General features: G+C 39.3%; 1 protein-coding gene and 1 long non-coding RNA gene across 11 annotated transcripts; one reads left to right on the top strand and one right to left on the bottom strand.

Annotated features, from left to right (window-relative positions):
• Positions 1–21,491: 21,491 nt before the first annotated feature.
• TTK (TTK protein kinase) lies at positions 21,492–71,448 on the bottom strand. 10 transcript variants are annotated; one of them, XR_009495792.1, is made up of 24 exons: positions 71,300–71,448; positions 70,017–70,157; positions 67,033–67,255; positions 66,572–66,678; positions 66,046–66,189; positions 64,070–64,184; positions 63,839–63,911; positions 63,654–63,748; positions 62,387–62,474; positions 61,231–61,351; positions 57,934–58,082; positions 51,065–51,201; positions 49,281–49,407; positions 46,364–46,456; positions 37,984–38,141; positions 37,705–37,856; positions 36,379–36,503; positions 34,954–35,031; positions 31,564–31,740; positions 31,026–31,110; positions 30,400–30,497; positions 28,515–28,761; positions 26,302–26,405; positions 21,492–25,418 (listed from the first exon to the last, which is right to left on the bottom strand). XR_009495792.1 is itself a non-coding variant. In XM_024996643.2 (23 exons), the coding sequence occupies exons 2-22, from the start codon at positions 70,153–70,155 to the stop codon at positions 28,675–28,677; spliced, it is 2,571 nt and encodes an 856-aa protein (XP_024852411.1). In that variant the 5' UTR covers positions 70,156–70,157; positions 71,300–71,448; the 3' UTR covers positions 21,492–25,418; positions 28,650–28,674. The 10 variants fall into 10 exon arrangements, 7 of the variants coding, with proteins under 7 accessions (XP_024852411.1, NP_001192842.1, XP_024852410.1 ...); XR_003036238.2 differs by having other exon boundaries at positions 28,650–28,761; XR_003036237.2 differs by lacking the exon at positions 26,302–26,405.
• Positions 71,428–74,615, top strand: LOC132346203 (uncharacterized). The gene is made up of 2 exons (XR_009495970.1): positions 71,428–72,213; positions 74,320–74,615. It is a non-coding gene; the product is annotated as an uncharacterized lncRNA (long non-coding RNA).
• The last annotated feature ends 56,814 nt before the right edge of the window (positions 74,616–131,429 follow it).

Below are 131,429 nucleotides of genomic sequence, written 5' to 3'. Positions count from 1 at the left end.
TGCTGCTTCAAGTGGTGAACAAAGGGTCATGCTATAAAAATAAAAATTCACAGAGAGCACACACAAATAGAATTTACTGATTTAATCACAAGAAGCCACCAGGTTAACCTGTTACATACAGAAGATTATCAAGCTGCATAATCATATACCATTTTTGACTATAACTGGAAGCAACTCATGTAATTAAGATTAAAATTCCTTCAAGTACTGAACCTATTTTAGAGGCTTGCTCATTTAATTTCAATTATTTTCTGATAGCCCTTGTCATCATCTTCATTACAAACCTACATTTCAAACGCCAAGCCACCAGTACCCCAATAGCTAGAATTCACAAGCTCTTGATCCTTACCCAATCTTCCCTTAATGTTATTCCCCTGAACCCACTTCCACATCACTATCTGGTCAGTCTCTTTGGTTGTACTCTCTTAAGGATTCTGGAATATTTGTCCTGTACTTCTGCCTCTGCCTGAGAAATATCAGTTCTGAAAACAGGAGGGCAAGGAAGCAACTATAGCTCTAACAGAACACGCAGACAACACTAGGAACAAGAAAAGCCTTTGCCTACGTAAGAGACTCCTCGATTCTAGACCTTCAAGAGTAAATCAACATGTGTGCATTTAACTTCGTCTTGTTGCTTAAAAAATTAGGGGTCTTGGTGTCTCATGCTTTGTTTTCTTTTCTTTGGTTTGTTTTTGTTTTTAGCATTCACATGAAAAGTTATACTTTTGTTTCAAAACAATTCTTTAAAACTCTCATTGATTCTATCTCTTAAAGTAAGAGTGGCCTATTTTGGCCCATAATTAACCAACAAAGGCAGGTCAAACGCACAGTAAGCAGGAATCACTGCAGACGGTGACTGCAGCCATGAAATTAAGACATTTGCTCCTTGGAAGAAAAGTTATGACAAACCTAGACACCGTCTTAAAAAACAGAGACATCACTTTGCTGACAAAGGTCCATATGGTCAAGGCTATGGTTTTCCATAGTCATGGACAGATGTGAGAGGTGGACCATAAAGAAGTTTGACAGCCAAAGAATTGATGCATTCAAACTGTGATGCTGGAGAAGACTCTTGAGAGTCCCTTGGACTGCAAGATCAAGCTAGTCAATCCTTAAGGAAACCAACCCTGAATATTCATTGGAAGGACTGATGCTGAAGCTCCAATCCTTTGGCCAACTGATGTAAAGAGCTGACTCATTGGAAAAGACCCTGAAGATGGGAAAGATTGAAGGCAGGAGGAGAAGGGGGCAACAGAGGATGAGATGGTTGGATGGCTTCAATGACTTGATGGACACGAGTTTGAGCAAACTCCAGGAGATAGTGAAGGACAGGGAAGCTTGGTGTGCAGACATCTGTGGGGTCACAGAGTTGGATACAACTGAACGACTGAACAACAACAACCAGCAGAAACGGGAATGTCCCCATTAAATAAATGAAAGGGAGGAGCCATGGAAAACAAGATGTGCATGCCTATCTGCCCTGATGATTCTGTAGTGCTACTACAGGGGCATGGCTACCCTCACTAAATGACCTGCCACACGCATCCTAATTCCCTGAAAGGTCTTTAAGAATTGAGACTAAAAAGTCAATGCCAAAACCTGGGAGAATGAACATGCTATTAGGAATGACTTTGGAGATATCAATGATGGTCTCAGACCTTTACATGGAGCGAGAGCCTCAGACTCTGGAAAGGATAAGCAAGCTTAGAGTAACTTGGCACTGAAAAAACTAAACTGAAAGCAAAGGCTCCAGGGAGAGATACACTTCCTGGCATTTCCCCAGGACTTGGCTCGTCTGGATGCTAAGGTCCGACCAAGCTATTGAGCAAGGGACCTCAACCGGCCAGGCTTGCTCAGGTCTGAACCATCAACCAGCACTGAGATGTCTCCCAGGCTGTGACGCTTCTAGTGACACAGCCAGGGAGGTCTTTGACAAACCACGACCTCTGGCCACCCTAATGATACTTCATGCCCAGTGTGGTTCCAAGGGAGGTCATGTGAGCCAAAAATCAGATTTCAGAGGAAGGGTCTGAGAGCACTTTTCATGATGCAAAGGCATGATTCATGGGTGTTCATTGTAGCTAATGGGAACTCCCCACTATGACTTCTTCCTGGTCCCCAGCATGAGTGGCGAGAAAGCAACAGGTCTGTTGCAGGAAGAGGGACCCCTTTCCAGGACCAGAAGGGGGGTTCTTGTCTAACACTTGGAGATGAATTGTCCAAGGAGACACACATGTTGACAAAGCAAGAGATGTTTTGGGAAGGGGCACCTGGGCAGAGAATAGCAGGGTAAGGGAACCCAGGAGAATTGCTCTGCCAAGAGGCTCGCAGTCTCGGGTTTTATGATGATGGGATTAGTTTCTGGGTTGTCTTTGGCCAATCATTCTGGCTCAGGGTCCTTCCTGGTATTGCTTACATTGCTCAGCCAAGATGGATGCAACAAGGATTCTGGGAGGTGGTGGGACACGTGATGTCTTCTTTTTGACCTTTCCCGAATTCTTCTGGTTAGTTCTGCATTCCTTATCAGGACCTCCTGTCTTGAAATAACTGACAAAAATGGTTACTATGGTTCCTGATCAGGATGTGCAGATTCAGTCCGTGTGTTTTGCCTAACAGGTCCACAACCTTTAAAATTAACACTTTAATCTTCAGTGACAGACAAACTCTTCCCAAAGTGCACAAATATTAAGTAAACCGGTTGTAATGAAAGCAGTTTCTGTCAAGTTTTTTAATGCTGTGATTCAGTGATTTGAGAATTACAGAATGGATTTGAGAATTACAGAATGAATGTTGAATTCTTAAAAATGCTGTGCTGTGCTCAGACACTCAGTTGTGTCCAACTCTTTGCAATGCCATGGACTATAGACCATCAGACTCCTCTGTCCATGGATTCTCCAGGCAAGAATACTGGAGTGGGGTGCCATTTCCTCCTCCAGGGGATCTTCCTGACCCAGAGATCGAGTCCATGTCTCTTACAACTACTGTACTGGCAGATGGATTCTTTACTACTAGGGCCACTTGGGAAGCCCCTTTTTATAAATAACCTAGTTCTGTTTCTAATTGTGCTTAACATTTACTTGTGGCCCAACGTATGTTGAGTTTTTCTTTCCCTGGGTTTTCCATAGTAAAATGACAAGCTACTGTCCACAAGAATAAAATTTTTATTATGGGGTCATATTTACTCCAGTGAGTGCAATGATTTAAGGATCTGGTTGTCAGGCCGTACTAGCTTGAATTACTTACTAATACATGGCCTTGGGTAAATCTTATGACTCCCTTCCCCCATCTACTAAGTGGTCAAATAATAGTTCTTACCTCCGTGAATTGTTGTGATGATTCACTGAGATTGTTTAGAATGAAGTGAAGCAAAAGTCACTCAGTTGTGTCCAACTTTTGCGACCCCCTGGACTATACATACAGTCCATGGAATTCTCCAGGCCAGAATACTGGAGTGGGTAACCTTTCCCTTCTCCAGGGGATCTTCCCAACCCAGGGAGTGAACCCAGGTCTCCCACACTGCAGGCAGATTCTTTACCAGCTGAGCCACAAGGGAAGTCCAAGAATACTGGAGTGGGTCGCCTATCCCTTCTCCAGCGGATCTTCCTGACCCAGGAATCGAACTGGGGTCTCCTGCATTGCAGGTGGATTCTTTACCAACTAAGCTATCAGGGAAGCCCTTTATTTAGAATAGTACCTGGCATAAATTACGTTACTACTAGTATTTTCTATATTGATTGTGCGTGCTTAGTTAATTTGAACTTTCTATGTGACATATATTTGCAAAACAGTTGATGAGGAACATGAGCCAGGGATTTAAAACATTAGACTTGGGGAGATAAATTTTATTGCACACAACTAACTAGTAATGTTTTCAGTAGTTTGATGTGTGACCAGCCTCAGATAGTCAGTGTATTGATGGGATCTAGCACAGACCCCCAGGTAGTACAGTACATTGAGATTCAGAGTAACTGGACCCAAGGCATTGGTCAGCCTTAGCTTACCACTCAAGCAGTGTAGTTGCGTCCGAGGATCTAGAGGGGAAGAACAGACTGACCAAAGAAACCTGATACCCTCTCCTGCAGTCCCCTTGGAAGTACAGTGTAAAGTGTTGCTTTCAGGATTTTGACCTTTAAAGAGTCATTCAAGTGACCTCACTTTCAAATGTAGCTATTTCTGAGAAGTAGTTATATACAGATTCTTAGTTTATTTTGGTCTTCTGTGTTCCTAATTCCCACAAATAGCAGCCCCACACTGCAAAAGCCAGAAAGCTACTATTGCCCTTGTTTGTCACCTTCCCAAATTAAAGTGACCAAATCTGCCTGCAGTGCAGGAGACCCTGGTTCGATCCCTGGGTTGGGAAGATCCCCTGGAGAAGGGAAAGGCTACCTACTCCAGTATTCTGGCCTAGAGAATTCCAGGGACTGTATAGACTATGGGATCGCAAAGAGTTGGACACGACTGAGCGACTTTCACTTTATTGCTTTCAAAGAAAATATTTTATTTGGATGTGCAGGGTGTTAGTTGAGGTACATGAGACCTTTAATCTTCGCAGCATGTGAGATCTTCAATTGGGGCATGCAGACTCTTAGTTGGGGCATACAGGATCTAGTTCCCTGAGCAGGGATCGAACCCAGGTCCCCCTGCATTGGGAGAAGTGTCTTAGGCCCTGGACCACCAGGGAAGTCCCCCGTATTATTGCTTTTACCTCGTATTTACTGAATGCCTCTTCTTTCCACCCTAATCCACTGCCATAGTTGCAGCGCTCACTGTCTCACTGATGACTGCCATAGCCTTTAGCAATTATCTTATTTGCTTATGTTCCCACTACTCCATTTTTCTCAAAGAATGAGAAAAACCTTTTAAAGTACAGGTAGAGACAGAACTGTGTCTCAGTCCTGCTTTAAAACTTTTAAGTGGTTCCCAGCAGGTGGCAGGAAAAGAAGTAACTCTTTCCTGTGGTCTACAGGTTCCTCACATTTGTCCCTTACTCCCCACTCCAGCTCCTGCTATGCCCCTACCAGCTTTTAGGGATAGAAACTCTGGGAGTTGGTGATGGACAGGGAGGCCTGGTGTGCTGCAGTCCATGGGGTCTCAAAGAGTCGGACACAACTGAGTGACTAAACTGAACTGAACTGATTGTCTTATTTACTTTATGTCCCCAGCCCTAGATTCAATAAATATCTGCAGAAGGGAGGAATGCCTGCATGCATAACAACAAGCACAAACTTAAAAAGCAAAAAAAAAATGTTTTCAGCTCTAGGTTTTCTATGAATGGTTCAAATTTGCTTTCAGACTGTAAAAGTGAAACTTCAAATTTCAGCTAGAAACTCAATTTGAACACAGAAACCGACTGTAGAAACCGTATTTAAAATATGTAAGTACATATACATAGGGCTTCCCAGGTAGTTCAGTGGTAAAGAATCTGCCTGCCAATGTAGGAGACTAGGGTTCAATCCTTGGGTCGGGAAGATCCCCTGGAGGAAGAAATGGCAACCCACCCCAGCATTCTTGCCTGGAAAATCCCATGGACAGAGGAGCCTGGCGGACTACAGTCCATGAGGTCATAAAGAGTCGGACATGATTGAGCATGCACGCATGCACATATATATGTGTTTATGTGTGTATATACTAATATATATGTATACACACCAGAGAAGGCAATGGCACCCCACTCCAGGACTCTTGCCTGGAAAATCCCATGGACGGAGGAGCCTGGTAGGCTTGCAGTCCATGGGGTCGCTAAGAGTCGGACACGACTGAGCGACTTCACTTTCACTTTTCACTTTCATGCATTGGAGAAGGAAATGGCAGCCCACTCCGGTGTTCTTGCCTGGAGAATCCCAGGGATGGGGGAGCCTGGTGGGCTGCCGTCTATGGGGTCACACAGAGTCGGACACGACTGAAGTGACTTAGCATAGCATAGCATGTATACACACAGAGATGTTTTTCATAGACTGTAAATATTCTTATTTCCTAAAAACCTACACATTTTTTAGCATGATAAACATATTGATATTTACATTTTTTTGCCAGATTAAAAAAATGAGATTTCAAAAAATTAAATCATGATAATTAAAAATTAACTTTTAAAGCAGGCATCTAGGCTTTTAAGATTAGCTTCATCATTAGGAAAATAGAGGGTAAAGAGGACCACAGTAAGACCACAAAGAAAGGCAAGGAGTTGCTGTGACTGGAGCCCAAGAATCAGGCCAAAAGAGTGCACACCTGACCCTTTGCAGCTGTGACCTGGTAGAGTGTCTGGCTGCATGTTGCAGCTGCATGTGGCAACTCATTGGACACCATTTCAGCCACCTGTAAATCACATCATCAAGTACATCAACTGAGTACCTCCTATATAACAAGTGCTATGCTAGGTCAGAAGAAGGCGTGGGGGACGTAAAACACGTCTTGACTGAAGGAGCTCAAAATCTAGCAGGAGAGACAAAGGTATGAATTAGCTACTAATTATGGCAGCATATTCAAAATGCTAACCCCAGGAAGAAGCTTCTGCCTGAGTGATGAGACCTGAGGAGCCTAAACCAGTTTCTCAAGGGAAGTGACATGAACTGGGCCTTGAAGGGAGATCCATCATAGGACCCAGTGTGCGTACTGGCAAGGGAGATGGTGAATCCATGGCAATGTAGGTGCCAGATGGAACGTCAGGGGAAGGGATGGAAAGGAAGCTGGACAGGTTGGCTGAGGTCAGTGATTGGTGTGAAGGGCAATCTAAATAATAAATGGAAGGGACTTCCTTGGCAGTCCAGTGGTTAAGACGTCACCTTCTAATGCAGGGGGTGCGGGCTTAATCCCTGGTCAGGAGGCTAAGATCTCACATGCCTTGCAGCCCAAAAATCAAGACATAAAACAAACAATAGAGTAACAAATCTGACAAAGACTGTAAAAATGATCCACATCAAAAGCCTACAAGAGTTGTAAACCCAGCATACCAGTCTGATGCTCTAAAACCAGACCACTCCAGAGAGGGGGATTCCATGGAGGACTGTTCCTTATCCATGAAGCAACAGGGACTACTGAGCCAGGGTCATTTTGATTTGTTAAGTTTCAAAATCTACATCATGGTCTTAATTTAGTGTTAGAGAAGTTGCCCTCTTCTTTGCCATGGTTTTCAAAATGCTAATCAAACCATGTACAATCCAAGCATTTATGATTTTCTAAATGTGGTTTTCTAATATAGCCTTATTAGAGCTAGCTATTTGACCATCCTAGTAAAATGTGCTTTTTTATCTTCCCGCTGTGGAAACTTTTTACTTTTATGTAAAACTGTGGACCCCATATTTTTACTTTTATGCATTTATTTATATTCTTACCTCTTGTACAAATGAGTTCATGTAGTCTGTAGTGGCCACAGAATAAAATAAGGGTAAAACTTAAGTAGGAATAAAGAAATATGACCAGGAAAATAGGAAAAAAAAAAAAAAGTAAAGTTCAAGACCAAGGGAAAAAGAATAAATGTGCAGATGATAAGAACAGATACAGGACTTCCCTGGTGGTCCAGTAGCTAAGACAACACACTCCCAATGCAGGGGGCCCAGGGTCATTCCCTGGTCAGGCAACTGGGTCTCACATGCTGCAACTGAAGTTCACAGGCTGCAACGAAAGATCCTGCATGCTGCAATGAAGACTGAAGATCCTGTGGGCTGCCACTAACCCAGTACAGGCAAATAAACAAATAAATATTACCAAAAAAAAGCCCAGATATAATTCTTTCAGAAGAGCTTCCTGGGAACCAAAGCAAAAAGGGGTATGCCCCATTCAACTGACAGTTCTCACCAGGAGAAAGAGCAGAGCACAGCAGTTGCTCAGGAGACATGTCTTCTAGATCCAGGTCTTCTACTAGCTTGTGTGGCCTTGGAACAGTAGCTGAAGAAACACTGTGTGTCAGAGTCCTCATCTGTGAACGTATGATAATATCTCATTTAGCCTCTCTCGGGAGAATCAGATGAGTCTGATTCTTTTGTGTAAACACAAAAGTGCCTTGAATATTGTGAAATGTCATACACATGGAAGGTATTATTGTTTCTGCTGCTGCTGCTGCTGCTGCTGCTAAGTCGTGTCAGTAGTGTCCAACTCTGTGTGACCCCATAGACAGCAGCCCACCAGGCTCCCCTGTCCCTGGGATTCTCCATGTAAGAACACTGGAGTGGGTTGTCATTTCCTTCTCCAATGCATGAAAGTGAAAAGTGAAAGGGAAGTCACTCAGTCATGTCCGACCCTTAGCAACCCGATGGACTGCAGCCGACCAGGCTCCTCCATCCATGGGATTTTGCAGGCAAGAGTACTGGAGTGGGTTGCTATATCCTACTCCAGGGAATTTTCCCAACTCAGGGGTCGAACCCACATCTCCTGTGTCTCCTGCATTGCAGGCAGATTCTTTACCCTCTGAGCCATCAGGGAATGCTCATGCTGCTCCTGCTGCTGCTAAGTCGCTTCAGTCGTGTCCGACTCTGTGCGACCGCATAGACAGCAGTCCACCAGGCTCCCCCGTCTCTGGGATTCTCCAGGCAAGAACACTGGAGTGGGCTGCCATTTCCTTGTCCAATGCATGAAAATGAAAAGTGAAAGTGAAGTCACTCAGTCGTGTCCGACCCTTAGCAACCCCATGGACTCCTCCGTCCATGGGATTTTCCAGGCAAGAGTTGCTTTCTCCGATTATCGTTTCTAATACTGAGAAAATGACCTTCAATGTTTCTGTGGTCTGTTGGCAACAAGACTGAGTCCATGGATCTCAGCAGTCATTCCTGTCAGTAGGGTACTCACGTTGAGTCACATCAGCTCACCAGGTAAATCACACTCTAGCTATCCCACAGGTAGCGAACTATCATTCTCCTGGCCTTAAATGATACAATTCCTGGGACACATCAAGTCTGCCTCTATAGAAACAGCATTCAGAAACATCTCTCAGCTCTTCCACTATAGATAATCCCTTCTCTTCTGTTTACTTATAGATTTATTTGGACCCTCCAGTACACAGCTGAGTTAATCTACACTGATACTATTCTGTGCCATTTATGGCACATGCTCATTGCTAATACATGTAAATATCTTCTCTAAATTTTGCCATTAACTTTTTTTCCTCCTTCTCTAGCATTGCCTTTCCCCCAAATAAATACCTATTTTAATATTTGACATATACCATTTAACTTGGGGCTTCCCTTGTGGTTCAGTTGGTAAAGAATCTGCTTGCAGTATGGGAGACCTGGGTTCGATCCCTGGGTTGGGAAGATCCCCTGGAGAAGGGAATGGCTACCCACTCCAGTATCCATGGGGTTACGAAGAGTCGGACACGACTGAGCGACTTTCACTTCTTCACCATTTAAGTTATATATTTCTTTATAAAAATATTTTTCTGTGTGTACTTATTTTATTATTATATTTTAAATATTTATTTGGCTGCACCAGGTCTTAGTTGCAGCATGTTCTCTGCAACTAGGTTCTCAGGACCTAGTTCTCTGATCAGGGATTGAACCTGGGCTTCCTGTGTGAAAAGCATGAAGTCTTAATCCCTGGACCACTAGGGATGTCTCTGTGTGCACTTATTTAATTAAATGTTCTTGTTTCTGTTTCTCACTTTCTTAGCACTATTTTCGAGATCTATGCATGGTGGCTCATGGACAACTAGTGTACTGCTACTGGCATTTCCGCCATTGATTTCCCCATTTCTCCCAAGACAGATTGCCTCCAATTTCTTGCCCACCAATGTGTTGCCAGAAACATCCTTGAATGCTTCTCTGTGAATATTTGTTTAGTCTTATAAGCTTTAAAAATTCTAACAATTTAAATGAGAAACTGTCACTGCAATAAAATAGTTGAAGTGTGGTCTCTACTATCTTTGACAAGAATTAGGGAGTCAGAAAAAAAGTGAGAAATAAAAGAATTTAAATAAATGAATTTAAAATGAAAAAAATTACATTTTAAAGTAGGAAGACAACCAATGAATAATCAATATAAGTTTTATTCTTCTACAACCCAAGAGTATGGAACAATTGGCTGAATGGTACGTATCCATTTCCCTTTTAATATTTCTGCTGTGTTGTGGAAAGAAGAGAAAGATTGAAAGATCTGTGACTGACTTCGGAAATGGATTTCTTAAAGTATAAATACTTTATATTCATTATATTATGCTCTTGGCTCACTCATGTAATCATGTATCATGACTTACTCATGCAACAGCCATTGCCTTTTCCTTGTAACCAGGTACATCAACAGCCAAGACTCCTCTGCTTCTGCTCTGAGAACCCAAGACCTACTTGGGCTTTCTTTCCCTTCCCTATCCTAGCAATGACTGGCCTCAGGACAGAATGTTTATGTCATGGCCTCTGAGTTTGGAAACACATTCAGACCCCTTGTCCAGGGCCATCTGCTATGTTAAACATACAGGCCAAGAGCACAACCAAAATCTAAACATCACTTTTTCTACAAAGCCTTCTAACCCTGGATTGCAAAAGAGGCCTGAGTGTTCCTCTGAGCAAATGTCAAGAGTGTGAGAGTTTGAGCAACTCCTGTGGGCTGCTGGCATTTAATGACTGGGTGACTTCATGGGGACCAAGGTGTCAAGGTGTTCCATGTTCTTAATTTCCTTGCTCTCCACTCTCTTCCTCTCCCCTTTAATGTGATCTTTCAAATAACAAGGAGAGAACGTGCTTTAGAGAGCAAAAGCATCTATAGATGAGGGAAATAAAATTAATCAAATTGCTGCAGTTAAAACATCTCTTCTGGTGTCAAAATTGGAATAGAGATGATTCCCCTTACTACTTGCTCTTTCACTTCACATTACCAATTTTTATATCATGTCTCTCAGGAAGGATGCAATGATTAATTTTGTAGATCCCGTAGCAGTCTTTCTTACCCAGTTTCAATTAGCCTGGTCTTGAAAGTATTTCGTATTGACATCCTCTTCTTTGTCACCTGACCTGAGCCTCAATGCGAGAAGAAGAGACAAAGTTGAGGAGTAAATGTATCTTAATCGGGGGGCAAGAAGCTCATTTGTGTACATTAAAATGCACCCAAGAGGACTTCCCTGGTGGCTCAGTGGTTAAGAATCTGCCTGCCTGCGCAGGGGACATGGGTTCGATTTCCAGTCAGGGAAGAATGCACATGCCTCGGGGCAACCAAGCGCCTGTGCCACAACTACTAAAACCAGCACTCCCTAGGGGCCGTGTTCTGCAGTGAGTCAATATGATGAGAAGCCTGAGCACTGCAACTAGAGTAGCCACTGCTGGCAGTAACCAGGGAAAGCCCACGTGCAGCAAAGAAGACCCAGTGCAGCCAAAGATTGAAAAAAAAAAAGCATCCAAGAGCAGTAAGACTTAAGTCTTAGAACAGTTCCGGGCCTGTTTCCTCATTCGTATATTCAGAATATTAGTGAACTTACATATATTAGTGAAATATCCAGTTCTTCACTCCAACCACTGCTGACTGTCCTCTTTCCATGCGTTCTCTTCAGCAATCACAAATTTGGGAGAAGTTGCCTATCTAGTCACATAGACACAGCTATTGTACATGATGTCATCAAGTGTCAGGTATGTCCTTGGCATTTTATATTCCTTGCTCCACTTCATTCTCAAAATAATGCGGTAAGGTATTGTTAACCATATTGTACATAAGAGGGAAAAGGCATTGACAGAGGTTAAGGAAGTGGCATGAGAACCCACAGTTAGGAAGTGATGAAGCTGGGGCTCAAGTCCATCAACCCCTAAATCTACCCTCTTTCCGTTAAAACATACTGCTGACCATGCAAATGAGTGCCAACCAACATGCAGACGGTAAAGGCCAGAGTTGTTCTCTTTCCATCCTAAGTACCACTGGCAATTAAGTGTCTGTTTTTCAGGTGGTGTGCTGGACATTGGGAACCAAAAAGGTATATCAGGGTCTTACATTTACAGGAAGAGATAAAGATGGAGAGGCCATACTGAGTGGATAAAGGAGCTCAAAGGAGAGGCTTCTTATTCTGGGCTGGGATACTCACCGAGGCAGTAGAAGTGAAGAGGCCTAGAGAAAATATCTGTGTCCAAGCAGAACAAGGGTATGTGTACTATTTAGGACACTTTCAACTACATATAACAGACGACATGCAGCTTAGCTTAATTATGACTATTTTTAAAACTATTTACTCACTTATTTGGTTGTGCCAGGTCTTAGTGGCAGCACATGGGATCTTTAGTTATGGCAAGCAAACTCTGAATTGTGATCTAGTTCCCTGACCTGGGATAGAACCCAGGCCCCCTGCGTGGGAAGCATGGAGTCTTAGCCATTAGACCACCAGGGAAGTCCCCAACTTGGCTTAATCATTAAGGAAATGTTATTATCCCATAAAACAAGAACTTCCACAGTGAGATGGCTTCAGAGCTAACCTCATGCTCTGGCACATCCCCAAGGATCCATGCTTTTTTCCCACCCTTCTGGTCTGCCCTCCTCCTTCTAATCCGCTTCACAGTTGCAGGGGGGCGACTAGAGTTTAAGATCAATGCAGACATGACTACATCCAGAAGACTAGGTACTTCTTCTTTCCATAAGTTTATTTTTACCACTAGGATATACTTCCAAGAGCTCCCTGACTTCCCTTCGTATTTCATTTGCCAGAATTAAGATCTGTGCCTAGGACTGAACTTGTCTTTGGCAGAACAATGAGACTACCAAGTCGAGCTTCGGCCAGTCAATATCGACTCCTAGAGCCAGGGACAGAGCCAGTTTTCTCTGAGTCCCTTGGAGAGGGGTCTGGACACCTCTGTGGAACCTGAGCCCTGCTTCCAGTCAGAAAGAGGGAAGAGCTGTGAGCAGGCAGTTAGTGTGGTTGCTGTATGCACACAGGATAGGAGGTGACTACCCTCTAGAAGCCAACCAGCAAGGGTGTCACATGAAGTACTGGATGGGCACAAGATTGGACTGGCAGCTAGGCAGACCAGAATGAGAATTATCGGGCTACTTGTTGAAAATACAGAAAAAAGGAATGAATAAAAGAATGTGTCTTTGGGCAAACAGAAAGATGTATTATTTCCTTCACATGCCAACTAAATAGAAAGTAATCTAGCATAGTTTCTGGGAGAAGGCAGTGGCACCCCACTCCAGTACTCTTGCCTGGAAAATCCCATGGACGGAGGAGCCTGGTACGCTGCAGTCCATGGGGTCGCTAGGAGTCGGACATGACTGAGCGACTTCACTTTCACGCACTGGAGAAGGAAATGGCAACTTACTCCAGTGTTCTTGCCTGGAGAATCCCAGGGACAGGGGAGCCTGGTGGGCTGCCGTCTATGGGGTCGCACAGAGTTGGACACAACTGATGTGACTTAGCAGCAGCAGCAGCAGCAGCATAGTTTCTATTCTGTCTAGATCATTAATTTCCTTTTTAACATCCTCAAATTTTCCTTAGTTTTTTTTTTTTTTTTTGGAGAGGGGGTTATGCCCCATGGCATGTAGGATTATCCCAGTGCCCCCAGCAGTGAGAGCATGGAGTTTTAACCACTGGAACATCAGGTAAGTCCTCTAGTTTTTTAAAATTACTTTAAACCTCTAACATTATCAGCAGTCTTCTTGTTCCTTTACTGCTGACCATTTCTTTCATGCATAATTGGTTATTTTCTGATCATGGAGCAAAGGGTTCCTCCAACTCCAACAGGGAGAAAGGTAGGGAATAAAAGATATGGGAGGTGTAGGCCATCAGGTGCAAATACAGACATAGAATAGGAGAATGACAAGAAAAGTTTTTCAAGTTCAGTCTTGCCAAGAGGAAAGGATCTCTTCAAAGTCAGAAAACAAGCCAATTAAGTACTGAAATATATTAACCCTAATATTTACTGGGTACTTCTGCTGTGCCAAGCACTTATCTAAGCACTTTTCATGTACTGACTCATTCATTGCCCACTGCTGCTGCTGCTGCTGCTAAGTCGCTTCAGTCGTGTCTGACTCTATGCGACCCCATAGACGGGAGCCCACCAGGCTCCCTCGTCCCTGGGATTCTCAAGGTCCACTGTGACCCTGCAAATTAGGAACAGGGTCTTAGTCTGTAAAATGGGGACAATAACTGAGGCCTGGAACAGTTAAGTAATGTTTCCAAGATCACACAAGTAGTAAGCAGTGGGGTCAAGATTCAACCTCAGGTAGTTGCCTCAAACCACACTCTCTTTCCATTACTGCCTCATAATGAGAAGGTATAGATTGGACTAAAGTTTAATTGCATATCAATAATAAAAAAATAGGCCATATATATTAAGTACTTATTAAGTGTCTAGTATTGTGCTAAGTACTCTGAAGCATCGCGACATTCACTCTTCAGAGTAATCATGTAAAGTACTGCTGTTGTTCAGTTGCTAAATCATGTCTGTGACCCCGTGGACTGTAGCAAGCCAAGCACCCTGTCCTTCACTATCTCCTGAAGTTTGCTCAGACTCATGTCCATTGAGTTGGTGATGCTATCTGACTATCCCAGCCTCTGCTGCTCCCTTCTTCTCCTGCACTCAATCTTTCCCAGCATCAGGGTTTTTTCCAGTGAGTTAGCTCTTTGAATCAGATAGCTAAAGTATTGGAGCTTCAGCATCAGTCCTTCCAATGAATATTTAGGGTTGATTTCCTTTAGCATTGACTGGTTTGATCTTCTTGCAGTCCATGAGACTCTCAACAGTCTTCTCTAGCACAATTTGAAAGCATCAGTTCTTTGGTGCTCAGACTTCTTTATAGTCCAGCTCTCACATCCATAGACGACTACTGGAAAAGCTTTCACTATATGAACCTTTGTCAGTAAAGTGATGTCTCTGCTTTTTAAATATGCTGTCCAGGTTTGTCACTGCTTTCCTTCCAAGGAGGGAGCATCTTTTAATTTCATGGCTGCAGTCACCATGTGAAGTGATTTTGGAGCCCAAGAAACTAAAATCTGTCACTGCTTCTGCTTTTTCACCTTATATTTGCCATGAAGTAATGGGACTGCATGCCATGATCTTAGTTTTTTGAATGTTACCTTTTTCACTCTCCTCTTTCACTTTCATCAAGAGGCTCTTTAGTTCCTCTTCACTTTCTGCCATTAGAGTGGTATCACCTGCATATTTGAGGTTGTTGATATTTCTCCCAGCAATCTTGATTCTAGCTTGTGAGTGATCCAGCCCAACATTTCCCATAATGTACCCTGCACATAAGTTAAATAAGCAAGGTGACAATATATAGCCTTCTCATTCTCCTTTCCCAATTTTGTGCCAGTCAGTTGTTCCATGTCTGATTTTGTTGCTTCTTGACCCACATAGATGTTTCTCAGAAGACAGATAAGGTAGTCTGGTATTCCCACATCTTTAAGAATTTTCCACAGTTTATTGTGATCCACACAAAGGCTTTAGTGTGGTCAATGAAGCAGAAGTAGATATTTTTCTGGAATTTCCTTACTTTCTCTATTATCCAATGAATGCTGGCAATTTGACCTCTGGTTCCTCTACCTTTTCTAAAACCAGCTTGTACTTCTGGAATTTCTCAGTTCAAATACTGCTGAAGTCTAACTTGAAGGATTTTGAACATAACCTCACTACCATGTGAAATAAGTACAACTGTATGGTAGTTTGAACATTCTTTGGCATTGTCCTTCTTTGGGATTGAAATGAAAACTGACCTGTTCCACTGTGGCCACTGCTCAGTTTTCCAAATTTCCTGGCATACTGAGTGCAGCACTTTCACAGCATCATCTTTTAGGATTTGTAATTGCTCAGGTAGAATTCCATCACCTCCACTAGCTTTGTTTGTAGTGATGCTAAGGCCCACTTGAGGTGGCATGTCTTCACACATTAGGATATTTGGCTCTAGGCGAGTGACCTCACCATCGTGGTTATCCAGGTCATTAAGATTGTTTTTGTATAGTTAGTTCTGTGTATTCTTGTCACCTCTTCTTAAACTCTTCTGCTTCTGTTAGTTCCTTACTGTTTCTGTCCCTCATCATGCCCATCTTTGCATGAAACGTTACCATGGTATTTCCAGTTTTCTTGAAGAGATCTCTAGTCTTTTCCATTCTATTGTTTTTCTCTATTTCTTTGCATTTTTCATTTAAGAAGGCCTTCTTCTCTCTCCTTGCCTTTCTTTGGACTCTACATTTGGTTGGGTATGTCTTTGCCTTTCTTCCTTGCCTTTTGCATCTCTTCTCAGTTATTTGTAAAGTCTCCTCAGACAACCACTTTGCCTTCTTGCATTTCTTTTTCTTGGGGATGGCTTTGGTCACTGCCTCCTACACAGTGTTACCAACCTCTGTCCATGGTTCTTCAGGCACTTGAGATCTCTACCAGGTTTAATTCCTTATCCATTCATTGCCTCCACTGTATAATCATACAGGATTTGATTTAGGTCATACCTGAATGTCCTAGTGGTTTTGCCTACTTTCTTCAATTTAAGCCTGAATTCTGCAATAGGGAGCTCATGATCTGAGCCACAGTCAACTCCAGGTCTTGCTTTTGCTGACTGTATAGAGCTTCTTCATCTTTGGCTGCAGGAATAAATCAATCTGATTTCGGGATTGACCATCTGATGATGTCTATGTGTACAGTCGTTTCTTGTGTTGTTGGAATAGCATGTTTGCTATGACCACTGTGTTCTCTTGATAAAACTTGTAAGGTATTGTCAGTTTCATTTTATAGTGGAGAAAGCAAGGCTTGGAGAGATTAAGCAATTATGAAAAAATTACACAGAGCATGACAGAGCCAGGGTTCAAATTCATATCTGAATAACTCCAAAGACAATGCCCTAAATTATGCAAACAAAGGATGAGGAGAAAGTTTCAGGTGAGGACCTGAATTATAATTCAAAGATTAGAAAAACAGAGGCATTAAAGGCCAAGCCTATGTCAATCACTCTGACAGTTGCTTTTACCTCATAATTTAAGTTCATCTCAGTTATTAAACCTTTCTTAGAATTAGGTCTCACATCTGAAAATCTGGAATCAAGTTAGGTATTAATTATTCTCACCTAGATAAAGTTTCATAAGATATAGACTCTTAAAACTTAACATAGTTTTCTTTAAAAAAAAAAAAAAAAAAAGCTATAGAGATTTCAAGAAAAAATAAGAGGTCTAGGATGGTAAGTCAGAAGATCTGGATCCTAGTTTCTACTCTGAAAAGGAACAGCAGTGCATCCTTGGGTAACTTGCTAATTTTCATAGCTGTTTCTTCATCTACTGAGTGACATACTCTAAGAAGGCTGCCCTTTTAGGGATTTCTACAATTATAACTCAGGAAGGAAGCAGTTCCTTGGCTCCTGAGTGTCAAAATCACTCAGCTCACAAAATGAGGCAAGACAAAATTATCATCATCTCCCCTGATTTCTACTCGTGGGCTCACCTTACAACCTGAATTCCTAGTCACCAATTGGCATGAAGGTGACATGCTCCTCTCAGGAGAAATAGGGTGTTATTTAAATCAAACTGTTCACTTGCACTGGTTTCCTGTCACTCCTCTTTCCTCTTGCTGGTATATTCTGGTATCTGAGGCCCCCATTCACCTTCCTTGATGTCTTCTTAGCTCCCTTTTCAGACTCGGGCATTCAACAAGTATTTATCACGTGTTTACAGGGTGTGTCTAACAAAGAGTCCTTCCTTCCTGTTTGTTTCTTTCAATCAAAAAGCCATCTTGGGCTTCCCTGGTGGCTCAGTGGTAAAGAATCCACCTGCCAATGCAAGGGACTCTGCCAACCCTTGCCCCAATTCTATGCTGAATTCTCCTCTGCTCAAGCACTTTCATGAATATGCATATACCCTTAAATTAAAACTTCCCCAATTTTGCTGTTCCAGGAGACACTGCTTTGGGAAAGATCCCTGGTATTCTTCTTACTGCAAATAATAAATCCTTCTCCTTTCTGGGTTGCATCTTTTGGCTCAACACCAACTAAGAGGAAAACCCAATCTTCAGGTAAACACTGATGCTGCTACTCGAGGAAGCACACTTTGGAAACCACCATTGTACAGGATGGAATGGAGGACACGGGAGTGTCAGGACAAGAAGGGGTTTACAGACGAGAGTGCAAGAATGGGAGGGAGTCATATACAAATTCGGTGTGTGGTTGGGATAGAAAAGAGAAAAGTGGGGGGAAAGGGAGACAAAATTGTTCAGAGTTCAAATCTGGAGACCGAAGTGGCAAGAAAAAAGACAGAGAATGTGGGGACTTCCCTGGTGGTCCAGTGGTTAAGACTCCTCACTTCCACTTCAGAGGGCATGGGTTTGATCCCTGGTTGGGGAACTAAGATCCTACATGCCCTATGGCACAGCAAAAAAAAAAAAGGAGAATGTTGGCTGTAGAGCCATCTTGATAATCAGAAGAACAAAATATCAATCTTTGTAAAAGAAAAAAAAAAATCATTCTTCATCATAAGGAGTTGCTGCTTGAGCTGAACCCTTCTTGACTTGTTCCATGTTGCCCCCAGTCATAGAAGGTTAAGCACCAAGGACCAGTTGCTGAGGACAAAACAAATGCAATGATCTGCAAAAACGCAAGGAAAGTTCTCTGGGCAGTGACCAGATAGATTTGGGTAACTAGCAATCGTCAGTCTTTCAACCTGACCTGACCCACTTAGCAAGCCAGTCCCTGGCTAAGACCTACAGCAGAGTTTCAAGTCAGTCCTTGGTGCAGACTCACACCCAAACCAGAAATTCCTGCTGAGGACCAGAACCACAGATGTTGTTGCTGCTGCTCCACACCCAACCTGGGGGTTGTGAACGTTGACTCACTAAGCCACCGGCTTCCAAACTTCTGGGGGGAACGGCACCCTCAGTACCTCCCACCCTTACCACCAGGGGGCCCTCTCAGCCAGCCAAGCACGTGGAGCCAAGGGAGTCTCAGCCTGGGGTGGGAAGAACATGCAAACATGGCTCCTATTGTATCTCCACAAGAAATCTGTTCTAATTCTTCCTTTCCAGGAAAAAAAGCTTTTATTCATGCTTTCAACTAATATGTATCAAGTGGCAATTACCGGCCAGGCACTGCATTAAGCACTGGGGATACAGTAATGAAGAAAACTAATAAAAGAGGTTTGCTTTATTAGCCTGGTATTACAGTAGAGGGAGGTGAACAGTAAAAAGTTAAATCCATTATAGAGAATGTTAGGAGGATGTTAGAGAATGTTCACGTTAGAGAATGTTAGAACGGTGGCTCAGCTGGTAAAGAATCCACCTGCAATGCGGGAGACCTGGGTTCAATCCTTGGGATGGGAAGATCCCCTGCGGAAGGAACCACTATCCACTACAGTATTCTGGCCTGGAGAATCCCCACAGAGGAGCCTGGCAGCCTACAGTCCATGGGGTCACAAAGAGTTGGATACGACTGAGAGACTATCACTCAGTTTTCACTCAGGAGGATAAATAATATTTAAAGTAGTAAAGCAAGTAAAGGGATTACGTAGAACAGGGAGAAGGGGGGGGTTGTGATTTTAAATATGCTGTTTAAGCAAGGCCTTATTAGGAAAATGACATTTGAACAAACATAAAGAAATGAGGGAATAAACAGAGTGACTACTGGGGGAAAAGCATTCTAGGGAAGAGAACAGCAAAGACAAAGGCCCTAAGGCCTTGGCCAGATATGACTGCATACAGAAAGCCCGCCTTTAAGACACTGGGCATTTAGCATTTATTTTAAATTAGATGTGACTCAGGTGGACGGTAGGGCTTCCCAGGTGTTGCAGTGGGGAAGAATCCACCTGCCAATAGAGGAGATGCAGAGACACAGTTTTGATCCCTGGGTCAGGAAGACTCCCTGCAGTAGGAAATGGCAACCCACTCTAGTACTCTTGTCTGGAGAATCCCCATGGACAGAGGAGCCTGGTAGGCTACAGTCCATGGGGTCGCAAAGTCAGACAAGACTGAGCATGCATACACAGGTGGAGGGTATTGAGCAGAGGAGCAATACCCTCGATACAGGAGGGTATCGAGCTGCATGTTCTGTGAAGAGCACAGTACAGAGCAACGCAAGTAGAAGCAGAGAGAACAGGTAGGAAGTTACTGCAATGATCCAAGGTGATACAGGTGGAGTAGGTAAGGACTTCGAGTTAGAGATATATCTTGAAAGTGGAACCAACAGGATTTTCTGGTTAGATAGCCTTTTCTTCTCCCTAAAATATTGTTAAATTGAATCTACTTACAAAGGTACTGGGTTGACCACTAAACATCAGGAATGGTTTAAATGTAAAATCAAATCTCAGTTTCCAAATCTAATATCAAATTGCTGATAGATCCAAAAAAAAAAAAAAAAATCCATGACAGTGTCACAGTCTTTATTTATGGATTTATGTTATTAGTTATGTTTTAGGACAAACGATTAACTTCCATTCCTTAAAAGCAAAACAGCTTTGTTGTAGTTTATTCTGAATTATGTAACACAAATTGTAGTTTATTCTGAATTATTTAACACAAAATTTTAAAAAAAAAAGAAATATTTTTTTTACATTCACATGATATTTCATAGGAATCAAAACTGTATTTATGAAAGGTTTAAATGATTTAGGAAAATGCTTATGAGAAAAGCAGGTGAAAAAACAGGAGTATAAAGTTATCAATATATTATCTCAATTGTGCAAATATGCCAACTGTTACCAGTAACTAACTCAGGGTGTTGGGATTAGGCATTCTTTGCCAACAAAGGTCCGTCTAGTCAAGGCTATGGTTTTTCCTGTGGTTATGTATGGATGTGAGAGTTGGACTGTGAAGAAGGCTGAGTGCCAAAGAATTGATGCTTTTGAACTGTGGTGTTGAAGACTCTTGAGAGTCCCTTGGACTGCAAGGGGATCCAACCAGTCCATTCTGAAGGAGATCAGCCCTGGGATTTCTTTGGAAGGAATGATGCTAAAGCTGAAACTCCAGTACTTTGGCCACCTCATGCGAAGAGTTGACTCATTGGAAAAGACTCTGATGCTGGGAGGGATTGGGGGCAGGAAGAGAAAGGGACGACAGAGGATGAGATGGCTGGATGGCATCACTGACTCGATGGACGTGAGTCTGAGTGAACTCCAGGAGTTGATGATGGACAGGGAGGCCTGGCGTGCTGTGATTAATGGGTCTCAAAGAGTCGGACATGACTGAGCGACTGAACTGAACTGATGATTCTATTTTACTTCGCAGGTAGATTAAGATGAGACTATTTTCCTTTTGTAATTAAAAAAACACTAAATGAATAAAATAAATAATCAACAAGGACTTATTGTATAGCATGGGGAACTACTTAATAATCTGTGATAACCTATATGGGAAGAGAATCTGAAAAAGAACAGATATATGTATGTATATAACTAAATCACTTTGCTGTACACCAGAAACTAAAATGCTGTAAACCAACTATACTCCAACAAAACAAACAAAAAGCACTAAATCACTATTTAGTGCTATTAAAATCACTATTTAAATCACTAAAGCACTATTCAAAAGGAAAAGCCTCCATTTTGCTTGGAGAATCCCATGGACAGAGGAGTCTGCGGGGCTACAGTTTATGAGGTCACAAAGAGTCGGACATGACTGAGTGACTAACACAACACGTAAAAGATTAGTTTATATTTATTCCAAGAGATGATATGTAAGAGGCAATTTACCAGATGTAGTCAGCCGATCTGTCCCACCAAAGGGAAGAAAGGTAGCATGCTCAATCTCCCCTAGTATGCTTTCCCAGTGTGGTTCCTAACCCTTCCCCAATCCTTCTCCACTCCTCCGTTATCTGCCTTCAACACACCCCACCCTGACTCCACCACCACCACAAACTCCATTAGACTTTTCTCCTGGGTAGAGTTAGCTAGTCCACCATTGCTCCATGACTAGTTATCACGTTCTTCATTTGCAAATGCTTTTTTAAAAAGCATATTAAACCTTTATATATATATATATATATACACACACACACACATACACATAATATGTATCTTATAAGGACATTATAATATCCCTGAACTAAGTGAAGACTTTATTACAGAGTTTGGGCTGGACCCTCTGCTCTACTTGCTTGAGTACAACTGTGTTCTTGCTTTACCTCACTGGTGAAGTTGTAGCCAGAATATAAAACAACCATCCACAATTACTTCCTCCTTACCCTATCTGTGGCTACGGGGACCTTTCTGATCTTATTCTCTCAAATGTCTAATTTAGTACATTTCTAATAATAGTATAAAAATTGGTTATATATATATATATAGGGTTGCCCAAAAAGTTCTTTATGGAAAAACTCAAATGTACTTTCTGACTAACTCAGTATCTATACATATATACACACATTTTACACACACACACACACACACACACAATTATGGCTCTACAAACATTGTAACCCAATAAAAGTTATTTCTTACTTTAACTATTAAGCAATTAAGTAGTGTCGTTACAAATACATTTTCCTCTTCAGTACAATACACTTTCTCCCTGGAGGTAAAAGTGGAGAAGTAGAGCAGAGAGGAAGGAAGAAAGAAAAGAAGAAAGAGGAAGGAGAACACCATGGAGAGCACCCCAAAGTTGCTCTTTGGGAAAAAAACCCCACCAAAGTGACACAAAAGAGAATACTTCTATTCTGGGCTTCCCTGGTGGTTCGGTGGTAAAGAATCTGTCTGCCAATGCAGTAGACACAGGTGCAATCCCTGATCTGGGAAGATCCCACATACCATGGGACAATTAAGCCCGTGTGCCACAGCGACTGAGGCCCACATGCCCTATGGCCTGTGCTCCATGGAAGCCACCACAATGAGAAGCCTGAGCACTGCAACTAGAGAGCAATCTCCATTTGCAGCAAGTAGAGAAAAGCTGACCAGAAATGAAGACTCAACACAGCCAAAAAAAAAGAAAATACTTCTACTCTCTTTGTGTTACTCCACACCCAGCAGTCCTGGGAAGCCCTGAACTACAGGATAGGAACCCCTGTTTGAAGCAAAATAAGAAAGGGTATTGTTATATCTTCTGTTAAATTTTAATTAGTGTTGTTCATAGTATATTTTTAGCTTTTTCTATTTTGAACACACAGTTATTACATTAAGCCATGTAACTTCTTTAGCCAATGAATTGTGTATGGAAGTCAAGGATGTCACTTTCAAGGAGTAATTGTAAGAGACAGTGTAAAATTTATCACACTTTCCCTTTCTGTCTGTCATGGCAACCTGAAAGTCTGGGTCTGAGAGTGTAAGGACAACCCAGAGCAATGTCCTCCTTCCTCCCCCATAGATATTAGCAGGAAACAGAATTTTATTGCTTAAAGCTATTGATAACTTTTAGGGTTGCTTGTTACCATGACAATAACCTACTCTGATTGATACAAATACTGGTTTAACAGCAAACACCAGCTTCCTTAAGGACTTCCAACAATTGAGATCAAGCAAATACATCACAAACAAAGACAGACAAAACTCACAAGAAGGGAAGCGTACAGAAGAGTCAACATAGCAAGCCTGAGACTGCTGTCCTTTAAAAGGCTTTCTTATAAGGCTGGCCCTTGGCTGAAGTCTGGGAACTAGGATTTCGGAAGGGTTCCCAGCATTATCTAAGTAGTAAGAGTGGGTCCTTGTGCCTAAACTGTGACGAACAAGCAATCTCTAAACATCAGCTTTCCTTCTGGGAGCCTAAAACTTTGGCACATCTCAGACAAAGGGTGAGTATGTGACCAGCCCCCAACAAAAACCTAAGCTGCCAACTCTCTAATGCGCTTCTGTGGTATTGTCACAAATTGCTGCTAGGAAATTAAGTGCACCCTATGTGAACCACTGGGAGAGGACCCTCGGACCTAATGTCTTGTTTCCTGTGGACTTTGCTCCACACACCTTTTCCTTTGCTAATTATACCCTTTCACTAGAATAAGCCATAACCAAATGCTGAATCCTCTGAGTTCTCTGAGCAAATCATCAAACTTGGGAATGGTCTTAGAGATCTCCAATTCAGTAAAAAAAAAAAAAAAATCACCATAAGAGTTAGAAAAAAAAAGATTTCAATGCAGAAATATCACTGGAATCGTAGGTATGAAATGTAAAATTGTTCCATGTAAAATGATTAAAGAATAATAATGTAAAATCATTAAAGAATCACAAATTTGAGGAAGAAGCAAGAAATCAGCAAGGAAAAATGGGCACATTCAAAAAATAACCAAATGGAATTTTTAAAAATGAAAAAGTTTGAAGACATAATAGCTAAGAAATTTTGAGTCAAGAAGATACGTGATTCCAAACACTTGGAAAGCATAACATGTACCAAACAATTAAAAGAAAAAAAAAAAAAGACTAGCCATATTTTAGTGAAATAGCAGATTACAAAAGGTAGAAAGATCTTAAAATCAGCTAAAGAGAAAGGCAGATCACTTATTTTGAAATAATAATGAGATGGACAGAAGAGTTTCTAATAGCAATAATGGAAACCAGGCGTACAATAATAACCTCAATGTGCAAAGAGAAAATAGGTATCAGTTTAGAAATCAGACCAGAAAAAAATGTTTATGTGAATCTTAAATAAATATTGTTTGTATAAAATGATAGTAGTCTATGGGGTTATAGTAGGATAAAACTGTTACACCACGATGCCACAGAAGTTGTGTTAATGTAGTTAAAATACATTAAAGTCATTGAATTCTCTGGCAGGAAGTCAAGATATTTGCTTAACTTAAATCTTTGTTAAGTTAAATAAGAATGGTAAAATTTAAGACTAACAACTGAAAAGAAAAAAAGTGAGATAAAATTCTAAGCCGTCAGTGGCGAAATTATGAAATAGAAAAAGAAACACAAAACTAGGAAAAAAGATGGGAAGGGTGACTAAAAAAAAAGGAAGCACAGAACAAATAGATTAAATAGAAATATAAGCATATGATAGTAGGAACACATTTAATATAATCATAATGAATGTTAATAGATTAAAGTTGTCAGGTAAGAAAGAAATTGCCAGTGACAATAAAAGGTAAAATTCAGATATATTATTTATGGGATATTCCTAAAAGGACACAGAAATTAAAGAATATATGTGTGTACGAGGCAACTATTAACCAAAGAAACATAGAAAGGCCAAGACAAATATATATTTAGAAACAAAGAGAATCCCTATGAAATGGTGACCATTATATTATATCTAGTGAAATAGTCTCAAAATACACAGGGCAAAACTGGACATAATTTAACAATCAGAAGATGTTATTTTAAACACTGTAATCCTAACTTGATAGCTTGCCCCTTGTTTAAGGGTGTTTTACTATTTTATGATATGTTATTTTTACACAGAAGATCTGATTTTTCAAGAACAAATTCAGGAGATATCAGTATACTGATTAAGAATATACACATATGTAAAACAGTTACTTTTTTAAAAAAAGGAAAAGGTAATTTAGGCCAACACTCTTAAGGATAAGCTTTAAAATCTGTACGAAATAGGAAAAAAAATCATAAAGACAGCCAACATTTGCTGGTAGTGAGTCTCAAAGGTAGCCCATGATGATCTCTGCTTCTTAGTAGTCACACCCTGGAGAGAAATTTTAAGATATTTCAATTAACAGAAATGAAAATAGAATTTATTAAAATTTATGGGATGCAGTAAAAGCAGTGCATAAAATAAAATTTACAGCAAAATTAAACAAAAATACAAGAAAGATCTACAATCAATGATTTAAGTCTGTACTTTAGAAAACCAAAAAAGAAAAGCAAATTAAATCCAAAGTAAACAGAAGAAAAAAAATTAATAAAAACTAGAGGAGAAATCACTGAAATTGGAAACAGGAAATCAAAAGAGAAAAATCAACAAAACCAACAGCTGATTTTTTTTGAAAACGATCAATAAAAATTGATAGGTTAAGTTAATCATAGGGTGGGACTGGGCAGAAGCACTGACAGCTGCACTGTGCACTAGAGGGGCCACTGGGACAATTTCACAGCTAACTTAGGGCAGGGGCAGGGGCTTGAAAACAAGATACAGCACAGTCCTGCTTAAGGTCAGCAGGGGGACAGGAGAAACTAGAAGGGCCCAAGATGATGTCAGCTACACTAACAGCCAGTTATCCATTACATCAACAGGCTAAAAAAAGAAAAATCACATAATCATTATTAATATTGATACAGAAAAGCATTTGATAAAATCAAATACCCATTCATGATAAAAACCTTCAGCAATCTAGAAACAGAGATTTCTCAATTTGATAAAGAATAGCCATAAAAAATCATACAGCAAACAGCATACCTAATAGTGAGAAACTTTATCATGTATGCAGAAAATTCAAAATTAAAAAAAAAAATCAATAAAACACTCTTGAAACAAATAACCAACAACAGCAACACCGATATATAAATACTGATTGTTTTCCAATAGAACCACAAAGAACAAGTGGAATCTGAAATTAAAAACACATTACCATTTACATCGGTGGTGGTTTACTTGCTCAGTAGTGTCCGACTCTTGAGACTCCATGGACTGTAGCCCGCCAGGCTCTATGGGATCCTATGTCCATGGGATTTCCTAGGCAAGAATACTGGAGTGGGTTGCCATTTCCTTCTCCAACCATTTACATTAGCCACCCCCCACCCAAAATGAAATGCTTATGTATAAATCTAACAATGTATGTACAAGGTCTATACAAGGAAAACTGAAAAACTCTGAATAATTAAACCAAGAGAAGAGCTAAATAAATGGAGAATAAATGTTCTTGGAACAGGAAGACTCAATATTGTCAAGATGTCAGTTCTTCCCAATTTGATCTACGGATTCAATGCAATCCCAATCAAAATTCTAGCAAGTTTCCTTATGTATATTGACAAAGAGATTCTAAAGTTTACATGAATTGGCAGAAAACCCAGAACAGTCAAGACAATAGTAAAGGAGAAGAACAAAGTTGGAAGACTGACACTGCCTGACTTCAAGACTTACTATAAAGTGACAGTAATCAAGACAGCATTTATTGATGAAGGAAAAGCTAAACTGATTACTGGAACCGAATGGATAGCCCAGAAATAGACTACCCATAAATACAGTTAACAGATCTTTGAAAAAGGAGAAAAGATCTCTCTAAAGAAGCTATCAGATGGTTAAGTATATGAAAAGATTCTCTACACAATATATGTCAACAGGGAAATGCAAATAAAAAGAACAATGAGATATCACAACAAATCTACTAGAGGGGCCAAAATCTGGAACATGAACGACATCAAATGCTGACAAGGATATGGAGCAACAGAAACTCTCATTCACTGTTAGAGAAAATGCAAAATAGTACAGTTACTATGAAAGACAGTTTGGTAGTTTCTTACAAAACTGAACATACTTTAACCATATAATATATCAATCATGCTCCTTGGTATTCAACTCTTTGAAGCTGAATATCACACAAAAACCTACTTGCAGATGTTTAGAGCAGCTTTATTCATAATTGCCAAAATTTGAAAGCAATCAAGATGGCCTATAGTACGTGAATGGATAAATTGTGGTACATCCAGACAATGGAATACCATTAGGCACTAAAAAGAAATGAGCTCTCAAGCCATGAAAAGACAGGAAGGTGGATGTTACTAGGTTAAATGCATACTGCTAAGTGAAAGAAGCTAATCTGAAAGGCTAAACACTGTACAATCCCGAATATATGGGATTATTCTAGAAAGGGCAAAATTATAGAGGCAGTGAAAAGATCAGTGGTTGCCAGGGGTTAGAAGTAGGAGATAAACAGGTGGAGCGCAGAGAATTTTTCAGGCAGTGAAAACACTCTTAAAATAGCATAATGATGGATGTTATTATACATTTGTCTGAATCCCTAGAATGCGCAGCACTGAGAGGGAATTGTAATATATACTATGGGCTTTGGGTGATTATTAGTGTGTCAATATAGCTTCATTAAATGTAACAACAGTACCACTCTGGTAGTGGATGTTGATAGGGAGGCAGGCCATGCGGGAAATCTCTGCACCCTCCCTTCAATTTTGCTGTGAATCCAAAACTATTCTAAATATAAAGTCTTAATTAAAAAAAAAAAAAAGGTCTATCAAAATATAAAGAAAAAATTGGGGAAAAGAATACTGTATGATAATATCTTTAAGTAACCTGTTATACTTAGACTCAGAAATTCTGGGACCACATTTGTAATTGCTCATCATTAAGCAAGTCATACAATGAGGTCATGCTCTATACTGCCTACTTCTAGGAATCCAGCATGACACTCTGAACACCCAAAACAAAGATATTATGAAGAATCAAAGAGAATTAAAAGAGCCAAGTGCAGCTCTAAAATGATGAAGTATTACCAGTGCCATAAAACAACTGGAAATCTTTTTTTAGAATTTGAAACCTTTGGAATTTTTTCCCCCAAAGTTAATTTACTAAGGTCTACTCTCATGTTTTCCCTTAATCCATTTTTATTAAGAAATCTGTTGCTTCACCAACAGTATATTTGCTTGAAGAAAACAATTCTATAACTTTGAGAATTTAGTGTCATTTTATATTATACAAAGCCTATTTACATAGTTCTTCAGAATACATTTCCATTTTCCATCTACTATCCCAAGTGTGAAAATGATATCAAATAGATTAGACTTACAGGGAAGCATAAAAGGGAAAACAATTCTACAATTTAATACATACAGTGCCATTAGCAGATTTTTACAGTTTTCTTTTGAGGATAATCCACCAAATTTTTCTGTTCAGAGTGAAGCTGTCTTCAAGAGATTTCCACAGAGAACCAAGAGTTTAACAGTTCCGGTATTTTACAGGTGATACCTGACAGTTCGTGAGTAGCCACAAATCATTTTCTTTGCCATTTTTTTGCCAAAGTCTTGGATGATGAAGAGGAACCATGACTTTCACCACCACTGTATTGCTCATATAAAGTCTAAAATTAAAAACACACATCTGATTTGTAATATTTAAAATTCAATGTATATCAGATTAACAAAGGTTTAATTAACTTCACATCTTCTTATATGTAACATTTCTCTATTGTTCTTATAATTACAAATTATTTTATACACTATTGGAGATAGTTAAAGGTTTTAAACACCTAGCTTGGCCTAAGAATCAGCTATCATGAGATGCAGCTCAATCTTTCTGGAAGAAAAATGTAACACAGTTATTTTTAAGTGTATGGATGCATCCTCAAGGTCGCCTTAATCTCCCTTACTTTTTCTTTTATAGCTGATGTACATAGTTTTACATAGCAAAACTTTTTAATTGAAGTATATAAAGTTGATTTATAATATTGTGTTAGTTTCTGGTGTATATCAAAGTGATTCAGATATATTTATATCTGTCTGTTCCTCTATATATTCTTTTTCATTGTGTTATTACAAGATACCTAACTTTTTCTTAAATAAAGCCAGTCTTAGATATAGTATACTTTACTATATAGTATAGTAAAGTCCTATACTATAAAATAAAATCAACAGAAAATATACTTTCAGTTAATATTTAAACTAAAGAATGGAAGACATTAAAAAATACAACTGCTATATAAATAAGTCTAATTAATATACTAAAATCTACAATATTTAATAAAGGATTTAAGGCTAAGCTAACATCTAATTTATGAAGATAGAAGATATCTTTGCCATCAAGGAACACATAATCTTAGTGATAAAGGTAATCCACCTAATTTTATTTATAAAAGGCTTTAAACAATACACTGGTAGAATTAGAGAAATGAAATATAGAGAAAAATTACATAACAAATTTTGGTCCAATTTCAATTCCTAAAGCCATTGATTTAGTTATCAGCACTCGAGAAAACTTAAGAAAAAATTTACCTTATATAAATGCAAATAATGGTAAATATGTAATAAATTCCTCCAGAAATGTATTCAAGTTCTTAACATCTTAGATTGGTGTTATCCCTATCCAGAGAGCTAAGAGTGTTTTTTAGTTTAAGTTACTGTAATTTTACAATAATGTTATAGCTGAAATATTAAACTAGTAACTAAAGTCAATTAAGTATACAGTGTTATATAAAAATGATTACATGTTTAATGTCAGTGAGATCCAAAAAATTATGGTGTAAACAGGCACTGGGAGACTAACAGGTTTGAGACATTTGCTTTGAGAAAAGTACTGACTGCTATATACAGCTACCCAGAAGTCATTATATGTGACAAATACTCTGATTTGTCTAAGATGGTTTAAAAATAAAATTGGCTATAAGAAATAAATTCAAAAGCTGTGTTAAAAATGGGGTTGATTTAAAAGATTCTTTACTGAATTTAGTCTGGTTGAGACCTACTTGACAGCAATCTTTTCAATATACCTTATATGACAATCCATTTTCAATTGTGCTGTCTGCCCATTACAAGAGTGCAAATCAAATAAATCTGTATTTGTTAAAAAGCACATATTCAGTATCTAAATACAGAAACACACTTCATAGCTGATCTAATGACTGGGCCAATTTTCCTTTGGTTTACTTGTTTAAGTGCCTATTAACTCACTAAACTATACAAAACAATTAAAATTAGTGTAGACAGAGCATAGACATACTCACTTTAGCAGCTTTCAAAATGGAATTAGGAGAATTCAGGCCAACAAGTTGGCCCAGAACATATTTCATTTCTTCAGCGGTTTCCTTAGCCGTCTGGTTACCTATAAAATAATTTGGTTTTGTTGTTTAGTTGCTAAGTTGTGTCTGACTCACGTCCGACCTCATGGACTACAGCCCGCCAGGCTCCTCTTCCATGGGATCTCCCACACAAGAATACTGGAGTGGGTTGCCATTTCCTCCTCCAGAGGATTTTTCCAACCTAGGGATTGAACCCACATCTCCTGCTTGGCAGGCAGATTCTTTACCACTGAGACACCTATGAAGCCTAGGTGTAAAATAAATATAGAATTAATAGCACACTGGTATCAAGTAAGAAAAATAGAAGTTCATATATAAATGAGTATTCTGCTTAAAAGCACAATAACTACATTCTTATAATTTATCACTGTTCATAGTCCCTTTCCTAGGATAAGTAAAAATGAATGCCAGCAAGTAAAGGAAGGCGATCTCATTTATTTTCGTATTTAGCATTAAGGAACTTCCTTAAGGGAGGAGGCATGCAGGAAAAGAGTAGTCAGAAGGTTGTTGATATTACCAATTGGATAATGAATTTATTTTTAAAGAAGTACCTGGATGAGTTTGAAGCTGAACATACGGATGTGCCAGAAGCTCAGGAATAGATATCCTCTTTTTAGGATCCCTTATTAAACAACACTATAAACATAAAGGTTAAGTTTTTAAAACAAAAACAAAGCAAGTTTCCTTATGCAATATTGATAAAGTATTTTTCCAGGTTGCATCATATTACAGAAGCTGCTTTCTAGAGTGCCTACTCAGAAATGACAAGATGATTTTACACATCATTTCTTCAAAATCTCCAAGTATTCATATGTTTTAAAAACCTTCAAAATGAACTTTCAGTGGAAAAGCTTTATCTACTCCAGAAATTCCAATCATTTCATCTATTTCTCTTTCATTTTCTGGCCATGCCATGCGGCTTGCAGGATCTTAGTTCCCTGGCCATCGAATGAAGCTAGGCCACAGCAGTGAAAGTGCTGAGTCTTAACCACTGGACCACTAGAGAATTCCCTCAGCTATTTCTTTAAGTAAACAATTAAGTACTATATGAAATATAATTCTTCTATATTTATATACTATTAATATTACCTTTAATACATCTTGAAGATCTTTCTCTGGAATATCAGGAAATTCAATTTCATGATTAGGGTCAATTATGGCATGTAATTTAGAAATCTGATTAATTATATGCTGAAACGGTGTTTTCCCATAAGTCATATAGTACAAAATGCAACCTAACGACCAAACATCACTTTTGGGGCTTATCTAAGTTAAAAAAAAAAAAAAAGAAGAAGTTACTGTTATTTTGGCATAAAATTAAAATATTATACACACACACATATTTACCCTCATATTTAAAATCATAATTAAACATCATTACATGTGTCAAGTATTAAATTATGTTCGTTACAAAACATCCTTTTCTAGTTTTTATTACATTAGGCAATTTTATCAAAAGAAATGAGCTCCATTCAACAAACTCATAATTAAAATAGATTGACTGAAACAAAATATTACATTCTTGTCAGTCTGTGAAAACACAAAGCTAAAAATCCTAACTGCAAGCATGAAATTTACTTGTTTTCCCCAAAATTACTGGATTAAAATATGGTTTTAAATAAATTCATAATATGTAACTATGTATAGATTTTAAAAAAGGTTAAGCTGAGCTACCCTAAAACTAAGAACATAAACTATAGAGCCAGACTGGGCTGGGCTGGGCTGGGCTGGGCTTGAGTCCCTGCCTTAGTACTAGCTGGTAGTTCTCCTTATCTGTTTCCTCACTTCCAAAACAGAAATAATAAAAAGACACTGTCATGGACATTAAATAATCATGAGATATGGGTAAACATAGAGAATAGTTTCTGGTTCTCAGTAAATATTAATTATTAAATGTTCTTTGTATTAAATTACCTCATTAGAAGTAATGCAATATTACAACATAATTCTACTTTTGACTTTAAAAAAACATGATTAAGACCAAGCACAGCAGTGAGTATAGTAAATGAGAATGGCTAAACTCCTCTTTTAAAAGATACATACTCAATATACAGTATAACAAAAGTAACCATATGTTCTATACAAAGGATTAATCTAAACCAAATGACACAGAAAGCTGGAGGGGGAAAAAAATGGACACATATAACCAAATACAAAAAAGAAAAAGAAGAGACAACAATATTAATATTTAGAAAAAGAGAACACAGCAAAATGCTCCTAACAGAAGAAGGTCATTTCACTGTGATAAAAGGTATAATCAACTAAGAGATGTTATGAATTTTTATGCACTGAAACCACATTTAATAGAACTATATTAAGCAACTATATTAAATTCTTTGAAGTGGGGGCAAATTTTAACATGCCCTTCAGAACATGAGCAAGAAAATAGATTCCGTTATCTGAACACAAAGACAACTGATAATAATAATAAATAATCTTTTCCTCTAATTTAATCACTTGGAAATTTAAGTCCATTTCTAAACCTAAATCACAAACTAAAAATAATTTCAGATTCAAGGAAAATAGCAGTGTTATGGCAGCATAGTTTTTCAAACTCTCCAAATCCCCAGATAAGTTAGACAGAGCTGCCTGGTAGCAAAACCATAAACATAAGGAAAATATTTACAATAAAACCAGAATGTAAATGGAGACAAATCACCAACAGCCACAAGTCCTGCATGGTAGAGGCATTTGACGCAGAGAGAAGTAATCAATGTGCCCGACAGACCTCAGAACAGAAGCCCCAAGTGGCCATTAGCTGCTCACTGGAAAGCAATTTCAGAACAGAGCTAGACTGGGAGGGGCCCTGAGCTCTTCTTTAGCAACAGTGAGCTTACATGTTGGGATAAAAATTTATCTTCTATTCAGAATCCCTAAGGCCACTGCAGAGCAGGTGATACAATGGAATTGATATTTCCCATTATTACATATTAAAGTACTGAGTTGACAACTGAAAAAGATCTGAACATTACATGCAGCTCAAACCCAATTTTATTTTAAAGAAAAAAAAATAAAGAAAGAAAAATTTAAACCTGAAATCGGGAATTTTGGAAATTTGTGAAAATAAGAAACGCTACAGTAACAGTAGCAGCAACAGTAAAACTCAAAGTTTTACTTGAGTAAAACTTTATACAGAAGACTACTAAAATTAAAATAGCAATTATTTAAATGCAGAAGCAAAGGGAAAAAAACCTAAAGGGAATACAAATGACAAAGACAAAAGCAGAAATTAATTAGCAAATGAAAATATAATAAGTGAAATCTAGACCTGGTTCTTTATTTTTTTAATTTATTTTTAATTGGAAGATAATTACTTTACAATGCTGTGTTAGTTTCTGCTGTACAACAATATGAATCAGCTATAAGTATACATAGATGCTCTCCCTCTAGGGCCTCCCTCCCACCTCTACCCAAGACCTAGCTCTTGAAAATTAACAAAACTATGGCAAGTCTAATCAAGAAAAGACAGCAGACAAATCTATGTGTTAAAAGAAAAGGAGAAGCTAAAGAGATTTAAGAAGAATTTTTAAGAAGCTGTTAGGCATAATTATATGTCAGTTATTTGCAAAGATATGTAGAAGCCACAATTTTCTAGGGAGGAAAATATAATTTAGCAAGTGAAAGCATATTTATTAAGCAACTGTTTTCAGCTGGACAACGTACTAAATGCTTTATATTCTTTCTCATTTAATCCTCAATTACTTTTAAAATAGGTACTATTCGGAAGCCTAACTGACAGACCAAGAAACAGGCAAGTCAGGTCACAAAGACAGTTGATAATGAGGTAGATCTGTAACTTGAACACAGGGACTGCACAGCGATGTATGCTTGCATCCGTTAGACTACACTGCTATAGGGGAAAAAGGATGAGTCTGGAGCCAGAGGCACCACGGCAGGCAAAGCTGACTCAACAAAGGGCACCAGTGAGACTAGCATGAGCGCTCACAGTGGTAGCAAAATAAGGCAAGTGGGAAAGTACATGGAAAAATTACCTGCTAGAGTTGTACTTGGAAATGTAAAATTTACAAATGAAGAAACGGTAAGAAATAAAACGTTAAGAGTCAGAGAGGAAACAAAAAAGACTTCTAAGGTTATAAGTTCAGTGTTAATTAAGATGTCCATATCAGAATTTAGTCTTATTTTTAAAACTAAAAACATATCCAATATGCATTTCTTATAGGAGCACATTGTAAGGCATCACCACATTAAAAGCACAATATTAAAAGAGCAATCTCAAATCAATAAAGAAGGGTAAAATTGAATCCCAGGACAGTCTGCTTAATAAGGCAAGGTCTCTATAATGGCTTAATTTTAGAACTTAAAGAAATAAAATTTCAGTTATCTGTTAATTTAGTCAGAGACTAGCCCATTTCCTGTTTGTGTAAAATAAATGGGATAAAAATAAATGGGATATAAATAAATATAAATAAATATATAAATAATTATATAAATAATAAAAATGTTTCCAATATAAAGTACCTTCGATTTGGACTTCCCATTTTCTCTTGAAGACATATCTTTGATTGCTTCTGGTGGCATATAATTAACCGTCCCAACCTACTTGCCAAATCACAGAAAACACGGAAATCAATGAAAATACTTCAGTCTGCTATTTTTAAAAACATGAATGCCAAATTATTGACAACTTGAATAATTACAGATTTCAGTAATATATTTGTGAAACTCAAATAACTGACAAAAATATTAAAACAAATTTCTTCACATTTCCAGCAAAATAAATTAGATTCATAATCAAAAAATTAACTCCTTTCAGAATGCTGAGCTATTTATTTCTATGATTATGGTAGGCAGAGACCATAACATTTCACAGGATAAAATTTATTAATGGCCATAAACTTTGAAGGAATTGATTCGTCACTCATTTCTGTGCTGGAATAGACCCAGAACACTTTTCAATATAAACCACCAACCAATCAACCAAAAATCCAGTTTGTCTCTAAGTATTCCCTAGGCCCCTGTCCAAATAGAGACAGGATGGGTGTCTACATCATGCAAGAGTTTCCGCAGCAGGATATGCCAACCTTACACTGTATTTGTTTTATTCTAAAATGATTCTGCTTTCAAATAATGAATGCCTATACTTTAGAGTCTTGCCATAGAAGTTATCATCAAACTGATTTACAAATAAATTTCAGCTGTATTTTTGATATAAAAAGAAGTAACTGTCAAACAGAACTGTTTGAAGGGCATGCTGCCCAGCTACTCCTAAAAAAAAAAAAATCCAGTTTTATTCCTAGGATTAAGGCAGATCCACATCAGAGATCTGCATACATGGAGCACACTGCCCTGGCTGTAAGCAGGATTATTTTTAGTCATTCTTTGATTGTCATCACCTTGGTTTTTATGGGAACAAGTTTATTAAGATTGCTGTTGCATATCTTATTATAAAAATGTGGTTGAGTACAATATTTGTTATGTTGTTTCCAATATCATGGCCCACTTAATAATTTTTTTCAAATGTAAATGATAGGGAAAGCTTTACTTCTCTGGAAGAATGAAATAATCTTACCTCATAAAGGACAATGAAAAACATAAAACTGCAATTCTCTTTGGCTGCTACCAGGAAACTGAGACAAAGTTTTAGGTGAATTTTAGATAACCAAAATGATTTCAAGGCAGGTATTACTGCTTCTCTACCTCAGCTATATGAAAATCATTCAAAATTGCTGGATATATGTCTACTGGGACTTGACTTTCTATACTAAATTGTATTAACTGTGTGACTGATTTATTTTTTATGGTTATAATATTTATTCTTATAAAAAAAGTTTTCAAATCCTTTGAAAAATGAAGTAGGGAAAAATAAAATCCTCATTAGCAAATTAATACTTCAAAGATGAAAAGGAATTGAACTCTACTGTGTAGTAACCAGCCATTCATTACCTGAGAGTCTTTAACAATACTTGTTGTATCTGGTTGCATTTGGTTTGCGATTCCAAAATCGATTAGCTTTAGCATTCCATCAACTATCAGAAAGTTAGCAGGTTTCAGATCACTGTGAACAATACCTTCAAATTAAATACAGTATAATATCAGACAATGTCAAACATTCTAAGTACAAAGATATTGCACAGTCTACTCATGAGTTGGTTTCTTTAGTCAAATTAAATATTCATTTTTAATATACTCTGTGAACATACAACAAATTGCTACACGCTAGGCACTATTTTAAGTTTGCAGCTTGTATTGAACCATTCAACCCTCATACCAATGCTGAGGCAAGTACTATTATTATCCTCTTTTTAGTTGCAGAAGCTAAGGTAGAGTTTAAGCAACCTGTTCAAGGCTACACAGCCTAAGGAACAGAGTCATGAGTTGAACCAGGCAGTCTGACTTCAGAGTTTATGCTCTTAACAACCACTGTGCTTCTCTGACCACAAGACAGTACTGTAAATGATGCTGCCATGTGGTAGGACTCTATTGCCCCTCATATACCCACCCCTAAGCCTGATCTTGATCACTGGTGAATTATCTTCTAACTTATAGGAAGAGAGACATAAGGAGATAGTTTACAATTACCTATATTATCAGTTATTTAAAATAAGGAAAAGGCAAAGAACCACTAAAAAGAACCAAGTCCAAACTGTTGAAAAGTTGGAAGGAAATTCAGGATTCTATGAGGAAGGAGAAATAGATTAGGGGTTGCAGGGAGAGGCTGGGATGCAAAAACAAGAGACAATTGCTCTGTACAGTATATAAGGCCATGATAGAATTAAAGAGTTTTAAATAAAACAAAAAAGCAAAATAAACAAACAAAAAAGAACCAAGACCAAGTAAAAAGCCAACCCAGAATGTAGAGCTAGTAGTTAAAAAAAAAAAAACTCTCATACAAGGTGCATAATACAAAACAACTAGAATGAGTAAAATAAACATTTAACATTTTTAGAATGCCTGAACCTTAGTCTCAGATCTGCTGCGATTCAAATATTTGGAGACCCAGGACTAGGGACTATGTTATTACTGATAATGAAACATTTTGTGTTATGGATGCTTCATGAACGTGGGGATTTGAGTTCATGCCCTGTATTCTTTTGTTAACAGTATTTTAAAGAAATGGTTTTGTCTCTTCATCTTCATTAAACTGCCAAATATTTAGTTTATTTAGCCTAAAGCTGCCAATAACCAATACCTTAAAATTATAAGTGTCTTTCTCTAAGATGGCACTACTAATGAATATTTTAACATTATAATGAAGAGATTTTAAAATACCATGTTGATGAATTGTGTAAACTGCCTCCAACATATTTTTCCAGTAACTCTTCCGTTCCCATGGACTGATGGATTTTTTCTTTTTAAGCCAAGTATTCAGATCAATATTTCCACACTCCATTACCATGTAGATGTACTGATCTGTGATTTCACTGCCATTAAAATAAACGAAAACAAAACAATAAATGGTTAGATTATACTACCAAGATTTAAGTGTTTATCATAAGAATTAAAGCAAAAAAAAAAAAAAAGTTTTCTTTTAAACTGAAAAATTCTTACTAATCATAAAGTCGGATGATCTTATCACTATGTTGTTGTAGTTTATTCAGGTAAGCAATTTCATTCTGGTAACTCTCAACTGTTTGGCTATCTGCTTCTTCTAAGTTCACATACTTTATAGCATGTATTTGTTTCTTTTCATTCAATACCTGAAATACCTATACAGTAAAACAAAGGGAAAAGTTTAGAATGCATTATTTATATATTCTCACAATACTTCTACATTTATTAGACAGACACATAAGGATTATTGATGTAAATAATTTAAAATGTTTGGCCTTCAATATCACTGATGAACATAGATGCAAAAATCCTTAATAAAATTCTAGCAATCAGAATCCAACAACACATTAAAAAGATCATACACCATGACCAAGTGGGCTTTATCCCAGGGATGCAAGGATTCTTCAATATCCGCAAATCAATCAATGTAATACACCATATTAACAAATTGAAAAATAAAAACCATATGATTATCTCAATAGATGCAGAGAAAGCCTTTGACAAAATTCAACATCTATTTATGATAAAAACTCTCCAGAAAGCAGGAATAGAAGGAACATACCTCAACATAATAAAAGCTATTTATGACAAACCCACAGCAAACATTATCCTCAATGGTGAAAAATTGAAAGCATTCCCTCTAAAGTCAGGAACAAGACAAGGGTGCCCACTTTCACCATTACTATTCAACATAGTTTTGGAAGTTTTGGCCACAGCAATCAGAGCAGAAAAAGAAATAAAAGGAATCCAAATTGGAAAAGAAGAAGTAAAACTCTCACTGTTTGCAGATGACATGATCTTCTACATAGAAAACCCTAAAGACTCCACCAGAAAATTACTAGAACTAATCAATGATTATAGTAAAGTTGCAGGATATAAAATCAACACACAGAAATCCCTTGCATTCCTATACACTAATAATGAGAAAACAGAAAGAGAAATTAAGGAAACAATTCCATTCACCATTGCAACGGAAAGAATAAAATACTTAGGAATATATCTACCTAGAGAAACTAAAGACCTATACATAGAAAACTATAAAACACTGGTGAAAGAAATCAAAGAGGACACTAATAGATGGAGAAATATACCACGTTCATGGATTGGAAGCATCAATACAGTGAAAATGAGTATACTACCCAAAGCAATTTATAGATTCAATGCTATCCCTATCAAGCTACCAACGGTATTCTTCACAGGGCTAGAACAAATAATTTCACAATTTGTATGGAAATACAAAAAACCTCGAATAGCCAAAGCTATCTTGAGAAAGAATGGAACTGGAGGAATCAACCTACCTGACTTCAGGCTCTACTACAAAGCCACAGTCATCAAGACAGTATGGTACTGGCACAAAGACAGAAATATTGATCAATGGAACAAAATAGAAAGCCCAGAGATAAATCCACGTACATATGGACACCTTATCTTTGACAAAGGAGGCAAGAATATACAATGGATTAAAGACAATCTCTTTAACAAGTGGTGCTGGGAAATCTGGTCAACCACTTGTAAAAGAATGAAACTAGAACACTTTCTAACACCATACGCAAAAATAAACTCAAAATGGATTAAAGATCTAAATGTAAGACCAGAAACTATAGAACTCCTAGAGGAGAACATAGGCAAAACACTCTCCGACATACATCACAGCAGGATCCTCTATGACCCACCTCCCAGAATATTGGAAATAAAAGCAAAAATAAACAAATGGGACCTAATTAAACTTAAAAGCTTCTGCACATCAAAGGAAACTATTAGCAAGGTGAAAAGGCAGCCTTCAGAATGGGAGAAAATAATAGCCAATGAAGCAACTGACAAACAACTAATCTCAAAAATATACAAGCAACTCCTACAGCTCAACTCCAGAAAAATAAATGACCCAATCAAAAAATGGGCCAAAGAACTAAATAGACATTTCTCCAAAGAAGACATACAGATGGCTAACAAACACATGAAAAGATGCTCAACATCACTCATTATCAGAGAAATGCAAATCAAAACCACTATGAGGTACCATTTCACACCAGTCAGAATGGCTGCGATCCAAAAGTCTACAAGCAATAAATGTTGGAGAGGCTGTGGAAAAAAGGGAACCCTCTCACACTGTTGGTGGGAATGCAAACTAGTACAGCCACTATGGAGAACAGTGTGGAGATTCCTTAAAAAACTGGAACTAGAACTGCCTTATGATCCAGCAATCCCACTGCTGGGCATACACACTGAGGAAACCAGAAGGGAAAGAGATACGTGTACCCCAATGTTCATCGCAGCACTGTTTATAACAGCTAGGACATGGAAGCAACCTAGATGTCCATCAGCAGATGAATGGATAAGAAAGCTGTGGTACATATACACAATGAAGTATTACTCAGCCATTAAAAAGAATACATTTGAATCAGTTCTAATGAGGTGGATGAAAATGGAGCCTATTATACAGAGTGAAGTAAGCCAGAAAGAAAAACACCAATACAGTATACTAATGCATATATATGGAATTTAGAAAGATGCTAACAATAACCCTGTGTACGAGACAGCAAAAGAGACACTGATGTATAGAACAGTCTTATGGACTCTGTTGCAGAGGGACAGGGTGGGAAGATTTGGGAGAATGGCATTGAAACATGTATAATATCATGTATGAAACGAGTTGCCAGTCCAGGTTCGATGCACGATACTGGATGCTTGGGACTAGTGCACTGGGATGACCCAGAGGGATGGTATGGGGAGGGAGGAGGGAGGAGGGTTCAGGATGGGGAACACATGTATACCTGTGGCGGATTCATTTTGATATTTGGCAAAACTAATACAATTTGTAAAGTTTAAGAATAAAATTAAAAAAAAAAGGAAAAAAAAAATGTTTGGCCTTATTCTGAGTATAGAAGGGAAAAAAAATGTTAGGAGAGTAACAGTACATTTTCATCTACCTATGACAATGGGTATTCAATGACTCCAATGCATAAATCTAATAAAACATCTATCAACATATAAGGTAATTTAAATTTCATATACATTCATAACATTGTTAGATATCATAACCAGGGAAATAATCTGAAGAAAAAGACATTAAAAAATGCCAAGGAACACTAAGGGCTGAATAAGGGGATCAAAAGTAATTCATTTCACAGATGGTGTTGATTCCACTATGACTGGAGTTGACAATTTCATCCATGTGGTAAACAATATTAAAAATAAGTGCTAATTGTAAGCTATCAGTGTATTTGGTTGTGAAAAGTAGATTGAGTTTCAATTTTTAAAATCAAGTTGACAGTAACAAGATGTTGCTATGGTGAGGTCCAGGCCAAACTGTTCTGGCTATAATGACAGTCAATTTCTAATCAATGCTTATTAGGCAGATAATATTAATACATTTGGAAAAATACTGGTAATGTGTCTAACTTTCAGCAAATGTGCAATGGGATGGGGCTTCTAAAATGTATAAACTCAGATACAGAATGCCAGTGTAAGCAAGAAATATTAACTTACCTCTTTTAACATTAAAGAAAACATCATTTATTTAAAAGCCAAGTAACCTTGACTATCTGCAACAGTTAGAACTGGACATGGAACAAAAGACTGGTTCCAAAATCAGGAAAGGAGTACGTCAAGGCTGTATATTGTCACCCTGCTTATTTAACTTATATGCAGAGTACATCATGAGAAATGCTTAGCTGGATAAAGCACAAGCTGGAATCAAGATTGCTGGGAGAAATATCAATAACCTCAGATATGCAGATGCTGCTGCTGCTAAGTCGCTTCAGTCATGTCCAACTCTGTGAGACCCCATAGACGGCAGCCAACCAGGCTGCTCTGTCCCTCGGATTCTCCAGGCAAGAATACTGGAGTGGGTTGCCACTTCCTTCTCCAATGCATGCCTGCATACTAAGTCACTTCAGCCGTGTCTGACTCTGTGCAACCCCATGGACAGCAGCCCACCAGGCTCCTCTGTCCACGGTATTTTCTAGGCAAAAATACTGGAGTGGGTTGCCACTTCCTTCTCCAATGCATGCCTGCATACTAAGTCACTTCAGCCGTGTCTGACTCTGTGCAACCCCATGGACAGCAGCCCACCAGGCTCCTCTGTCCACGGTATTTTCTAGGCAAAAATACTGGAGTGGGTTGCCACTTCCTTCTCCAATGCATGCCTGCATACTAAGTCACTTCAGCCGTGTCTGACTCTGTGCAACCCCATGGACAGCAGCCCATCAGGCTCCCCTGTCCACAGTATTCTCTAGGCAAGAATACTGGGGTGGGTTGCCATTTCTGTCTCCTGATATGCGGGTGACACCACCCTTATGGCAGAAAGCAAAGAAGAACTAAGAGCCTCTTGATGAAAGTGAAAGAGGAGAGTGAAAAAGTTGGCTTAAAACTCAACATTCAGAAAACTAACCTCATGGCATCTGGTCCCATCACTTCATGGCAAATAGATGGGGAAACAGTGACAGACTATATTTTGGGGCTCCAAAATCACTGCAGATGGTGACTGCAGCCATGAAATTAAAAGACGCTTGCTTGGAAGAAAAGTTATGACCAACCTAGACAGCATATTAAAAAGCAGAGACATTACTTTGCCAACAAAGGTCCATCTAGTCAAAGCTATGGTTTTTCCAGTAGTCATGTATAGATGTGAGAATTGAACTATAAAGAAAGCTGAGCACCAAAGAATTGATGCTTTTGAACTGTGGTGTTGGAGAAGACTCTTGTGAGTCCCTTGAACTGCCAGGAGATCCAACCAGTCTATCCTAAAGGAGATCAGTCCTGGGTGTTCATTGGAAGGACTGACACTGAAGCTGAAACTCCAATACTTTGGCCACCTAATGCGAAGAACTGACTCACTGGAAAAGACCCTGATGCTGGGAAAGATTGAAGGCAGGAGGAGAAGGGGATGACAGAGGATGAGATAGTTGGATAGCATCACCAACTCAATGGACATGAGTTTGAGTAAAGTCCGGGAATTGGTGATGGACAGGGAGGCCTGGCACGCTGCAGTCCATGGGGTTGCAAAGTCGGACACAACTGAGTGACTGAACTGAACTGATCCAGCAAATAGTGGCAAGAAATAAGAAAAGAGCCCAAGAGTAAATGAGATTCATGCATTGAAACCGCACTGAAAGCAGAGTCTATCAGGTCGTCGGCTACATCCAATTACCTGTACTTTAAATACAAAACTCTAACAAAGTATTGTTGGTTTACTTGCTCAGAAAGCAAATTAGAGGGGGAGGAACATAAAACAGTGATAGGGCAAGAGGCAGCAGACAACAGCAAGGAATGAAAGAAAAGCAATTTTAAACAGCACAAAGCTATTTGGCATGAGGTAAACACACAGAGTCGGACACGACTGAAGCGACTTAGCAGCAGCAGCAGCAAACAGCCTTACGGGCTTCCCTGGTGGCTCAGTTGTAAAGAATCTGCTTGCTAATGCAGGAAATGCAAGTTCGATCCCTGTGCTGGAAAGAGCCCCTGAAGAAGGAGATGGCAACCCACTCCAGTATTCTGGCCCTGGAAATCTCATGGATAGAGGAGCCTGCGGGGCTACAGTCCATGAGGTCCAAGAGTCAGACACAACTTAGCAACTAAACAACAACAAACAGCCTTACACCTCTCAGAGAATTTAGAGTATCTACTATTCTGTTTCAATACAATTAGAATGTTAGGAGCAGCTTCTGCACAGGGCTGGAAGGATGCTGAGATGACATGTTTGTGTGTAGCAAACATTAGCTACCATTATTAAAGACAATTAGGACAGAATAAAGTGGACATTCAAAACATATTACCATTGTCAGGTATATCAGAAAAAAAGATTTGCAGGATATTAAAACAGAGATCTCAAAAATTTTGAGCAAGTGCAACTTCTAAATCAGCTTTTTCCATGTATGTGCTTGTCCTCCCCTAATGTCCCTGCTCTGGCAATAACTCATGAAAAGGATTAGGGAGCGTTTACTTCCAGTTAGAGATAGTGTCAGTTATAATTTTTCAGTTTCATGCAAAGTTAATGAAAGAACTAGAATGGTCAATGTCTTGACCATTTCTACTAGACCCATGAATCTTCTAAAATGTTCTTAATACAGTCTAAGTTGGTCACTGTCTAAACTCTAGCAGACAGAGCATGAACAGTGTTAGGTTCATAAAGCATGTTACCCTCTTTTCCCTGAGGCATACTGAATTTGGCAAGGCCATCATGATAATTAAATAATTTAATTGCACGAAGAAAATACAGGCTGGTCATAACTTTATCGTTTGGCCCTTGACTTAAGTAAGCTTACATCATCATTATCTTCCAAGGAAAATAATGTTCAAAACACTGTTAAGATGAAAATGAACCCAATATGGTTTGGACTTCCCTGGTGGCTTAGATAGTAAAGCGTCTGCCTACAACATGAGAGACTCGGGTTCAACCCCTGGGTTGGGAAGATCTCCTGGAGAAGGAAATGGCAACCCACTCCAGTATTCTTGCCTGTAAAATCCCATGAATGGAGGAGCCTGTTAGGCTACAGTCCATGGGGTCGCAAAGAATCGGACACAACTGAGCAACTTCACTTCAATATGGTTTATGGCATATGTATTATCCATAACAACTTAGAACAGCAAAACAGCTGAGGAGGGTCAGCTTATTCATTTAACAAACACCTCAGTCACTGTTCTGTTCCAGGCACCGTTCTAGATAATGGAGCAAACATCCCTATGTTGATGGAACTCACATTCAAGTGCAAGGGGACACAAAAAACAAAACCAAGTAAGTAACTTACAGAACATATTAGACGAGCTAAGGAGAAAAATACAGCAGGAGAGAATACAGTGTGCTGGGGACTGGAAGGCAAGAGCGATGGTTTTAGAATATAGTCAAGGGAAGGCCTGATCTAGAAGATACCTGAGCAAAGATGTGAGGGTATCTGGAGGAAACTAAACCCTTACGCTAAAGCAGACAAGAAGAGCAAGAATCCGTGAGACAAGTTAGGAGGCAATTTTAAGAATTCAGGTGAAAAGATGAAGCTACTTTGGCCAAAGGGACAACAGTGGAGGTGGTGAGGAAGAGTCAGATTCTGGATGGACTTTGAGGTGGAACCTGCTGATCAGCTGGATGAATGTGTAAGTGTAAGCGGAATCAGTGATGACCCAGGGTGTTAGGCCTGGTGATTGGAAGAAAGAAGCTGCCATTTACTGAAATGGGAGACTATGAAACAAGAGTTATGCTTGGGACATATTAAGTTTTAAATATCTAGAGACACCCAAGAAGATGCTGAGCAGTCAAACTGGATACACAACGCTGGAATTCAAGGGAGAAGTTTGAGCTGGAAATATAAATTTGGCAACTGTCAGCATATACCTGGTGTGTAAAACCACAAGACTGGATGAGAGCACCAAGAGAGTGAGTGAGTTTAGAGACAGAAGAAAAGAGGCAACTGAGCTCAGGGGCCTTGCTCTTCTGAGGTCAGCGCTATGAGAAAAACAGAACAGCCACTGGAGAAGAGAAACACGGAGAGGCCAAGAAGGAAAAAGAGCTTTGGTGAGGAAAGTAATCAACTGTCCCATATGCTATGTAGCCCAGAATCAAAGGCAAGAATTAGTTTTGGTAAAAATATGGAGGTCATTGGTGATTTTTTTTTTTTTTGGCCACACTGTGTGGCATGCAGGATCTTAGTTCCCCAACCAAGGATCAAAACCAAGCCTCCCAAAGTAGAAGCATGCACTTTTTGTCTTTTTTAAATTTATTTTTTAATTGAAGGATTTACAGAATTTTGTTGTTTTCTGTCAAACGAAACATGCACTCTTAACCACTGGAATCTCAGGGAAGTCCTAGTGATTTTGATAACAACTGTTTTGAAGAGCAAAGAAGGTAAAAATAAAAATCTGTTTTAAGTGGATTGAACAGAACAGAATGAGAAGTACTGAAGTTGGAAACTCTTTTGAGATGCCTTTTATCCAGAGAACTAGAACCATATGGATTTAGAACTCAGATAAATTTCAGAAATGATCTAGTCCAATTCTAGAGAATCATTTGCTACTAAACTCTGTTTTTTGAAAAGAAAAACTCAAAACAAGACCCATTAATCAGAAACCTTGCTGAATCATACTCAGCTCACTTACTACTTAATCACCATCAGCCTCACTTTCAGAAAGATTCTTTGGGGATGTCACAAAGCTGTCGTTTGCCATCCCCCAGTCAATGTTAAGAAATACGGAATCATAGGCCACTGGAGGGGAAGAACACGGAATTGAGATTGAAAGAAAGGGGAGGGGAGAAAGGGCTAAGGATTTTTTGGCTCAAGGGAAATATGGGCCCCTAGAAATTAAGAAAAAAGGCCCCAAAAGGTACACAGACAAACAGAGGAAAGTTTAAAATATTTTTATTCATTCCTTAAAAATTTAAGAAACTTACCTTACTTGAACCTCCACTTCCTATCTGCTTCAATATGGAATATATTTTTCCTTTAACTGAAATGCATTCATTTGTTGAAGAGGATGCTGAAATCTAAATAATTAAAATAAGATAAAGCTTCAAACATTCATAGAACATGGCTGAGAAACTAACTTGCATTTAATATAGTGAAACATTTCCAATTTTGAAGTTATCTGAAATCTTAAGCAATCAGATATGTCACATTTCAATATTTTACAGAAGCAATTTACATACTTTAGTCAAAGAAATAAATTTATTAATATATAAGCAATGGTTCAAAGTCTCCTCGTCTAACTTATCTCAACTTTACATACATAAACAGAAAATTTAAGGGGGAAAAAACCCCACTTAATGTCCAACAGACAAATTCACAAGCTGTCACTTTTCATCTTTCTCATCTATTCTCTTATACAAACCTCTTTACTTACATACATAAACAAACACACAACTTTATCATATTCGTTTTTCTCATTTAGCCTAACATTATAAAGGAAGCAGCATGCTAAGGTGCTAAGTGTTGCAGAGTCAATCAAAGGCAGATTTCAGCAATGTCCCCTTTATGCTGGATAATATTCAATGAATTGCTTAGTTTGAACTTGAGCATCTTCTTCAGCAAACTCTCAACTGGTGAACCATATTCAACTTGCATGCCTTCCCTTCCCTGACGTGACAGCCCTCTGTGGACCAATAAATGCTCTGAATAGATGGAGAGCATGAGGACTTACTCTGAGCTGAGCAGGAAGCTGGACACAGACACCACCCAATCAGCTGACTAACCAAGTTGAAACAAGGTCTAAATGAACCTCAGTTCAACTAAGTCCTGCTTTAGATCCCAAACGGTAGAATCTTTCTCGGGTGCTCTCCTACAAACTGGTACACCGTGCTCGTTCTCGGTCATATCCAACTCTTTGCAACCTTTGGACTGTAGCCCACCAGGATCGTCTGTCCATGGGACTTCTCAGGTGGAATACTGGAATGGGTTGCCATTTCCTCCTCCAGGGGATCTTCCCAACCCAGGGATCGAACCTGGGTCTCCTGTGTCTCCTGCATTGCAGGCAGATTCTTTACCTGCTAAGCCATCAGCAGGGAAGCCCCGATATAAAAGAGGACTGTAACTTCTTTAACTTTTAGGGTTGAAAAGACACTGTTGAGCCATGAAGTATGTTTTCTATAAGAAAGTGTTAGGCTTTGACATATGGACACCTTATTTTCCACTGAGTTGCCCTTCACTGCCCTTCCCTACTCTTCCTTCTGGAGCTTCCTCTCCTGCGAAAATTTCTGAGAGCAAAGGAAGCGGTCCAATATCCTTTCCTCCTAGCTGCTGACTGTTTTTAGAACACAGTAACTCTGACCTATATCTGATTCAACACCAGTGTGAAGTTCAGTGTCCTACCCAGAACATCCCACAACCTGCTCAGTCCACCCTCCTCACCCATGATCAAAGACGATTTCTCCAAAATACAAGTAAGACTGCTTCACTCCCCAACTCCAGCTTGTTCCACAGCTTCCTAATTCCCTCGGAGCAAAGCCTAAAGAGCCCAGCAAAACCCTGAGGATCGCCCTGCCCCTTGGTGAACTCTAGTCACACTCTGGCTTTTCAGTTTCCTCCTGACACCAAGCTCCTCTAGAAGGATCCTCTGGCTTGCCTTTCAGAGTTCAGCTCAAACAAGGCCTGACATGAGTAATTCCTCAATGAATTTTCTTTGAATTAACATGATGGGCAAACCAGGCTATCTTTCTCTTTTTCTTTTTTGTAGTTTACTATACTGTTGAGTCAACCCTCAAAACACTATTACCTCTTTTAGCATAATCTACTGTCAGCTAAACTTGTTCCATTGGTTTTTAAATTGTAGTAAAATTTACATACCATAAAATGTACCATCTTAACCGTTTTAAGTGTCCTCTCTGTGGCATTGAGTACAGTCACATTGCTGTTCCAACATTACTACCATTCATCTCCAGGCCTTCTCCTCATCTCATACTGAAACCCTACACCCCTTAGAGATAACCCTCCATTCCTCTTCCTATAGCCCCTGGTTACCACTGGTTTATTTTCTGTCAGCTAATTTTTTAATCTCTTGATTTATTGAGTTCATTAATTTTTTTTTTTTGCTGTTTTTCTTAAACAATTGCTACCAACTTTTATTCTTTACCAAGCACCAGTTTCTGATCTAAGAGTTACATATATATTAACTAAGTTAATCTTCACAGTCATCCTATGGGATAGAGAGCTTTATTATCCCTATTTTATAGATGAGGAAATAGAGAATTTAATTAACTTACAAAAGGTCACATAGTTGGTAAGTAGTGAGGCCAAGAGTCAAGGCCAAGCAAACTCTCACCAAAGCCTATTCTTTCTACCAATATTAAGCTGCTTCTCAGATAGTTATTAAAAATTAATTTTAGTATTGATATCAAGAGTATCTAAATAGTTATCTTTCCAGATGCCAATACAATCGCCTCACCAGCAAAAAAGGTTTTTTTATAATATATTCTAGTAGCATCTCATATTGCTATTCTGATATTCTTAAAAACTTATATATTACTTGTATATATATTAATATATATACTTGTATATTAATCAGCTGATGAAATGAAGCTGCCCAATAACAACTGGTTTAAATAGCTGTGTGGAATGAAAAATCACCTAGATTACAAAAGAAATTTTATCTAGCTATTCAGACTAGATACTTTGGACAAGTTAATGAAAAATACTTCAGTTTCTTCAGTAACTCACCTATCAAAGTCACGAGGCACCCTTATCAGAAAATCAGTTTGGCCTAATGGGACTAAGATTGAATAAGTTTTTAACACTGTTCTTAACAAATAAATCCTGCAAAAATAAAATCTTTGATCATACCGTATCATGTACCATCATAAATAAAGCTTATCAAACCTGTAAATTCTGAAGTGGAGTAACAGGTATTTGCTGCTGTTGCTGCTGGAAATAGGCAAGTTGGCTATATGGTGTTGACAACTGACAAGCAGGTGGAAAGTCATTCTTTACCACTGGAGTTCTAAAACTGGGGAAAGATATATTTTTTAAAATTTAAAACATTTAAGCTTTAAAAACAAGATTCTTTCTGGCTTACTTCACTCTGTGGGAGAGGGAGAGGGTGGGAAGATTTGGGAGAATGGCATTGAAACATGTATAAAATCATATATGAAACGAGTCACCAGTCCAGGTTCAATGCACGATACTGGATGATTGGGGCTGGTGCACTGGGACGTGCCAGAGGGATGGTATGGGGAGGGAGGAGAGAGGAGGGTTCAGGATGGGGAACACGTATATACCTGTGGCAGATTCATCTTGATATATGGCAAAACCAATACAATATTGTAAAGTTAAAAAATAAAATTAAATTAAAAATAAAATAAAAACAAGATTCTGACTCAGACTTTGTGTGGTGAGTATAAATGTGTTATATCAAATAGAACCCAAGTCAGTTTTCCTAATACATCTGAAATATTTATTTTAGATTCACCATCACCAGAAATTTCACTTTGGGGGTATTCTTTCTGAAAGTAATTTTTGTTCCCAGATGAGAAGTCCTTATTAAAATAAATATGATGTCATTTAAAAATACAGTTAAGAGTTATTTTACAAAATTTAGCCAAGACAAAGCTCAGTCTATCATTGATTTTATGAGTGCTTTTTAATAATAATGTTCTATGACAACCTACTAGAAATATCTGAAAGCCAATTACATGAGAGTCTGACCTTGGAACACAAAGCTGTTCAGCTCGCATTTGTGCTTTGCTTCTCTTATTCACTATTGTATCTTCAACACCAAGAATAGTGCTTGGCACAAAGGAATTCTACAAATATTTGTTGACAATAAATAACTTGATAAGAAATAACGATATCCTATTTTAGTTAGCAGTCATTCTTTAAAGTATTCTAAGTATAATAAAATGAGGTAATAAATAGCAAAATTGTATTAAACAGCTTACTTATTTAATAGAATCAGTTCTAAAACTCCAAGGCCAGTTCTAATTAGTATTCAAGATCACATTGTGAAAATGAAAAGCTGAAGACATGAACTTCAGTTATCCTCTAAGACATTAAAACTATATTAAAAATATAGCCACTAGTTGAAGGATATCACATGCCATATCCCCTCTTTGCTTTCTTAGAAATGCCATTGATTTGCTTTTCAACATGCCTTATGTCTTCTGTCAATCAGCACTGATCAGCTTCTTCACTCATTCCTCACTAGCAGCCACTCCAATCTTGAACAAACCCAGAACTATGTGAGATATGCTACCAACCTCTCTCACACTCCAATTAACACCTCCTTTGCTATAATATGCATCCACCCTTTATCTACTGTAAGAATGCTAATCTTTAAAGTCTCTCAATTACAGAGATATACAAGTGGCAGTGCTTGATTAACAAGAATTTTTGCATACTCAAACTATTTAAAGGTACTGCCTAGAGACCTATAGATATAAAAAGCATATACACAGAGTAGGTACAGATTACAATGACAGAGACTTTCATAACAATCCTTAAAAATACATTGTGGCTACCTTCCCTTCCTTTACAGATGAAAAAACTGATGATGAGAAAAATAACATGAATTTAGAAAGTCTTTCAGGTAACAGAGCAGGATTCACCTCCAGATCTGTTTGCCCCAAAGCACATGTTGTACCAAGCTAAGAACCAAAAGGAATTACCAGCTCATGTAATCATCTAAGGCACTGTTGCTGGGTGTCTTACAAATAGATTTTGGATCAATCCATTTAGGTGTTGATATTGGTGGTGACTGCTTTGAAACGGAAAAGGCAGGTTGCTCAAAAGTGGTTTGTTTCTGCTAAACCAAAATAAAAAACATCATGATTTCGGGTTTTTTAATTAGTCACTTGTTCAACAATTTCACAAATATTAAACTTCTAAAAGAAAATTAAAATATGAAATACAAAAATATGCTAAAATAAGTAGATGTATGTATTATAGGCTTTCAATAACTTTTCAGTTAAAGCTCTTTCACTCTAAATTTTGAAGCTTGTTATACTTTCCTCAAAGAGATTGCAATTAGAGGGAAGGCACACAGCAGTGTTGAACAAACAGGATCTAAATATTTACTGTCACTAGCATTGGACTTGTATAATCTAGATATTAATAAGTGTTCTGTGCTTCAGAAAACCAGTCTTTACAAATAGAATCATCCCCTACTTTTATGTTTGGAGGGAAAATGATCAAATACTAATTATTTAGCAACGTTTGAAATGGCAAACACCTATCTAGTGTTCTTCTCCCTTGTAAAAGACATATAGCTTACAAAATTTATCTCATACAAATTCCAAAGCAATGATGAATGAACATCCGCTACAGCGGAGACTGACAAAGTACAACCTGTAGGTTGAATTCGGGCTGTTGTTTGTTTTTATAAATTTATTGGAACACAGCAAAGCCCATTTGTTTACATATTGCCTGTAGTTGTTTTCATGCAATAATGGCAGAGTTCAAAAGCTACAACAGTGACCATCTGCCTCACAAAGGTTTTACAGAAAATCTTGCCAACTCCTGCAAATCACATTTTGTTTGAATACTATTAGTAACTGATTGCTCACTATCTCTACTTTAATTTGGGGACAGCTTTAGTTATTAGTAAGTATTCACTGATATCTAGATTAAATCAGCTTCTATAATTTCAATCCACTGGGTCCACATTATACTCTGGAGATCCACAATGGATAAATCTAAACTATTTTCTACTTTTCAGTCTTTTGTGTTTTTGGCCACTATACCTCTTTTCCCAGATAAATTTTCCATTTAAGATTTCCTTATATATATATACACATCAGATCAGATCAGTTGCTCAGTCGTGTCTGACCCTTTGCGACCCCATGAATCACAGCACGCCAGGCCTCCCTGTCCATCACCAACTCCCAGAGTTCACTGAGACTCACGTCCATCGAGTCAGTGATGCCATCCAGCCATCTCATCCTCTGGCGTCCCCTTCTCCTCCTGCCCCCAATCCCATATACACACACACACACATATGTATATATATGTGTGTGTATATATATATATATATATATGCATACGTGTGTGTGTGTGTGTATACACACACACACACATATTTGGATTAGTAGCCAGAATGGTATTGAGAAAATGTGGTAGCAAGATTATTTAGTAACGAAAGTGGAAAGGTTATACTCACAGACCATAGATTTAGATGTTTGCATTTGAGATTTTGGAGATCAGAATTGAGGGCACAGGAATGGGTAGCTAAGGTGAAATTAACAAAGTAGGCATGAAAGAGGAAGAAGTTATGAATTTGGAGGCCAGGTGTAGGACTAGTGATACATAGGGGTACAGAAGCTAACAAAAAACAATGACAGTTGTTGGGTTGAAGTTGAAAGAAGTGATCCAGAGCCTAATATTTTCAGAGAATGATGGGGAGTCACGAGGATGTTCAGAGATAATGACAATGAGCAACTGCAGGACAGCACATCCCAAAAGAAGGCACCTCAGAAGGGTAGGGTTTGGGGACTTCCCCGGGTGGCCCAGTGGCTAAGACTCCACGCTTCCACTGCACAGGGCACAGGCTTGATCCCAGGTCAGGGAATTAAAATCTTGCATGCAGCACACACCACCAAAAGAAAAGTACAGGATTTTTACAAGGGAAGAAATGGTCTGGACATAGCTAGGGGGAGCTTATAGCTATAAGGTAAGTGAAGCAAAGAGAAAGTAGCTCAGTCGTGTCCTACTCTGCGACCCCATGGAATTCTCCAGGCCAGAATACTGGAGTGGGTAACCATTTCCTTCTCCAGGGGATCTTCCCAACCCAGGGATCGAACCAAAGTCTACCGCGTTGTAGGCAGATTCTTTGTCAGTTGAGCCACCACGGAAGCTCAAGAATACTGGAGTGGGTAACCTATCTCTTCTCCAGGGGATCTTCCCAACCCAGGATTGAACTGGGGTCTCCTGCATTGCAGGCAGATTCTTTACAAAAAACTGCCTAGTCTTTTCTTTTTCACCTAAGTGTACACTTCTGTGGTTTTTAATATATTCATGAGTATGCAATCGTCACCACGATTTAAATTACAGAACATTTTCATTATTCTAAGAAGAAATTCTGTATTAGCCATTACCCCCAATCTCTACTCCTCCTGGACTCTGGCATCCACCTGCCTACTTTTTGTCTCTGTGGATTTACCAATCTCAGGCATTTCTTATAAAGGAGATCACAAAATATATGGCCTTTTGTGACAGGTTTCTATCACTTACCATGTAGTAGCATTTATCAACACTTCACTACTTTTTAAAAAATGTTTTTCTTTTAAGACCAAAAACATTTTTGCATTGGGGTATAGCCGATTAGCAATGTTGTGGTAGTTTCAGGTGAACAGCAAAAGGACTCAGTCATATACATACATGTATCCGTTCTCCCCCAAACTCCCATTCCATCCAGGATGACACATAACACTGAGCAGAGTTCTATGTGCTATACAATAGGTCTTTGTTGGTTATCCATTTTACATATAGCAGTTTTTACATGACCTTCCCAAAGTTCACTAGTTTTTACTGTTGAATAATAAAATGAAATAAAATCAGAATACCACATTTTGTTTATTCACTCACCAGTTGATGGCTATTTGGGTTAACAATTATGAATAATGCTGCTATGAACATTCACATACAAGCTTTTTTGCAGATATATATTTTCTTGAGTATATATCTAGGAATAGAATTGTTGAATTATACAGTAACTGTTTGCTACACATTCTGAGGAACTGCCATACCATTTTTCAAGAGACTGCATCAGTTTAGCTCCTCAGCAACAGTGTATGAGGGTTCCAATTTATCCACATTTTCAACAACACTTACTATTGTCTCTTTTTAATTACAGCCATCTTGGTGTGGGTGAAATAGCACCTCATTGTGGTTTTAGTTTGACTCTCCCTAATGACAAATAGTTTTAAGTCCTTTCACCATTCTATTAGTTTATAACTTTTAAAAAGAAAAATACAGGAGATGCTGATTGTCCATAATTCAACCTCTCAGGATTCTTCTCATTTAACATTTATTATCCACTCCATTACTTAGATAAACAGTTCTCAACGAGTGACCCAGAAATAGCAGAAAGTTTGCCAGTTTCCCCAAGATATTTGCAGGGAGTCTGAGAGGTTAAAACTATTTTCATAATCATACTAAGACATTATTTGCCTTTTTCACTTTCATTCTTTCATTAATATAAAGTTTTCCCAAGGCATGTGATAGTGAAACAGACTGGATACAAAAGCAGATACAAGAAATCTAGCCCTCTAATGCCAACCATTAAAAAAAATTGTAAAGACTATAAAACAAATATCACTCTCCTCACTGTAATTAGTTTGTTTTGAAAAATATTTATTTTTCAGAAGAAACATATCTCAACATAACAAAGCCACGTATGACAAGCACACAGCTGACATCATACTCAACAGTGAAAAGATGAAAGCTTTCCCTCTGAAATCAGGAACGAGACAAGGATGCCCACTCCTGCCACTGTTACTTAAAATGGTATTGGAAATTCTAGCCACAGCAAGTAGACAAGAAGCTGAAATAAAAGGTATCAGAATTGAAAAGGAAAGAGTAAAACTGTCACTATCTGCAGATGACATATTATATGCAGAAATCCCTAAAGATGCCACACACACACACACACACGAAAAGAACCTGTTAGAAAAAATTAACAAATTCAGTAAAGTTGCAGGAAACAAAATCAATATACAAACATCTGTTACATTTCTATACCTTGATAATAAACTATCAGAAAGGGAAATTAAGAAAACAATCCCATCAAAAATAATAAAGTACCAAGGAACAAATTTAACCAAGTAAGTGAAACACTAGTATACTGAAAACTAAGACACTGATGTCTTCTTCTTAAACTGAAGACACAAATAAATGGAAAGATATTTTGTGCTCACTGATTGGAAGAATATTGCTAAAATGACCATATTACCCAAAGCAATCTATAGATACAATGCAATCCCTATCAAAATTCCTATGGCATTTTTCACAGAAATAGAACAATCTTAAAATTTGTATAGAATCACAAAAGTTTGGAATACCCAAAGCAATCTTGAAAAAGAACAAAGCTGGAGGAACCACACTCCCTAATTTCAAACCGTATTACAAAGTTACAGTATTTAAGACAATCTGATATTTGCAAGAAACAGACATAGATCAATGGTCTTCAGAAAACTGGATAGCCACTTGGAAAACAATGAAACTGGACTACTTTCTCACACTACACACAAAAATTAACTCAAAATGAATTAAAGACTTGAATGTAAGACCTTAAAACATTAAACCTTCTAGAAGAAAATTCGGGTATTGGTAATGAATTTTTGGATCAGACACCAAATGTAAAGACAAAAACAAAGATAAATAAATAGGACTACATCAAACTAGAAAGCTGCACAGCAAAGGAAACCATCAATGAAATAAAAAAGACAATCTATGAAATGGGAGAAAATATTTGCAAACCACATATCCATTAAGAGGTTAATATCCAAAATACACAAGGAACTCATTATCAAAAAATCAAATAAAAATTCAAAACAAAAACAACTTAAAAATGGAAAAAGGACTTGATTAGATATTTTTTCCATATAAGACATATAAATAAATATCCAGTGGATATGAAAAGAAGTTCAACATCACCAATCATCAGGGAAATGTAAATCAAAACCACAATGATGTATCACCCCATACCTGTCAGAATGCCTATTATCATAAAGATAAGAAATAACAAGTGTTGCCAAGGATGTGGAAAAAAATGGAAGTCTTGTGCAGGGTTGGTGAAAATGTATATTAGTGTAGCCACTGTGGAAACTAGTATGGAAGATCTTCAAAAAATTAAAAACAGAACTACCATATGACCTAGCACTTCTAGGTATTTATCCAAAGAAAAGGAAAACACTAACTTGAAAGATGTCTGTACTCTCATGTTCATAGCAGCAGTATTTATGAGAGCCAAGAAACAGAAACAATCTAAATATTCATTGATGGCTGAGGGGATAAAGAAAATATGGTACAGATATACAATGGACTATTATTCAGCCATAAAAGGTATGAAATCTTGCCATTTGTGACAACACAGATGGATCTTGAGGACATCATACTAAGTGAAATAGCCAGAGAAAGACAAATACTGCATTATATCACTTAGATGTAAAATCTGGAGGGGAGAAAAAGCAAAAGACCAAGGTCACAGATAGTTTGGGGCTTGCCAAGGGGTGTGGGTGAGAGGAGTGGAGATGGATAAAGAGGATCAAAGGTACAAGCTTCCAGTTACAAAATAAATCAGTCATTGGAACGTAATGGACAATGTGGTGACTATAATTAATAATACTGTATTGCACATTTGAAAGTTGCTAAGTGAGTAGATCTTTAAAATTCTCATCTGAAGAAAAAAATGTGTAATTAGGTATGGTGATGAATGCTAACTAGACTTATTGTGGTGATCATTTTGCAATATAGTTGATTCTTGAACAGCTCAGAGGTTAGGGGCACTGACTACCCACAAAGTCAAAAATTCACATATTACTTTACAGTTGGAGTTCTGTATCCACTGTTCCACATCCTCAGAGTCAACCAACAGAAAATCATATAGTACTATATGTACATATGTACTGAAAAAAAATCCATGCATAAGTTCCCACACAGTTCAAACCCATGTTGTGCAAGGGTCAACTGTATATACAAATATCAAATCATAATGTCATATACCTAAAACTAATATATATTATACCTCAATAAAACAAAATACTTTTTTCATAACAGTATTATTTACATGTAATCTGCTTATTATTGATATTTTTAATAAATTAGCAAATACTTTAAAAATTTATTGGTTTTACTTTCTAATATAGCAAAAAGAGATCAACATAGCCTACATAAACCAAAGTTCTCTAGGGGCTTCAATAATTAAGAATATAAAAGAGGATTCCCAAGACGGAAATATTTGAGAACTGCTGAGTGAGACTACAATTAAAAATTAATTGTAAGGAGAGTATGACCAAGGACTATATTCAGATGTATCTCTCTAACAGATCCTTTCTTCTGAAATAGACCCCAGCCATGGGGAATGATCATTCAACTTGTTATGAATTCACATTATCTAGTCTGTATTTTTCTATTTTATCCATGAGGTTTCTGTTGCAATTACTTAGTTCTGCTTTTATAGTTCAAAAACAGGCAAAGACAGTAAGTAAATAAATGGACCATAGCTGTGTTCCCAAAAAGTGTTGTTTACATTCAGGCTGGGGACGAGATTTGGCTCCTAGGCTGTAGTTTGCTGACCTCTGCACCAGTCTACCAGCAATCTAGAAATACTATTGAAAGCAGAAAAGAATTCAGCTTGATATATACTGTTACTAAACTAAACCTATTGTTTAGTTTGTTACTGATCATTGTTTTGTGAATTTAAAACACACACACACATACTTCTGAGCAAACTACTCCACTAAAGAATACAAGAAGAAAACACTTAACATGATCATCACATTATAAAAAATGCTACACTTGATGTGGAAAAGAAAGTTACCTCTGTATCAATTTTGGGGATTACCTCTGGAATCTGCCACTGACTGGAAAATGCAGCAGCATTCTGGTTTGCACATTCAGACTTTCTCTTTGATTGCCGTTGTTTCAGTTCACTTTCTGGAACCTTTAGTTCTTGATGTTCTTTAGTTTCTGCAATTGCATTTATTGTTGTCATTAATGGGCAAGAATATTGGATAATAACAAAATTAAACCTAAACAACAGAACATGTTACAAATTCTATTAGCGTTTTGCTCTTAAAAACAGAAATTATAAGCTTTACCCAGCTACTGACAATTTGCTTTTAGCAAATCAATTTTACAAAGCTGTAACAGCCATCTTCCTAGGTTGTTATCTAGAGCTTTATCAGAGACTATTCTCAGTTTAAATACTTCTGTTTTTTACCAGAAAACAAAGAAATAAATATGCAAAAGTCCAAAAACATATATCATAAAGTCTCACTAATAAAAGCCAGTTCACCACTTTTCATAGATCTAGTTTTTTTAACAAAAATTTTACCTTAAGTTAGCCTGTAATTTACTATCTTAAGGGTCTCTGAACAAGACAGACTCAACAATATTGACTGTTTTATGAGTGTCACTATTCCATCCCTATCATTACAAATGCAAAAATTCTAAATAAAATATTTGCAAGTGATATACAAAAGGTACAATAAATTATGACCAAGCTATGTTTATTCCTAAATGTAAAGTTTGCCTAACACTGAAAATTAATTTGGCATAATAATAAAAAAAGTACGTGACCGACTCAATAAACACAGAAAAGGTATCTCATAAAATTCAACATCCAGTCACAAAAAAACTGTTAACCTCAATCTGTTTTGATATATGATAAAAAAACAGCTTTAAGACTCTAAGCTAGTTATTATACAAGGATAAAACAGTGAAAGTGTCTCTCTAAGGAATGAACAAAAATGCTACTTATCAGTTCTTTCTATTCACCATTATTCTAGAGGTTGTAAGTGCAACACAGCAAAGAAATTAAAGTAAAAGGATTGGAAGAAAGAAAATGTTATATATTTTCAAACAACATGAAAGAACTCATAGGCAAATATTAGATGTAAACAGTGATTTTAGCAATGTCTCTATAAACGAGAACAATAGTTAAAAATCAGTTGTAGTTTTATATACTAGCAACAAAGAAGCAAAGGATAATTTTTTTTAAAGATCTCATCATTGTATTATCAAAAATATCAAATATCTAGGTATATTTCTAGCAAAAGAAATGCAAAATCTCTATACAGAAAATAATTTTTTCAATAATGTTTTAAAGACTACTTAAATGAATGAAGGGGTATGCTAGGTTAGAGGACTAGAAAATTTATTTGTTAAGATGTCAACTTGTCCCACTAGGACTCAAACAAAATACCATTAAAAAAAAAAGAAAAAAGGAATCTGACAGATTCTAACATTTATATGGAAATCCAAAAGGCTTAGAATAACTAAAATAGTCTGTAACAAAGAAACAAGTTGGAAGATTTGCACTGACAGATATGAAGACTGACTTCAGTAATTAAGACAGAATTAGCACAAAGTCATAAAAGGACTATGGAACAGAGAACTATCCAAAAACCAGACATCACAAACAGACTCATCTAACTTATAACAATTCACTGAGGGGAAAAAAGGGTCTTTTCAATAAATGCTGTTGGAGTCTACTAGATATCCACATGGAGAAGAAAAACATGAATCCTGCTACTTCTTCTTAACCATACATAAATATTAAATTCAAGTAGAATAGAAATCTAAATGTTAAAGGTAAAATGATACCTTCCAAAACATATAGAAATATCTTTATGATCTTGGAGTAGGAAGATTTGTTAAAAGACAAAGAAAACACTCACCACAAAGGAAAAGACTGATAAATTAAAATGCATGATAATTTAAAATTTAATCAAGTCTCCACCACATTATGGGAGAAGTTATTTGTAACACATGTACCCAACAAAAGAACTGTATATAGACCAAAAAAATCATTGAGGAAAATAAAGGACACTCAATAGAAAAATTGGTGATACTTGAACAAACACTTGAGAAGATACCCAAATGGCCAATAAACACAAAGAGGCATTCAACATCATTAGACAACAGGAAAATGCAAATTAAAACCACAATGAACTATTACTTAGCAGAATCAGAATGTGTAACATTAAAAACCAACAATAAAATGATTGGGAAGAATATGGAGTAAAAGCCAATATAAGTGCTGGTTAAACACAACACTTTGGAAAACTGCTTGGTACTATCGATCAGCTGAATGTATACAATTGCTGTGAACCTGACCACCCCACCCTGAATATACTTGACAGAAATGCACGTGAAAGAAATGATATGTCATTTGGCTGTATTCTTATGCTTTGGGTAGTTTTCTGATTGCAAATTTTACTACATAATAAAATACCATTAACATAGTGTGGGTACTCAGTAAGCATTCACTTATTTGGAGAAGGCAATAGCACCCCACTCCAGTACTCTTGCCTGGAAAATCCCATGGACGGAGGAACCTGATAGGCTGCAGTCCATGGGGTCTCGAAGAGTCGGACATGACTGAGCGACTTCACTTTCACTTTCACTTAGCATTAAATTAGGTGCCAGATCAGTACTATAAACAAGTATTTTTGGTAAAGATGCTTTTTCAGTCATATCAGTTTGTAATAGATGCCATGAAAACATAAAATAAAATCATTTCCTCCAAATATCAGGAAAAGAAATCTATAGTTGGTCCTTTATATCCACAGGTTCCACAGAACTGACTATACTACATCATTTTATATAAAGGACTTGAGCATTCTAGGATCTGAGCATCTGGGGGGGACCCTGGAAACAATTCCCTGCAGGTATCAGGGAACGCTGATGGTCCCAATCAACATAATGGCATCCCAGTTTTCAGGGTTTCATGGGACTTTCAGGGCTAAAACCTGTCTCATTCATTTATATGCTCTTAGAATATCCACCATAGTACACATATAGTGGAAAAGCAAATGTTTGACAAAAGAGGAAAGAAAAGACTTGTCATATAAATACAACTTTCCCAAATACTTCTCAAGCCAACTGAGAAAATTAACTCAATGCCATTGAATTTTCCCTCTATTCTCTTATACACCTTTTAGGCAAATCCTCTGCTATAGAATTGAATACTTTTCATATACTTTATACAATTTAACTGAAACACAAGATAAAGGGACCTACTCTTCCATGTCAATTTTTAGGGGGCTGGTCAACTTTCACAAGTAACAAAGTGGTTCTTAATTAAAGAGGTAGTCTATTTTGTCACTCTTACCTTCTAATTTTGTTAGAAAACTTGATTCACTTTTATTCTTCAGGGTTACTGAATCAGTAATAAGTTCAGAACTCTTCTCATCTGATATCACAGGTTCCTTGGAACGAACATTTTGAACAGACTACATAGAGTAAGATTTTATTTTGATGTAATATAAGACAAAGTCTTAAAAACAGAAGTAGTACTAATCTTAGTGTTCAATATACTAGAGTCTCATCTATATGAAAAGACTGCTAGGAAAATAATTCTATGTAGACTCACAAGCAAAAATAACTTCTTGAATTATTGACTAGAGCAATGGGAATGGCCATAATGATAGATTTGGCCAATTTGCTTTCAGTAGACATATTATCAAATGATAAGGCATATTCACTTAAAAAGAGAGGTTAGAAAGCTTAAATTCAACATAAAACATGCTTCACTATTTTGTTACTATATCATTTTATCACCAAAAATAACAACATTGGTCAAAATTAAGATTTATAGAAGTCTAAGACAGTGCTTATTCTAAATCCCAAAAGTAAACTCCTGACACAACTATGTGCTATTCCCTAAGATAGCTGTAAATTAGTTAAACTCATTTAAAAGGATACATCAGGAAAGAGAGAGAGAAATTACAAAAAATGTAAAACTGAAAAGACCCACATTATGATGCCAAGGGTCTAAATGAACTTCAATAAGAACAGTATAACCCCTAAAAATCAGTGCATCAGGGACTAAAGCTACTTCCTGTCTTGTAGTTCACATGTCTGCCATATCAGGATGTCAGGATTGAGTATCTTAAAGCCCTCACCTCTGCCCCACCACAAAGACACCCTCTCATTTTTGTCTAATTTGCTCTGTCAGATCATATGATTCAACACACCAAGAAACAAAAGCTTGCCCCATTATTCCCAAACCCAGGCCAACTAACCTGCTTAAACACTATATAATAAATAGTACTTCAACAGAAGACGGTCATTCCTTGCCCTCCCACTTCCACTGAGGAGAAACAGTTTAGGACTTGTGTATCACTTCCCATTAGTGGCCCGACCTCTCCTGGGGTTTTAGGAACACTGTTGGAGATACATAAACCATGGATCCCTTCCCCAGAAAAAGCTCCATGAACCCTGGTCAGGAACCCTTGCTCCAGATAAAGATTTGAAAATGGAAAAACCTTTAAATGTCTCAATTCGCTGGAATCATTTCCACTTGATTTACATCCAGGTGTGATTGTATCTCGGCACTCTGACCCAGAGATATGTCTGTTACCATGAAACAAAACAATTGTTTAATTTGAAATCAATCATTTCAGGGTATTCAGGGTATTATCTTTTTCATTTTATTATTATTATTTTTTAGAATTAGCAAAGTCATTTAATCTTTTTCATTTTAAAGTTAGGTTAAAGCTGAAATCAAGGCATGAATATGGGAAAGAATAAGGAAACAGCAGTGTGTAGATTAAACTACATTTCAGGTTGTAAATAGCTTTAAGGATAAGAACTAGTGTGTAGACCCTCCTATGGGCCTCCACAGTGCCTAGCTCAGTGTATCAATACAAGCACCAAGAAAATGGCTGTTTTTGTTCTTATTTTTTTTTGGAGTGGAGAAAGTTTCCTTTAATCTTGAGCTAGTACTTGAAGATAACCAGAAAATAGCCACCTCATAAGATTTTTAGAGCTTAACCTTGACATCCAAAATGCTCTTTAATATCAATATTCAGTCAAACCTTAAGTATAATAAGCATTTAAGTAAAGAAGACACCAGCTAAAAACAATGTTTTATCTCTATAAGTTTACTGGCAAAATGATTCTGTGGAATCCAGGAGTCTTTTCCATTAGAAATAATGTTATGAACAGTGGTTAGAGTTAAAAATACACCGGAAAAATGAAGACCCTTAGCTAAGCTGGATTATGAGATTCTCATTTTTCAAACTGAAGGAAGGAGAACACTTCAGATGTGGTGGACAATATTTCATCTCTACCTACCCTGCCCCACTTCTTAAAGCCCTAGGCTCAGAAGCAAATGAGCGAGTTAATCATTTTTCCTACCAATAGCTGCTTTTTCCTTGAACTAGCTGCAAAGAAAATTGTTTTCAGACTTCCCACCCCCAATGGGCACTTACACACACACTAGAGTGTCTTACCATAGAGGCTACCATAAGCGATTCAAACGTCATGAGTTTTTACTGCTGGGCTAGTCTGTGCATAGTCCTGTAAGCTTCATATTAACAATACTTTTTCTTCTATGTCTCCTAACTTTTAAACAGTTGCTCTAATGAATATTTTTAATGAGAAAAAAAGCAAAATAAAGTCGTATTTCCCACTCGTTCCTCATTCTAAATAAAAATGTACTCGTAACCACTTTTATGTAGTAAGAGACTTTATAATCATTTTGCCATCAGTCTTCAAGTTTTGAAAACGAAAGTTAAAACTCAAACATACCTTTTAGTAAAATGTGGTGCAACTGAAACATCCATCTTCTCATGGGAATCTGGGCTACTTAGAAGGTTAACTGGGACTCTTCCAAATGGGCATGACTAAAAATGTTTTGGAAGATTAAGTAACTAACAAGGAAATAAGCATAGACCTCACCACTTCTGCTTTAATCAAAGTAAAAAATAACTTACCCGTTTAGCCTTGCTTGTTTGTTTCAAGGGATTTCGATAGCCTATCTCTGTGTCTTGAGGGGGGATGTTCTCTCTAAAGAAAAAAAAGAAAAACCGATTTTTAAAAGAATAATATTGATACAAGCATTTTCATCAACTGCTAAACACTATTATAACATGAAAACATATATGCAGATGATATATAATATAAATTTATGATGAATATTTAAAAAATGAATTCAGTTTCCTTACCCATATAAGAACCGGGCTTTAGTAGTCTGTCCTTTAGAATCACAGCTAATGTTCCTATTCTGTAAATGTCCAAGTGTACTGGGAAATGGTTCTTGCGCACTTGATACTGTAGATGCTGTAAACATTTTGAAACTGTAATTAAATTTGTAAAGACATAAGGAATACACACACAAAACAAACTCATAAATAATACTTTAAAACTCAATTCATAGTAAATATTTGTCCCTAAATAAGATATTCAGATATGAAGATGCTGTGATGCTAATTCTCCAACGATACTTCATAATTGTCTCATAATTACATAACTGTTTACCACCCTTATGGCAGAAAGTGAAGAGGAACTAAAAAGCCTCTTGATGAAAGTGACAGTGGAGAGTGAAAAAGTTGGCTTAAAGCTCAACATTCAGAAAACTAAGATCATGGCATCTGGTCCCATCACTTCATGGGAAATAGATGGGGAAACAGTGTCAGACTTTATTTTTGGGGGCTCCAAAATCACTGCAGATGGTGATTGCAGCTATGAAATTAAAAGACACTTACTCCTTGGAAGGAAGGTTATGACCAATCTAGATAGCATATTCAAAAGCAGAGACATTACTTTGCTAACAAAGGTTCGTCTAGTCAAGGCTATGGTTTTTCCTGTGGTCATGTATGGATGTGAGAGTTGGACTGTGAAGAAGGCTGAGCACTGAAGAATTGACGCTTTTGAACTGTGGTGTTAGAGAAGACTCTTGAGAGTCCCTTGGACTGCAAGGAGATCCAACCAGTCCATTCTGAAGAAGATCAGTCCTGGGATTTCTTTGGAAGGTATGATGCTAAAGCTGAAACTCCAGTACTTTGACCACCTCATGCGAAGAGTTGACTCATTGGAAAAGACTCTGATGCTGGGGGGGATTGGGGGCAGGAGAAGGGGACGACAGTGGATGAGATGGCTGAATGGCATCACTGACTCGATGGACGTGAGTGGGTGAACTCCGGGAGTTGGTGATGGACAGGGAGGCCTGGCGTGCTGCGATTCATGGGGTCGCAAAGAGTCGGACTGAGCGACTGAACTGAACTAAACTTACCCAGAGTAAAGGCATGTGCCTTATTTCTAACAGCAAAAGGTGATTCGCTTGCTTAGATCAAGTTTGTTTGGTTTGTTAGTTATTTGGCTGCCTTGGGTCTTCCTTACGACATGCGGGATCCTCACTACGTCATACAGGATCTTCCCTTGCGGTGTGCGGGCTCCAGAGCGCCCAGGGCTCAGTACCTGAAGCTCACAGGCTTAAAAGCCCCACAGTATGTGGGATCTTAACTCCCTAACCAGGGATGGAACCTGGGTCCCCTGCATTACAGGGCAGATTCTTAACCACTGGACCACCAGGGGAGTCCCTGTTTGTTTTCTTAATTGAAATACAGTTGATTTACAATGTTGTGTCAGTTTCCAGTGTACAGCAAAGTAATTAAATTACACATACATACATATATATATATATATATATATCTTTTCATGTTCTTTTCCATTACTATTTATTACATATATCGAATATAGTTCCCTGTGCTATACATTGGGACCTTATTGCTTTATTTTAAAGTGTATTTTTTTTTGTAGATGAAAATTTTAATTTACTTATTTTTTGCCATGCTTTGTGGCATATGGGATCCTAGTTCCCCTACCAGGGATTGAACCTGTATCCCTGCAGTGGAAGCAGAAGTCTCAATCTTCAGACCACCAGGGGAGTCTGGGACCTTACTGTTTTTACTGAGTTGTTTTAATGTGTTACTAATTAGTTTGAGTAGGGGGAAAAAAAATGCCAGTAAGAGAGTAATGACTTTGTTACTTCTGCAAGTCTCACCGCCTTTACATCTAAAACTTAATCTTAGACTTTGATCATTCTAAATAAACAATATTTTTCTATAGAATATTATCCTGAATCCTTTTTTGGCAGGACTAAACACCACAGAAAAGTATTAGCACACACAAACATATTTACCAGATAAACTCTTCCTTTCCTCCTCTGAAAGCAGCTGCTTTTTCTGAAGGTTCAAATTCTGAATGGCAATTTCCAGCATTTCAAGTGGCGCTGCTCCACATTCCACAGCTTTATGAAGAAGTTGCTTACTTTTTTTGAAATTACCTAACAAAGTAAAAAATAACAGTCATTTTAATGCAGCAACCTTTACTCCTCAGATACATATTCTTTGAACCTAGGAAAAAAATTTTAAAGTCTCAGGCAAAAATATTTATTCCAAGGCTCACACATTTTATTTATAAGCAAACAAGCAATTTCTCACTTCTGGTAACAATTCATGTCGAACAGTTTAACTTGTGTAATGTGCAAGTGAAACTGGTATAACAAATATTTCGTACACTTACATTCAGGTAGCATCCTTCCCTGAATTTTCATCTGATCAACTTTCACGCCTTTTGCCTCATTATTTCTATTTCACACACATGATTTAAATTACAATAGGAAGTTATCTTTTACTTAAAATCTGGACTTGACATTTTCAGATTACCTTGTGATAGTTCAAACTGTGCAAAAGATATATGCACGAAAGCAAATTTCTTGCAGTTTGCTCTGGCCATTTGGAAGTAGTCACGTGCATCGTCTGGCTCTTGAATACTGAAATAAAGATTTCAGAGTTAAGTTTTAAGAAAAAGAACACAGTTGCCTGTTTGATAACTCCTCATCCTATTTTCCAGAAGACACAGAATATTGTTTTCTGTCTGTAAAATTAAATAAGTTAATTTTTAAATTTTTTTAGGTGGAGTCTAGAGTATGTAATTTTTGTGGAAATATGTACATTGTAAAGAAAGTTTACAAGTTCACTTGTTAATTATAAACAAAAAGACTTGGTAAAAAAAATATTAAATTTACAAGTAGTTCTGACAACATGTTTTCATTTTACCTTTTGGTGATGTAGTTTTGTATTATGTAATGTAGTTAGCTGAATACAGTTAAAATGCTAATACTTACGCTTTTAGTTCAGCAAATCTCACTTGAATCCTAGCAAAACTCTCATTTTGGCCATATTTATCTGGAGGAAGTGCTTCAATTGCTTGGTTGTAACGACCAATCAATTTATTTAAAAGGGCATCATTTAAAGGGACACTGTTTTTCTCCAGTTTGAGCAACAAATTCAACCAATCCTCTGGGTTGTTTGCCATCATCATTATTTGGTTAACAGTTCCTGAGTTATCTGAATAAGGGACAAAATATAGCAAAAAATGAAAGTCAAAAAACAAATACCAAATTGCACTTTTCTTTCAAATTACAGGTAATCATTTATACTCTCAGTACAAATGCACACAAACTCGTTAAAATATTTTTTAAACTTTAACAATTCATGTAAATATAAACATTTACTGAGTATATATCTTTTAAGAGGGTATGTTTTACTGTAAAAAGCTGCATATTTTGAAGAAAAGAGAATTTGGAAATGTTTATGAGTAGCTTTAAAATACCATATGCAGTCTAAGAAAGCTATCCTGTAGCAGCCTAATTTTATTTTAGCATCCTAACAAGTCAAAGAAAACCTAAGCCTCTCCTACCACCACCAGTACCAACTTTCCTGGAAAATTCTTCATCAATGACTTATTAAAAATTTAGAAACATATGGTCCTAGCCCTAACATAACCTTCTTTACAACCTTATCCATCCAATATTATCTCCATATTCCTCAATTTACTTTTCAATCAATCAAAACCAGTTTACAGAAGATAAGCAACTCATATGGTCATTGTCTTCTCCTTGCAAGTTACCCACGTTTCTCCATAATTTTCACATTGTAATTTATTTTTAATTTTCTTTGGTGTTAACAGATTTTAAAAGACAACATGATTTAATGTCAGTGTCCTTGTCAGGTTACTTTAGTCATTACTAAACATTATTAAATTTAGAGAAACTTATCATCCCTTCTATTAGTTTCAGTTACCTTCAACGAGGGCTAAATATTTGCTTTTACAAACAAAATTACTGCTTTTGCTTTTTACTAAAACAGATTCAGAACTCTGTTTTTACCCATAATCTATTCTGATCTTAACTTCACTTTCCAGTTTCATTTCCCATCACTTCCCTAACAAATTTGTCTTCAAGTTTTCTTAAAAAGTCTTTAAAAATGCAGATGTATTTCTCATGCACTGTGCTCTCTCTGTTCAGAACTTCCTGTCTCTATTATGTCAGCAGTCATTTGAGCTAAACATGCATTACGATGCAGCATGGTAAATAGGTAAATTCTTCTCATCTAGAAACCAGGTTTAACCTTACTCGGTATTATAATGTGTTACATCCCACTTATCAACATGTTACATATTCACAGTTTTGAGCAAGCTAAGGGTTTTAAATAAAGACTCATCTACCCTGTTGTAAATAAGCTTTATTGTTAAGTCATGTCCGACTCTTTTGTGACCCCATGGACTGTAGCCCACCAGGCTCCTCTGTCCATGGGATTTCCCAGGCAAGAATACTGGAGTACGTTGCCATTTCCTTCTCCAGGGGATCTTTCTGACCCGGGGATCGAATTCACATCTCCTGCATTGGCAGGCAGATTCTTTACCACTGAGTCACCAGGGAAGCCATAACCTTCAATGGTGCTACTTAAATACACAAAATAAAGTATGTGTTTATTCTATCACCATTAAAAAATTTGCTTAACACCAAAATGATAAGTTCCTAAGTTGTTTCAAGGAATATGACCTGCCATTTTGACTATTTATATGGATAGGTTTTTGCCTTTGCTTTCCAATCCTTCATCCATTGAATGGTTACTATAAATAAAACAAAACTTATCTAAAGGTGACTTTTTCAACAACCTAATATAAAGAGTTCAGCTTCTGAGCTAATACTTTTCATAAAACTAGGACATTAAACTTTGGGTATTTTCACTCATTCATCATTCAAAAAATATTTTAAGTACCCACTACTTGCCAGGAACCATTCTTAGTTCTGTAGATAGAGCACCACTGATAAAAACCATGCCCTCATGGAGCTCACATCCTAGTGGAGTAGACAGACAACAAATGAGTAAAGGAGATATGACATGAACTTGGGCAAACTCAGTGAGATGGTGAGGGACAGGGAAGCAGTCCACGGGGTAGCGAAGAATTGAACATGACTTGGTGACTGAACAACAACAAAGGAGATATGAGGCGACTACTGCAGTGGAGAAAAATAATACAGTAGGTTGCTATTTTAAATAGGTGGGTTAGGACCTACCTTATAGCAAGCAGAATTCTGCTCAATATTATGCTGCAGCCTGGACGGGAGGGGAGTTTGAGAGAAAAAGGATACATGTGTATGTGTGGCTAAGCCCTTTTGCTGTCCACCTGAAACTATCACAACATTGTTAATCAGCTATACCCCAATTCAAAATAAAAAAGTTTAATTAAATAAATAAATGGATTAGAGAGGGCCTTGCTGAGAAGACATTTGAGCAAAAACCTGAAGAAGGTTTAAGAGTGGGCAGAGAGCAAGAACAAAGGTACTGGGGTAGGGGTTGGTCCGCCACACAGGAGACACAGTAGGGAAGCTGCTCCCGCTGAAACAGAACGAGCAAAGGAGAACAGGCAAGAAAGGCTGGGAGAGTGCTGGGAGAGTAACAGAAAGGTTCTTCAAATCATATACTGTGTGGTTAGCCTTACATTTATACACTGTTTTATTAAGGTGTAATTAGTGAGGCTTTCTCAGATTGCAGCAAAATGTGGGGGGGGGGAAGGAGTACCTATTGATGGCAAGCATATGAGCAGAAATGACAGCTGCCAACAATGGAAGAGGAAGAAAACCACCTTTGAGCACACTGTAATAAATAGTGTTGTTTCCTTTTTTAAGAAAGTGGAAAATTGTGGAACTATTTTCACACAAAAGGATTAAAACATAAAATGTTTGTGCTGTCATTGGTGAGCATCAATCAGTTAACAGTTCCTTCCTCTACCTCAGAGGGCACTCAAAACAACGCAACTCACCTGTAGTATCAGTGGAGGCTTTAGTCAAGCTTAGCTCGTCAGTAAGATCTTCATTTTTAAATTTATTTTTAATATCTCTCATTTTGTTCATTATGGAATCAATTGTCAACTCTTTGCCACTTAACTCCTCAGCCTCCATTTCTAAGGAAAAAAAATAATCGAACTATTCATAATTCCTACTTTGACTAGCATTTAAAAAAAAGATGTTGCAACTAGCCTTTCAGAACCCAGGAGACTAAAACATTAGTTAAATGAACACATTTCAACACAGATATTATCAGGGTGGTATTTGGGAAGCTATGTGCACAAAAACAATTGCATGTCTTTGTAATCTGTCCAGCAAGGTTTCCAACAGGTAAGTATTCAGTACACTCCTTCTTTCCACCAGAACTTCAAAAAGGCATTGCACAACAGGGAAGTTGCTGCCCCCTTTCAAACTTTTTTCTATGCCTTCCTTTCACTCTTTTTCCATAATTATTTTCTCTGGGCCATCTGCAAATTCAGTCTTTTTTTTTAAAAAATGTGATAGTATATTTGCTTGGATTCTGGTAGAAACATATAGGCATAAAAAATCCTCTCGACAATGATAAAAACCATTCCTTTATTCACCTGCTTTATGTCAGTAAACTTGCACGTTGCAAGTGGTTACAAAGCAGAATACATACAACATCACAGCCCTTTATTCACAAATGGGATATCAGCAGGCTTATTCTTCTGTATATCTGGCAGAAAGGTGATGTGCTACCTTAATCATTCCCATACCGAGAATCTACAGTATTTGTACAGTACTGATTACTTATTCCATCTCCACGGTGTTGATGTTTGTTTAGTCCACAAAGAGTCCGCAGCCTTTCTTCCCGTCAATGTCATCTTTGTGATGATTCTCACACCCATCAATCCAGTAACCCAGGGTCACTGATATCAACGCCGCCCCCGACCTCGAGTATAGTTAATGAAAAGAAGCGACAAAGCGGGTGCCTGGTATCACCCCCTGAAGCCAGGCCCCAAAGGTAACTGTCAGAACCACGGCCACCGGCTCCTCTCCCGGTTCTAAAACACCACACAAGAAGAGGAGTCTCCCGCAGAGGCCCTAGCAGGCCCCTTCTCCCAGCCAAGTCCATACATCTACCTCTCGCCTCCTGAGTCCTAGACAAATAAACCGCCGGCACTAACAGGAGGACCGGCGGGGGACAGCGGGCCCGTCCCTCCCCCTCCGGCCTGTGAGCCGCACCCCACATCCTCTGCCAGGCTCGGGGACCTCCCGCCTCGTCACCACAGCTCACCGGCCCGCGCGGCTCGGCTCAAGCGCCCACAGACCCCGGCCGCCTCCGCCCCTCCGTTCGCCGCCAAGGTAGGCCTCTCCACGGAAAAGCGGAGCTGAGAAGAAAAGATGGAAACTCCAGCCCCTCTCCACACACACGTTTGAATTTCCCCGCCGCTACCGACGCGGTCGCCTATTGGCCAGTGCTGGCCACGTGAAAGCATCTGCTGTGATTGGTTGGTGCGCGCAGGCACCGCCCCTTTTTTTGCGACCGGAACGTCCCTCGCGGCGGGGGTCTTCCGCTCTGACTCCACCGGCTCCGCGCCCCGGAAGTTCGAGGAGCGGATAGACCAGCTTTCCGGCACCTTCCGGTTTAAAAACCAGGCCAGGGTTTTGCCCCAGAAGGAACCACTCCCGAGCCGAGTTAGCCGGTGAGAGGGAGATAGGCGCTGGCTGACGCTGCTCTCAGCATCAGGACCTTAAAGGTGCCTGGTGAGTCGGCCTTTTTCCGCCCCCTCCGCCTCCTCACTTATTGGTCCTTCAGGGTCCTTGGTGCCGGAGGATGTGGTAGGGGAGGGTCGTTCGCAGTGCCTTCAGCCCTGCCGCCAGCTCAAAAGTCTCAGTGCTTTTTGTCCTTGAGTTTCCACTAAACTTAGTCCTTCCACTGTCTTTAAATGACGCTTTGCCTTGTCTTTAAGCCAAGGTTCTTCCATTCTGTCAGAATTCAGCGCAGAACACACACGCCCATCGAGATTCTACGCCTGAACTCGCCTTAGCAGCCTCCCTTCTCCCCTCCGAGCCTGTCCCACTTTAGAGCTCAAGTGCCCTCCGCGAGGGCTGGCTTGGCTGCTAAGTGCCTTTGCGGTAGGAGGCAATGCTTTCTCTCCTTTTTGGAAACGAGATGCCTGTTGTACCAGCAGAATGACATGCTCTATGGTAGGAGAAATTGGTCGGTTTTGTGTACGTGAAAGAAACTTAACTGCAGCTGTCCGTTGTTAACGCCAAAGCTTGTCTTTTGAACCCTCGCGTTCTCAGCTCTTGACTAGCCACTCGGCCAGCCTGAAAGCCCTTCCTTACTGACTGCATTTTTTTTAATACCTTCTGGCTCTGTATTTTTGTTTCATCAGAGCAAAATGATTTACTGTATCTGGTTGGCTCATCCCTGCCTTTGCATTGTTGAGTCCAGCACCTGCTTTTGCTGCTGCTGCTATTGCAGGGAAAAGCCAATCTGTTGGAACTGTCTTTGACTTGCTTTTCCTTGCTTTTGTTATTATAATCATACATAATGGCTTACCTCAGAGAATCATGCCCTTCTGCCTGTTAAAATGCCTTTGTTCAGAGACCTGTCCACCTCTAGATGGCAGGAAGGAGGAACATATACCCTGCCTGAGGCCTCCCATTCTAGGAGACAGCTGCAAGATTAATGGCTTTTTTATTTTGTTTCCTCACCTCCCCCCATCTCTGATCAATAAAAGAACCTGGTATCCAAACCCCAAGATGGTTATTTTGAGATATTAGTCTGCCATCTTCTCTGTCCGTCAGCTCTCAGAATAAAGTTGTATTCCTTGTCTCATCCCCCTCCTCTGCAATTCATTGGCCTGTTGTAAAGCGAGCAGAGCGAGCTTAGACAAGATAACTTGTTTAGTCCCTAAGTCGTGCCTTATTCTTTTGTGACCCCACAGACTGTAGCCCGCAAGGCTCCTCTGTCCATGGGATTTCCCAGGCAAGAATACTGGAGTGGGTTGCTGTTTCCTTCTCCAGGGGAATCTTCCCAACCCAGAGATCCTGTCTCCTGCCTGGCAGGTGGATTCTTTACCAATGAGCCACCAGTTTTTGTGGAGCTCTTGGACCCAATCCCCAAACTTGCATTTTTCTGAAAATACTACTGCTAACACTTTACAGTGATAGATAGCCTCCACTCTTACATTTTAAAATACCATCTACACATTAATGACTCCCAAATATATTACTCCAGCAGACCTCTCTCCCCTGAACCCCAGATTCATATCCACTGCCTAGTTACCATGTCAATGTAAGGTAGATATTATAGATATTTTAAACTCAAATGTTCAAAATAGCCCCTAATCTCCCCACTCTCAATCTACTTCTTACAAAATCTTCTCTGTACAAGACATTCATAATTTTTTTTTAAGCCCAAAACTTTGGTGTCATTCCCAATCCCACATCTAATCCATAGGCAGATTGTGTCAAGTCTAACAAGGTAATGTTGGAATCCTACCACTTTTCTCCACCTCCACTACTACTGCCCTAGTCTGAGACACCTTCACCACTCACCTGGTTATAGTAGTAGCCTCCTGGCTGGTTTCCTTGCTTCTGCCCTCACTTCAGTTTGTTCTCCAGGAGAGCAGAGTCAACTTCAGTGAGGACATGTCACTCCTTTGCTGGGCTTCCCTGGTGGTTCAGACGGTGAAGAATCTGTCTGCAATGCAGACACCGGGATTTGATCTGTGGGTCAGGAAGATCTGGAGGAGAGCATGGCTACCAACTCCATTATTCTTGCTTGGAGAATTCCATGAACAGAGGAGCCTGGTGGGCTATAGTCCATGGGATTGCAAAGAGTCAGACACAACTGGGCAACTAACACTTCCACTTCAGAGCTCAGAATAAATGTCAAAAGTCCTTACAATGATCTGGAGCTGTACTATTTACTATGGTAGCCATTAGCCACATAGGGCAATTGAGCCCTTGAAATATGGCTATTGCAACTGAGGAACTAAGTTCCTTAAGTAATTAATTTTAATTTAAAAACTGATAGTGCAATTATTGGAAGAATTTTAAGTGTATTGGAACCACCAGAGGATGTTAGTCTACTTTTTCAACTGTAAATTTTGTGAGCTCTCAATTCAGATACAGTACTTCCAAAGAGTTTAATTTGTGCTGTGAGTATACACACTAGATTTTGAAGATTTGTATGAAAAAAATAATGTAAAATAATAGATAATTTTAAAAATATTGATTACAGTTTGAAATGATATTTTGATATATTGTCTTAAAATACATTGTTAAAATTAATATCCCCAGTCACAGACCAGAGGACACTAAGAAGATTTGCCAAATAAAAACAAGGAGGTATTATGGATTGGATCCTGGAACAAAAAGTGGACATGAATGGAAAAACTGATGGAATTCAAGTAATAAGTAACTAAGGCTTAGTTAATAGTAATGTGCCAGTGTTGGTTTCTTAATTTTGACAAAGGTACAACAGTATAGAAGATCTTAATAGAGAAATGGAGAGAGGCATGTACGTCAATTCTCTGCACTACCTTTACAACTTCTGTGTAATCAAAAATTATTCCAAAATAAAAAAATTCTTAAAATTAAGAATTCTTTTCAAAGGAAAGGAGGGAGAACTTAAGAATATATTTGAAGGGAGTATGGCCTCAAATTGTTCAAATATGGTAAAGGCTATAAACCAGCAGATCAAAGAAGCTCAACAAATCCCAAGCACAAGAAACTTAATAAAAGTTACATGTAGGCACATGATTAGATTGCTCAAGACTAGTGACAAAGTCTTAAAAAACAACCAGAGAGAAAAAACACATATAGAAGAAGAATCATAAAGTTAATAGAAGACTTCTTATCGAAAACAACATAAGCCCAGAGACAATGGAGCAATATCTTTAAGATCAAACAAACCTGAGATACATGGCAGATTTGACTCCACACTGCTGCCATAAAGCAAATACTGCAATAAAGTAAGTCACATAATTTTTTGATTCTCAGTGCATACAAAACACATACAAACTATTAAATATGGAATAGCATTATGTCTAAAATATGTACAAAGTAATTAAAATACTTTATTGCTAAAAGTAATAACAATCAGTCATCTGAGCCTTCAAAAAATCATAACCTTTTTGCTGCTTGAGGGTCTGGCCTTAATGTTGAGGCTGCTGGCTGTTCAGGGTGGTTTGCTGAAGATTGGGATGACTATGGCAATTTATTAAAATAAGACAGGGAAGTTTGCTAAATGAATTGACTCTCGCTTGAGTGAATGGTTTCTCTGTTCTCTGCATTATCTGCATGCAATGCTGTTTGTTAACATTTTACCCACAGAACTTCTTTGAAAATTGAAGTGGGTCTTCTCAAGTCCTGCAACTGCTATTTCAAATAAGCTGATGTAACACTCTCTGTTGTCAGACTTCCCTGGTGGTCCAGTGGCTAAGACTCCATGCTCCCAATGCAGGGGCCCAGGTTCAATCCCTGATTAGGGAACCTGATCTCACATGCTGCAGCTAAAGAGCCTGCATGCCACAACTACAATCCAGTGCAGCTAGATAAACAAACAAACAAATAGGGTGCTAATGAGTGTGGGGCTTCTTTTAAAAATAAACAAACACTCTTGTCATTTCAACCATCTTTAATAACATCTCAACCAGAAGTAGATTTCATCGCAAGAAACCACTTTATTTGCTCATCCTTATGAAGCTAGTTTTATCCAAGTTTTATCTTGAAGTTGCAGCAATTCTGCCACATCTTCATACTCCACTTCTAATTCTTGCTCTCTTATTATTTCTACCACTTCCGTAGTTATATCTTCCACTGAAGTTGTGAGTCTGTCAAAGTCATCCATGTGAGTTGGAATCACTTCCAAACTCCTGTTAATGTTCATATTCTGACCTCTTTGCTGAATCATGAATATTCTTCTTGACATCTACAATGATGAGTCCTTTTCAGAAGGTTTTCAATTCACTTTACCCAGATCCATCAGAGGAGTCATTCTCTATGGCAACTACAGCCTTATGAAGTGTATTTCTTACCCACAGACCTGCGCCTAAGACTTCTGAAAATAAGACTCGAAAGTCAAAATAACTCCTTGATTCACAGGCTGCAGAATGGATGTTGTGTTAGCAGGCATGAAAACAACAGTAAGTTAATTTCACATCTCTATCAGCTCTTGGGTGACCAAGTGCATTGTCAATGAGCAGTAAAATTTTGAAAATCTTTTTTTTCTGAGCAGTAGATCTCAACAGTAAGTTACAGATATTTTAGTAAACCTTGTTGTAAATAGATGTGCTATCATCCAGGCTTTGCTGTTCCATATATAGAACACAGGCAGAGTAGATTTAGCATTATTCTTAACAGCCCTAGGATTTTCAGAATGGCAAGTAAGCACTGGCTTCAACTTAAAGTCACCAGCTGCATCAGCCCCTAACAAGAGAGTCAGCCTTTGCTTTGAAGCATTGAAGAGACATTGACTTTTCCTTTCTAGCTATGAAATTCCTAAATGGCATCTTTTTCCAATAGAATGCTGTTTCATTTACGTAGAACATCTGTTTTTTAATGTAGCCACCTTTATTCATCATCTTAGCTAGATCTTCTGGATAACTTGCTGCAGCTTCTAAATCAGCATTTGCTACTTCACTTTGTACTGTGATATTATGGAGACAAGTGTCTTTCCTTAAACCTCATGAACCCACCTCTGCTAGCTTTAATTTTTTGTTCTACAGGTTCCTAACTTCTCTCAACCTTCACAGAATTGAAATAATTAGGGCCTTGTTCTGGATTAGGCTTTGACTTAAAGGAATGTTGAGGCTGGTTTGATATTCTATCCAGACCACTTTCTCTTTAGAGAAAAAGCAGTGAGACTGTTTAAAGCAATAAGACTGTTTTTCTTATCATTCATGTTCACTAGAGCAGCACACTTAATTTCCTTCAAGAACTTTTCCTTTGCATTCATACTTGGCTAACTCTTGGTGCCAGAGGCCTAGCTTTGGTTGCCTCTCTCTGCTTTTGACATGCCCTTCTCACTAAGTTTAACCATTTCTCACTTTTGATTTAAAGTGAGAGACAAGAAATTCATCCTTTCACTTAACTACTCAGAGGCCACTGTAGAGTTACTAATTGCCCTAATTTCAATATCGTTGTGTCTCAGGGAATATGGAGATCCCACAAGAGAGATAGGGGAACTGCTGGTTGGGAGAGTGGCCAGAACACAGATTTATCAATTAATTTTACTATCTTATATAGATGTGGTTCATGGCACCCCAAAACTAGTACAATAGTAACATCAAAGATCACTGATCACAGATTATCATAACACACAGTAATGAAAAAGTTTAAAATATTGCAAGAATTATCAAAATGTGACAGACAAATTTGAAGCAAGCAAATTCTATTGGAAAAATAGTGTCAATACACTTTCTCGATACAGGATTGCCACATACCTTCAATTTACTTAAAAAAAGCAATATCTGTGAAGCACTATAAAATGATGTATGCCTATACTGAAGAGAGACGATTATCAACCTACAGTTGTATAGGCTATGAATATATTTTTCACTATGAAGGAAAAATAAAGATGTTTTCAGACATCCAAAAGTTGAAAGCATTAATCACCAGTAGATTTGTATAATGGCACTCCACTCCAGTACTCTTGCCTGGAAAATCCCATGGACAGAGGAGCCTGGTGGGCTGCAGTCCATGGGGTCGCAACTGAACGACTTCACTTTCACTTTTCACTTTCATGCATTGGAGAAGGAAATGGCAACCCACTCCAGTATTCTTGCCTGGAGAATCCCAGGGATGGGGGAGCCTGGTGGGCTGCCGTCTATGGGGTCACACAGAGTCAGACTCTATTGAAGCGACTTAGCAGCAGATTTGTATAAGAGCTATTAAAAGAAGTCCTTCAGACCAAAAAAATTCTGAATCTACGTAAAAACCAAAAAACACTGAAGATGGTAAATATGAGTACATATAAGACATTTTTCTTACTTTAAAAATCTTTTTAAAATATACAAAGCAAAAAAATAATAACAATAATAACATGTTGTTAGGTTTATACAAAAGAAAAACAAATGACACTAAATGCTCTAAGGCCGGGGGGAGGGAAGGTGTTTTGCTTAAAGTTTTTCTACTTTATGTCAAATGGTATACTATCACTTGTGATAAGTTAAGAATGCATTCTATAAACCTCCACAGTCTACCTCTGTAGCTATTAGCTACAAATAGTTCTTTACCACTTGAAATGTGAATAATCTGAAAGGAAATAGCCTACAAGTGTAAAATGCACATCAGATTTCAAAAGCATAGTGGAAAAAATAATTTAAAATTTCTCATTAATAGTTTAATACTATTATGGGTTGAAATGATAATTTGAATATATTGAATCAGGTTTTTAAAGTATTAAAATTTCACCTGTTCCTTTTAACTTTGCTTAATACAGCTATTAGAAAAATTATAAATTATATATGTGGCTCACATCTCATATCAGATAGTGTTTTTAAAAACTCTAAAGCAGTAAAAACAGTATGAAAAAAACCCTCTAAATTCAGTATAACACTGAAAACCAAGTAAAACTAAATAAGCAGACAAGTAAAATTTATGGCTAATCAGTGAACAAAAGAGGAAAAATCAAAATGTTCAATTAATAAAAAATGAAGCATAAGTCAGGGAGAAAAGACTAAAAAAAGAGAAAATAGAATTAAATCCACTCTATCAATAATTATATTAGGTAAACATGATGCATTAGATATACATGATTAGGTATAATCATTATTATAGGTTATAATAGATTATTATAGATTAGGTACATATTAGGTATACATGATTCATTAGTTATACATGATTAAGTATACATGATGCTGAAGCTGAAACTCCAATACTTTGGCCACCTGATGTGAAGAACTGACTCATTGGGAAATGCCCTGATGCTAGGAAAGACTGAAGGCAGGAGGAGAAGGGGATGATAGAGGATGAGATGGTTGGATGGCATCACCGACTCAATGGACATGAGGTTGAGTAAACTCCGGGAGTTGGTGGTGGACAGCGAAGCCTGGTGTGCTGCAGTCCATGGGGTTGCAAAGACTCGTACATAACTGAGCGACTGAACTGAACTGATACATGATCCAAACTCCCCCTGGAAAGGATAGAGATTTTCATACTGAATAAAGAAGCAAAGCCCAATTATCTGATGCCTACAATAAACCCACTTTAAATATGAAGAAACAAGTAGGATAAAAATAAAAAGTGTAAAATGATATACCATGGCAACACTGCTAAGTGCAGAACTAGAAACACCTAACTTTATAGAGGTCTATGAAAACAGACGTAAGGGTTTTCAATTATTGAGCTCTCTGATCATTTCGGTCTTTGACCACTGATTTAAGATATATTTTGAAAATGTTCTCAGATATGGATCCAGAGCGGGAACTTGTCAGAAGTGAGTACCCCTGTCCTGTGGAAGTCTGCCAGTCTTCATTCTATCCCATTTTCTCTGTCTCTCCTTCAGTTGGCAGCACTTCTGCTGGTATAATCTCATTCTTATTACTGGCTTCAACTGAGATGGCTGATTAAATCTGTTAGTAATCTTCATATGGAGATCCTGTCTAGATACAGGACAGGAACTGGCACTCCTTCAGGACACACTTTCTCATTTTTGCAGTATGGAATTTCTTAACAATTCCCTCAGGAAAGTAAAAATAGAATATAAAAGAATTTAAAATATATTTTAAAAAAATATTTTCAAAGAAAGAAAAGAAAATGAAAAGCAGCAGATGAATTAAAAAAAAATCCCCAAAGGTTAAATAAAAAATAATTTTTAAAAAACCCAAGCAATTCCTTCAAAGTATCTCTCTCCTCTTGCATTCTACTATAAGCAATAAGGAGAACCCCTGCTGCATCTTCACCTTCAAAATTTGTGTAGAAATAACGTCTGCTTAGTATCCAAGGTCATCCCTTGCAAATTCTACCTCTCACAAGGCACTAGAACACAATTCAGCCAAGTTCCTCCTCATTTTATAACACGTGAAGGAAAGTTGCATGGCTCGAGGTAGCCTGGAGTTAAAACTCCCCTCCAGGTCCTCCCCAACATTCTATGCAAAACAAAGAACTCTCTCACCCAAAGAAAAAATGAACTTTAGGATGATTATGCCCAGCTCCCAGCCAGTCCAGCCTCTGGCCGATCTCCAGAACTCCTTGCCCCAGCCATTTAAGGGATAACTACTCTGAACACCCTTGGAGAAGAACAGGCCCCATTAAGACAGTAGCTTTCCACATACATGCCTATATATACTTACTCTTTTCTTGGATAAGCACAGCAGCTCACTAATCTGACTGCTGCCCCTTCTCACCTCATTAAAGGTGATCTGTTCCTGTAAAGTGCTGGTCTCCTTCTTTTTCTGAACCTCACCTTCTAACTCCCTTACCCTACATTTTTGGTGCCGAAACCTGGGAGGTTGAGGTTCCTTCTTGTTCTCCATGGCCAGCATTTTGGAGTGTGGAAGCCTGCCAAGCTCACTTTCCCACCCAGGCTTTCAAGATCTCCTCGAGAGGACGCCCTGTGCCTTCGTGAGCGGTACAAGTCCTGGGTAAGGGCTTTTGGTTTTCCACGTAACCCGAAAAATATTGGCCTCTCTCTCTCTCTGTCTTTCTCTCTCTTCCTCTTTCTACACTTTCTTTTCCATGAGACTGACCAACTCCAGGACAGGGGTCTTTTGCCATTTGAGTGCTTTACATGCAACACTCCACTCAAGCCAGGCCCTAGGTTAAGATAAGATCTGGATGGTGTTCTAGAACAGCCCTAGAACTCAGTCCTCTTTGGGTCCAGGGGACCCCCTGCCTAGGGCCACTCTGTAGTTGATGGGGGACCCTCCATCTTGACACAGAGCTCTCTTCTTATAACTCCTATTGCAACTACAGGTACGACTCAAGCTCCCAATAGAAGCCTCTGCTTGCCTTTCAATTATGGGGTCTGGCCAATCTGTCCCAAAAGATTCCTCTCTGGCCTGTGTTCTCAAAACTCTCAAACCACTCTTACTCACTGAACTCAAAGCTAACCGCTTAAAACAACTCTATACAGATCACTGGCCTGAGTTCGGGACTTTCGATTTCAATATTTTATCAGATCTCAGGAACTTCCTCAAACAGAATGGCAAACGGTCAGAGGTCCCCTATATTCAAGCCTTCTGAGACCTTAAAAGGTGTCCTTCTCTCTACAAAGACTATTCTGCCTATCAAATCCTCCTCTGCTCTCTCTCCACCTCCATTACAAAAGAATCCAAATCAAAAGCCCCTAAAAGGCCCCCTAAACCCTTAGCCCCCAATTTTGACCCAACAAATGAGCCTCCTCCCTACCACCCCAGAAAAAAAGCTTCCAAAGACAAGATTGTATCCTCTAGCCCTTCCTCCTCCAAAACAGAAAGCGATGACTCCAAAACCCCAAAAGAGATTTCCACCCGCCCTCTATCAGCCAGGACCTGAAACAAACACATTTCCTCTCAGAGGTAGCAGGACCGGAGGGCCCTACATGGGTTCATGTGCCTTTCTCAATTTCTGATATGAGCGAATTGAAGAAAAATTGAGATCCTTTTCAGAGAATCCTACTCAATTAAAAAAAAAAAAAATTCCTCTGCCTTACACAAACATATCATTTAACCTAAAATGATCTTTCAGTTCAGTTCAGTTCAGTCGCTCAGTCGTGTCCGACTCTTTGTGACCCCATGAACCGCAGCACGCCAGGCCTCCCTTTTCATCACCAACTCCCAGAGTCCACCCAAACCCATGTCCATTGAGTCAGTGATGCCACCCAACCGTCTCATCCTCTGTCATCCCTTTCTCCTCCCTCCCTCAATCTTTCCCAGCATCAGGATCTTTTCAAATGAGTCAGCTCTTCACATCAGGTGGCCAAAGTAGTGGAGTTTCAGCTTCAACATGAGTCCTTCCAATGAACACCCAGAACTGATCTCCTTTAGGATGGACTGGTTGGATCTCCTTGCAGTCCAAGGGACTCTCAAGAGTCTTCTCCAACACCACAGTTCAAAAGCATCAATCCTTCGGCGCTCAGCTTTCTTCACAGTCCAACTCTCACAGAAAAACCATAGCCTTGACTAGACGGACCTTTGTGGGCAAAGTAATGTCTCTGCTTTTTAATATGTTGTCTAGGTTGGTCATAACTTTCCTTCCAAGGAGTAAGCATCTTTTAATTTCATGGCTGCAATCACCATCTGCAGTGATTTTGGAGCCCAAAAAAATAAAGTCTGACACTGTTTCCACTGTTTCCCCATCTATTTACCATGAAGTGATGGGACTGGATGCCATGATCTTCGTTTTCTGACTGTTGAGCTTTAAGCCAACTTTTTCACTCTCCTCTTTCACTTTCATCAAGAAGCTCTTTAATTCCTCTTCACTTTCTGCCATAAGGGTGGTGTCATCTGCATATCTGAGGTTACTGATATAATCCTAAATGCCACTTTAACCCCTGACTTAAAAAAAGACGGATATGACAGGCAGCCCAGACTCATGCTGATCAGCTCCATAACCAAGATAAGACTAATCCGGTGACTGATGATACAATCTCTTTAACTGAGCCACGGTGGACATATCCAGCAGGTGATGCCAACATCCAGAACCTGCATCATATGATCACCTGTTTGCTAGAAAGAATGTTAAAAAGCTCACACATTCATATTAACTAAGATAAGATTAGGGAAGTGACTCAATAAAAAGATAAAAATCCTGCCCTTTTTCTTTCACAGCTTACTGAGGCAGTCCGAAAATACACTAATCTAGACATTTCCACCCCTGCCGGACTTCTGTACCTACATGTCCAGTTCATAAGCCAGTCAGCCCCGGATATTCACTGAAAACTATGCCAGTTAGAGAAGGGCCCTAAGACCACCCCCCCTCACCCAAAGAGACCTTCTAGAAATAGCCTTCAAGGTATTCAATAATAGAGAGGAAGAGGCTAAGAGAAAAAGACCATGAGAGAAAAGCTAAATATGCCTTTTTGGTGGCAGCAATTAAGATCAGCCCAGCCCAAGTCATCCCAGACTGAAACTTAAGAGCCCCCCATCCCCGGGCCCTGCTTCTGATGCAACCAGTCAGGACACTGGACAAAGACATGTCCTAACCCGTGGCCCCCCACAAAAGCATGCCCAGCCTGGGGTCAGCGGGGCCACTGGAAGGTGGACTGTCCCCAGAGATGCCCTGACATGCCTAGAGAGGTCTCCACCTCCCAGACCTGGAGAGTGGAGTGTCCACAGGGACAACCTGGCACCCTGGAGAGATCCCCACTTCACCCCAAACCCCAACCCAACGCTGTGAGTTATTCCAACAATGGGGCCGGTTCCAGCCCCCAGGACTGTGTTCCGGACACAAGCTCGGAACTTAGGGTAGACGGGGTAGTAGCCGGAAAAAAGACCTCCTTTATAGTAGACACTGGAGCGGCTTTCTCTCTCTTAACTTCCTACTCTGGCCCAACTCAGGACTCAGAACTCACTATCGGGGGGTCTCTGGAGTTCCCTTAAGGCCAAAAATCAGGCCTCCATTACTCTGTCAATTTGGAAAATTGGCCCTCATACACTCATTCCTCATAATGCCGAAGTGCCCAATGGCATTCCTAGAGAGAGAGATCTGTTATCCAAATTGGGGGTCTTTATTACCATAAACCGTCCTCTCCTTTGTTCCTTTGATAAGACAACATTAACACATTCTTTTATAATAGTTCCTCAATGCCCAATGACATTGATAGGACATGATCTTCTGACTAAGCTACAAATTTCTATAAACCTCCCATATCAATTCTTTACATCCAAATGGCACCCAAACCCTTGGCCAGCCCTCACTCCCAAAACCTACCCCCTGAACTTCCCCAGATAGATCCTCAGGTCTGGGACACCGAAGCCCCATCAACAGCCAGACACCATTCCCCCATTCAGGTCTTTCTTAAAAATCCCTCTCAAATAATAACCCAAACTCAATATACCCTGACCACAGAATCCCAACAAGGACTTAAACCAATAATCTCCCAACTGCTCAAAGCAAGCCTTTTGCGGCCTATCTGTTCTCCTCATAATACTCCCATACTGGCAGTCAAAAAGAGACCCCACTCCTGACATTTAGTCCAAGATCTTCACAAGGTCAATGAGGCCATAATACCCGTACACCCTGTGGTCACTAATCCCTTCACCCTTCTCTCCCATATTCCCTCTGACACACCCTATTTCATGGTATTGGACCCCAAAGATGCTTTCTTTACTATACCTCTATACCAATCCTCACAGCCCCTATTTGCCTTCACCTTGACAGGACTGGAAAAGGTCAGTTTTCATTCCAATCCCAAAGAAAGGCAATGCCAAAGAATGCTCAAACTACCACACAATTGCACTCATCTCACACGCTAGTAAAGTAGTGCTCAAAATTCTCCAAGCCAGGCTTCAGCAATGCATGAACCATGAACTTCCAGATGTTCAATCTGGTTTTAGAAAAGGCAGAGAAACCAGGGATCAAATTGCCAACATCCGCTGGATCATGGAAAAAGCAAGAGAGTTCCAGAAAAACATCTATTTCTGCTTTATTGACTATGCCAAAGCCTTTGACTGTGTGGATCACAAGAAACTGTGGAAAATTCTTCAAGAGATGGGAATACCAGACCACCTGACCCGCCTCTTGAGAAACCTGTATGCAGCTCAGGAAGCAACAGTTAGAACTGGACATGGAACAACAGACTGGTTCCAAATAGCAAAAGGAGTACATCAAGGCTGTATATTGTCACCCTGCTTATTTAACTGATATGCAGAGTACATCATGAGAAACACGGGGCTGGAAGAAGCACAAGCTGGAATCAAGATTGCTGGGAGGAATATCAATAACCTCAGATATGCAGATGACACCACCCTTATGGCAGAAAGTGAAGAGGAAAGCCTCTTGATGAGAGTGAAAGAGGAGAGTGAAAAAGTTGGCTTAAAGCTCAACATTCAGAAAACGAAGATCATGGCATCTGGTCCCATCACTTCATGGCAAATAGATGGGGAAACAGTGAAAACAGTGTCAGACTTTATTTTTGGGGGGCTCCAAAATCACTGCAGATGGTGATTGCAGCCATGAAATTAAGACACTTACTCCTTGGAAGAAAAGTTATGACCAACCTAGATAGCATATTCAAAAGCAGAAACATTACTTTGCCAACAAAGGTCTGTCTAGTCAAGGCTATGGTTTTTCCAGTGGTCATGTATGGATGTGAGAGTTGGACTGTGAAGAAAGCTGAGCGCCGAAGGATTGATGCTTTTGAACTGTGGTGTTGGAGAAGACTCTTGAGAGTTCCTTGGACTGCAAGGAGATCCAACCAGTTCATTCTAAAGGAGATAAGTCCTGAGTGTTCCTTGGAAGGAATGATGCTAAAGCTGAAACTGCAGTACTTTGGCCACCTCATGCAAAGAGTTGATTCATTGGAAAAGACTCTGATGCTGGGAGGGATTGGGGGCAGGAGGAGAAGGGGACGACAGAGGATGAGATGGCTGGATGGCATCACCGACTCAATGGACATGAGTTTGAGTAAACTCCGGAAGTTGGTGATGGATAGGGAGGCCTGGCGTGCTGGAATTCATGGGGTCGCAAAGAGTCGGACACAACTGAGCAGCTGAACTGACCTGAACTGGATAGATCCAGACACATATCAATCTCAACAATTAACTTAGACTGTTTAACCACAGGCGTTTAGAGATAGCCCTCATTTTTTTCAGTCAAGCCCTCCAAAGAGACCTACAAACTTTAGACCTAGGCTCTACTACCTTACTCCAGTATGTAGACGATTTATTTTCCTCTCACCATAACTGCCTAGTCCATACTGCAACAGTATTAAATGCCCTAGACAACTGGGGCTACAGAGTCTCATTCTCCAAAACACAAACTGCTTCCACCACTGTCAATTACATAAAATTACTTCTCATTCCCACATCCAAAATAATCCCAACTCAGAGATTTCGAGCCTTGAAACAGACCCTCAGGCCCCAAACCAAGAGAGAACTTCTTTCTCTATTAGGTCTATTAAACTTCTTCCAAATATAGGTCCCAAATTTTGCCCTCCATGCAAAACGTCTCTACCAAGCTACTTGAAAAAACTCAGATGAACCCTTATTGGCCCCCACCTCTCTCCACACCCCTATACAGACTCTTATCAAACATTTACTACAGGCCCCTTCTCTTTACCTACCTGATTACACCAAGCCTTTTTCCCTTTTTGTACATTTTCAACAAGGACATGCTTTAAAGTTTCTGTGCCAAAAAAGGGGAGACATATGGGGCCTGTAGCTTACTTATCAAAACAACTCGATCTGATCACGCTCAGATGGCCACCTTGTCTCCAGGCCTTAGTTGCAACCACCCTCTTAATACCTGAAGCCCAAAAACTAACCCAAAATGCTCCTCTAAATATACACTCACATCATTCCTACAAAGATTTACTCTCTCATCGGGCTTTCCTTTCTCTGCCCCCTGCTCAACTACAGATCTTCCACACACCACTCCTCGACCCATCCCTTTCTTTTATGCCTTGTAAACCTCTTAATCCTGCTAGCTTACTCCCTACTCCAGATCCAGAAACAGAACACCTATTTCATGACTGTGTTCAGACCTTAGATATGACACTTAATCCCTTTGAACATATAACTGATCAGCCCCTTAATGACCCCAAAGTCCCATCCTGGTTCATAGATGGCAATGCCCAAAAACAAGCCCCATTTGGGGCTGGATATGCTATAGTTCAGGGACAGCCCAACAAAGTTATCCCCCCTCACCTCATCAAGCCAGCCACACTCCCAGCTCACACATCCTCACAACAGGCTAAACTGATAACTCTTACATAAGCTTTGACCCTAGCCAAAGACCAAAAGATAAACACTTACACTGACTCCAAATATGCCTATAACATATTACATTCTAACATTATAATCTGGAAAGAGAGGAGATTGCTCACTCAGAAGGGCATACCTATTCTCAATGCTTCTTTTATTTCTGAACTCCTCCATGCGGCTCAGTTCCCAAAACAAGCTGCTGTAATACATTGCCGGAGACATCAGCTACATAGTCCTACCTCCTTTTATAACAGTGTAACAGATCACGACACAAAACGGCAGACCACCTCTGTTAGTCCTGTCTTTCAGTTCAGTTCAGTTCAGTCGCTCAGTCGTGTCCGACTCTTTGCGACCCCATGAATCACAGCACGCCAGGCCTCCCTGTCCAACACCAACTCCCAGAGTTTCACTCAGACTCACGTCCATCGAGTCAGTGATGCCATCCAGCCATCTCATCCTCTGTCGTCCCCTTCTCCTCCTGCCTCCAATCCCTCCCAGCATCAGAGTCTTTTCCAATGAGTCAACTCTTCGCATCAGGTGGCCAAAGTACTGCAGTTTCAGCTTTAGCATCAGTCCTTCCAAAGAAATCCCAGGGCTGATCTCCTTCAGAATGGACTGGCTGGATCTCCTTACAGTCCAAGGGACTCTCAAGAGTCTTCAACACCACAGTTCAAAAGCATCAATTCTTCAGTGCTCAGCCTTCTTCACAGTCCAACTTTCACATCCATACATGACAACAGGAAAAACCATAGCCTTGACTAGACAGACCTTTGTTGGCAAAGTGATGTCTCTGCTTTTGAATATGCTATCTAGGTTGGACATAACTTTCCTTCCAAGGAGTAAGCATCTAGCCCAAACTAATGAGCCTAACATCCACACATTACTTTCATATTTACTTTCCCTTTTCCACCCCTCTGCAAAAGTACTTAAGGCTTTCCTTCAGAACTTTATTAAACTGATTAAGGACGATGTGACTTATTTAAATAATCTGACCCAAACTTATACCATTTGTCAATGGACAAATCCTAATTCTAACATTTGCCCCCCTCCTTTCCCCACCCGCCAAATTCACAGACATCTTCCCACACAAGACTGGCAGATAGATTTCACCCACATGCCACCTGTAAAAAGGGTTAGACTTCTCCTAGTCTTTGTAGATACATTTTCTAGATAGATTGAAGCTTTCTCGACTACTAACAAACGAGTCCCTACTGTGGCTCAGCTTATTCTTACTGAAATCCTCCCAAGGTTTGGAATGCCTGCCTCCCTCCAGTCTGACAACTGTCCTGAATTCACATCCCAAATCACCCAAACTATTGCACGAGCCCTTCAAGTTACTTGGAGGTTTCACATTCCTTATCATCCCCGGTCTTCCAGTAAGGTTGAGAGAGCCAACCGAGTCCTAAAAGAAACTCGGACCAAATTAACAGTCGAACGTCATCAAGACTGGACTAAACTCCTCCCTTTAGCCCTCTTAAAGGTCCTGCCGCTGCTGCTGCTAAGTCGCTTCAGTCGTGTCCAACTCTGTGCAACCCCATAGACAGCAGCCCATCAGGCTCTACCGTCCCTGGGATTCTCCAGGCAAGAACACTGGAGTGGGTTGCCATTTCCTTCTCCAAAGCATGAAAGTGAAAAGTGAAAGTGAAGTTGCTCAGTTGTGTCCAACTCTTCGCAACCCCATGGACTGTAGCCTACCAGGCTTCTCCATCCATGGGATTTTCCAAGCAAGAGTACTGGAGTGGGGTGCCATTGCCTTCTCCGCTTAAAGGTCTAGGCCTTACCAAAAAATACCCTTAAATATCAGTCCATTTGAGGCCATGTATGGGAGGCCCATAATACCTTTGGGTCTTCCCCCTTCCCAAGACAGTCCCAAACTGCCTTCCCACCTTCCTTTGCCTTTACTTGCCCAGATACGAGATGCCCTTTGACAACATATGGATAACTTACTCCCTCGACCACACCCCAATCTTCCATACCCATCCCTTCAAATAGGAGACAAAGTCAATATGACAGTTCAGTCCCACTCAGATCTAACCCTCAAATGACAAGGACCCTACACAGTAATTCTGCTGACCCCTACCACTACAAAATTAAATCACCCCTTGGGTATACATCACCCGGTAAAAAAAAGAAATAAAGGTTATACAGCCCAACGATGAAAATGCTTGCCAGATTAATACTTATCAAGTTTCTCACACAGGCCCTATAACTCTAAAGTTCTCACAGCTTCTACCAGCCCCAACTGGCAACAGATGAGCCTGTCGGTTTCATGGCTGCAGTTATTCCTGGAACAACTTCTGGCAGATATCTGGGTCTCAAGTCCTCAAGGATCCACGCTCAAACACATTGACGATTACATCTCCATCCTGTGGCTACAGAAAACATTTTATAACTTTTACTCTTTCTCAGACCATTCATTTTTATCATCCTCCTACTCACCTTTGGGCCTTGTTTGTTTAATCTTTTCCAGAGAGTCCTCCAAGACTGAATCTGAGCCATTTCCTGAGACCAAGTCAAGATTGTTCTTTTGCTTGAGACCCTGATGGCTAAAATAGAAAATCAACACTACAGGCCTTCGACTTCCTTCCTCCCAGACCACAAACCCCTGACCATCATTTATCAGCATGAAGAAGCCCTGAACATTAACAGCGCCCACCTCTCTTTCTCTTTTTGTATATATTCCTTAGGGTCTGGAATGAAGGAAAGTTGCATGGCTCGAGGTAGCCTGGAGTTAAAACTCCCTTCCAGGTCCTCCCCAACATTCTATGCAAAACAAAGAACTCTCTCACCTGAAGAAAAAAATGGACATTAGGATGATTATGCCCAGCTCCCAGCCAGTCCAGCCTCTGGCCGATCTCCAGAACTCCTTGCCCCAGCCATTTAAGGGATAACTACTCTGAACACCCTTGGAGAAGAACAGGCCCCATTAAGACAGTAGCTTTCCACATACATGCCTATATATACTTACTCTTTTCTTGGATAAGCACAGCAGCTCACTAATCTGACTGCTGCCCCTTCTCACCTCATTAAAGGTGATCTGTTCCTGTAAAGTGCCAGCCTCCTTCTTTTTCTGAACCTCGCCTTCTCTAACTCCCTTACCCTACGACAAGGATCATCTACTCTTTAATTTCCAATCACATGTTCCTCATTTCTGTCTGAGATTTCACCAGAAACACCTCTAATGTTCTTTTTTCTACCAACATTCTGTTCCTTGTGATAATAAAAGCTTCTTCTAGCCATTACAGTTCCTTCAGTTTATATCTCCTCTTACATTTAACTGTAAGCAATAAGGAAAATAAAAAACAGACCAAGGTACACCTTCACCTCTTTCAGTCTCTGTCTGTTTCTTTGCTTTTTGAGCTCTCTCTACAATCACCTTTAACATCCATATTTCTTTTTTAAATTTTTTATTTTTTGTCAGGCCGCACAGCCTGTGGGATCCCAGTTTCCTGACCAGGGACTGAATCCCGGCCCTTGGCAATGAAAGCGTGGAACCCTAACCACCAGACCATCAATGAATTCCCATAACATCCATATTCCTGTTGTCGTTTAGTCGCTTAGTTGTGTCTGACTCTTTGTGGCCCCATGGACTGTAGCCCACCAGGTTCCTCTGTCCATGGGATTTCCCAGGCAAGAATACTGGAGTAGGTTGCCATTTCTTTCTCCAGGGGATTGTTTCAACCTAGAGATTGAACCCTTGTCTCCTGCATTGGGAGGTGGATTTTTTTTTTTTTTTACCACTGAACCAACAGGGAAGCCCCATCCATATTCTACCAACAGGTAATTTGGGATTTTTCTAGCATGCACCTCAAAACTCTTCTAGCCTTGACCCATCAAAGCCATTTCTGCGTTTTTAGGTATTTGCTTCATCAGCATCCTACTTCATGGTACTAAAATCTGAATTAATCTTCTTGGGCTGTCATAACAAAATACCATCAACTGAGTGGCTTAAACAACAGAAATATATTTTCCTGAAGTTCTGGAGGCTGGAAGTCAGAGATCAAGGTGTCAGCAGGGTTGTTTTCTGGGGAGGCCTCTCTCCTGGGCTTCCAGATGGCACTTTTTCATTTTCTCAGTGAGTCCTCAGATGGTCCTTCCTCTGTGCACAAGTGGGGAAAATGAGAGAAAGATCTCTGGATGCCTCTTCTCTTCTTATAAGAGCACATCATATTGGGGGGACATATGAATTTTGGGGAGACACAAATATTCAGTCCATAATAATTGTAATATATATTTGTGACTCACACATAAATGCCAGTATACATAGTAACTAATATGGTTATACATAGATATTACAATTATTTATAATTTATATTACTCTATATGCTGCTGCTGCTAACTCGCTTCAGTCTTGTCCAACTCTGTGCGACCCCATAGACGGCAGCCCACCAGGCTCCGCCGTCCCTGGGATTCTCCAGGCAAGAACACTGGAGTGGGTTGCCATTTCCTTCTCCAATGCATGAAACTGAAAAGTGAAAGTGAAGTCGCTCAGTCGTGTCCGACTCTTCTCGACCCCAAGGACTGTAGCCTACCAGGCTCCTCTGTCCATGGGATTTTCCAGGCAAGAGTACTGGAGTGGGGTGCTATTATAAAACAATGTAAGTCCATATATATGTGTGTATATATGTGGATGATGATGAAAGTAACTTTAATGGTGGTGAATGGATGAAAACAAAACAAACCCAAATGATTCATCTTATCCAGAAGCCCCAAATATTTTGAAAATATTTGAGGCTCTTTTGAAGATGGATATGCTATTCCATGTTGTAGCCTATTGGTGACTCATTCTTCCCTAACTGCCTAGTGCAACCTACCATTTCTTTGAAAAATGCACATTCCTCCAACATTTCTCAGAGAAGGAAATGGCAACCCACTCCAGGACTCTTGTCTGGAAAATTCCATGGATGGAGGAGCCTTGTAGGCTACAGTCCATGGGGTCCTGAAGAGTCGGACACAACTGAGTGACTTCACTTTCACTTTTCACTTTCATGCATTGGAGAAGGAAATGGCAACCCACTCCAGTATTCTTGCCTGGAGAATCCCAGGGAAAGAGGAGCCTGGTGGGCTGCCATCTATGGGGTCGCACAGGGTTGGACATGACTGAAGCGACTTAGCAGCAGCAGAAGCCAACATTTCTGAGAGTCCCTTGAGTTTTGCAGATATGTTCATGTACAAGAACATGTAGCTACTATATAGGATGTAATTGCCTTCCTTTATGTGTTTAAACCACCCTTCTCACAGTCCTATTTGGTTTGCAGACGTCTCTGTCATTTTCCCCTGATGCATGACTATTACTGAGACTCTATTAAACTAGGGGTTGTATGTGTATGTGTGTCAAATTCCTCAATATAGGGCTGTTCTCATGTGAAAGGCTAGTAGAAATCTTAATACTCATGAATCTCCTGGGAGAGGTGGTTGCTGGATAGTGTTGACATGGAAATCTCCAGCAAAGAAGAGAAAACCAAAGCCCCCCACCACCAGTGTCTTACGGGGTATCCCATCTTATGGTCCCTGGAATGGATAGGAACTGAGATAAGAGTCAATGCAGAGGCATCATATATTAGGATAAAGAGTGAGCCTTCTGGTGGGATTAGGGTTACTTAGTGACCCAGTAGAATCAGCTCTGAAGAATTTAAGTTCCTTGTGGACTTCCCTGTTGGTCCAGTGGTTAGGACTCTTTGCAGTGCTTGTCATGCAGGAAGCACAGGTTTAATCCCTGGTCGGAAAACTAAGATCCCACATGACATGAGTTGTGGCCAAAGAATAAACATAAAGAAAAGAGTTTAAGTTTCTTAGATACTGGGGGAGAGTGCTGTTAGAAAGTAGAAATGAAATATCTCACACATGTTATTGCAACTTCTCAGATCACAGCAATCCCCTACTTATAACATCTCTGGCCTTTATAGGATCTTTGGGAAGTTGTGCTCCTTCCCAAAATCTCTAAGGTCCTGATGGGTTGGCCCTTTCTGATTTTCTGAGAGCATCTCATCTCACTCTTTCTTCTCTCCCACTAAGCTCTAGCATACTTTCTTCTCAGTTCTTGAACACACCAAAATATTTCTTGTGTAAGGGCTCTATTTTGTATTGTTGCTTTTGCCTAGAACACACACTTACAGATCTTCAGTGGTTGGCTCCTGTCCACCTTGCAGGTTCCTGTACAAATAGTTATCTCTTCAGTGAGGCCTTTGGTTTTTCTCCATCACATCACCATGCTTTATCTTTTTATAGTACTTATCACTATCTGTAGTTATCTTGTTCAGTTATTTATCTTTGTGTTTATCGTCTGTCTCCTCCTACCAAGTAAGCACCATGAGATTAAGATCCTTCCTTGTTTTCTTATTCAGTGTTGTGCCAAAACCATTGAGCAGTATCTAGCATATTGTAGGTAGTTATTAAAAATTGTTGAATGAATAAATGAATAAACTTGTTTATGCCTCTTGCTTGCCAGGCTATGAGGTCTTTAAGAATTTACCAAAATAAGTCTTACTCTACTGTATGGCACAGGGAACTCTACTCAATGCGCTGTGGTGACCTAAGTGGGAAGGAAATCCAAAAATGAGTATGCTGCTGCTGCTAAGTTGCTTCAGTCATGTCTGACTCTGTGCAACCCCATAGATGGCAGCCCACCAGGCTCCCCCATCTCTGGGATTCTCCAGGCAAGAACACTGGAGTGGGTTGCCATTTCCTTCTCCAATGCATGAAAGTGAAAAGTGAAAGTGAAGTTCCTCAGTCGTGTCTGACTCTCAGCAACCCAATGGACTACAGCCTACCAAGCTCCTCCATCCATGGGATTTTCCAGACAAGAGTCCTGGAGTGGGGTGCCATTGCCTTCTCTGAAAAATGAGTATATATGTATACATATAACTGATTCACTTTGCTGTACAGAGTACACTAATACAATGTTGTAAAGCAACTATCAGTACAGTTCAGTTCAGTTCAGTTCAGTCGCTCAGTCGTGTCCAACTCTGCAACCCCATGAATCACAGCACGCAGGCCTCCCTGTCCATCACCAACTCTCGGAGTTCACTCAAACTCATGTCCATCGAGTTGGTGATGCCATCCAGCCATCTCATCCTCTGTCGTCCCCTTCTCCTCCTGCCCCCAATCCCTCCCAGCATCAGAGTCTTTTCCAATGAGTCTACTCTTCACATGAGGTGGCCAAAGTACTGCAGTTTCAGCTTCAGCATCATTCCTTCCAAAGAAATTCCAGGGCTGATCTCCTCTAGAATGGACTGGTTGAATCTCCTTGCAGTCCAAGGGACTCTCAAGAGTCTTCTCCAACACCACAGTTCAAAAGCATCAATTCTTCAGCACTCAGCCTTCTTCACAGTCCTACTCTTGCATCCATACATGACTACTGGAAAAACCATACCCTTGACTAGACGGACCTTTGTTAGCAAAGTAATTTCTCTACTTTTCAATATGATGTCTAGGTTGGTCATAACTTTTCTTCCAAGGAGTAAGCGTCTTTTAAATTCATGGCTGCAGTCACCATCTGCAGTGATTTTGGAGCCCAAAAAAATAAAGTCTGACACTGTTTCCACTCTTTCCCCATCTATTTCCCATGAAGTGATGGGACTAGATGCCATGATCTTAGTTTTCTAAAGGTTGAGCTTTAAGCCAACTTTTTCACTCTCCTCTTTCACTTTCATCAAGAGGCTTTTTAGTTCTTCACTTTCTGCCATAAGGGTGGTGTCATCTGCATATCTGAGGTTCTTGATATTTCTCCTGGCAATCTTGATTCCAGCTTGTGCTTCTTCCAGCCCCGTGTTTCTCATGATGTACTCTGCATATAAGTTAAATAAGCAGGGTGACGTACTTCTTTTCCTATTTGGAACCAGTCTGTTGTTCCATGTCCAGTTCTAATTGTTGCTTCCTGACCTGCATATAGGTTTCTCAAGAGGCAGGTCAGGTGGTCTGGTATTCCCATCTCTTGAAGAATTTTCCACAGTTTCTTGGGATCCACCCAGTCAAAGGCTTTGGCATAGTCAATAAAGCAGAAATAGATGTTTTTCTGGAACTCTCTTGTTTTTTCCATGATCCAGCAGATGTTGGCAATTGTTCTCTGGTTCCTCTGCCTTTTCTAAAACCAGATTGAACATCTGGAATTTCATGGTTCACGCATTGCTGAAGCCTGGCTTGGAGAATTTTGAGCACTACTTTACTAGCGTGTGAGATGAGTGCAATTGTGTGGTAGTTTGAGCATTCTTTGGCATTGCCTTTCTTTGGGATTGGAATGAAAACTGACCTTTTCCAGTCCTGTGGCCACTGCTGAGTTTTCCAAATTTGCTGGCATATTGAGTCAGCACTTTCACAGTATCATCTTTCAGGATTTGAAATAAGTCAGCAGAATTCCATCACCTCCACTAGCTTTGTTTGTAGTGATGCTTTCTAAGGCCCACTTGACTATACTCCAATAAAAATTAATAAAAAATATGTCTTGCTTACTACTATAACTTCACACATAGAGGATGTACTTATTAAGTACACATAAAAAATATGTGCTGAATAAAAATGAAAGAGGATAACAAGTCCAGGGGCACCATTACAAACCAAAGAGACTAAACCATTCGGAACAGACAGTAGTTCTCTATAGCAGCATCTGCCATCTGTGGCTATGTGAGCCTGTGTCTAGCTCTCAAAGGAACTCATCAGCGGGTAGCTGCATTCTAGATCATCTTTCTTTTACTGTCTCAAGTGTTTTCCCAAAGATACCCCAGAACATGCCCTCTGCTGTAGTAAATTGAAGGCTGAGCGGTACTGGGAGAGATCCCTGGCCTTCAGTACTCACCCTTCGCTGACAGCTTTCACCTTGTGCACTGTGTCCCAGTGGCTGCTGGCCCTGGGATCCCGTGAGTGCCCTGATAAATGAGTTGTGTCACATACCCCACCAGCAGAGACTTGGTGCTTCCTGTGTTTTCTAAGGACTGGGTCATCTTGTCCATGTAGCTAACTTATTTAGAGACATTTACTTCTGCAGGTGGTGCCTTCATCCCACCTGGTTTCCAAGGAAGTGCCGGGCCCGTTTCTGAGAACGACTGGAATCCACAGCTGTACATTTCAAATCAGCCTAAGAGTGCTTTCCTTTTGGTGTGGGCGTGGCTTTATTATTAACTTTGAGATATGCTTTTGAACGCTGGGATCTCTGAAACTTCTAGCTCCATAGAACCGTAACTGTGAAAGTAGCTTGCTTGCAACTTCTACAATTAGAAACGCTTTCCAAAAAAACTTGTCTTGGGGGAAAAAAACAAGACTCAGATTTCAGGACTTATCACCCCTAACTGTATAATGCTGGTCCTCAGGCCCTGAGGTGTTCCCTTTGTTGTTTTTGAAAGTCACAGGGGTTGCCTTCTTTGTGATAGGGAGCAAATCTAGCCTCACTGGGAACTGCTTTTCTCCATCAGGGGTCCCCGTTGCTCTCCAAGATTCTGTGCCTCCAAACTCCTCGTTCTTTAGCAAATTTGGAGTTACTTTACTGAGCACAAAGGACTTTGCCATGCTCTGTTTGCAGTACTAAAGCTTGGAGATTGGTGGCAAATTAGGGTTACCTGTCTGTCCTTTGTAACTTTCAATATGAAGGGTCAAGAACAATGCAGTATGAGTGTGTGCACCTTATGTTTTATGAAGTGTTCAGTAAATGATCTTTCAGCTTTTACTTATAACCTTCACTTGGACCCAGATATAAATTATGGGACTGGGCTGGGAACAGCTGTAACAGTCACAAAGCTGTACATACTAGCGATCTTTCTCCTCTGATGATTAAGCTTCCCTCCTTCTGCACTTTTAATGACTTCTCTCCCTGAAGACTCTATAGCTCTACTTCAGTTTGATTTGTGGCTGACTATCTCATAATTTTCGAGAAGGCAATGGCACGCCACTCCAGTACTCCTGCCTGGAAAATCCCATGGACTGAGGAGCCTGGTAGGCTGCAGACCATAGGGTCGAGAAGAGTTGGACACGACTGAGCAACTTCACTTTCACTTTTCCCTTTCATGCATTGGAGAAGGAAATGGCAACCCACTCCAGTGTTCTTGCCTGGAGAATCCCAGGGACGGGGGAGCCTGGTGGGCCGCCGTCTATGGGGTCCCACAGAGTCGGACACGACTGAAGCGACTTAGCAGCAGCATCTCATAATTCACCCCAAATGCTTACAGTCCAAGGGCTTCCCAGATGGCACAGGGATGAAGAATCCATCTGCCAGTGCAGGAGATGCAGGTTCAATCCTTGGGTTGGGAAGATCCCCTGGAGGAGGAAATGGCAATCCACTCCAGTATTCTTGCCTGGGAAAATCCCATGGACAGAGAAGCCTGGCGGGCTACAGTGCATGGGATCACCAAGAATTGGACACTCTTGCCTGGAAAATCCCATGGATGGAGGAGCCTGGTAGGCTGCAGTCCATGGGGTTGCTAAGAGTCAGACATGATTGATCGACTTCATTTTCACTTTTCACTTTCATACATTGGAGAAGGAAATGGCAACCCACTCCAGTGTTCTTGCCTGGGGAATCCCAGGGACAGCGGAGCCTGCTGGGCTGCCATCTATGGAGTCTCACAGAGTCGGACACGACTGAAGTGACTTAGCAGCAGTGCGACTAGCATGTACACAGCATGCCTACAGTCCAAGCAGGAGATCAAGCTCACACTCTTTCCCATAGGCTCTTCAGGTCCCAGGAAAATAGACTTGCAATTCCCAGACGTGCTCTCACAGGCCTGAGCCTGCTTCTATTGCCCACCAGGTTTTCTACACTGATGCAGAAGAAAATCTTCAAATCAACTTAGCAGTGACAAATCTTCCAGTCACATAAGGCCATCTCCCACATCCTTGCCAATAAAGGCAGCCAGCAACAGAAGCCACGAAATGTCAACAAGAGCAATTTAAAGGCCACCAGAGGGAACACAGAGGGCTTCCCTGGTGGCTCAGATGGTAAAGAATCCCTGCCATTGCAGGAGATGCAGGTTCAATCCCTGGGTTGGGAAGATCCCCTGGAGGAGGAAATGGCAACCCACTCCAGTATTCTTGCGTTAAGAATTCTATGGACAGAGGAGCCTAGTGAGCTACAGTCCATGGGTTTGCAAAGAGTCAGATACGACTGACTGACTAACACTTTCACTTTCAGAGGGAACACAGAAGCCAGTCACTGCACAGGGGCCTCTACCAAGAGCAGGAAGGAATTCAGCTTTAAACAATTTTGCTGAAATTCTTCCATGTTATTCCTCAAACTGGGGACACGGGTTTGTTGTTAATTATATTGTCTGGAAGGATATACATACACAGCATTAAAATAGTTGACTTGTGGTTGCCAAAGGGGGCAGGGTAGGATTGGGAGTTTGAGATTACCAGATACAAACCATTATACATGGGATGGATAAACAACACGGTCCTACTGTAAAGCCCAGGGAAGGATAATCAATAGCCTGTGATAAACCATAATGGGAAAGAATATGAAAAAGAATATATATATGTATAACTGAGTCACTTGCTATACAGTAAAAATTAACACAGCATTGTAAATCAACTATACTTCAGTACAATTTTTAAAAAATGAAAAAAAAGATCTATTTCAATGAAATTGTGGTGACTTTTCTAAATAAAATGTAGCTTTTTTACTTTATTTTCACAATGAAAAGACAATGAATAAAATTGAAGATTGCTGTTATATATCTGTGAGCCTAACTAATCTAAGATCATCAGCACAATACTCTCTTGTTCAAACCAGGAAGTCATAGCTAATTCTCTTCAATTCCTGGTTCAGTTTGTGAATGTGTATGTTAAAAGTCAAAACAAAGGACTAGCAGGAGCCCAGGTCACAAAGTTATTTGTTTGTAATCTCTAAATCACTTGAAATCCAAATCCACACCCCTTTTCTCATGGTTTATATATATATATATTTTTTTTTTTTTTTTAAATTGAAGGATAATTGCTTTACACTGTTTCATTGGTTTCTGCCTTACAACATCGTGAATCAGCCATAAATATACATATGTCCCCTCCCTCCTGCATGCCCCTTTCTTAACGCCTGGAAAGAAATTAGTAATAGTTGGGGCCCCACCCACAACGAGACTGAACCTTGTGTCTGGATTATCACTACGGTTCTGGAGGGCACCTCTCATCAGTCATTTGCTCACAGTGGTTACTGTTCAAGGGCCAGGACAGTTCCAGAAGATCTGCTGCTTTTGTCCATGTGTGGAGCCCTGGAATCTTCAGCAGGTCTGATAGTAACTGTGCAGAAAAGACAGGCTTCTAAGAGACCTCAGAAAGAGGCCAGCTCCTCTCAGAGTCTTGCCACATCTTGCCTCTGAAGCAAGGAGACACTAAGGGACCAGTCACCTATTTAGGATGAATAATTTCAAAAAAGCCATCAACATGAATCCTAGAAGACATTTAACTAAAACACGGGCAATTAACTTCATAACACTGTGCCATGATAATAAGCATAATAAACCATACTCTGTTTCACTTTTCTGTATACCTGAAAACTAACACAACATTGTAAACCAACTATACTCCAATATAAAAATTTAAATATTTTTTAAAAGTCAATATTATCGAAAGTGAAAATGAAAGAAACTAAATATGAACAGTTTGTTTTCTCCTGTATAAATATGCAAAATATATCAATATGTCTTAAATAAAAATAAGAATAAAGACAAAATTCAACACTTAAAAGAGAGCAATATTCTGAAATCCTAAAATAATTTCTGAGGATTAAGTATAAGTCATGCATTGGAAAAGAAAAGTCTTTTCCAATTTATTTATTTATTTTATTTAAAAGTATCTTCTAATTATATCCCCTATGAAGGGCTTGAATTAACTTATCTGAATACATAAAGTAGCTCAAGACTTTTGGTCAGTAAGTTAAGAAAAAACTTTAATACAGTATTTTATTCTCATTAAACATATTTATTCTATTTTATTCTAATATGTATTTCTATTATAGTTCTTCTTAAACAATTGAATGCATATCTTTTCATTAGGAACAACGTCCTAATGTTTTCATATTGTTGGTTTTTATTTCAAAGCTTCAGAAGGACTGGACTCACTTGGAACACGCAGAGGTGGCAAAGTGCTCTTCTGGGGCAAGGATAAAGTTTCCCGCCTACAGCCTCTTGCACAACCGTGTGTCCCCACTGGTCTGATTCAAGTGCCACTTGTGCCACAGTCATCCAGGACGGTGACAGCAGTGCCTGTCAGAGGCTCGCTCCCTTCTTTACCTGGTAGGGTAAGGTTGCACGACTGGTCCTGCCACGGATGCCTCGGGGCGAAGAATGGAGGAGCAAGGGCCCTTTTCTCTAAAAAAGAGTCAGGCTAAGAATCCTAAGTGGTGCCTTTTGCATCAGCTCTGCAGGAGAGACAGGAAGAAGAAAAAGCAGGCATTGGTTGAATGACAATGTTGGTTTTGATGACATAGGTATCTTACAGAAAATACATCATCTTGAACTGTGGTGTTGGAGAAGACTCTTGAGAGTCCCTTGGACTGCAAGGAGATCCAACCAGTCCATCCTAAAGGAAATCAGTCCTGAATATTCATTGGAAGGACTGATCTTGAAGCTGAAACTCCAATACTTTGGCCACCTGATGCAAAGAACCGACTCATTGGAAAAGACCCTGATGCTGGGAAAGATTGAAGGCGGGAGAAGGGGAAGACAAAGGATGAGATGGTTGGATGGCATCACCAACTCAATGGACATGAGTTTGAGCAAGCTCTGGGAGTTGACGATGGACAGGGAGGCCTGGCGTGCTGCAGTCCATGGGGTCGCAAAGAGATGGACATGACTGAAGAACTGAACTTAATGAACTGAGCTGAACTGATTTTTAAAGATGGAAGGAGATGGAAAGAGAAATAGTAATTCAAAGGGGAAATAGAACATAGTACATTGATATTAGTGAGTGAAATTGATGACAGTTTCTCTGAAATAGGAATTTAAAAGTTTAGATATTCAATAGCTGGTAATTTAGCATTCTGAAAGGTAGTCATTTGGGAAAGAAATACATCTTATTATATGATCACATCAATAACCTATACCAAAATGTAATAATGGTAATAATTGCAATCAGTCCTAACTTCCTGAAGGAAATAGCAAGAGAAACAAAAGATGATCATATTTTATATTTGTAAATAATGTTACAAGTTTCCAAGGGATTTCACTTAAACGGTCTCATTTAATCCTCACACCAGTTTAAAAAATAGGCTGCACAATTTTTTTTTTTCATTTTGCAGGTGGAGGATTGAAGCCTAGACCAGCTTGGTGATTTGCCGTGGGTTAAAATCTGGGAAATAACAAAACTAGGACTAGAACTCTTGGCTTTTGCTTCCTAGTTCTTTTTAATTCTGAAGGAGTGATCATTCCTGATTCCACAGTCTCGGTCACTGAAAACAGCCATTAATTTCCAGGGTTGAGTAATGCTTCTCCATGCTTTGGTATCATTCACAGTACTTATCCCTAGTGAATGGATACTGTGTGTGGTTGTCCCTTTCCATGTACTGTTAACACAACATGGGAATCAACCTAAACAATTCAGCTCACAGCTTTCCTTTGGGTTTGTCAAGGGCCTCAGTTCTCAGTCATGGTTCAGCTGGCAGATGACTGAACCATCTGTACCAACTGAAAAGCATCACTTCCACCTACTCCACCCTCTGACCCAGTTTCTACCAACAGCTGGCACCACAGCAGGCAATTGCATATATTGCAGTTTGCTTTCAACCTGTCACCCCCCCAATCTCTCTTTCACACACACACATACATCCCTCACCACACACAGATGTACACACACACACACACACACACATACACACACAAACATTCTAGGGGAAAAATTTTGTATTGCTTTTATTACTTTGTTTAAATAAATAAATAAAATGAACCATAAGTAAAAGTTTGTTATGGGGATAAGATTGGCTTCCCAGGTGGCACTAGTGGCAAAGAACCTGCCTGCCAATGCAGCAGATATGAGACCTGGGTTCAGTCCCTGGGTTGGGAATATCCTCTGGAGGAGGGCGCGGCAGCCCACTCCAGTATTCTTGCTCGGAGAGTCCCTTAGACAGAGGAACCTGGCGAGCTACATAGAGTTGCAAAGAGCTGGACACGACTGAAGCAACTTAGTATACATGCGTGGGGATAACACAGAATGCTCAGATTATAGGAAATTCACAAACTTTTGACAATACAGCTGTTAACCCAGTTTCTGGGTCACACGTTATACACAACTGAAACAGAAACATGTGATTCTAGAGAACTTCTTTGGTGGTCCTGTGGCTAAGACTCAGAGCTCCCAGTGCAGGGGGCCTGGGTTCAGTCTCTGGTCAGGAAACTAGATCCCACAGTAAAAGATTCTGTAGAAAGAAAGTGAAGGCGTTCAGTTGTGTCCAACTCTTTGTGACCCCGTGGACTGTAGCCTACCAGGCTCCTCCATCCATGGTGTTCTCCAGTCAAGAATACTGGAGTGGGTTGCCATTTCCTTCTCTAGGGGATCTTCCTGACCCAGGGATCAAACCTGGGTTGCCCGTATTGCAGGCAGACACGTTACCCTCTGAGCCACCAGGGAAGCCCGTATGATCAACTAAAAGATCCTGCATGCTGCAACTAAGATCTGATACAGCCAAATAAATAACTATTAAAAAAAAGAAAGAAACCCATGATTCCAGGTTGAGGAGAAATCAGAGCTAACCAAGGTCTTTGCTTTTATGACTCTCTCATTTCCTTTAACTCTTTCTTCAGTGGCCCTTTTCTTGGTACTGCGTTTTCCGAGCATTGTATTTTAAATGGGTCACCAAGTACCCAAGCCTCACCCCAACTCCTGCACTGCTTATTTGCCAGCCCTGCTTCATTTTTCTCCACAGTATCACTACCTGAAATACTGTAGATTCTACTTGTTTAGTTTTTGCCTCTAAAATTCTCCACAACAATAGGAATAATTGCCCAACTTGTTCACTACTATATTCCTAGAACCTAGAACAGGGCCTAATGTAACAGTAGCTACTGAATATTTATCAAATGAACAAATGAAGGTTATCGTTTTGGCACTAGGTAGAAGTCATCCTTCATTTTTTTTCATCTAAAATTGAAACCCTAAACTCCTGTGAAAATAGCATAAAGCTCTAAAATACTCAGGAACACAAAAAAAGAAGATAGCAGACTGGTAAAATGGAAAGACTGTATTAGACCAGTGAGTAGAAAATTTAGCTTTCATCTTATTTAAGCCCCTGAAGTGAAATCACTCAGTCGTGTCCAACTCTGTGACCCCCATGACAGTAGCCTGTACCAGGCTCCTCTATCCATGGTGTTTTCTAGGCAAGAGTTCTGGAGTGGGTTGCCATTTCCTTCTCCAGGGAATCTTCCCGACCCAGGGGTCGAACCCAGGTCTCCTGTATTGATAGACAGACGCTTTACCATCTGAGCCAGCTACTCAGTTCAGTTCAGTTCAGTCGCTCAGTCGTGTCTGACTGTTTGTCACCCCATGAATCGCAGCACACCAGGCCTCCCTGTCCATCACCAACTCCCGGAGTTCACTCAGACTCACGTCCATCGAGTCAGTGATGCCATCCAGCCATCTCATCCTCTGTCGTCCCCTTCTCCTCCTGCCCCCAATCCCTCCCAGCATCAGAGTCTTTTCCAATGAGTCAACTCTTCGCATGAGGTGGCCAAAGTACTGGAGTTTCAGCTTTAGCATCATACCTTCCAAAGAAATCCCAGGGCTGATCTCCTTCAGAATGGACTGGTTGAATCTCCTTGCAGTCCAAAGGACTCTCAAGAGTCTTCTCCAACACCACGGTTCAAGAGCATCAATTCTTCGGCGCTCAGCCTTCTTCACAGTCCAACTCTCACATCCATACATGACCACAGGAAAAACCATAGCCTTGACTAGACGAACCTTTGTTGGCAAAGTAATGTCTCTGCTTTTGAATATGCTATCTAGGTTGGTCATAACTTTCCTTCCAAGGAGTAAGCGTCTTTTAATTTCATGGCTGCAGTCACCCAACTGCAATTTTGGGCAAGTCAGTTTATTTCTCTAACATTTGACCTCAGCCTGTTCTCTAAGAGAATGTCTTTTAAGAAAACCAAAAGCAAAGTATCAATATATGATATTTTATGAAGTTGATATTTTCCAAATCTGCAGAAAGATATTGTTTGTATTTATAGTGGCAGAATCTTTTACCTGCAAAATATATATATGTTTTATCTAACCAAAATAATGTTTGTAGATGTTTGTTTCCATTTTGTAAAATCTGTCAGAAACTATAAATCTAGAAAATCTGAAAGAAATTAATTTTAAGTTAAAAAAGAAAGAACATGTATAGTCATCTTCATATATCTCTTTTTTAGGTTCCAGCTTTCATACTCTGGGTTCTTAATCTATTAAAATACCCTGCAATTTGAAAATTCCTTTTATTATGAATCATCACTTTTTAGCTCCTTGATTAAAAAAATTCTTGGAAGTAATAGACTACATTTTGGCTTTAGGATTATTCATTTATTTTATCCTTACTCTCCACACTCTCTGGACATTCAAACAATTTTAATACATATAATCATAGAATACAGAATCCAGCAATGTTTTGTTTAACATGAATATTTTAATTTATAGGTTTGTTCCATGTAAGTTTATTAAGAATGCTTTAATTTGCAGGTTTGTTTCATATATGTAACTTAGTTAACTTACAAATGAGAGAGAACAAGGAGATAGAAGAAATATTTTGGTTTCTGGGTTCACACATGCAGTCTGTGAGTCCACAGGGCTCAGAGGCTGAGATGGCTGGCTTCTCTTTACATGTGGTCTTTCACCTTAAAGGAAACTAAATGGGACCCTTCAAGTGACCATGTCAGCAGTCTATGAATGCTGAGTGGCAAGGCCAGGTCTAAGAGCATGAATGCCTGGGTATGGTTGGTCAACTACATTAACTTGGAACACACATACTCCATTAAGTTTTGCTAAACTTCTAATTTTCCTTATAGTCAAACATCCAGATACAAAGATGTGAGTTCTCTTAGTGATTATTATTATTATCCTGACTTGGCAGTTAGAGATATTTGTGGCATTTCAAGGTAATTGGGCTATTTGGTGATCAAAAGCCTCAATATACAAACACTTATATAAGCATCTGTTTCTGTCTTCTTTACTGGTGTCTCCATGGGCCAGTGCTGACACATGGCCAAATCCAGAGTGGATTTCAAAGGGGAGCCACAAGGATCCCCAAGGGATTCAAGGGGGCATTAATATGGCAATCTACCACAAGATCATAGAAAATATTAATGTATTATTCTCTTAAATAGTTACTAAAATGGGAGTATATTTTGTCAATTAATGATGTCATCAGTCTCAACGCATGGATTTCATTTTACATATTTAGTATTTGTATTTATTTATTTCTTTTAAGTATTTTTTGCAAAGCTTAAACTTCTTATTTGGTATTGGGTGGGGTATAGCCAATCAACAATGTCATAGTAGTTTTAGGTGAACAGGAAAGGAACTCAGCCACACATAAACATGTATCCATTATCCCCAAACTCCACTCCCATCCAAGCTGACACATAACATTGGTAGAGTTCCATGAAAGTATTTTCTTTTACTATCAATTTCATTTTGTGTTTCATTGAGTTCATAGATTTTTTAAAAACAGCATTGCTCTTTCTTTTCTCACATTATTCTGCTCTGGATTTCATTGAATAATCAATTAACAATATAGCAACAAATATGGAAAGTCAAATGTGTCAGTGCTTTTAAATTTTTTGTTTGGTAAAGAAAGTTAAGCATGTCAGTAGCTCAAGGAAGGTTAATATTTTTAAACTATTTTTATGGATAAAGTCCTAATTGTAAAATACTGCAACGTACAAACAAACAACTTCATATGCCACACAAAACACATCTATAGGTTGAATTGGGTCCAAGAGCTCAGTTTGTAAACCTTGCTCAAACTAAAAATAACTGTTAAAATTAATAATTTAGCATCAGTTCAGTCGCTCAGTCATGTCCGACTCTTTGTGACCCCATGAATCACAGCACGCCAGGCCTCCCTGTCCATCACCAACTTCCGGAGTTCACCCAAACTCATGTGCATCGAGTTGGGGATGCCATCCAGCCATCTCACCCTCTGTCGTCCCCTTCTCCTGCCCCTAATCCCTCCCAGCATCAGGGTCTTTTCCAGTGAGTCAACTCTTCACATCAGGTGGCCAAGGATTGGAGTTTCAGCTTTAGCATCAGTCCTTCCAATGAATACCCAGGACTGATCTCCTTTAGGATGGACTGGTTGGATCTCCTTGCAGGCCAAGGGACTCTCAAGAGTCTTCTCCAACACCACAGTTCAAAAGCATCAATCCTTCGGCGCTCAGCTTTCTTTACAGTCCAACTCTCACATCCATACATGACCACTGGAAAAACCATAGCCTTGACTAGACGGACCTTTGTTGGAAAAGTAATGTTTCTGCTTTTGAATATGCTATCTAGGTTGGTCATAACTTTTCTTCCAAGGAGTATGCGTCTTTTAATTTCATGGCTGCAGTCAACATCTCCAGTGATTTTGGAGCCCAAAAAAATAAAGTCTGATGCTGTTTTCACTGTTTCCCCATCTATTTCCCATGAAGTGATGGGACCAGATGCCATGATCTTCGTTTTCTGAATGTTGAGCTTTAAGCCAACTTTTCACTCTCCTCTTTCACTTTCATCAAGAGGCTCTTTAGTTCTTCTTCACTTTCTGCCATAAGGGTGGTGTCATCTGCATATCTGAGGTTATTGATATTTCTCAAGCTATTTCAAATCCTGAAAGATGATGCTGTGAAAGTGCTGCATGCAATATGCCAGCAAATTTGGAAAACTCAGCAGTGGCCACAGGACTGGAAAAGGTCAGTTTTCATTCCAATCCCAAAGAAAGGCAATGCCAAAGAATGCTCAAACTACCACACAATTGCACTCATCTCACACACTAATAAAGTAATGCCCAAAATTCTCCAAGCCAGGCTTCAGCAATACGTGAACCGTGAACTTCCAGATGTTCAAGCTGGTTTTAGAAAAGGCAGAGGAACCAGAGATCAAATTGCCAACATCCGTTGGATCATGGAAAAAGCAAGAGAGTTCCAGAAAAACATCTATTTCTGCTTTATTGACTATGCCAAAGCCTTTGACTGTGTGGATCACAATAAACTGTGGAAAATTCTTCAAGAGATGGGAATACCAGACCACCTGACCTGCCTCTTGAGAAACCTATATGCAGGTCAGGAAACAACAGTTAGAACAGGACATGGAACAATAGACTGTTCCAAATAGGAAAAGGAGTACATCAAGGCTGTATATTGTCACCCTGCTTATTTAACTTATATGCAGAGTACATCATGAGAAACACGGGGCTGGAAGAAGCACAAGCTGGAATCAAGATTGCCAAGAGAAATATCAATAGTTTAGCATAACAAGCCTCAAATTTGCTCCATGCTAATTGGTCCAAATAGCTCTTAAGAGAATTTAGAAAGTTAATGTTTTCCACTATCTGCCATTTTCAAGATGAAGTCCCCAAACTAATCTAGAGAAAAAAAGTCAACCATATAGTAGACTATTACAGAATTATATACATATTTTTTAGTGATTAAAAATCAGTTTGATTTATACAATTGAAACACTATTCAAGAAAACTCAAATGCAAGTCTTTTAGTCAGAACAATTATAATTTTATGGCAACTGATAGAATTGGTTAAATCAGGCCTGTTTCAGCAGTAATCACTGGTAATCACTTTGTTTGTGAAGGCAGAAATGAGATGGGTGGTACCCTCAGAAGTGTGGTCTGCCAACCAACATCAGCATCACCTAGGAATTTGTTAGAAATGCAAACTCTTGAATACCATGCCAGAGTATGTATCAAAATCTATAATTTAATAAGACCCCCCCCCCAGGGGCCTGTGTACATATTAAAGCTTAAGAGGCATCAGCCTAGGATACGTTTCTTGGTTAAATGATGTCATGTTCAAAGTCAACGGGAAGGACCTCATCAGTGAGCTTTTGATGGGAGATGTGAGCATTTGGGGGGATGTGTGTGTGGCTTCCCAGGTGGCACTAGTGGTAAAGAACACACCTGCCAGTGCAGGAGACATAAGAGACGCAGTTTTGATCCCTGGGTCGGCAAGATCCCCTAGAGCAGGACCACCCACTCCAGTATTGTTACCTGGAGAATCCCATGGACAGAGGAGTCTGGTGGGCTACAGTCCATAGCGTCACAACAAGTTGCACACGACTGAGTGACTTAGCATGCATGTGAGCACTTGAAGCAGGGTACTGGCTCTTGTCATCCTGCTACAGAGATATGTGAATTGGCCCCAGAGCCCACGGAAATTTTTGCTGTGAGTGTCATGCAAAAATGTTATGCTACCGCTCCTCAGGCAGCTGAGGAGTGTTTCCAGATGAACGCCAGCTTTCTGAGGGGACACACAATTTCCTGAAATACTTGCTGTTAATACATTTTGCTCAGACTGACTCCTACAACTTACTCTCACATTTCATGACTCAATCTAATAGTTCCCCTGAGGACCTTGTGAAGAGGAAATATGGAGCCCCTTGCCCTTCCAGAGACGTGGGGCCACATCGTGTTACATACTCGTTGGTCTTTCAGTGCTTTATGTCAGAAGGTACATGGCATCAGTCAGTCCCAAGATTGGTCATCATTTGTTAAGATTATCTGCAGTTTTCCATTGTAAAACTTACTTTTCCGCTTTGTAATTAATCTGATTGTGATTGGTGAAGTGATATTTCAGATTATGTGACTAACCTGTTCCTTAACAGTTCTTCTGCACTTCTTTTTTTTTTTGGCCATGCTGCATAGCACGTGGCATCCTAGTTCTTAACTACCAGACTGTCAGAAAGTTAAACAGTTCTTCAACTAATAATTTTAATATCCATGTATAACAAGTTAGAATCAATTATTACTAGGGTGGTTGGAAAATCTTGATTTTTCTACTCCTCTCATCCCTTCTACATTCATTGGTGAGCATTTATGTCAAAAGGTACAAAACTGTCACTTACTTACATTATATATTTTTTTTAATTTACTTATTTATTTGGCTTCCTCAGGTCTTTCTTGTGTCATGGTCTTCTGCTGTGTCTTCTAGACACGTGAATTCCTTAGCTGTGGTGCTTAGCTCCCCAAGCAGGGATCAAACCCAAGTCCTCTGCATCACAAGGTGGATTCTTAACCACGGGACCACCAGCTGCTGCTGCTGCTGCTAAGTCGCTTCAGTCGTGTCCGACTCTGTGCGACCCCATAGACGGCAGCCCACTAGGCTCCTCTGTCCCTGGGATTCTCCAGGCAAGAACACTGGAGTGGGTTGCCATTTCTTTCTCCAAAGCATGAAAGTGAAAAGTGAAAGTGAAGTCTCTCAGTTGTATCCGATTCTTCACAACCCCATGGACTGCAGCCTACCAGGCTCCTCCGTCCATGGGATTTTCGAGGCAAGAGTACTGGAATGGGGTGCTGTTGCCTTCTCCGGAACCACCAGAAAGTCTCTTATTTACATTACTTTGATGGAAGTTGTAGGAACTTTGTTTTGCTACCTCTGATGTAAGCTATGTGTGCATGCTCAGTCGTGTCCAACTCTGTGCAGCCCCATGGACTGTAGCCTGCCAGGCTCTTTTGTCCATAGAATTTTCCAGGCAAGAATACTAGAGTGGGTTGCCATTTCCTACTCCACTGATGTAAGCTACTTCCATTCATATCTTATATGTAATAATTTAATTAAAGCCTGTAAAATAGGAAGCGCCAATTAGGAATATCAAAATAGTGGGTATGTGAGCATTAGCATCTCTTTTTTTTTCTTTTTACTACTCAACTGCAGTTTATAGGATATCTCTTATTTCTGCTGCATACTATCCAGGAGAACAGATACTGTAACACTGATATCCAGTCAGGGCATATAAAGCATATTTCAGAATTTACACATTTCAATCAATTATTGTTTGGTTCTAGTTGTTTTGTTGTCATAATATTTTTCCTTCTCATTCTTACTGACTTTATTTCTATTCAGCTTTACTCTTCAGTCCCCTTTATATTGGCCAAATGATCATCAAGAGAGTGGAGACTGGCAGGGGTAATTAGACAAGAGATGGATAGGTGTTCACATGTTCAAGTGCCTAGCTGTTATTCCTGCTTCATCTTCAATCCTGCCTAATTAACAGGTCTGAAAGAGATTGTGATACCTTGTTTTAGTTTATATTTTCTAAGTGAATCTATTATATCTACTATCCATCTATCCATACATCAATCCATTCATCCACCCATCCATTCAATATTTGCTATCTATATCAAAAACGTCCTCATTGTCAGGCACTGTCCATGCTACCACACATACAAGAATAAGATACATACAAGATGAATAGGATACTGTCCTTACTCTTAAATCAATGGTCTCCAATAATTTTTGCACCAAGGTCCAGTTTTGTGGAAGACAATTTTTCCACAGACTGGCTGTGAGCTTGGTTTTGGGTTGATTCAAGCATATTGCACTTATTGCACACTTCATTTCTATTATAATTACATCAGCTCCACCTCAGATCATCAGGCATTAGATCCCAGAGGCTGGGGACCCCTGCCTTAAAAACCTATTACCAAATAGGAATCAATCCTCCCTCTAAGGCCCTCTCTCTTTTCTTTCCCAGTTATTTCCTCTAAAATATTAGCATTTTCTTGTGTTTTTAACCCCTCAATGAAACTGCAGGTCAAGTCTTCTTTTTTCTCCCCAATGTTATTTTTAATAGATTTGTTATATTCATCCTGGGACCAGTAACAGCATTCTTTGATTGTTGCTTTCTTTAAGACAATGTATTGTAAATATGTAAATTAAGCAACTGCTTCTTATGATATTCATATGCTATCCATATGAACAGTCCTGGGATTGTCCAGAGATTCCCTTACACAGTTCGCCAGTTCATCAGTTCCAATCAAGGCTTCTTTTGAGGACTGTTACTCACATCTGCCCCTTCATGATCACAGCCTTGGGGTAGTGAAAGGGGTTGTGTAACTCAATGAAGCTGTGAACCATGCTGTGCAGGGCCACCCAAGACAGACAGTGAAGAGTTCTGAGAAAATGTGGTCCACTGGAGGAGGAAATGGTAACCCACTCCAGTATTCTTGTCTTGACAATTTCATGGACAGTATGAAAAAGCGAAAAGATATGACACCAGAAGATGAGCACCCCCAGACTGGAAGGTGTCCAATACACTCCTGGGGAAGAGCAGAAGGCAATCACTAATAGCTTCAGAAAGAATGAAGCAGCTGGGTCAAAGCAGGAACAGTGTTCAGTTGTAGATGTGTCTGGTGGTGAAAGTAAAGTCAAATGTAAAGAACAATACTGCATAGAAACCTAAAATGCAAAGATGTCCATTATCCACACATCTTTGCAGCTTAAGATGACACTGTTAAAATAGAATTCTCTTCTAATGATGCCTGGAGCCTTGCCACTCAATGGGAGAATCAGCAGAACCTATAGTATCTTATTTGCAATTGACATTCTCTAAAACAAAATTGTAATTTTGTTCCTGTTTTAAATGTTTTCTTGTTTCACTGGAAAGATGTTTCTCAGTTTTCAGCTTTAAAACTGTACAAGTAACTTTGTTACAATAAAAATAAATGTGTTTTTTAAAAAAGAAAAAAAAAAAAAAAGAAACCTAAAATGCTAGGTCCATGAGTCAAGGTAAATTGGACATAGTCAAGAAGAAGATAGCAAGATTGAACATTGACATTTTAACAATCAGTGAACTAAAATGGATGGGAATGAGCAAATTTAATTCAGATGACCATTATATCTACTACTGTGGGCAAGAATCCCTTAGAAGAAATGGAGTAACTCTCATAGTCAATGAAAGAGTCCAAAACGCAGTCCTTGAGTGCAGTCTTACAAATGAAAGGATGATCTCAGTTTATTTCCAATGCAAATTTATGCCCCAACCACTAGTGCCGAAGAAGCTGAAGTTGACCAGTTCTATGAAGACCTACAATACCTTCTAGAACCAACACCAAAAAGAAAAAAAAAACCCAAGATGTTCTTTTCATCACAGGAGATTGGAATGAGGAAGTCAAATGAGGAAGTATCTCTTTCCCTTTGAGGGAAATGAGGAAGTCAAGAGATACCTAGAATAACAGGCAAGTTTGGCCTTGGAGTTCAAAATGAAGCAGGACAAAGGTTAGCAGAGTTTTGTCAAGAGAACAGGATGATCATAACAAACACCCTTTTTCAACAACACAAGAGAAGACTGTACACATAGACATCACCAGATGGTCAATACCACTATGTTCCTATAGCCACAGATGGAGAAGCTCTAGACAGTAAAAAACAAGACCTGGAGCTGACTGTGGCTCAGATCATGAACTCCTTATTGCAAAATTCAAGCTTAAACTGAAGAAAGTAAGGAAAACCACTAAGCCATCCAGGTAGGACCTAAATCAAATCCCTTATGATTATACAGTAGAGATGATGGATAGATTCAAGGATAAGATCTGATAGAGTGCCTGAAGAACTATGGACAGAGGTTCATAACACTGTACAGGAGGCAGTGACCAAAACCATTCCAAAGAAAAAGAAATGCAAGAAGGCAAAGTGTTTGTCTGAGGAGGCCTTACAAATAGCTGAAAAAATAAGAGAAGCAAAAGGCAACTGGGAAAGGGAAAGATATACTCAACTGAATGCAGAGTTTCAGAGAATAGCAAGGAGAGATAAGAAAACCTTCATATGAAAACAATGCCAAAAAAATAGAGGAAAATAATAGAATGGGAAAGACTAGAGATCTCTCAAAGAAAATTAGGGATACCAATGGAACATTTAATGCAAAGATGTTCACAATAAAGGGCAGAAATGGTAAGGACCTAACAGAAGCAGAAGAAATTAAGAAGAAGTGGCAAGAGAACTGTACAAAGATGGTCTTAATGACCCAGTTAACCATGATTGTGTAGTTACTCACCTAGAGCCAGACATCCTGGAGTGTGAAGTCAAGGCTGTGATAGGAAATAGAATAAATAAATAGGAAATAAAATAATAGAACAAACCTAGATGGAATTCCAGCTGAGCTATTTAAAATCAGAAAAGATGATGCTGTTAAAATGCTGCAGTCAATATGCTAGCAAATTTGGAAAGCTCAGCAGTGGCCACAGGACTGGAAAAGATCAGTGTTCAATCCAATCCCAAAGAAGGACAATGCCAAAGAAGGTTCAAATGTACAATTGCACTCATTTTACACTTTAGGAAGGTAATGCTCAAAATCCTTCAAGCTAGACTTCAGCAGTATGTGAACCAAGAACTTCCATATGTACAAGCTGGGGATAGAAAAGGCAGAAGAATCAGAAATCAAATTGCCAACATTCATTGGATCTCAGATAAAGCAAGGGAATTCCAAAAAAAATCTACTTCTGTTTCATTGATTACATTAAAGCCTTTGACTGTAGTGTGGATCACAACAAACTGGAAAATTCAGAAATGGGAGTACCAGAACATCTTACCTGTTTCCTGAGAAACTTGTTTGTGAGTCAAGAAGCGACAGTTAGGACCAGACATAAAACAACCGACTGGTTCAAAATTGAGGAAAGAGTAGGACAAGACTGCATATTGTCACCCTACTTATTTGACTTATATGCAGAGTACCTCATGGGAAATGCTGGGCTGGATGAATCACACGATGGAATCAAGATTGTCAGGAGAAATATCAACAACCTCAGATATGCAGATAATGGAAGTCTAAGGGCAGAAAGTAAAGAGGAACTAAAGAGCCTCTTGATGAAGGTGAAAGGGGAAAGTGAGAAAGCTGGCTTAAAACTCAACATTCAAAAGATGAAGATCATGGCATCCAGTCCCATCATTTCATGGCAAATAGAAGGGGAAAAAGTGGAAACTGAGACAGATTTTATTTTCTTAGGTTCCAAAATCACTGCAACCATGAAATTAAAAGATGCTTGCTCCTTGGAAGCAAAGTGTGACAAACCTAGACAGTATGTTAAAAACCAGAGACATCACTTTGCCTAAAAATTCTAATCAAAGCTATGATTTTCCCAGTAGTCATGTATGGATGTGACAGTTGGACCATAAAGAAGACCGAGTGCTGAAGAAGTGATGCTTTTGAAATGTGGTTCTGGAGACGACTCTTGAGAGTCCCTTGGACTGAGAGGAGATCAAACCAGTCAATCCTAAAGGAAATCAGGCTATCAGGTCCTAAGATAGTGGAGGAATAGGACGGGGAGACCACTTTCTCCCCCAACAAATTCATTGAAAGAACATTGAACGCACCCAGAAAGGCAGCCCATTGTCTTTGAAAGGAGATAGGACCCAATCAAAAAATGGGTCAAAGAACTAAACAGACATTTCTCCAAAGAAGACATACAGATGGCTAACAAACACATGAAAAGATGCTCAACATCACTCATTATTAGAGAAATGCAAATCAAAACCACAATGAGGTACCATTTCACGCCAGTCAGAATGGCTGCTATCCAAAAGTCTACAAGCAATAAATGCTGGAGAGGGTGTGGAGAAAAGGGAACCCTCTTACACTGTTGGTGCGAATGCAAACTAGTACAGCCATTATGGAGAACAGTGTGGAGAATCCCTAAAAAACTGGAAATAGAACTGCCATACGACCCAGCAATCCCACTGCTGGGCATACACACCAAGGAAACCAGAACTGAAAGAGACACATGTACCCCAGTGTTCATCGAAGCACTGTTTACAATAGCCAGGACATGGAAGCAACCTAGATGTCCATCAGCAGACGAATGGATAAGAAAGCTGTGGTACATATACACAATGGAGTATTACTCAGCCATTAAAAAGAATGCATTTGAATCAGTTCTAATGAGGTGGATGAAACTGAAGCCTATTATACAGAGTGAAGTAAGCTAGAAAGAAAAATACCAATACAGTATGCTGCTGCTAAGTCACTTCAATCGTGTCCGACTCTGTGCAACCCCATAGATGGCAGCCCACCAGGCTCCCCCGTCCCTGGGATTCTCCAGGCAAGAACACTGGAGAGGGTTGCCATTTCCTTCTCCAATGCATGAAAGGGAAAAGTGAAAGTGAAGTCACTCAGTCGTATCCGACTCTCAGCGACCCCATGGACTGCAGCCTACCAGGCTCCTCAGTCCATAGGATTTTCCAGGCAAGAGTACTGGAGTGGGGTGCCACTGCCTTTTCTGACCAATACAGTATCCTAATGCATATATATGGAATTTAGAAAGATGGTAATGATAACCCTGTATGAAAGACAGCAAAAGAGACACAGATGTATAGAACAGTCTTTTGGACCCTGTGGGCGAGGGCGAGGGTGGGATGGTTTGGAAGAATGGCATTGAAACATGTATATTATCATATGTGAAATGGATCACCAGTCCAGGTTCAATGCATGATACAGGGTGATTGGGACTGGTGCACTGAGATGACCCAGGGGGATGGGATGGGGAGGGAGGTGGGAGAGGGGTTCAGGATGGGGAACACATGTACATCCGTGGTGGATTCATGTCAATGTATGGCAAAACCACTACAATATTGTAAAGTAATTAGCCTCCAAAAAATAAATAAATAAATAAATTTAAATTAAAAAAAAATAAATAAAGGAAATCAGTCCTGAATATTCATTGGAAGGTTTATTGCTGAAGCTGAAGCTCCAATACTTTGGCCACCTGATGCAAAGAGCCAACTCACTGGACAAGACCCTGATGCAAGGAAAGATTGAAGGCAGGAGGAGAAAGGGGCAGCAGAGGATGAGACAGTTGGATGGTGTCACTGACTCAATGGACATGAGTTTGAGCAAACTCCGGGACATAGTGAAGAACAGAGGAGCTTGGCTTGCTAGAGTCCATGGGGTCACGAAGAGTTGAACACTACTTAGTGACTGAACTACAGTGACATCTTTGTCTACTATCTTCCCTGGTGGCTCAGATGGTAAAGCATCTGCCTACAATGCGGGAGACCTAGACTGGATCCCTGGGCTGGGAAGATCTCCTGGAGAAGGAAATGGCAACCCACTCCGGTACTCTTGCCTGGAAAATCCCATGGACGGAGCATTGTAGGCTACAGTCCATGGGGTCGCAAACAGTCAGATGGGACTGAGCGACTCTACTTTCACTTTCACTTTCTAGGAAGCTGAGAACTGATAAGTAGCATTTCTTGGCCTCTCCTTTTTAGATGACTTCTTAGAGGAATTGTATATTTCTCTCACCTGCAGTGAAATGACATGGATATGCTATGCTAAGTCACTTCAGTCATGTCCGATTCTGTGTGACCCCATAGATGGCAGCCCAGGAGGCTCCCCGGTCCCTGGGATTCCCCAAGCAAGAACACTGGAGTGGGTTGCCATTTCCTTCTCCAATGCATGAAAGTGAAAAGTGAAAGTGAAGTCGCTCAGTCGTGTCCGACTCGTATCGGCCCCATGAACTGCAGCCTACCGGTCTCCTCCGTCCATGGGATTTTCCAAGCAAAAGTACTGGAGTGGGGTGCCATTGCCTTCTTCGAATGACATGGAGAGAAAGCATGATATAAAGGCAAGGGAGAAAGGTATTTGCTGTAAGGAGACAGATACAATTCCAAAGAAAATTTATAATTTCTTTTCCCAATATAATCCCTTGATAATTCTGTATGAGAGAAAATAATGTTAATACAGTATTTCATCAAATTTTAGAGAATGTAGCTCATATTATTCTTTTTAGGAACTGTACTAACCATTAACATTGCTAATCTACCTAAAATTACATTTGTGGTGGTCAATCTATATAATTGTTTTTAATTGTCTTTGTTTTGGGTGTGGTTTTCTCAACATGAGAATATACTATAGAGTATTCAGAGGGCTATAATTTTTCCCCCACAGGAAGAAATAGTTAGCAATGGTTAACTATTGCTAACTAACTATTGCAATGGTCATTTCTATTTTGTACCTACAAAGTAAAATTTAGAACATTTTCTGAGGTTACTTAATTCAATTGTTAATGAAGAGAGGTATATCACAATAGCTTTTTAAAACATTTTTCAATATCTGTTGATGAATTTATTCTCTTTAAAGTATATTCATTGATAACAATTTCACTGGTAAAATGTCATAATTTAACTCTAATGATCTTTATCTCGTTCGACCCACACAACAACTATTTGAAGAAGATAAGGAATGTATTATCATCATTTATCAGATAAGAAGAGCCTTAAGGAGACTCTTGTCCAGGCCTTGGGCCTTGTCCACGCCCACACATCTTAGGGCCAGAGATAAAAACAGAACTGAGGCCTCCTAATTCCGGGACCAGGATGCTTTCCATTATAACATACTCTCTATCTTCCTGGTTGCTCTTTTTTAAAAAAAAAAGATTATTTACTTATGTATTTGTTGGCTGTGCTGGGTCTTCATTGCTGCGGGCTTTTCTCTAGTGGCAGCAAGTGGGGGCTTCCGTCTAGCTGTGGTGCTCGGGCTTCTTATTTCTGTGGCTTCCCTGCTGCAGACCCCGGGCTCTAGAGCACAGGCTCAGTAGTTGTGGTGCGCTAGCTAAGTTGCTCCGTGGCATGTGCAATCTTTCCAGACCAGAAATCAAACCCATGTCGCCTGCATTGGTAGGTGGATAGAGTTTCTTGACCACTGAGCCACCAGAGAAGTCCCCTAGTTGCTCCTAAAATCTGTGATCTGTTGCATACAAAGGAAGTGCCAAAGAAAAATTCTATCAGTAAAATGAGCACTGTCTTAGTTAGGAATCTAACAAAATATGATCAAACTATGTTGTTTTCCTTTGGTCTTGTTCTTACTTATTCTAGATCAAAAAGGAATAAATAAATTCATACTACCAGAAATTTACCAAGAAACTGGTTATTTCACAGCTTTGAGGATTTTGTGCCCAATACTAATTCATGTATCATCCTTTATTTGGAAATCTTTTGTATTATTCTGGACCAAAATAGATAGGTAATATTAGAAATGTTGCTGAATCTGATTCATTTTTGATAATTAAAATTTGTGACATTGCAGATCAATTAAATTAGCTCCACCCAATAGACCTTATGACTCACAGACAGTTTAGTTTCTTGGTAAAAATGATCTCAGTAGAGCATGAGAAAATAATGTTTCTTTCAATTTCTAGTTTGAGTTTAAAACTAGGAATAATTTTATGATTGTTTAGGCCCTATTCACTGCTAAACCCTTGCAATTTTATTCTATACATGCTCTGGCTAGGGAGAACACTGTCCAATTTACAAAGACATTTTTTCTTTAAAGAATGCCTGTTGATTCTAGATATAAAATTGACTGATGTCAAACATTTAAAAGAAAAGTAAAAGTTATAGAAGGCAGAGATGTGATGGGCAGTAATGTGAAATTACTCTTGATTTGAGTTCCAAAAAATTAAGTAGAGCTTAATATATGTAGTAGAAACTCACTGAATGTTTGTATATAAATTAGTTTAACATGTATTCATGACATATATCTTAGCTTCTATCTTTTCTAGAAAAACCAGTGATATCCACAGTCTAGGTTAGGAGATCCTGTTGTTTCTATTGCCCCTCAGCATACTTCTGTAGCAATTTGTCATCAATGGTGTCATTGAGATTAATATTTTTATTACTACATTTACTGGGGCTGCCAGAGACTGAAGCGGTGAGATTAACTCATCTTCCAATGTTACACAGTTGGCAAAGGAAGAGTTGTTAGTCATCACTTACTACCCTTTATTATACTTGTTTTACTTGTCTTTCTGCTGCATTATTGATTCTTTGTGGATTACACCTGAGTAATCAGCTTCTACAATAGCAAGAGCAACCAATATCCTTTGAGTGGTCATACTGTTTTCCATGTCTGATCTCATTTAAATCTCACAACGTATGTATGCTTAGGTACCAAATTCAACTGATTATACCGTAAGATACATTTGGTAGTTATTTCTTTTAAGATAAACCACATAATTGAAATGATTTCAAAAGGCTATAATTATTTTTCACATTTTATTTATTGATGATTTTAAAATAATCTTTATTCTTCAGAATAGATTGAATATAAATGAAAATTGCAAAGTACAGTGTTCTCATATACACCCCGCAGAGTTTCCCTTATTATTAACATCTCATTTTCATATTGCATATTTGTCACAGTTACTAAGCCAATATTGAGTCAGTACTTTATTCAAACTTTCTCAGTGTTTCTTTTTCCTTTCCAGGATCCCATCCAAAATACTATGTTACTTTTAGTTTTCAGGTCTCCTTAAATGCCTCTTGTCTGTTACAGTTTCTCAAACTTTCCTTGCTTTTGATGAACTTAGTTTTGTGGAGAACTAAGATATTTTGACTTCCCTGGTGGCTCAGATGGTAAAGCATCTGCCTACAATGCGGGAGACCTGGGTTCAATCCCTGGGTTGGGAAGATCTCCTGGAGAAGGAAATGGCAACCCACTCCAGTATTCTTGCCTGGAAAACTCCATGGATGGAGGAGCCTGGTAGGCTACAGTCCATGGGTCACAAAGAGTCGGACACGACTGAGCGACTTCACTTTTTCAAGCTATTTTTTTGTAGAATACTCCTCAACTGGAATTCACCTAATGTTTTTCACATGATTAGACTGGGGTTATAGGCTTGGGGAAATAAGACCACAGAGGTAAAGTGTTATTTTTATCACATCAAAGCAAGGGTACATATTATCAATCTTTCTTATCACTGTCACTGTTGACCTTGATCACCTAGCTTAGGTAGTATTTGTCAGATTTATCTAACAAAAAGTTACTTTTTTTTTCTTCCCTTTCCACATTGTGCTCTTTGGAAAGAAGTTACTACAAGCAGCCCTCACTTAGGGAGTGGGGTGTTATACCCCATCCCATCGAGTGGGGAATAGCTACCTAATTTTTTAGAATTCTTCTGCAAGGGATTTCTCTCTTCTTCCCCCTATATTTATTTGTTCAATCACTTCTATCTGTTTGGACTCATGGATCTTATTTTACACTTTGGGTTACAAGGCAATACTACTTTCTCTATTTTTTCACTCAAAGTGTTCCAGCTCTGGGCACTGGGAGCTCTTCCAGTTGTTTCCTGTGTCCCTTTGTCAAAACTCACACCAATTTGTATTTCTTTTCTTGAAGATTTCATGACTTCCTGGTACTAAAAGATGTTCGGGGGTCATCTTATACATTCCTACCCCAGTCCTAGAATCGGTCATTTTATCTTTGTTTACTTTGATAGGAGAATAGTGTTAGGAACCAAAATCTGGGTACTAAGTGTGCTTGTTGCCAGAAGGGTGTCAGTGCCTCTAAGCCCTCGCAGCTGACAGAGCAAAGATACATGTGTATATACACATCTCTATCAATAAATTAAGCTAATAATGATTTTATATGGATTTCTCCAACTCTATCACCCCATGGCTAATTTATAATAATCTTTTCCTTGCTTATTTATAAGCTTCCACTTCAACAATGAGAAACCTGGCTCATGCTAGTCTCCATCCAGTTACTTAATTGTTCAGTTCCAGTGGACTCATATAGCAGCATCAGAACTGTGGACTTGTACTCCTGTGGGAAACAACCTTAGCAACTAGAGTACATTGCCTATGAGCATTTCCTTTTGCCTTTAGTCTTATAGACTATGCTGCTGCTGCTGCTAAGTCGCTTCAGTCGTGTCCAACTCTGTGCGACCCTATAGATGGCAGCCCACCAGGCTCCCCTATCCCTGGGATTCTCCAGGCAAGAACACTGGAGTGGGTTGCCATTTCCTTCTCCAATGCATGAAAGTGAAAAAATAAAGTGAAGTCACTTAGTCGTGTCCGACTCCTAGCGACCCCATGGACTGCAGCCCACCAGGCTCCTCCATCCATGGAGTTTTCCTCTGTCCATGGGATTTTCCAGGCAAGAGTACTGGAGTAGGGTACCATTGCCTTCTCCACTTATAGACTCTACTCACTTCCAAATCTACTAGGGCAGCAAATTTTACCCTGACCCTCTTCAATGTGGTTGTTCCATACATTCTGTAATACAGTTACATTCTTTTGTCACAGCCTGTATTCCATCCTGCTATTCCCCAACCTTCTAAATGAATAATATATTAAGGCTCAACTCTTTGCTCTAAAGCTCTATGGATTGTGAGAAATGCATAGTGCTATTTATCTACCATCACAGTATCATATACAAGAGTATATCACCCACACAATTCCTTGTACTAGACATATTTAGCCTCTTCCTATCTCCCTGAGCCCTTCAGAAACCACAGATCTTTTTACTTTCTCCATAGTTTTGCCTTTTCAGAAATGTCAAATAATTGGAATTGTACAGTGTGTAGCCCTCTTCACACTAGTTTCTTTCACTTAGCAATATACATTTAAGTTTCATCCGTGTCTTTCATGTCTTATTTCTTTGTTTTGCTGAATAGTATTCCACTGTATGGATGTACCACAGTTTCTGTATCCATTCATCTATGGGAGAGCAGGTTGGTTACTTTCTGTTTTTGGTGGTTATGAAAAAGCTGCTATACATATCTATGTGCAGCTTTTTGTGTAGACATAAATTGTCAGATTAGTTGGGGAAATACTCATGAGTACAGTTTCTAGATTGCATGATAAGACTATGTTTAGCATTGTAAAAAACCGCCAAACTGCCTTCCAGAGTGGCTGTACGACTTTGCATTTCTGCTACCAGTGAATGAGAGTTTCGTCTAATGTGTACCTTAACCAGCGATTGGTGTTACCAAGGTTTTCTTTTCCTTGTTTTTTTTTTTTTTTTAATTTAGTCATTCTAATAGGCATTTAGTAGTATCTCATTGTTTTAATTTGCTGTTCTCTAATGACACATGATACTGAGCCTCCGACATGTTTCTTTACCATCTGTATATTTTCTTTGGTGAAGTGTCTGATTCTTTTGCTTAATTTTAAACTGAATTGTTTTATTATTGTTGAATACTAAGGATTTGTTGAATGCTAAGAATTCTTTTTATATTTTGGATACAAGTCCTTTATCAGAAAAATGTTTTGCAAGTATTTTCTCCAAGTCTGTGGCTTGTTTTTTCATTTTCTAAACAGTCTCTAACAGAGCAGAAGTTTTTAATTTTAATGACTTATCAGTTTGTTTGTTTTTGGCTGTGCCATGTGGCATGTGGGATCTTAGTTCCCTGACCAAGGATTGAATCCATGCTCCGTGCAGTGGAAGTGTAGAGTCTTAACCACTGAACTGACAGGGCAGCCTCTTAATTTTTTTTTCATGAATTGTGACTTTGGTGTTGTATCTAAAAACTCATCATTGCAACCAAGGTCACCTAGATTATATCCTATGTTTTCATCTAGAAGTTTTATTATTTTACATTTTACACTTAGATCTGTGATCCAGTTTGAGTTAATTCTGGTGAAAGATGTATGGTTTTTGTTTTATTTTGTATATGGACACAATTTTTTCCAGAACAACTTGTTGAAAAGACTATTCCTTTTCCATTGAATTGCCTTTGTACTTTTGTCAAAGATCAGTTGAGGATATCTGTGTGTCTCTTTCTGGGGTGCTTTTTCTATTGTTCTGTGTATACATCCTTTTCTCAGTGTTGCACTGTCTTGATTACTGTAGCTTTACAGTGACTCCTGAAATCAAGCAGTGTAAGTTCTCCAATTTTGTTCTTCTTCAGTATTGTGTTAGCTAGTGTAGGTCTCCTTTTTTTTTTTTTTTAATTGAAGTATAATTGACCTACTGCTGCTGCTGCTAAGTCATGTCAGTAGCATCCGACTCTGTGCGACCCCATAGACGGCAGCCCACGAGGCTCCTCTGTCCCTGGGATTCTCCAGGTAAGGACACTGGAGTGGGTTGCTATTGCCTTTTCCGAATTGACCTACAAGACTATGTTATTTCCAGGTGCATAACATAGGTGAGTCAATATATCTATACATTACAAAATTATGACCATGATGTGATTACCATGTCAGCCAACAAAGTTGTTACAATATTGTTAATTGTATTTCCCCATCTTTACATTTAATCCCTGTCGCTCTTTTTTTTTTTTTTTTTTGGTAACTGGAAGTTTATCTCCCTCAGCTATTTCACTCATCCCTTATGCCCTTCCCCTCTGGTAACCACATTTGTTTTCTGTATCTATGACTGTTCTATTACATTTTTTCTTTCGTTTTGCTTTTAGATTCACATATAAGTGAAATCATACAGAACTTGTCTTTCTAAATTTGATTTATTTTTCTTAGCATAATACCCTCTAGGTCCATCCATGTGGTCACAAATATAAAGATTTCATTCTTTTTTTTATGGCTGAATAATAAATCTACTGTGTGTGTGGATATATCTATCCGTGTGTGCATATATGCTAAGTCACTTCACTTGTGTCTGACTCTGTGATCCTATGGATTGCAGTTACCAGACTACCCTGTCCATGGGATTCCCCAGGGAAGAATACTGGAGTAGATTCCTATGCCCTCTTCCAGAGGATCTTCCCAACCCAGGGACTGAACCCTGGACTCCTGCATTGTAGGCAGGCTCTTTACCATTAGCACCACCTGGGAAGCCCATCTATATCTATAGCTATATCATCTGTCTAGCCATACACATCTTCTTTATCCAGTCATCTATTGATGGGTGTGACAGACTTTATTTTCTTGGGCTCCAAAATCACTGCAGATGGTGACTGCAGCCATGAAATTAAAAGACGCTTGCTCCTTGGAAGAAAAGCTATGACCAACCTAGACAGCATATTCAAAAGCAGAGACATTACTTTGCCAATAAAGGTTCATCTAGTCATGTATGGATGTTACAGTTGGATTATAAAGAAAGCTGAGAGCCGAAAAATAATGCTTTTGAACTGAGGTGTTGGAGAAGACTCTTGAGAATCCCTTGGACTGTGAGGAGATCCAACCAGTCAATCCTAAAGGAAATCAGTCCTGAATATTCATTGGAAGGACTGATGCTGAAGCTGAAACTCCAATACTTTGGCCACCTGATGCGAAGAACTGATTCATTGGACAAGACCCTGATGCTGGGAAAGATTGAAGGCAGGAGGAAAAGGGGACGACAGAGGATGAGACAGTTGGATGGCATCACTGACTCTATGGACATGAGTTTGAGCAAGCTGTGGGAGTTGGTGATGGACAGGGAAGCCTGACGTGCTGCAGTCTATGGGGTCACAAAGAGTCGGACATGACTGAGCGACTGAACTGAACTGGACTGATTGATGTGTACTTAGATTGCTTCAATATCTTGGCTATTGTAAATAATGCTGCAATAAAACTAGTGTTTTTATTTTCTTTGGAAAAATACCTGGAAATGGGATTGCTGGGTCACATGGCAGTTCTATTTTTAATTTTTTGAGGAACCTTCATATGTTTTCCATAGTGACTGAATTAACTTACATTCCCACCAACAGTGTGCAAAGGTTCCCTTTTCTCCACATCCTTGCCAGCCCTTGCATTTCTTGTCTTTTTGATAACAATTCTCACAGGTGCAAGGTGCTATCTCATTGTGGTTTTCATTTGCATTTTTCTGATGATAGAGATGTTGAGCATCTTTTCATGTGCCTGTCAGCCATCTGTATGTCGTCTTCAGAAAAAACGTCTATTCAGATCCTCTGCTCACTTTTATTTTTTTACTGACTTATGAATTTTATTTTTCTTTCAATTACATTATTTTAAAAATTTATTTATTTTTTAATTAAGAGATAATTGCTTAACAGAATTTTGTTTTCTGTCAAATTTCAGCACTTTTTAATCAGCTTGTTTCTTTGATATTGAATTCTTTGTGTATTTTGGTTATTGACTCCTTATCAGATACATCATTTTCCATGATCTGATGGGCAATTTTAAAAGAGTATTTAAACTGCTGTGTGAGAAGGAGGAAAGAAATGCATGCAGAGAGAGCAGATAAGGGGTGGATGAAGTGATTAAGGTGAGGAGGAGATGATGGAAGCTTAGGTTAAAGTGTATGCAGTGGAGCTGAGTGAAGTGGAAGGAGTCAAGATACGTTTTGCAGTAGCAGTGATCGGACTTGGTCATGGATTGCATATGGATGGTAAGGGAGGGTAAAGTGTCGGTGATGGGTTGGGGCATGTGTAGTAATGAAAGAAGATGAAGCAAGAACAGACGTGGGGGAAATGTGTTCTAACATCTCAGATTCAGACGCCTGAAGCCCATCAAAGACAAAGTACCACACAAGCTGTGAGATTTATGAACTTGAAAGAAGGCTGTACACTGGAAATACACATTTGGGAGTTATACAAAGATGGCAACCAATGCCATGAGAATGGATCAAAAGGCAGGAGGTGTAATATAAGAATTCTGATATTCAAAGATCAGAAAGAAGAGGAGGAGCTAGTGAAAAAGAATGAGAAAGGGGAGCAGATATAAATGACAGTAGAGAAGCCAAGACTTTCCTTCAGCTTTGCCTTTTAATTTTGTCCATGGATTCTTCAGGGTCACAGCTGTTTCTCCAAGGTCTAAGGGAGGTCATTCACTTTTCTGCAGTTCTTCTTCTCCTGCGAATGTCCTACTGAATAGCTGCTGGGCCCCAAACACTTTAGCTCATCACTAGCAACTTTCTTTAAATTCAGTCACATATGGCCATTTTCCTGAAGGCATCCCCAGAATAAATATCAAGATGGCTGGTGAAAGATGGCTTCTCCAGTCAGCTAAATGCTGGCCTGCAATCAAGAGTCAGATTTTCAATACTAAGTCCTTGAAATTCAGCCAGTCTCTTTATCACGTGAATTGGTTTTTTCTCAGGGGTCTCTTTTGTCTTCTGCTATGATGAAACCAGACTGACTGTCAGTAATGGGAAGGTGAGAGCAAGGTGAAGAAGTGTTCTCCTTAACACTTTCCATTTATCATCAGATTTCATGGTCAAGGTCTATATCATTGGGGAAGATGGTGATATTATAGGATGTAGTAAATGAAAGAACCGTAAACCTAGAAATACTCAGTTGAGTGTGATAGAATCTTTCTGGATTATAACCAAGCCAGAAGAACTGGGAGCAATACTGTGCTTTGGCACTCATCACTATGTCCCTGAATGCACAATATGGCCTTGAAGTATAGCTATGTGAAGAGAGATAGGACCAAGAGCACTGATCTATAAAAGAGTCTAGACTGGGTGTATGTACTGGGGATCTCAAAATAATGAATATTCAGTGCAAGATGTTTGGAGCTGAGATTCTTGGGAAGGGAGTAGTGTTTGCTCCTAGAAGTGTAGATCGGAATTTCCAGAAGTTACACAGTTTGAAAAACCATTCTGATTCATAATTCTGGTGGAGGTGGTGATGAGTGAGCCTCAGTTCAGTTCAGTTCAGTCGCTCAGTCGTGTCCAACTTTTTGCAAGCCCACGAACCGTAGCATGCCAGGCCTCCCTGTCCATCACCAACTCCCAGAGTCCACCCAAACTCATTTCCATTGAGTCGGTGATGCCATCCAACCATCTCATCCTCTGTTGTCCCCTTCTCCTGCTGCCCTCAATCTTTCGCAGCATCAGGTCTTTTCAAATGAGTCAGTTCTTTGCATCAGGTAGCCAAAGTACTGGAGTTTCAGCTTCAACATCAGTCCTTCCCATGAACACCCAGGACTGATCTCCTTTAGGATGGACTGGTTGGATCTTCTTGCAGTCCAAGGGACTCCCAAGAATCTTCTCCAACACCACAGTTCAAAGGCACCAATTCTTTGGCACTCAGCTTTCTTTATAGTCCAACTCTCACATCCATACATGACTACTGGAAAAACCATAGCCTTGACTAGATGGATCTTTGTTGGCAAAGTAATGTCTCTGCTTTTTAATATGCTGTCTGTGTTGGTCACAACTTTCCTTCCAAGGAGTAAGTGTCTTAAAAATTTCTTGGCTGCAATCACCATCTGCAGTGATTTTGGAGCCCCCCAAAATAAAGTCAGCCACTGTTTCCACTGTTTCCCCATCTATTTGCCATGAAGTGATGGGACTGGATGCCATGATCTTAGTTTTCTGAATGTTGAGCTTTAAGCCAACATTTTCACTCTCCTCTTTCACTTTCATCAAAATGAAAGCTCTTTAGTTTTTCACTTTCTGCCATAAGGGTGGTGTCATCTGCATATCTGAGGTTATTGGTATTTCTCCCGGCAATTTTGATTCCAACATGCACTTCTTCTAGCCCAGCGTTTCTCATGATGTACTCTGCATATAAGTTAAATAAACAGGGTGACAATATACAGCCTTGAGTGAGCCTAACGTATGCTTTATCCCCAGCCTCCAATATGCACAGTTAAAAATTATTATAGGGACTTCCCTGGTGGTCCAGTTGTTAAAGACTCCAAGCTTCTACTGCAGGGCGTGTGGGTTTGATCCCCGGTTGGGAAACTAGATCCTGCGTGCCACAACTAAAAGATTCCCCATGATCAACAAAAAGATCCTGCATGCTGCAACCAAGACCTGGTGTAGCCAAATAAATAAATAAGCAGTACAAACATGTGATTCTAGATTGAGGAGAAATCAGAGCTAACCAAGGCCTTTGCATTTATGACTCTCTCATTTAATTTAACTCTTTCTTCAAAGATTCTGTTCTTGGTACTTATTTTTTTGAGCATTGAATTTTAAATGGAACTAAGATCCCACAGGCTGAGTGGTCTGGCCGCCAAAAAAAAGATAAAAAATACAAACAGAAAAAATTATTATAATAAATCCAGTGAAATATAAATAAACTGGGAAAATACATTAGCAACATATATAGCAAACTGTTAGGGCTATAGTCCATGGGGTCACAAAGAGGAGGACATGACTGAAGCAACTTAGCACACACACACAGAGCAATAACTTTATTACATAAAATCTCTTATAAATCAGTAAGAAAAATAGATGTAACTAATAAAGTGTGCAACAAATACAAGTAGACAGTTCTCAAAAGAAAGAAGCTTAAATGCCAATAAACATGATTAACTGTTAAGCAACAGTAAGTATCATTATCAGCCCATCTGATTAGTAATGACTATAGGACATAATTAAATTCAGCAAGAATAATGGGGTGTATAGAAATGAGCACACTTTCATAATTTTGGTGGAATTATGAACTGATGTAATTCTGGAGGTTAATCAGTCATCAGATCAGATCAGATCAGTCGCTCAGTCGTGTCCGACTCTTTGTGACCCCATGAATTACAGCACGCCAGGCCTCCCTGTCCATCACCAACTCCTGGAGTTCACTGAGACTCACATCCATCGAGTCAGTGATGCCATCCAGCCATCTCATCCTCTGTCGTCCCCTTCTCCTCCTGCCCCTAATCCCTCCCAGCATCAGAGTCTTTTCCAATGAGTCAACTCTTCACATGAGGTGGCCAAAGTACTGGGGTTTCAGCTTTAGCATCATTCCTTCCAAAGAAATCCCAGGGCTGATGTCCTTCAGAATGGACTGGTTGGATCTCCTTGCAGTCCAAGGGACTCTCAAGAGTCTTCTCCAACACTACAGTTCAAAAGCATCAATTCTTTGGCACTCAGCCTTCTTCACAGTCCAACTCTTGCATCAATACATGACTACTGGAAAAACCATAGCCTTGACTAGATGAACCTTTGTTGGCAAAGTAATGTCTCTGCTTTTGAATATACTATCTAGGTTGGTCATAACTTTCCTTCCAAGGAGTAAGCATCTTTTAATTTCATGGCTGCAGTCACCATCTGTAGTGATTTTGGAGCCCAGAAAAATAAAGTCTGACACTGTTTCCACTGTTTCCCCATCTATTTGCCATGAAGTGATGGGATCTTCATTTTCTGAATGTTGAGCTTTAAGCCAACTTTTTCACTCTCCACCTTCACTTTCATCAAGAGGCTTTTTAGTTCCTCTTCACTTTCTGCCATAAGGGTGGTGTCATCTGCATATCTGAGGTTATTGAGATTTCTCCTGGCAATCTTGATTCCAGCTTGTGTTTCTTCCAGTCCAGCGTTTCTCATGATGTACTCTGCATATAAGTTAAATAAACAGGGTGACAATATACAGCCTTGACGAATTCCTTTTCCTATTTGGAACCAGTCTGTTGTTCCATGTCCAGTTCTAACTGTTGCTTCCCGACCTGCATACAAATTTCTCACGAGGCAGATCAGGTGGTCTGGTATTCCCATCTCTTTCAGAATTTTCCACAGTTTATTCATCAGATACCCAAAATTTTAAATTAAAGCTCCTTGACCTAGAAATTTCCCTTGTAGAAATTTATGCTAAGAATATAGTTAGACAAGTTCACAAAATTGTGCATACTGGGGTACTAACAGTTAAATTGCTATAATAGCTCAAGTTGTAAACAATCTAAATTGCAGAGACTAAATAAATTGTGGTATATCCATATAATGGAACATTATGTAGTCAGTATTTTTACATTGAAAAGTGCTCTAATCTATTGTTAAGAAATAGATTTCTATTTTTAGAAAGCAGATTATAGAATAGCATTAAAATAAACATTTCTGTAAAGAGAAAAGAGCTTATATAGACATGTAATGCATGCATGCTAAGTCACTTTAGTTGTGTCCAACTCTGTGCGACCCTATGGACAGCAGCCCACCAGGCTCCTCTGTCCATGGGATTCTCTAGGCAAGAATACTGCAGTGGGTTGCCATTTTCTTCTCCAATAGATGTGTAAAAATTGGAAAAAGAAGAGAGATGAGATTGTGAGGGATTTTCACTTCACTGTTTTATTTGTAATTTTTTCAATATACAAGAATTATCAGGAGAATCAATATCCACTTCATATAATAAAAATAATTATATACAAGGTAACAAAAAAGTAAACATCCTAACAAATTTTTAATGAAAGGTGCCTTAAGGAAAAGATTGTAATTCCAAACTAGCTAAGAATATATGTGGCTCAGCCATCTATGGGGTCACACAGAGTCGGACATAACTGAAGCAACTTAGCAGCAGCAGCTGGTAAAGAATTTGCCTACAATATGGGAGACCTGAGTTCGATCCCTGGGTTGGGAAGATCCCCTGGAGAAGGGAAAGGCTACCCACTCCAGTATTCTGGCCTGGAGAATTTCATGGACTGAATAGCCCTTGAGGTCACAAAGAGTCGGACACAACTGAGCAACTTTCACTTTCACTTTCTTTCATGGTGTAATGGATACCACATACTTTTTTACCTTTATGGAGTAGGGGGTGGAATGGCCAGTGGAATTAACAGAAAACTAGAACTAATAGACAGCAATTACTATCGATTTTCTTCATTTTCTGTGAGTATGATCCACTTGGCAACATTTACTTCTGTAAGATTCAGGGTCTCTCTACTGCTCTTTATCAGACTTCCTTTCACTCCTGACTCAACAGATTTTTAAGTTCTGCTTTCTTTGAAAGCATAGGTTGCTGACAATATTGACAACATGGAAATACAGAAACACCAGGGGAAAAAAGTGGATAGCTTGATTTATGTTCTTAACTCTGTATGGGCTGGAAGACATTTAAAATATATTTTGCTATTTTATGTAAAATGATCTTTTTATAATCATATCCTCTCCTTTAGTTTTTGTAGGTAACTGTGTTGTATTTATATTCATTCCCCAAGAAAGAACTCCATTCTCAAAATTTTGCAGATACCAACCATGGATGCTTGTATTTGATTTTGTTCTGACATAATGCCACCAAGATCTTGGTTAGATGTCTGCCACTCTAGCTGAGTGGACATGCAAGTCTTCTGTTGCACAAATAGGGTAGGTAGACTTTGGGTTTGGTCAGCCAGTGGTGTTTGTACACACCTTGTGAGTTGAGGACTGGCCTGTCAGTCTCCATGCTGGGTGATAGGTCAGGGCAGGTAAGTTCTAGGGCTCTGGTTCTTGGTGTATGTTTGGACAGCCCATAAATGCAAACAAACATACTACTCTACCAGGTAGGTCATGGAAGCCCTGCGTGCAAGTGCCCTGCCTGACATCTGTCATCACTTGTCTAGGATTTTTGTATATGTGACAGGCGCCCCCTAGTGAATAGAGGCACTTAAGTTGGCCTCACTATAAAAAAGAGGCTGGGGAAATACCATCTGAAATGGTTTTAAGAATTTGACACTGTATTAAACAAGCAGAGATGCTGAGATTTTGCAAATGTGAAAGCGAAAGAGGGGAGGGATCTGTTCTCCATAGAAAGTATTCAGGATCTCACAATGCAGAAATAGTAGTCAATTTTCTAGATGAAATTCAAACTAATCTGAACCTTGCCAGACCATCAAAATAGAAGAGTAAATTGTTGATCATTATTCACTCTTATCCACTACAGTATTCTTGCCTGGGAAATCCCATGGACAGAGGAGCCTGGCAGGCTACAGTCCACGGGGTCACACAAGAGTCAGATGGGACTTAGCAACTAAAACAACAATCCACTCTCCAAACTTGACAGGATGTTTTATACATACTGTATAGCTTCTAGAATGGGACAGATACACATAAATTTAGGTTGAGACTTGAGAAACCATAATTTCAATATAAAAACCTTCAGTCTGGTTTTTTGATAAATTACATTTTGCTTGGTTAATTTCCAAAAAAAAAAAAAAAAAAAGCATTTAATGAAGACTCTGGTTACTTGTGTGATACAATAAATCAGTTACTTTTAGTTATCGCTTCTCTCCTTAAAATGTCTGCCACTTACAGTTCTTTTTATGTTCTGAAAAAATATATTATCATTTTGACATCATCATAAATACTTATTTATAGCACTGGGTTGGG

This window comes from Bos taurus, chromosome 9, assembly GCF_002263795.3.
Source record: "Bos taurus isolate L1 Dominette 01449 registration number 42190680 breed Hereford chromosome 9, ARS-UCD2.0, whole genome shotgun sequence".
In the NCBI taxonomy this organism is placed as follows: domain Eukaryota; kingdom Metazoa; phylum Chordata; class Mammalia; order Artiodactyla; family Bovidae; genus Bos; species Bos taurus.
Note: the sequence above shows the minus strand (reverse complement) of the source record. Positions and strands in the feature narration are given on the sequence as shown.

Coding starts and splice junctions, on each gene's coding strand:
- TTK (XM_024996643.2), bottom strand. CDS start 70,155: ATGGAGGCTGAGGAGTTAAGTGGCAAAGAGTTGACAATTGATTCCATA. Junction 66,190..66,571: donor ACAGTTTGAACTATCACAAG/GTAATCTGAAAA, acceptor TTACTTTGTTAG/GTAATTTCAAAAAAAGTAAG. Junction 49,408..51,064: donor TTAGATGATTACATGAGCTG/GTAATTCCTTTT, acceptor ATCTTTCCCCAG/TTTTAGAACTCCAGTGGTAA.